At 30.0% G+C, this 144,179-nt stretch overlaps 1 protein-coding gene across 4 annotated transcripts; it reads right to left on the bottom strand.

The window, feature by feature from the left end:
- Nucleotides 1–81,378: 81,378 nt before the first annotated feature.
- On the bottom strand, nt 81,379–132,150 carry LOC121117643 (uncharacterized). Of its 4 annotated transcripts, none has more exons than XM_071888548.1 (8): nt 131,934–132,150; nt 94,854–95,541; nt 94,504–94,804; nt 86,297–86,545; nt 84,369–84,822; nt 82,674–83,103; nt 82,221–82,590; nt 81,379–81,707 (listed from the first exon to the last, which is right to left on the bottom strand). In XM_071888548.1, the coding sequence occupies exons 2-8, from the start codon at nt 95,527–95,529 to the stop codon at nt 81,449–81,451; spliced, it is 2,739 nt and encodes a 912-aa protein (XP_071744649.1). In that variant the 5' UTR covers nt 95,530–95,541; nt 131,934–132,150; the 3' UTR covers nt 81,379–81,448. The 4 variants fall into 4 exon arrangements, with proteins under 4 accessions (XP_071744649.1, XP_040568025.1, XP_040568027.1 ...); XM_040712091.2 differs by lacking the exon at nt 131,934–132,150 and adding an exon at nt 97,920–98,128; XM_040712093.2 differs by lacking the exon at nt 131,934–132,150 and adding an exon at nt 97,774–97,905.
- Between the last annotated feature and the right edge of the window lie 12,029 nt (nt 132,151–144,179).

The raw sequence follows: 144,179 nt of genomic DNA, 5'->3' as shown, positions 1-144,179 counted from the left end.
TGTATACATACGTATATCTATAGTAAAATATCATTACATTGATGGTCTTTTAAGAGTATGAAAAATAGTATATTTGGACAGGCATTTTTTAAAATGTCATTTTTCTTTTTCTTTATGTCCTTTATGCAATGGCTGGCCACCCAAGAAGCCTGAATAGTTTGATCATTGATGTCCAATTCAATCATTTTTTCTTTTCATTATTTTAAGTCCATAGGAAGGCTGTACACTGAACACGTGTGATTTTTTTCTTGATTTTCGACTCTCCTGAATTCAAGTTTACAATTCTAGCATAGAGTGTTTTATCATATAACATGGACGGATATATTAAGGAGACTTAATTATCAAGTTTCGAAGACTCATGTATCACACTTACTTTTTCTACCACTCCACATTTGACAAAGTTGAAGAAAATCAGAGCGACAATTATTAATATATAAAAATCATAATTTAAATTTTGCATGTTCATAATTATTTCATTAGAAAAAAAAACCTTGCTCAAAATAGGCTCAAGAAACTATATAGCTATTATAAGTGCTACTAATAGCACAACCCACTCCAAAAATTTATTGTTAAAAAATAAATTTAAATAACAATTTGCTAATGTATATAAGAAATAAATAATTCGAATGGGTCAGGGAGGATTGACTTATTCTTTTAAATGTCTTTTAAATAAGTGATTTAAAATTTGAGTCCTTTAAAAAAAAAAAATAATGAAAGAAGTAATATACAGTTTGTCGCCAAATGGTTCTAGAATGGAATAGTGAAAAAAGAAACAAAGTTTAACTTGTAATGAGTTTTGAGGCAGTGACTAATTATTTTTGTGTGTGAGTCAAATTTAAAATCCATTGTAGAATTGATTAAATATTTTGATATTTTGTGGTTGAGAATATGGTTTTGTTATAGTACATTAAACCGGATAAGGATGTGTCAATCACTCTCACAAAAACAGGTTATTTCAATTACCACATAAATATGCAAAAGATGTTTATTAAGATGTGCCTTTTGAGTAGCAAGTACGTTAGGGTACTTTTGATGTATCATAAAATAATGGTATTACCCGGCAATACTCAGAGTTATTAGACGTCGATCAACAGATATAATTTTGTTTCTTCTCAGTGTTTCTCTCCGTTTTCATGAGTACACCCATACGTAATTACTCAATACTTATATGTTATCCCATCAAAAATCAAAAACAATGATAACAACTTTAGAAAATAAACAAGATTGTTCAACTTACCAAAAAAAAAAAAACTTGCACGCTAAAGGATCAGGATTTACAATCCCAAATATATATATTTTTTATTTGTTTCTCTCTATTTGATATGGCAAACTGAACTTAAACTATACAGGGTTGTTGCTAAACCTCATCTAAAGTTAAACCCATTATTATTTTTTTAAATGTTCCTTTCATTGGTCAGAGGGAGTTGCGTTGATAAAGTAGAAGTAATCTTTGAAGTCCATAAAAATAATGTATATTTTCTTCTTTAGGAACGACCTACACACATTGAGTTCAACAGAATAATTTCTGCCGAGTGTGTTGTCCATTAAGCTATGTTTTTCATATATTTTTTAAAATTGATGTATGTAATTCCTATTTCTTTTCTTTTGCAGTATGACACTCTGAGCTATATCAATATCCAATAGTAATGCAGTTGTAAATATGGGTTCTCTGATGTGCTTACGCACATATTTCGACCGCATATTCCAATTATGATAAGTATAAAAGACCCAAAATTATATAGTTGGAATATTATGTATTGAATTATGAACTAGTAGTAGTACTCGCCATTTCCCGGAGTTATTAGCCGTAGCAAAAGTCCAATTTTTTTTCTAATAATAAAGAAGATAATTCCTCAACAAATCCTTAGTGATACTCTACGTTTTTCATGAGAAAACTCAAACCTAGTTACTGAATACTTAAATGTTCTGTATGAGCATAAAAATAGTAACTAAAGAGTTTGAAAAAAAATATGATCACTGATTGGCCAGAGAGTATTTTATAATGTAGAAAATTTTGCATTAATAATTTAGATAAATTGCTTAACAAAAATTAACTCTAGTTCATCAAATCAATGTTTAAAATACTAAAAAGAAGCAAAATGAGACAAATGGACAGCTGACAAAAATGCATTGGAGATTATCTGTGTTTAAATACAACAAAAACAACTGGTAACATTGATAAATACTGATTTTGTTTTTATAAAGTGATTTCTAAGGGTATCACTATGTAGACAAGAATATATATTTTGAAGGACTCAATATTACTATGAGTCATGAAAAAATTAAACCCATCCACGTTATAGGTGTTCAAATAGACATGATAAACTCATCTATTAAAGATTTGATTAATATATAAAAAAAAATAAAATATGAAGTTTGTAACTTGAACAAAATGGTGATTGACCTTTAGGTGATTCTTGACCTTAAATATGTACACTTCAAAAAAAAAAATTAAATCTATTTTCTATTTGAAATATTTTAATAGAGTACTAATGAAAACCACTGGTAAATGTAGGTATACGTAAATATGGCAGGAAAAATAATTGGAAACTGTGTTTCAAAAAAGATTTATTTCCGAGGTTAACCGTATTTTTTATATATTTTTTACAGGACGTTAACCAAAAAAAAGGCAAATTTTTTTATGAAAGGTCGACCAAGGCCAATTACAACACCTTTTGTATTTGGCTAAATTACTCCGAGATGGTTTGATTTAAACACAACAAATCCACATAAAACTACTATTATTTGAATTTATTTAAAAGTTATAAGGTTTATATTACAGATTATTGATCCCATAAATTCACTCTTAAGATATGCTTAATGAGAAGTGTAATTATATAAAATAATAAATGAGTCTAAATAATTTAATGAGAATTGCTCAAATTTATCCGCACTGAATGAGTTTTTAATTTTGCTAAACTTATAAAAACTAATAGAAAAATATTGGTTTTAGAACATTTTGCAGAATCCAATTATCATAACCTATATTTCGTTTCCTAAGTATTCATAAGTCTCCGAAATAAACTTAGACCAAATTTGATAGTTTTAAAAGATTCCTTGGGTATAAGAATAATATTTAATGAATATTTCTCCGATCGCTCTTAGATAAGACCTGTTCTCCCCTGTATGGTGTAACTTTCTTTCCAATGGCAAATACATCTTGTGAATAATAGAGTCAAACATAACATCGGGATGAATGAGTGTTGACCAAATATTTAAACAGTCTCAGAAATTTCGATCTGGACTGGACCAGATACATTGGAGTTTCAACACGATCAAAACGAATGATTCAATCGCATTAATTCAAAAATAGGATTTTTCTTTGAAATATTGTCGTGGTTTTTGGAGAGGGTCTTTTTTTAAAATTAAAGTTCATACTTTTAGCTATCCAATGCAATACTCTTAAACTTATTGAATTTATTCGTCTTGAAGCTATGAGCCTCTGAAATAAAAGCACCTATTTTCCACTTTCAACAAGGATCATTCGAGTTAAAAGTATGATGCAGACATTTTAAAAGTAGTTTTATTATTTATTAACATTCTGCCTTTACAATATATTACCATATTTTATCCCTATTTTCAACACCGAGGGCACCTTTTTCTGAAAGCCATGAGGCTATGAGAGGAAAAAAAAGGCCATATTTGGAATCAAAGGATCAAATTTTATTAAATAGAGTATATACTTTTTTTGTACCATTTTTGCTGTTGGACAGTTTTATCAGTTAACGAACACATAATCATTGGAAGTCGAGGCAAATAATTAAACATTTTATCTTTTGAAATTATAGTGACATGAATTAAAATCATAATGATATAGTATTAAAGCATGAATTATCATCAAATAGTCATTGTTCAGCAAAAATGTTTTGGCAAGGAGAATGATAAATCATTAAATTTATACAAGATACAGCAAAAACAATAAAAAACTGACAGCATTATTACAAAAATATAACCTAAAAGTTATATATAGTTATATAGTGATCACAATTTTTATGTAAATTTAATGACTGTAACTTTTAAAAGGGTTGAGATAGAGGGACAGATACAACCGTTCCATGTTGTATTTGTCCAGTGGTCTCCTTAAAAGATTTTTACATATTGTCAAGATATTGAACAAGTAACTACATTCCATTTTTTTCCTATTTAAAAATGACTTATTTTAATTCAACGCAACGGAAGATTACAATTTGGAGGAAGGACATTTATCCTCTCAGCCCCCTCCCTCCCTGCCTTTCAATGATTTGTTGTTTCCTGGCAAGAAATTTGATGGAGCCAGCAATGTATTTAAAGTCAAGTAGGTATATTTTATTTGCTTGATATACAAGGAAAATTAGCAAAATCCTTATATGTTTATTTGCAATTTTTAAATAATTATGTGGAATCAAATCATTTTTTATCCTCTTCAAAAAAATAAAATTTATCTATATTACCTTAAGTAAATAAAAAAACAATTTAGGAACCAGCTTTATTTAACGATTTTTATAAAAATATATGTGGATGTAATTGAAAAGATGACCTTCTCAAAATTATTTTGCTTAAGTATTACCTGATTAAATAAAACGGTTCATTGTTGTCCTAAACACTCTTAAAAACAAAGGTACAAAAATATTTTAAAATCACTTATAGATAGGCACTAAATAAGATGTTTTATACTTAATATTTATAATTATGATTAACTTTTTGAGGTCATTGTTAATGCAAAAAAATAAATTAATTTCCTGTGAGAATTTTTTCTGCCTTTCACATTGTGGGAGGGGTTCCCCCCGAAAGAAACCTTCCAGAGACCCATTAGTTAATTAAATAGCATTTATGTATTCTTAGATAAAGTATACAGAATACGTAAGAGTCAATAACCGTCACTCATTAAGAAAAAAAGTAAAAATTAAGCAAGTTTACAATTACAAAAAAAGGTATATGAGAAAAATTTACTTTTTTTGGGATTATGTAATTTCTTTTACACTTATTTGAGGCCTTTAAATCCCCCCTCATTCAATTAATATATTATACATAACTTTAAAAAAAAAACAAGAAAACATGAGGTTATTACAAGGGATGACTTGCAGATTTGAATGGACATAATCTAACTTTATTTATATGTAAATCTAATATAATAACACTTAAGGAATAAATACAGAATTAATCTGGTTCAAATGAATTATTCATATGTATTGAATAGTGGTATACATATGTATATACAAATTAGAGGTTCACTCAAATAAGTGGTCATAGGTTTATTAGGCCTTTATTTTTAAGCGTTTAATGACATCAGATTAATTCATCTGTTTATTCATAGATATTATTTCATAATTAATCTATGTATATTTATTGAAGGTTCACTTGACATAAATTTTCAAAAATGCGAATAAAATAATGGAAATTGTCGAGTCTGACCGTCATGTAAGCACAGTTTTGATTGCTAAGGAGATAAAGATGAATGGGGAAAAATCAATTAAAAATAATGGATTTATTAAGGATTTATTTTTATTACTCCTACTATGAAACATATTACTTAAGTTTTGCAGTACATACTTATTATTTACTATCTCATCCCGGAATTTCCCGGGATATCTCTGGAAGACAATTTCTCAGGAAATGCAACACTCTGGTTAATGTACCTTTTAATTACATATGAAAAAAAAATGTATTATGTTTTCAAAGATCCGCATAAATATAAGTATTATGGTCATTAGTACAATAGTACGATTGCAAATTCTAGATCTTCATGCAGTTCAATATACATAAATGAGGTGTGAAGGAATTTGCGAAGTTAAAAATGGATAGCGATAAATCACAGGATAATTTGTTTTCATTGACAAATGAATGCTAATATATACATAATAATATTTATCATCTGATATTTATAATAATTATTGGATTTCTTTTCAAATGGGAAAAGGTTAAGGAGGGGTCTATGTAAACACCTGATGAGTGAAAGTGGAGCCAGATGGTCAGATCATCAATATACTATGTATACCAAAACATACATCGCAAATGCTACTTTTATTCAGACTAGTCTTTAAACCTTTACCGCCCACTAGGTTAATACGTGGTCATATTTTTTTACTTTTAAAATCATAATCCTTGTCATTTCTAAGAGATTGTACGTTTTTGTTATTTAAGTCTATCAAAATCGAAGATTTTGATGGATTTTCTAGACGATTGAGATTTTTTTTATTCAAAGTAACTCATTGATTGTTGTTGCTAATGTATTTTTAAAAGAAAATCAATTATTTCCCCTAACGCACCTTTACAATTAGATTTGTAGTTTTTCGAAAAGTACTTTTTTAATTACGTAATACGTTATAAAGGGACCCGTTTTTGCTGCAAACATTATCGTTATAAGTAACTTTGCCTCTTGGATGCTTCGCCTCATGACATATTAGCCGTTTTTTTATATTATAGATTCGAACTTTACCTTCAGTCTTTACTGTTGTATTGCAGCTGTAGATTAGAGGAAGAAGAAAATAGTAATGAAATAACGAAGGAATAGTGTTTATAAGGACGAAGAAATAAGGAATCACGGACCTGGGATCATGAGTCTATTTTGAAAGGACTAAAGGTATTTTACTCATTGTCAAGATCTTACTTGAGATTTGAAGAAATGTAAAAAACACAATCGATGGATAGAAAGGAATGTATCAGCAGTAAAGACCTAAGGTAAAGTTCGGGTCGGTTCGGATCTATAAAATAAAAACAGAAAAATACGTTATGCGACAAAATTAATGGGAGCAAAAATATTTGTTTCAAAATTATCTGGGACCCTTTTATAAAACTATAGGGTTATAAGTATGAAATTCATTATTTCTTCCGTCTAATGACCCATTGTTTAAACATATAATTGCAATTCAATGCACCAACATTGTTAAACTGATCAAATCGAGGATTCCTAAACTCATGTATCAAATACGATACGTATGGTGCTATAGGGATAAGATGTTTGACCCAGGATTACAGATAATAAGCTCCAATTTATGTGATCGGGATCTCATCTTCCTTCTGAGGAAATCAAAGTATCGTTAGTTCCATATACGAAGAGGATACGCTATGAATATATAAGTATGTATTTATGTCTATTGGAGTACTCTATAAATATACCTAAAAATTTTGCTTATCGACATTACAACGGAGATATGGGTGCACAATAAACAAGATATTATAATCCTAAAGGCTCTACAATATACCTTATACTACATACGTCTACTCTCCTTATTTGAGCTCTGAACAAAACAACTGAAAAGGTTACATAAATTCAAAGTCTTTATATAAATATGATGTATGTATTCTACATATATTTTGCTCATATAAAAAACCTCATTGTGGCACACAATAGAGTTCCACATCTAATTTGACATATTTGAACACGGAAGTGTTGTATCATGTGCATACTTATGTTACGCATATTCCATTACTATTATGTATATATATAAAACGTCAGGTCATCATCAACTGATCTTGTGCTTACGCAAAATAAATTTTGTAAGATGAGTATCATTGTGAGAAATTGCGGATATTTAAAGGCCCCATTTGGAGTAAATTACGACTCCTCATAAATTAAAGACCATGAAGTCTATTTGAAGCGAACATATATTTTGAACATATATAATTATATCTATATGGTACAGATAAGTATGCCATAATGATTGGCTATTCTGAAGCATTTATTTAGTTAGGTAAAAGTAATATATTTGACCTAATCCAGAGTCTCTAAAGCCTTATCAATCTAAAAATATTATTTTTTTTTTTTTTTTTTTTTTTTGGTAAGAAGGAAGGAGATAATTTAAAAAATAAAATAAGATCCCAATCTTTGGAACTGTTAAGTATTCTTATAGATATACCTTAACTAAAGACCACCCTGCTCGTTAAAAACAAAAGCAATTCAAGGTGCAATAGGATATTTTATGGGTTTTTTTATTATAACTATTTTAAATCAATGTGCAATGAAAATATTATTCATTAATTTCCCTTTGAATTAAAAGAATTAATAGTAATTAATGTCAAGGTATTGATTGGCAGAATAATTATTTCTTTAAGGACAACAACTATTAAATCAGTAGTTATATCAAATGAATTTATTTTACCCTTAGGATATTAATCTGTAGGCAACCTAAATAACTAATTGTAACAAAACATAATAAATTATAAAAGGAATATGAGTACATTAAATCATTTTAAATTATCGGATCGGATCTTAATTCTTTTATAATCGGTATCCGAAAATATTAAGATATTAACCCATGTTTACACGCAATGTAAACGTTTGAAAACTAGTTCACTGTTGTGCCAATCATAAGTCTATTCAAGTTCGTAGTCTGAAATAAAACGTAATCACTTTTGTATAAATAAAATAAAATCAATTTTAAACCATCAAAAATTCCTTTTGAAGGATTCACTTTTGTTGCTCAAGGATAATGACAACATAACTGATCAAATAAAGTTAATAACAATGAAATATGTGGAGGGGCGAATGTCATCGTTTCAAATTATGATATTGTAACATACCACAAACCATGTGGTTTTGAATAGGCATTGCATTGTTGTTAGATCCATGTCAATGAACCATGACGAGGATCGATTCCATGATTTAAAGAATTCCTCTTCTTATTTTTTTATTATATTTCTTCATCATTCCTTTATATCAATGCCATTATCTGATCTTAAAATGGTATTGTAGGAAACGAGAGAGAATGCTATGGTTGAGAGGTTTAATGAACAATTGTTGGCTGTTAAGTTTTTTTAAAAGATATAGGGATGAAAATAGAAACAGTCATCTAGGAAATGAAATTTAAATGCACATACCATTAATTTTTACCAACCACGATGTCAGAAACGATTCAAATGTTTCTTTAATCTTAAAAAATCAATCCTTACTCATACTTAGGCTTGGATGTTGAGTGCAAAACGAGCACTGTTCATACTTTCCTTTTATTTTTGTATGATTGAGGACCTGGATGGTGTAAAAATTGAACGATTAAGGGAAAAAAATCTTTGAACGACGTTCATTTATTCGCTCCTTATTATTATTTGCTAAATCGATCTTTTACACCAGGACAAAAGATAACACAAAAACCTGACAGCGAGATGAATTTTACTCTAAATTAGGTTAGCTATAACAATACTTTTTTTTCTCCACCAGTGACGCTCTATAACTAAATACGCAGTTTCCCATAATTCACCCTTTTAGTTGAATTCAGAGTGTGAATTCAGCGATAGGAAGATAAAATTGTATACTTCATTTTTAAGTGGGACATCTGTGGTATCATAAAATGAACATATTGTACGTTATTACTTGTACTTTATCACGCAATTTTATCTCTCAAAAGAATCTAAAAAAGACCAAAAATCAGTACATAGTTAGCAAATTCTTCCAAACTATGTAATTATTGTCGGTAGTAGTTCACAGCTTAAAAAAAGTTAATTACAATTCAGCCAATCAACGTTCAAAACACTGATTAGGAGAAAAGAAGCAGAAATATTGACAGTGGACAACAAATACACTGTATATTTTTGTGTTGGCGAGGTAAGGCCATGTCCGTAAGAAAAACTAAATTGGACAAAATTAATCACGCGTTCATCATTCTGAATAGAAAACATAAACTGATGAACGAAAATAAATTACTAAAATCTGTGAGCGAGTCTAAGCCTGAGTATTCATAATAAAATAAATATGGATTGTTGATATTATAATTATGTGAGATTAAGGAGGAATATAAAATAAACCAATAAACAATATCACGTTAAACACTGAGAGGAATAGATAATTGAATATATAAAAAAAAAAAAAAAAAAAAACAGAGTAATAAAATTTCATTAAATATATTATATGCACATAAAAAAATATATATATATTTAATATTTGCATAATACATAAATAAAAATAAATTGCCCTTAATATCAGATCAATAGGAGTTTATAAAAATACACTTAATATGAATTAATGTTCCTAAACGAATATACACCTTGATGGTTGTAAATTAGGGTAGACACTCATGGATTACCCCCTATTTTTAGTCATCATCTTAATTATATGCAGTTTTAACTTCTCAATTTAAACATTATATTCATTCAATGTAGTGATAACTGCATTTTGTCTAACATCTCTATTTGTTATGTTCAATACAAATACATTCATACTTCTCATCATGAATATTCAAATGAGACAAACTAATGAATTCAAGCTACTAACCTTTGGGGATGGGATCACACCAAAGTAACATATTTAATGTATTGTTTATGTACCTAGATGTAAAAATAATTATAAAGGTCTAGTCAGACTTTGTACATTGAATTATATGTATATGCATTTTTTTCTATCTGTTGAGTGACAATTAATTACTTAATCAATGCATTCAGTCATATCGTTGACCCAGCGCGAATACATGCTATCTAGACAAATTTAAGTTTGGACTAAGATATTTAATTTTCAATATTTGTGTAACTATAATTTCACTAATATTAAAGCTAGGACATTCAAATTTTGATACAATCATTAGCATAATCTTCTCACTAGATTTTAAGTTTTGTACTTACGTATGAATACCAAATTTATAAATTTATCAGATTGTTCATTTTTACGTCTATATTATCCACACTTCAACGCTAAACTTTGATATCTGGTTTTAATTGTATAATAAAGTTTACATTTCAAGGATTTATCCCTCTTTTATTAAATTAAGAGATGAAACAGTTAACGAAAAATGTTGCTGTATAATAGTAAATGTAGCTATTGAAGTTAAATATAGTTATAATTATATTTGTTAAAAGCTAACAATATGGATTTAACATGCCACTGCATATAGTCAGTTTCAAATAGTTACTATTTATCTGAATGAATGCAACACTACATTGTATATATGATTTTTAATAACACAGATCATGGCTTTGCACTGAATAGATTAATAGCACACTGCAGTTAGCATATTGTAGCTCTTTTTAGTATTTTTCGTACAGGGCAACGATATGCAACAAAACAGTTAATGATCCGATGAGGCAGCATAAATTGAAGTATCCTATCTAATTTTTGTCCAAACTTTCCATTCATTCTGAGCACTTGAACGATTAACTAAAAAAATTATTTGTTTAGTCCATCTCTCATTTTTATTATTTTACTTCAAATGCAAGTGGCGAAACTATGAATAAGTAATCTATTTTTTAAGCAAATATAATTGGCTACACGAATAATTTTTTTCCTCCAGGGGGACTGATGATATCATGAACTATTTTATATCTAAAAATACAAGGTAAATTATTTTTCTATGCCAAGAAAAAATTGCATGTCACGAGGAAAAACGGTAAAGTGACAACGTCTCTACCTAATACCTCGAAAGTCATAACTTTTTAGGAAAAAAATATCTAAACTTGGATAAAAATTGATCCTATGCTCTTCGTTTTGATTAAAAAAATTGAACAAAGCAATGAAAATAAATGAACAAATGAGACCCTGGAAAGTAATTTTCAAAAAAGATCGGATTAAAGAGAAAATTGTGAGAAATCCACGCTTGATTGTTTTTAAATAAGTAAAAGACAATTTCCTTGAATGTATATATGTTTCCAACTAGTTGCTTATGTCTAAATGATATTTTGAGGAAAAAATATATATAAAACGATCGATAAAGTCTTTTTTGTACTGTAACTAATCTTTTTAAATATGACATAGATAGTTGCATATGGCTACAACTATATATATATTGAAAAAAAAGGATTTCAAACATTAGGCAAATTTCAGATTAAATCCTCCGCGATATTGTTAAAGTATATCCAAACTTTGAACAAAAATATTAGTACTAAATGTGTATTTCTCATAAAAGAAACCATATGTTTAGGGAGCCCTTTCAAAATAAATAAATTCATTTTAATACGTCTAATTTGAAGGTAAAATAAGCCAAAAAACAAAAAAAATCTTTTTTTAATTAACTCTTTCCCTAATAATAAATATATTTATTCACAATAATTTGACATGGTTAGTAACACTAAAAACTTCCAAACGTCAAAATCTTTCATAAGTGAGAAGGTAATAAAAAACTATGAAAGATGGCAACAATTAGAAAATTCTCGAGAAGTGTAACAAATATAATATAATTTTTTATATAAAGATTTGAAATTGAGAAGTGTTATCTCACCATAAATAATATATATATTTATAGTTACTCATTTGAAATTCGGCTACATGCAAATGAAATATGTAAAGAGATATACACACGCATAGAAATTTAGTCGTGGACTGTCCAATAATACCAATATTAATATATTTGATGGTGATGATTATATTGGAAGTTTATTTAATAGATCAATTTAACAACATAATATGTTTAGTAATACCTTGAAATACAAGTGCCCCAACATTGAGCTTGATTGTGAGCACAAATTTACAATGACGTAAGAGTTTATATTGAAATGCGACCTCAATATGAGAATAAGGGACGGGACACAAGAGCAAGGTCTATATAATAAGGTCTTGGTGGTAGAAAATACAGTATAATTCTAATACCGTCACTGGGATAAGAAGTAGGGAATATGTTTTAAAGGAAGTCGTGCTGAATATTAATAAAGATTCTATTAAACAAAATATTCTTCTGAGAAAAAAAAAAATTCAATCCAATTTTTAAACCAAATAATACTGTAACTTTTAAATATGTTTAAGATCAAAAATCAAGAAAATGTCAAAATCCTAGAATGTTTTTTACTTTATATACTATATATATTTTACTATACCTATATATACAGCCCAATGTTTCATCGACTTTAATTCATTTATTGGTTTTTATTGAAATTTGTGGGATGAGTTAGATAGACTCGTATTTTAGAACTTTTATTCGATATACATGACTTATATTGGCACTGATATGGTCTATAAAATAAAATCTCCAAATTTCTCATTTTTGATTCTGATAATCATTCTTCACTACCTTCAGTAAAATTTATTGTCTGATTCAAAGGGGGTAATAAAAATAATTTGTGATATAAATTGACAATATTTTTTATAAAAATAAACTCAATTAGGAGAAAAATCATTACCTTGCTTTAATGATAAAGGACCTCATATTTCCATCTTCTTACCTTAGTTACGCCATTATATAACAACTAAGCTAGGAATTGCTGTTCTTTTTCTTACTGACCAGATCTTATTAAACTGAAACAACTAATTTTTTAGTTATTTCTTATGGGACCCATTGTTTTGACTTACGAGCTCCGTCCAGGAAGGAATTAATCTCGTTTGTGGAGGTATTACTGTTTGTCATGTTGCTGATATGATATATAGGGAAGATAAGGTAAGGTTGATTCGACTTAGATACTTTATTCTTCTTAAGATAAAGAAATGTAGGTGATGACTTTTTTGGTACAATGAAAAATAAATCGTTAAAATAAATTAATTGACGGTTTATTTTACATTTTTTTTATTGTTATTATTTTTTAAAAGTATGCATATGTATGAGTTTATGTATGTAGAGATAATTATCTTTACATATACTTAAACTAATTGACAGGGAATGATCAATTTTTTGAAGTTGTTCTCATAAAAAATGTTTTTCCGAACATTTGTTTTAAATTATCATGTACTGGTGGAAGGAGAGAGAAAAGAGGGGTGAAAGAAAAAGACACCATATTGTCCATTATTTTTCTCCACCCCTCCATGACACACCATTCCTACATCATGACCTTGAACTTTACATATGTATTACTCGTATTTGTTGTTTTTTGTCAGTTATTATAAGAATTCGTTTCTCTCCCTCTCAATAATAATAACAATAATAGACTCACAAGTCACATCAATTTATATCTTTTTCTATAAATAGATATAAGACAATTATTTAAAAGCGGGAAAATGGATATTAAAAGTAGGTTAAAAGCATTCCTGGACTCTATAGTCCAGAGAAACGCACACTAAAATTCTTTTATTTATTGTACGAATCCTAAAATAATATTTAGGTCATTACATATGATGTATTCCCAAACACTCAGAAACAGTAAACTTCACATCAAGGTATTTCTATAAATATACTTCATCTGTTGTTACATATTTCGATATAACAAAAAGATCTTGGGTTATCCAAACCATTTCCAATAAAAAAAGACCCCCAAATACCTGAACAATGGCTTCATGTCATACATCATAATGACTAAGGATGTTAAAAGTGTAAAAATCCTCGTGAGTATACATTTTTTTAAAAATAATGTTGGTAGGGTTGTAAATGTTGAGCATTTTGGGTATTTACCATAAGAAACCGAAAATTTACATGGTTACCCTAACAATTTGAAGAATGTTTAGGTGGACAACAGCTTAGCTGTCATGATGTTTCATTTATAAGATTAGTTGCAAGGCGCTATGAGACGAGGGAAATGAACTCAAGTCCCACTCCGTGTCAAGCAAGGATATAGGGAGGATTTACTTCGTTTTCGATCCTCAATTTTATCTGTTACTTATAACTCCCGAATAAATGGTTATCTCTTCAATAATGAAAGAATAATGATAACAGATTTAGAAAAAACAAAACTTTTCAGTTGGGTAATAATGACAACAAAACTCATACGCTATAAAATCTGTAGGAGCTTAATAGTCTGCCAGATATTAGTGTTCTTATTAATTATCAGAGATGACAACATATACTTTTCTTTTTGAATTACACTCACAAGGATTCAATCAATTTGCAATCTCTAATCATAACATTTTTATTAGATAAATGTATATTTCAAGGTAGTAGGTCAAAACGTAGACAGACAAAACGTTGAACGACAAAATGTAGAATGGAGAAAACGTCTACTGCAAAATATCAAATTTTAAAATATGAAAAACTTTTTCTACAACATTTCACTCCAGACATTTCCCACCCGAGATATTTACCCCCCTACATAAACTAACAGTAAGGAACCCTTGCAAACCTAACCTTACATTTATACCTTAAAATCATGAAATTCAGGACATAGACATTCAGATGAGAAGTCTCTTGTTTGTCTTGCCCTCCAATACCCTCCAAACAGCGAAGTCTAAGGGGCACCTTCTTGGACGTGTGTGCCGGGCGCCGTTTTGGGTAGGGACGCATAGTTGTACCTGCGGAAAGTGCTCTTCAACCATGGCAAGATATGGTACCTTAGGACCTTATAGTAGACGTCCGTGTTGACTTTCTCGTTGGCCTTGAAGAAATAGAGAGGCATCTTGCTGCTCTCGGACGCCACGACGCCAAGGACTAATAGCTGAGCTACATGTTTGGTCCTGAGGGTCCCCTGACCTGAGCTCTTGATTTAGCGAAGAAGCAATCATTTGTCTTGTTCATAACAGCCTACACTGTGAAGGTCTTCTTGTTGGAGTAAATCTTGTACGGGGAGGAGATCGGACACCCTCTGCCGTTTTACTTGTTTCTCAAACATTTTTTATCCCAAAAAATAAAACACCAAATTTTAGATTTTTGTCTGTTCTTTTGAATAGCGATAAGTGAAAAAATTGTCTGACTTTTATTAATGAGGCTAGATGGCCTCGAAGTGGATTCTAGTTTTTGAATCCTTACTTTGAGTAAATTGGCAAACATCCATTTTTAACAAACTTGTAAGAGTTATACACCAGCACTTTTTTGGAATAAACACCAATTAGTACTGTAATAGCTACGACTCTATGAGAGAGGGAACACATCCAATCATGAGATGTTACTTGTTATCTAAACTTACGACCTTGAAGTATTTTTTATTTTTTTTCATGTTCAATAATTTTATTCTGAAACTCAAGTATCAATTTATTTTTTTAAAGTTTCTTATTTTATGAAAATATAATTATTTGTTGTTATTTTAAGAGTGAAATATTTGGTGGGATATTAGTTTTTCAAGCCAAAGAGAGTCCTTCGGGGAAACCAACTCTAAAAAATACAAAACCAGAAAAAACTCCAAAGAACATTTCCAAATTCCCTTAATTTTAAATCATTCTATTATACTAATATTTATAATATGCATGTTTCGTTGTTGTCGAGAAAGATTATGATCATTCTAATTATCTTTCTAGAATATTAACGATGGAGCGAAAAATTGAAAGTATTTTATGCTATATAGTAATCACACTTTATCAATTCGGTTAAGTAAGGTAATTCACAAAGTCTCATTATAGCATCCCACCCTCTCAAATACTCTTATTGTTGGCTTTTATAACCTTAATACTATTATTATGAATTTAAAAAAATATATATTCTGATATAAACTTCAAATAACATACCACCATATATCAATAAAAAAATTGTCTAGATTGCTAGTCCATTTGTTATTTTATTCAAAAAGATATCAAAGCGAAATTCGGGAAGGAAATTTTCTAAAAACAAAAAATTTGCAAATTTGCCCTTTCCTACCACTATTTTTTTTTACTTGTAAAAACAAAATAGTTATGGAGAATAATGTCTGCAAAAATTATAAGCCACCATAGCTGGTTCAGTTTTGCAAATAATGCAAAAAACAAAATTGGGAATTAAAAATTACCAGTTTAAAGATGTTGTATTAGCATTTTTTTTTGAAAAAAGCATCAGTTTGTGGTACTTTTTCTTAAAAATAGAAAATTGACGTTTGATGAAAAAAATTGGAAATTGGAAGTTCTTTTTTTTGCACTTGAAAAAAACGAAATTGCAATTTTCACCGATTTATTTGTTTGGTAACAACTTTTTTTAATAAATTTAGAAACATAGTTATTCGAATAGTTTTTGTTTTCTTTTGAGACGCCAATCTCTTTTTGATTCATAATCCAACGCCCTATCTAGTCTCCTTAAGGTCCAAAAAACTGTTTTTGTGTTAAGGGGATAGTATAAGCCCCTCTTATATGCCCCCCACCCGCCGAAAATTGCCACCCCATCTTAGCTTGACTAGGTTCAAAAGAGGCACCTTTGTAAAATTTCAGCATCCTAGGCCCAACGGTGTAGGCACCTATAAAGGAGACACACACACGGACACAAACTCTATTTCATATTTGTACAGATTATGTACAAATGGGCACGTCTAAGGGATATTAGCTCATCTACCTATGGTACTAAAAACTATGAAGAATAGTCACAAATGTAGCAAAATATGGACTTGTACGATTATATTTGATATTTCATTCTTTTTATAATGACAATGATACTAGTATAAAAGAAAATATGCTATTTAAATATATAATTTCATTAAATGAAAACCAATAAAAAACGTTTTTATAGCAGGTTCATTCATTCGTTTGTGAGTTGTTTATTTATTCAAACACCTTGAAATATTGAGCATAGGTATATTTATTTTTTAATCTTAAGAGCCCAATAAGAAAATTAAGGTATTTAAATTTATTGCAAGGTTGAGGTGTTAATATAACAACAATCTAGAACAAAAATCAAGAAAAGTTGAAAATTCAAATTATTTTCATATACAAATAGCCGAATATTTTATGGACATATTTGAGTCAATTTTAGGCTTTTTATTATAATTTGTTGGATAAGTTTATGATACCTAAGAATTTTTAGTATATTTTTAAACTTTTATTTTACTTGAAAGATTTTGATTTGCTGTAATATGGACCCTTTCAAATGAAATCCATCAATTTTTCATTCTTATATTTGACGATCAGTTTTGACTATGTTAACTGCAATTCAAAAAGGTTAATGAATTTCCTGTGTCTATAAAAGTTGACAATTATTCACCAAAGGGTACAAATGTAATTCGCAATCAAATATGACAAAATTTATTCTATATTGCTTTTGTGTTGAGAGGTCACATTTGAGTATTTATGATAAGCTCAACTCTGATTTTCTTAGAGTAAACACCAAAAGATAGACTCCCTAGGACATAACCCAAGGAAACCATTTGGCACTCATTGTTGTAGAATAAGGTCAATAGAACACATAACTTAACCTTTTGACGAATATTTGTGATATTAATCTAAATTTAAGTTTGCTTGTACTTTGGCATCGTAAGTTGCTAATTAAAATATACATGAGTCAAATTAGTGCAAAAAAAGGTAACTTAAATGACAGACAGTAAGGAGTCTCTAGCTGTTAATTGTCGTTTTTATATTATACCTTTTACTTTTTCATAAATTAGAGCCTGAATAAACTATTTTTACGTATATTAGTAGATTATCGAGAACAATACTAGATCATTACAACACGACATAATATTATTTAATAGATTTCGGCTCGTTCACACTTTTTCTGTTCATTTTTTTATACTGAACAAATATTTTTATCCTAGTTTAGTTGGCTAATACAAAAATTTTACTCGCGAGATGTCATATTTGAGATATTCCAGGTAATATCACTTTATCATTTTTCCTAATGGCAATGTAATTTTTTCTTACTTCCGTGGAATTAAAATTGTGAATTCAAAGAGGTTGCGTAGTTTTTTACGGACTCATTCAAAAATATGCATTTGGCTTTACCTCAGTAACACAAAAATGCACAGTATATTATTTTGTTTCTGCTTCTTTTCAGTGTTCTGAATGTCGATGGGTTAAAATTATAATTAACTCTTTTTAATTTGTTAACAATTTCAAACAATTATAAGGTAATGAATCCATAGTTGGAAAGAATTGGCTAAGTACAATTTGATTTTGGGTCTTTTATTATGTTTCATTTTAGAGGAAAAGTTACTTCATACAATAAAGGTAAGGAAGTTTTGGAGAACATTAAAAAAGGAACGAAAAATGAATGATTAAATGCACGCCGTTTAAATAGTTTAATCGTCAATATTTCTCGTTCAGACCCTTAAACTATTAAATGTGAAGGAAATTGTGAACTACACCAATTCGTTTACTCTCCAAATTTGCTATTAAATTTCTCAATACTGGGATTTTTAAAAATTCAATTGATACGTTCCGGGACTGATTGATCTATATTAATAAAGTAAAGTTTGTTGTTCGTCTATTTGTCAGTCATAAGGTCATTTTTGAAGGTTTTCTTAATATCCAAAGTTCAGTGGATTTATTAAACACGTATATATTCTTTTTTTTAATACTATTATTAGACACTATTTCATAGAAATTTTGGAGGAATTTTAAAAAGACAAAGTAATAATAATAATAACAAAAAGGAACAAGATATGGCCCTTAAAAATGCACATGTAAGCACATGAATGAACCCATCTTTGGAACTGCCTGACTGCCTTATCTAAGAAATAACAACGTAGGAATGAACGTCTGTAGCTATAGCTTAGTCCATCATATTAGAAAAGAAAAGTGGAATACATGTATTAAGGATTGTAAATCCTCTGTATTTTTTAGATGAGGTCTAGCAACAAGCGTATTTAGCTTAAGGTCAACACGTTTTATTAAAAAAGAAAAGGGGAATACATGCATTAAGGGCTGTAAATCTTCAGTATTTTTTTAGCATGGAAGTGTTTTTGTGGTTGTCAACATAAGCACTCTTTATTTTTATTTTATCAAATAGTTAATTTTATTCTTACATTTTGAGGAAAGAACATTGAGTTTTTGGTAGTTAATTTCTACATATATTAGTAAAGCAAGTCTACATTATTAAAACAAATTTTAGTTGTTCATCGTCCTTTAATATCTCTGTGCAATGCCGGGTACTACCGTTGGTAGTTCGATATTAAACGTCAACATGGTCTCTTTTATACTATTTGTTAATATTAACTGATACCAAGGCCTCTGAAACGCCTTTTTACCATAAGACAATTATTCCTTGGCTCCAAAATTCGTGGTGGTTCTTCATCGAAGCTAAATCTGTCACATGCTAAGAATGAAAACAAATAAAGTTTGATGGAGAAAGTACAGATAACATTTGTGAAAGTATATTTATAGCGATGCATTAAGGCCCTAATCCCTTGAGTAACTTTACAAAAAAGGTAGTGAAATAGAGATTACACAAATGCACTTATTTTTTAGTAATTTTCTTCTATCTCGGTTCATTGCATCTTCTTTCTTTCAATGAGATTGAATGATTTGTATAATATTTTTGATTCTATCTATTTCATTAAATCCATAATTTTCAATTTGGCTGTTTGAATGCATTTTAAAATATGTTTCGTGATGATATAACTAATTTCTTATAAATAAATATGCATGCTCTATATAGCTGTATGTACGATATACATTTATAGGTAGGTACCTACTTTAAACGTGCTTTAACGTAAAACAAAACAAAATAATAATGAAAGTTCCACTCATAAATTATTGCACAATATTCTAAAAAACAGAGGAAATTGTAATTCTCTTTTGCTAAAAAAATCAAACAGGAAAACAAAATACCATTAAAAAATATACTTTCAAAGAATATATACAGTAATATTGGTTTAAAAGTGGCACTCTCAAAAGATGAGGTAAACTACGTACTTCCGATGTAGGATATTGACATGAATGAGTGAAAAAAAAAACACTCTTCCCAATAGTTGTAAAATCTTTTTTACAACTACATATCTTGAGTCATATGTATGCAAACCTTATGATTTATCAATACCGAAAAATTATCCTTCATTGAGATCCAGGAAACCAATTTTTAAATTAAGTGATAAAATGCAGAATGAGATAGTAAATAATAAATAATGTGAAATGTACTAATTTATATTATAATAGTGGTAGTGCTCAGAGTTATTAAATGTCAACGAACAGACAAACTTTGCTATAATAATATAGATTTGCTTTATTATTTGAGGAGAAAACTCCAACAGCAAATAATCAGTGGTACTTTCCATTTTTCATAAGCAAACTTACACATAATTACTCATCACATAAATGTTATCTCCTTAAGAATAAAAAAAACCTTAACAGTTTGAGAAAACATCAAAAAATAAAATGCTAAAAAATACTTAGGATTTACACCCTTCTACAAATGTAATCATTTTTTTTTTCTAAAATGAAGCACTAAGGTCTATCTACACATGCTCGTTAAAAATGAGTCCTTCACAAACAGAGAGACATATAGACAAACAAACTTTGATTTATTACCATAAATTGTAAGAATAACAAATTCATTAACGTGTACAACATCAGACATTGACTTTATTAAAATTAAATATTCATTTATAGATTTGTTATAGATGCTACCTTGTGTGTCATTTATATCAATGTATTCAATTTACACTAAAGCTGAAAAAGTAAGTTTCCAATGAAAATTCAGCATTATGTATCCATCTTTTAATTATATCAAACACGTTAAGGAAGCTTTTTTATCAAAAATTTAATTATAAGCAAGATTTCCTGGGAAAATATTTTCCTCTCCTTGTAAAGCCCCCTCCCCCCCTCAAAGCGAGAAATAACTAATAGTAGATATGCCATAATTTAATAAAATCGGGAAAATAAATTTCCATCATATAGATGACTAGAGTTTTAAATCATAAGTATTTTTGGTATATAAAATAAGAAACCAAAAATTTACATGGTAATCATGCCCTCAAAGTAGAATTTTTTATCCTCACTTTTGAGGGCAAAAAGGACTCAGAATTAAAACTCGTCAGTGTCACTCTACGTCATTCATGAGCATCACACCGTGACTACACTTTATACTTATATGTTCTCTCCCCAAGAATGAAAAGAATAATGATAACAGCATACAAAATAAAGATAAAGCACTTTTCAGATTGCCAACAACAACAAAACTCTGACATTAAAAACTACTCAAGATTTACAGCCCTATGAATGACACAATTTTGTCACCTATTCGTTCAAATGGAATACTTAAAAAGGATTCCTAATTGTTAATTGTCTACAAATGTATGTAGTGCGATATAAGCAGTAAATAAGAAAGGTCTGAAGTTTGACAGTTTAACGCAGACATCTTAAAATCAAGGGGTACAATTAGAGTGGTTGTTTCAAAGAAGCACTTAATTGCAGAAATATTTGCAAACATAGTTTTAATCATATTGCGTTTATTTGAATCAACTAATGTTCGATCGAAGGAAATGAATAATTAGAATCCTACATAATTTGTCCAAATATTTTATTACAGAAATAATTTTAAAGATTACCAAGCAAAGGATTACCCACCGTTGCTCAGGTCAAGTAGGTAGCGGAAATCACATGTCCATATAATTTCTTTTTAATGTTTAGACCCCTTTGGCGCGGGCTAGCATTATAATATATGTATGTATTATTATGAACTAAAAAAAAGTGTTATAATGTACAAAAATATATGCATGAAAAAATTTGACAAATGAAAAGTCAATTTTTTACTTCTGACAAAAAATTGCCAGATCGAAATTTGCAAACAAAAATTTGAAAGAACTTATTTGCACAAATTTTGCAAGAAAAAAAGTACTAAAAACATTTATTGGTATTGTAAAGAGATACACAAAACTAGCAATATTTGTTTCGTATTTGTAAAAATCAAAAAAGTTATGGAGAATAGTGTCGTCGAAAAAATAACACTCGATAACTTGTTTTGTTTTGTAAATATTTCAAAAATTAAGTAATAAAATATTTTGAAAATTGAAAATACCACAATATAATTATAGAATCTTAAATTTTATTCAAAATTCATTGGAAATCCATTTTTTTGCTCCAGAAAAAAACGAATCTTAAATTCTCACGCATTTCTTTTTTTTTTTTGCCCGTAACGTTTTTTATTTTGATTATATTTAGAAAATGATTTTATTCATAAAGTTGTTTTTTGAGACGCCAGTCACTTTTTGATTTATAGCTCAACACATAATCTAGTCTCTTGGAGCTCCAAAAACAATTTTTGTTTTTTGGGTATAGAATAAGCCCCCTTATAACCTCCAAATCAAAAATGTGCAAGCAACAAGCAAAAAGGCAGAGTGTGTGCGATTCTCTCGTCGCACAAGTCAATTTCGGATAAAAAGTTCTTCACAGTGGATGCTGTTCTGAACAGGTGAAATGATCGCTTCTTGGCTAAATTAAAAGCTCAGGTCAAGGGAGCCTTCAGGACCAAACATCCAGCTTAGGTTATGGTTCTGGGTGTCGTGGCGTTCAACAGCAGCCAGCTGCCTCCCTAGTTCAACAAATCCATCGAGAAAGTCAAGAGGGACATATAATACAAAGTCCTCAGGTACCATGTCTTGTTCCACTGGGGCAAGTATGCGTTTATCCAAAACGGCACCCCTGCACACATGTCCATGAAGGTACAGGTAGAGTATGGCTGCCTTTTGGGTAGCGGACTTCTGGCCTTTGTCTTTCCCCGATGTGAACCCGTTGGACTTCGCTGTTTGGAGCGTGATCACAGAGGAGTGGAACAACTTTACCTCAGACTTCATCAAGGCAAACTGTGTTTATGTTGGTCCCCGTATTGAAGCCATCATTCAGACTGGACGAGGAAAAGCGTAGAACATTGTTGAATTACCTACTTTACCTTCTAATGTGTAGCATAAAAAGGCACAAAATAAGTGAAAACGGCTTTTAAAATTTTCATGTTTTTGAGTCCTCACCCTGTACATAGTATAAACTTAAATTTAAATTGGATAATCGTTATCCTATAGAAAAGCTTAATCACACAAATATTTTGATGGGGATTAAAAACATCATGCATTTATAATAAATAGATAATTCAACAGACAAGAATGTCAATTTCTCATTTTTGACCTTTTAATGTTGCAAACATCTATAAAGTGCAAAATCACGTGTTTTTTAAGGTTACAAATCAAATTTTAGAGATGTTATATAAAAACAATCATTCAATTATTTTAAATCATTAAAAAGATTAAAAATTATCGATTATGACAGATTTTCAAAAACAAACAAACATTTTTTTAGAAATAGCCAAGGATTTTAATTTATAAACATTATAAAATTCTTCCCGCATAGAAGCCTTGTGGATATTATAGGGCTAACAATCGTTTATGTTTCAATTTGCTTTCAGACCTGTGACTAATAAAGAGTGTAATTATAACACAATTATTTAATAAATTATCTTTTATTTCTTAAAAAATTAAATTTAAAGCTAAATTATAAGAGATAATTAAAAAATTCAAGGACAAATCATCATAAAAATGTTGTGACAAGTTAGTCAATTTGCTAAGAAAAATCATAGCCAAGGGATCTTATTATCGGACTGGTTGTAGAAATACAACTAATGAAAAGTCATCAAATAAAAGTTCCTATTTTAAACGTAATGAACCAGAAAATTATTTTCTATCATGATTTTATAAGAAATATTTAGTTTGTATAAGTAGTCTAAGTTACTGAAGTTAGCTTTTGAATCAACTATATACTATGATTAGACTATGATGAATCCAGGGATTTGGGTGATTAATAATAGTTTTGTTATTAAAAAATCGGTATTCGAATGAGGACCAATCAAGACCGAATTTTTTTTTGGGACCCATCTACTTTTTTAAATGACTAAAATAGTTCGGTTCACAAAAAATCATAACGGCTTTAGACCGGTCTGGGATTTTCAGACCGAAACCCAGCACTTATATATATATATATGTATTATGGAAAATTTTCTTTATTTTTTTTAATCAAAAGAGATAGTATTTTGTTGTTTTTTTGCCAGGAACCTTCAAAGAATATATTATTATATGTTATGTGACTTCTTGTTTCCTTATTATTATTTTTTTACCATGAGCTTAGATATAATTGAAGGACACGAACTAATTCATTCAATTTTTCTCAAATGAAACCTTAGTGTGCAAAAGAGGATTTCTTATAGGAAAATGGATTTAGATGTCAGGTTTGTCTTTATTGGTGTTGAGTTTGTTAGCAGATGTGAGAAAAAGTTCTTATACTTTTAGTCCAAGTTGAGTCGCAGGTCTTGAGTACAAGTCCCCACCGCTGTCATCTACCAACAAATGAATCACACTCATTGAAGGACTTGACCTCTGTATAGGAAGGTACCTATGTATGTTGTACATGTGTACCTTTTACCACCTTTTTGAAGTAATAAATCAAGTGTATTTTTGTGGGTAGACTAAAAATAATAATTGCAGTTTTAATGACTTTTTGAAAGCAAAAAAATCAATTTTAAAAAGTCTTCCTTATCACGTGGTCCTCATTGATTTATATTCATATCTCAATGAGTCTCTTTTAATAATTGGTAGGGCAGACTGAAACAGTTGTAACAATTTTTGTTTTGACTCCAATTACTCTGAGCTGCCTTTACTCAGACACAATTTACCAACTAGACGATTGAAAAAGTTATTAAGAAAATCGAATTGAGAAGAAATTAAATCCTTTAAATAAAATAATAATTTTTATGAATAAATAACTAAACCTTTCATTATATATAGTTATTGACATTCAACGTGTTACAATAGATTAATATATATTATGACTTATATTATAGATAACTTTCAGTATTTTAAATCGGAAAAACTTACTCACACAACCCTCATCAGACGTATGTCCTGTTTAACATACATGCTTGATGTTGAAGAGTAATTATATAAAATAACAAAGAAGAATGAACAATTTGGAGAAGATTGTACCATTTTATCCCTCAAAAAACTGTTTTAGTCTAATATTTTAAAGGAAGTTGCTTAAAATTATTGATTTTTTCACAATCATCAGAATTATATACATACTTAATTGTTTTTATGAATTTTTTTTGCAATAGCTTTTTTGATGTTTGAGAAAAAGGGACTGTTGCTCCTGTTCCAGGTCTCCCATATAATTAGTTAGAAGTTCTTAGCCTCATTCATTGGTAATTTACCAGACATATGTCCTCATTTAACACAATAGTAATTAGGATAACTATAATTAATAATCAATTAAATTATCATTATGTTCTATAAAGTGAACAACTGACGAATAAATCCATTGATTTCTTGTGATGGGATCTAACAATAAGTAAGAATATGTATTTGAATTAAAATTCTATTAATGTGGATATAGAATATTTCAATATATTTTAAGTTTAAGGACATAAATATATATTTAAATAAAAACAACTTGGTATTTGACTGTTGTTTTTTTAGTACATATGTATATACATACAAACGAAATATAAGAAAAAGTTTCTTAAAAGATAAAGAAATTCAATTAAAAAATCTAAGATAAAAGAAAAATAATCACTTAAAATTTCGTGTTTTTTTTCATAGCTATGTAGTTACATACATAAATCGATTATCTCACATTTTATCATTAGCCCCCACAATGGAGAAAGTTGGAAATATGAGTCTTATATGCAGTGTGTCCTGATATTGACTTTGTTTTTTATTCTTTATTCATCTGTCCTTTGAAATCTGGTTTTTGATCAAATATTTAACTGTAGGAAGATATGTTTAATCGTTTATGTATCAAAGTGCTAAATAGTGAATCCAAGCCCATGTAGGTACAAGGATAATATTTTTTTTATCATTATTGGCTTCAGCAAATATTGTTATATCGTATGTATATTTTCGCAAAACAGATGGGAGGATTTTCACATTAAATAAATCTATGTGAAAATAAATAAATAAATACCTTGAAAATGTGGTAAATTTCACTTTAACACAAAAATAAATTAAATTTGATGAAATACGGTCAATGTTTTTAATTACATATACTATACAAGTATCCAAGAGATGTTAGTACCTTGGGGCGTCAAGGGTTCATTCTATAAGGAAGACAAGATAATCTTAATGCATCCCCCCCCCAATCTCTCCTTTTCCTTAAAATAAGAACTATATAAGATAAATATATATATATATTATTGAGTATCGAGTATAATATATAGTATGTGCCTACATGAAAAAAATAAATTCATCCTTACAAGTTTTTGAGTAGTTCATTTGTTCGTTAACAATTTATATTTTCACATATAATTTTAAACCTCTTACATACTTTTTTTATCCAGGTTATTTTACAATAACAATGTTAGAGTCGTTACATATAAATAGACAATATTTAAATAATAAAAACTGAGTTGATTGATTTGATTTAATTTATAGCCAAGCAGGAACTATGTTAGTAACGGTCCTTACACTCCAGTGCACACAGACTGTATTTATTTATTCATATATCTAATTCATTAAAACTTTTGATTACACACAAATAAATCATTTAGACCTACATTTATACATACAAATATGCCTTGTGACGTTTTTCAGGTGGGTTAGTTTAATATGAAGGTATGGATCACTAGTGTTGGGTTTTGGTCTGAAAGAGTTATTATTTTTAGCTAATTCAGTCCTTTAAAGAAGTTTGGTCTGGATCGGTCATCTAAAAAATGAATCTGGATCAATATTTCAAAATTGTGACCATCGGCATAATGACGTTTTATGAAGTTATATGTGTTGCAAAAAATGTATTCGCACAACTTATATATCAGGCGGATAGTGGAGAAAATTGGTCCATAGACTGAGACCTAAAAAATTGGTCTATCTTTTGAGACCGAAAAAGTCGATTCTTGACTTAAGAGGGATTTTGGTCTACGGTTGGACCGGGATATCGACCCAAATTGCTCTAGAAAAAAATCATTGAAGACCTAAATCAATTATTTCATCATCAATCTATCTTCATGTACTACTTATAATAGTCATAAATACTTTAAAATGTACTATTCAAGAATTTTGAGAAACTATTTTCGTCCATGAAAGATACTTGAAGAAGTATTGAACAAATTCGCCAGATAAACGGACAATATATAACTTCCTTAAATATAATATTTATAATAATGGTACCATATAGAGGGCGTTTTAAAAGTGGAAGAGGCGATTCTCCGAATAGCCATGTTCGTAGGTTCAACTCCTGGTCACTTTAAAGAAGGAGATATACATATGATTTTTCAAAATTTAATTTAAAACATTTAGTGCTAGTCATCATATAAAAACATACAATAAATACGGGCACATGTAAAAATAACTTTAATTTGTGGTGCCCTCGCAATAGTATTCCGGTTAGGTCTCCTACTGTAGTCCGGCCTGAAAGTGTTCTAGGGATAGTGCATTGTTCAGCGAGTGTCCGACATCTGAATACATTAAGAAACTGGAGAGGTTGGAGACGAAATGACCTTGAAATAGTCCAAAATTCTCAAAAAGCTTGTCTACTGATTTATTAATCTGATGACAAAGACTAAGTACATTTTTTGCGAAATTTTTGTTGCCAATGTGAACAGTGTTTTTTTATTTTTTAAAGCTGTTATCATTATTGAAAAGATAATATCTAAGTATAAATGGAAAACACGAGTGTTTTTGCTAATGAATGACAGAGAGTAATTCTGAGGATTTGTTGTGGAGTTATAAGTAAAAGTCCTTTTTAGACTAAGAGTACTATTGAGGATCAGGATCGAAGTCATTAGCTATACTTGATACAGAATAGGAGTTTTGTCTATTTCCTTAATCTCAAAGCTGCTTCCAGATAATTTAATGAAACAGCATGACATATAAGCTGCTCTTCTCCCAAACATCCTTTAAATTGGTTTCCTTTTTGATATACCAAAAATGCTTAGAATTTACAGCCTTAAGGATGTGTGTTTATTGAAACAGTTCTATGAAAGATTGTTTAGAGTATGGGAACTGTTTATTTGTTTTCGCATGCGGATCGTTTGAAGGTCCAACCCGACATGATCCTAATTATGATTCCTATTGTTTCCTTTCTCTTTATTCACTCCTTTCCTTTAGAAGAACAAAAAAATAAATACATACAACGTTCGAAGGGTACATTAAAGGTTCAAACCAAAGTAATAACATGAGTATTTTCTTCTTTGAAATTGAAAAAATGACCAATTAAAAGTGAACAAGAAAAGGTAAAATTTTATATGAGATCTAATTGGTAAAAAAATTACATATTCTCTAGAACAATGGTTCTTAACCGCCGGGGAAAGGGGGATCATTTATATCTATTACGTAAATTATAAATAACTTTTTATGTATAGGTATTTACATTGTAAACATGGCCTTATTAGGATTTTTGTTTGGTGGGGGAGAGGGGGTGGATAGTTTTCCGACAGACATCCCACTTTTTTCTGACTCTAGTTTAAAGGACTTTTCCCCCAATAAAGGCATGGACCTTTTACTGATATACCAAAAAAATTTCGACCCTTTTTTAAAGGAAATTTCATTTCAATTTCTTCCCAGTAATTACAAAAATAATCTTAATTTTACAACTGACATCGCATTTATTTTCGAGTAAAATACTCCCCTGTGGCAATTCTATTTAAATATAAGAAGACAATGGTCGTTCAAATAATATTTATCATATATTAATATTTTTCTTTGTGGTGTCTCCAAAGGAATAATGAAGATAATTTAGATTATAAATCATGGATAAACTAGTATAGAAATAGTGGATAATAATAATTGGTTGGAAAGTACCTATCTACAAATGTGATTAAGAAAAATCATCTTAACATGCTCGAAAGTGGACGAGTAACATTAAATAAACTATTTGTTTAACTAGCTCGTCACTGTAGTTTTTTCCTAATGTTTGAAAATGTAGACTCTAACTAATTCATAGACGTGTTTGTTAGAGTAATTAATAGCCGTTTTACTTTTAGATGCAAGGGTTTTGATTTATTGTTATGCAGCCAAAATGAAGCTAATGGGTTCTTTTAATCGCTCAAAGATAAAATGGAGGATTGATAAAATTACTTTATAAAGTATTAGGCGTTTGAGATTAGTCTAGATGATAAATGGACATTGGACCCTCTCTGCTTTTGAATGGAATATTCGCATCAATTCTGTTTTGTTAATCTCTCATACATATATGTACAATGTATTTACGGCATTAGTAAAGGAGATTAAGCTTCATGCTCCTTTTGATGACATCATGGGAGGAAAATCAAACATTAATCTTATGACGATAAGGATGATGAAATGCAACTTGGGTATGTATGAGATCATTTATTAAAAAAAAAGCATTGAAATAACCGTCCTAGAAAATCATTATTTAAATCATTGCAGATTAACATATTACAAGTATAAAGATCATTTTTGTGCGACATCCTCGCAACCTTTTTTCCCTACAAGAAACAGAAAAAAGGCCCAAAGTCAGTTGGTCGTTAGCCAATTCTTCCTAAACATCCAAGTATTAGTCGATAAAAAAAAGAAGGAAAACTTTTGACAGCTGACAACAAATTATGGTGTAAATTTTTATGTGCGTGAGGCAACAATGTATGGACAGAAAAGGAAAAATACGTTTTACCACGCTTATATAGTTGTTTTTTTGGTCTGTTGGTGATTATACTGCTATTCATGACTCTTATCAGTGTTCCGAGAGTGAATTCAATGAATTCGAATTGAAAACTTACCCATTAATAAAGCAGAATAATATCAAGGTCTAAAAAAATTGGTTAACTACCAACTGATTTCGGGCCTTTTTATCTTTCTCATTTGGGAAGAAAAAAAGGTGAGACATAGAAATAAGCAACGATATTTTATAAGAATAAAAACCATTGTACAGCAATTCCATTTTATTTTTTCAATTTTGAGCCTTAAGATAGAGTTTCCTTATGAAGACTTTTCTTGGAAATTCGTCCATTTTACTTAGAAACGCCATATTGTTTCAACAATTTTTTTTTTACTGGGGAAATTCTTTCAATGTAATATGAATTAGTCATATTAATTTTTTTTTAAATGTCAAATTAGAACTCAATTAATGGATCAATCATTTAAGAGAGAGAGCGAGAAATGAGAGTTGAGACAGAATGATGATTTGAAATCATATGACATTGACGAAGGGAAAGGGTTATACATTACATCCAATCATGAAATATATTTTCTATAGATCATCATTTTGAATCATCACATACATATTTTTACTACATTAAGAGATCTCTGATCAAATGAATAAATAATTACACCTCCTTAAATTATATATGTCGTTGTAGTAAATCTGAATTAAAATTGTCAAAACATTTTATGATTTCTTCAGGGACATACCCAATAGAAAATATGGGCGTTATAACTTCTTATAGTATATTTTTTCTTGTTCTATAGGCAAATAATTTTATGAACACAGATAGCAGGGATCTATAACTCCTTCCTACTTCTCCCAAAATACTAGATAAATAAATAGTATGTGTAGGGTAACATATTTAGACAGAGTGTCAAACATTTCATTAAGGCCACAACTTTAAAATTCATGCATACATTATAAATGAGGTTTTAATGACGAAGGGCTTCGTCATATTATTCTTTTGCGCAAAGCCAGACAAAGAAGCTTTAAGAAGCAAAAAGCTAAATGTTTAAATGGTTTTTCGTGCAATCAAGTGAGAAACGGAAGTAAAGTAAAGATAAAGGGCCTGTTGTTTGGTTGAATATCACTCATTTCAAAGATGAGGCCTAATGGAGCAAATACTTTTTTTTTTCCTTTTATTTAAAGTGAATGTTGTTCATACGTACATACGATATCTAATTATAGATCCTCGCTACTTAAAAGTTTTTTAATAAATAAATTTATTTCCCATAGTATTTATTTTTACACAAAGAAAAGAGAAATTTAATCGGATTTAGAATTTCAGATCATTATATTTTACATTATGTACGAGTATTGTCATGCACCCTTTTTAATACCTTTTTAATTGACTCCTGAAATTGATAAGATAGTCCCATGATAATTATATATTTCATATATTTCATATACATATATATAATATATATATATATATATATTTTTTTTTTTTTTTTGCAAAAGGTTAAATAACAAGGACTTATCTTTTTTTAACGAGTAAAGTCATTCGACTTAATTTAATTAAGTTTCTATGGGTGTTGAGATTTTGTCCAATTTTTTCCCAGTTCGGTCTTAAGTAATTTTTTTTTATCCATTTGGGCAGATATTTTGGTCCAGACTGCAATTTCAGACCATAGACATTAATTTAATCGTTAGTAGAACGATTTTTTTTCCACTCAATATATGAACCAATTACCTTTATATCCTGATTTATGTGTTATATTAATATATTTTATGCAACAGGTTTAACTTAATATTCTTATGTTCACAATTTTAAAACGCACATGGCATCATTAATAATTTATCTATAGAATCGTTCCAGACAGAATTTTAAATAAGACCTATCCAGATCAACATTTTTGTAAACAGACTTTTTTTTAGACCAGTCCTGATTGAACTTTTTTAAAGGACTGAATTAGTTCGGTGCACTTAAAGTCATGACAGTCTCAAAACAGTCTTAGATTTTCAAATAGAAACCCAAAACTAGTATTTGTTGGTGTTAAGGGCCTGTGTGGAAATTGTAATCAGTTTAAGACCGTCATAATTTTAACTTATTCACTCTAACTGTGGTTTAGGACAATCTTGAAGTAAAATTTGTTAACCAAAAAATATGTATTGATTCATGTCCATGGCATTTTATTAAGAAAATAAATTTGTGGAAATTTCGTTACTTTCGATCCAGGGTTTGAATTTCAGTCTATGATTGGAATTTGGCCCGGACCGAAACATTAATTTACAAAAATCACTAAAGACCAGACCGGGGGGAGGGAGGAATCTCAATACTAGTATCTACATATTTATGTATTCACTTTTGCTTGTAGAGTTTGCCGATGAGTATGTAGTTGAGAGTGCCTACGTATTCATTTATGTAATCAGTAGTCTGTGCCCAACACTTGGGCGTTGTTTCATTCAATCCCTCCTTCATAATTAATTGACTGAGCCATCCCTAGGACCCTTTCTTCATATTTGTGCCAGAATAATTAAACATTGCATTGTTTAATATTCAATTATCTTTAAAAAAGAGAGAGAAAAGAAGGCCAATCACCTATAATCTACAGCAATGCATGTATTCAAGGGCAAGCTAGAGAAAAAGTTATTCATTTCAAATAAAAAGTTGGTAAAATAGAATAGGAAATAAATGTCTGTTACAAATTAAAATAATTTGTTGTCAAAGTTTGACAAAAATATTTATATAATATTATATTGAAATTATCCGACATATATCATCAACAACTTTGTTCCCTCATTTCAACTATCTACTAGTTTTAGAAATTAAACTAATACGATAATATTTGTATTTTTTTCGTACACAGACACCTTGCCGAAAAAAAATAATAAGTATATTTTGTTATGATTCAAAATGCAATACTATGTGACTATGACTCCTATAAATGTTACTTCAATTTGAAAAGATGAAATGTTCATTATTAGACACGAATTGTCATTATTCAGTATTCATAACTAATTTTTTTATTTAAATGTGAAGATGCTTCAACAGTTGGCTAGAAACGATGTAATAAAAATCATGATAATTGCTCAATAAATCAGAGAGTTACCACGCTAACAAAATGATACAGTGTATTTTGGTGTACGCTATCGATGATTGGATTTCTTTTACGTTGGATACATTTTGATAGTAAAAAAGGTGTATATAACTTGACGCAAGACAGAAATACATAAAATGTTTTTTTAATAAGTACTTTTGTATCTCTGTTTGCAATTTTGAATTTTTTTTGTAGAATTTTAAATGAAATATATTTTTAATTTTCTTTAATTTATTTTTAACTTTTTGATTTAAACTTGGGTAAACAAAGTTTTTTCAATAACATTTGTTATTATACTTTTCTAATAAAAAGTTATTAAGGTTTTCGTTTTGCTTATTTAAAAAAAATTCCCTGTTGCACTCTATATATATTTTTTATATGGCCTAAAACTTTATTACACATACTTATTAATAAAAAAAATAAAATAGGACTCAAAAATATTTTCCTGATCTAATGTAACACGGAATCAATAATATTCTTACATATAAGGACATGGAAGATTTATTAGATTTTTGAAAATTATTATTTATAAATCATTATAAACCAGTATTTCATGTTTTAACAAGCAAATTCATGTAAGTGATATAGATTCAAGTCTGTATTAAGCATGAAACTAAAAAACAACCGCTTAGTACAGGTAGAGGTTCCAGGTTTCCTAGTTTTTGACAATTATAAATTTGAAAACTGGATTTGGCAGCTCACTGCAGTGACATACTTAAAACAGGTGGCTGTTAGACCGTGTTTGACTGTTAATTGATATTGCAGACCGTAATTAGGTAATTTAAAAAGCGTTTTCATGTAACGTCAGCATTAATGATATCGATCATAGGTTAAAACCTTTTTTTTATTAGAATTTAGAAAAATGGTGAATTGTCAAAATGGGACTGAAAAATAAAAGGACTGAAACTTTTACTGCCTGTCAAAAATCAAATTTCTCCACCATCTAGCTTTAATATACATATATGGATTGAATCAGACACTAATATGTATAATAACATTCTTATTTATATAACTTATAGACAATACATTAACAATTACAATGAAAAGGCAAATATATTTTTCACAAATTATCCTCCTTTTATTGTCCCTAGGCGATCCAAAACAAAATGTATTGTATGAATCTAGTCCTTTCATACGAGATTTTCTCTACCTTTGAACTTGATATAATTCAAATATCACTGTTTTTCTTTGACAGTAAGTGGTATTTAAAACAGGTGTTAAGTTTTTTTTTTTTTTCATAAAACCATTTGATGTTCTTTGTGATTTTTTTTTTTGAAACTTTTCTATTTTATTTTATAGCTAAGACCAACCCCAAAATACAGTCGCCTTCAATTAAGACGCAATTTGTGACGCCAGTAAAAACATTATAACAACAATTATGTCTATAACATGGCGTCATTTTTGATTTCTCTGTGATATCAGAGAAAATGTTTTATATTTAATCTTTTGTAGACTTGGTTTTTAACGAATAGAATGTATATTATATTCTAAAAATCGACTCTTAAAAATTTATTATTCCCTTGATTTTTTTCAAAGACGTGCTTGCCATATTCTTAAGAATCCGTATAAATAGACTAAAGTCAAAAAATTGGCTGAATATCAATTACATAAACTTTTCTTTTTTTAGATTTAGACATTTCCCAAATATTATTAAATTAAAAGCGGATATCAGAAATTAAAACTTTTTGTTTTCGTTTTTTAATTTATTTTTTCCTGTTTTTCATAATTACCTTTTTCATGTGGAGGTATATGTAGTTTCAACATAGTAACAGCTATGTACAAACTTTTGAAAGGGAAGAGATAAGAAGGAACTAATTTTATTTCATTCATGACAATTTAACGAGTTTTTTTTTTTTTTTTTTTTTAAAGTTCATCGGAAAAATAACTTTTTAGCTGTTTCTATGACAGGAAATAATGACAAAAAAGATACATAATTATTCATTTTTTTATTTTCTTACTTTTGCATTTCTTGTCTAATGGCAACAAATATTAATTACTATTTTTCATCTTGAAAAGTACCTATTTTTTGCACGTAGATTCATGGTCAGAAAATGTTTTCAAAAATGTATGTATATTTTGAAGGACTTTGACTAAACAGTAATTGCTTGACATACGAGTTGAATTTATACCTAGACTGAGCCTGTTAGTGGAAAAACTCATGATTCAAAGTAATTGATCTCCTATTAAAGTTGTCTGCATGGACCTTTGCCTCCCTTCAAATTGAGAATTTTTAAATTACAATTTGTAAAAAGATTATTGGTCCAAATTTAGTCACTTCCAAGTTTTTTTATCCTGCTTAAGATATTTCTTAATAATATTTGCTCTATTATCCCGTCGCCAACTCTCGATCAGCTTGTATATCAATGCAAGTTTTTGCTATGAATCCACCCTGTATTTCAAAAAACAAATATGTTTGGACCACTCGTATCTCAAGGTATTGCTATTATAATTATACGTGTTGTGACTTTTTAAGTGGTAAAAGGGATTTTTTAAGGGAAGAGAGAGTTAATGTTTTTCCTGGTTAATAAGAAACAATAAAACTAAAAAAAGACGAATTATTTATCTCTGGGATTAGATTATGGATCCCTCAAAGTTGTCTACATCTTATAACTTGCATTTTTAGCTGCGTCGTCTTAAAAAAAGAGAGGATTAAGAAACATTCTTAACATTCCAAACATCCAAAAATTGTAGAAAATAGATAATAACTTATTTGATCATTTATAACCATTAATGTGGCGACTATGACAAATTTACTTGGTAATTTATCTATTTTTTTCACTTTTAATCGTGCATCACACTATTTATAAATGTGGTGAGATAAGATAAAGACAATCTTAAACAAAAATCAAGAAAAAGATCAATGACAGATCAATTTTTTTACCTAATAATTTGTTTATATACAACTCGATATATCATTGATACATTTCAGTCAATTATTGGCTTTGTATTCAAATTTCTAGGTCCAAATTTCAAAGAGGGAAGAATTATGCCCTAGAGTATTTTAAAAATTTTATTTGATTTATAAAACTCATTTTGGTCCTTATATAGACTTTTAAATACGCACAATCTATTAATTATATCGAGATAATCATGTATTTTCAGTACTAAAAGTGCAAATTGTGGTGTCTCCTAAGGGTAAATATGAATAACTAGTTGATAGAAATTGATTATAATTAGTCAAAGAATACAAATGTAATTTACACTCAATTTAGCAAAAAATCATTCTAGAGTTATATTTGTTGCTGACGTGCAACATATCTAAATATTAACCCTACAAATTATTTGTTACTTTGTAAAACTGATTAATTTATAACATGTTATCTACCCATATGAAAAATTAACTTGAGACAAATCATAAATTGGGGGGGCAAGAAATTGATCATTGGATCACTTAATTGATCTAAAACTATTTTAACTGGCATTTTAAACATTCTTTGCACTACATTATGAAGTAAAAATGGGCCCATCATAGGTCAAGTCAATTAACCATATACCTCGTTCTTGGTCATTGTCAAATACTGGAAATGTAATGGGCTATTCAGATTTACTCTTAAGAATATATTGTTATTGTATTATTATCCAAATATATGATGCATCAACATGAAAACAATCTTGAAAAAGGTAAAAATCGAAATTTAATTCTTTACTATAAATCTAAATGTAGTCTTATATTTCATCGACATATTTGAGTCAGTTATATGTATTTTATTCAAATTTATGGAATAAGTTAATACACCCAGGAATTTTAGCTAAAACTTAGAACCTTTATTTCATTCAAGATACTCATATTGGGCCCGATATGGTCCCTTCCAAATCAAATATATCAATTGTTCATCCTTTTATTGTGACAATTAATTTTGGCAACTTCAAGTGCAATTTGCGGTTCACCCAAAGGGTTTATAAGAATTATTTGTTGAGAGAAATTGAGGTTAATTTGTATAAAAACCTACAAATGAAATTTGCACTCAATTTCGAGAAAAATAGTTCTAGTTTGCTTTTGCGTTTACGGACTACATATGAATAAGATAGGTCTGAAATAACTATGAAGCAACGGCAGTATATATAATAATGAAATTTTCATTGCACTTCTCCACATTTCCTCCAAAAATTATAGCAAAAAGGCCAAAATTATCTAATTATTAGAAAATTACTTCATTATTGCCAACAGTTGAACTATTTTTATTTAATTGTAGGGAAACTTAGAGCTTTAAATAAATAATTTGAGTTGAACAAATAAATATTCTGGACATTCATTTGACATTTTAATAGTACTGGCATACTACATTTTCATCTTAGTGATATAACATCCTTACAATTATGGATATCTTTCCTCCCTTTTACATAACCAAAAAAAACTGTTACTTTTACGTTTGGCATGAATCGACCATGACAAAACATATTAGTGATTATAGAATATGCAGGACCTCTAATAAAATCAAATGTCTATAATATAGGCAAAAATTAAAATTAGGGAAGTTTCCAATATATTTTTTTTCAAATAGCACACTTGGAGTTTTTTAAATGTTGTACCATAACTTAAATATTGAGATTTTATTTAATCCCATTTATGCTTGAGTCTAGTTATTGTCCTAAAAAATAAGTTTGGAACCTTGATTGTACATCATTCACGGTTCTAAAAACTCTTTATTTTGACCTTCCCCGGAAAATTTGCATATAGTGGCTTCTTGTAATCAACGGGTTGTCCAGTATAAAATTGGGGCCTTGAGGCAGATTACTACTTTAAAGAAGCAAGAACCCCTGCTAATTATCAAATCTTTTTTTTTTAATGGCAGCTTCGATGGCCATTATCAATAATCAACAGTTTTGTTGTAGATGTAAAAACTATCTATGGATCCTTATATTGGCGGTCCTATCTGAAGACGGGATAGATCAGTAGCTGAATCACAGCATATATGGAATAATTGCAGGCTATTTTCCACTGATGGAAATTTCCTGAGGGTAGTTTTCCGATAAAAATATTCTGAAAGGCAATACTCCAGCGGGCAATCTGCCTTGAACACTTTAATTGATATTGTATATTTTATATCAGTTTGTTCAATAAAGAGTGGATTTCCTTTTTGGCTTATCCTGAAAGGAAGAATCTGAAACGGAATTGTAACTGATCCAACCATTAACTAATTTTTATTATTGGTATTTTTTTACAGGTGACTCAAACCCTCTCCTCAAAAATAGAAATTACCTTTTTATTAAATTATAGTCCCAATAAAAAGATTATATTTTTGTACCCATTCATTTAAGTGAATGCATGTGTATTGTATTGTGTGAGAAGTGTTAAAAACAGTTCTGCAAGCACCTGAGAAAGTTTTTTTTTCTTTACATAAATTTCATTCATAGTTCAAAGTATTAGATACAAACGGTTTCTTCCTTAAGAATTATGTTGTCTTGGGTATGCCTCACAACTACCTATAGCGGCTCTTAATAACTTATAATATCTCTGCTCAGCTGCTTTTATCAATTGTTTTCAATTTTTGTATAAACATATTATATAAGTGGGTAAAATTATAAATGTTATAGACAAACATTGAGTTGGATATGATAATCATAATATGTATCTTCAATCTATATAGTAGAAGTATTTATGCATACGAATGAATTGGCATCAATATTTGGATTTCTATCAAGTCTCTCATCAAACTTGAGTTTGATATATGTACCTGCGAGTACATATGAGGTGTGTTGTATTGATATCATATCCTACTCAAATGAAAAAATGGATGTAGGTAGGTAGGAGAGTTTGGAGAGGTTATTCTTTATAGATATATGTACACGCTTCATATCAAGCATGGCGTGAAGATGTTTATGAGAGTAAATTTCTCCAATTTTCAAAAATATAATTCATATAATATCATTGTAGTTACAATATATTGAAAGTAAATAATTCAACACCTTGAAAGTTCCTTTAATTTATTCTTCAAAAAATAAATAATAGTCCATTTTTCTTAATTTCTAACTCAAACTATTTGTTTTGACTGTTGCAAGTACGAAGTTAATGTAATTTATGAAAAAAAAAAAAAATACTGCCTCAAATAACCAATAAATAGATTCAAACAATAGCATACATATATCCTGTTAAATTTTAGGGCACCTAAATCAAATCCACTCCCAATAATTTATCCAAAAGCTAAACGTGTTGTAACTGTTCCCAGACTAATACATATATATATGACTTAATTTCTTTCAATCATGTCGACATGGACATACCTTATTCACCTATAATAATAATTTATTATAGTTACATAAATAAATGTAACTGCCAAATAATTCTACATACATCAAGCAATTTTATCATCTATATTAATAATGTCACATGATAGACCATGTTCTTTCATGACATAGCAATGTTTCTTTGCAATCTTTCCACATTTTTGAATTGTTGTTCATAGCTTAAATAGAGATCATTTGAGAAATCACTCTCGTAATATCAATATTAAATTGCAGAAATCGACAATTGACAAAAATGCGGTTGGATGATTTATGTAATTGGATTTTTTTTTTCCGATAGGGTGAACGTTTTTTCTTTAGGACTTAGAAGGATTAGATTGTGAAATTAGTGAATTTTCAGAAAGAATTATATATATTGATTATTGCTTATTTTAGTTTTTTTTAAATAAAATTAATCTTATTTTGATTTTTCCTTATTTTAATGTGACCTTTATTTTAAGTCGAATAAACATTTACTTAAACCCACAAAAAATGTACGTATCATGAATTCATAAAACAGTACCTGGACGCTCCTGACAGTATCTAAAAAGAAAGCATCTCCGAGGAAAATAGAAAGATGGCATTTACCATTCTGTCATATATTTTTTGCACAAATTGTAACTTGTAGATACAGATTGTATGTAGTATCCATAACCTCAGCCATTTTAACTAGCAACTAATAATTGATGCTAAATGACATTAGTTTGATTTCGGCCTATGAAATTTACTTGGCTATTATGCATTTGCATGTGATAAAACTACAGACTCATGGGTTAAATATCTTATTACCCACAAAAGGCTTATAAATTAGTATTTTTTATCAAAAAGGTTAATCATAGCCCATCCAAGGTTATTATTACATTATCTTCTTTACTTTTTTCTTTTTTTTGATGAAGTAGAATCCTGCATTTCAGGCCTATTATTATAGATTAAATTTTGTTTGACAAACATCTTGATACTCAAAATACTCATATATACATATCAAAGAAATCTTGCTTCTTTCGCATAGTAACATTTTTAAATGAAATAAACACGAAAAGGTGGTTATAATAACTTAAATGACAAGGTAGGACGATGTGGATAAATATCTTAATTAAATAAATTATGTCTGTACAGAAAAATGGTTTTTCAGTACTAGGTGACTTGCAGGAATATTTCAGGGATGTCATCTTTTGTCTGCATCCAATGATTTTTGCACAAATGGGAAGATTGAGTTCCTGCACAAATATTTTTTTCTAAAAAGAGTCCATATGTATCTATATGGTCTTACTCGGCCAAGAGCCGTAAATATTTTCTTATATTGTTCAGTTTGGTTGTATGGCTGGGGCTGCATGACTTTTTGTAAAAAGGAAACAGCCTGGGATTTACACTTTGACATGTTAAAAAAGACTTATTTACTTTTTTTGTCCTTTCTCCTTCGCCATCCCAGGAAAAACATTATTACATTATTTTCAGCATAGATAAGTATTGGAAATTTATCATTTTCATTTATTGGCAGCAAATTGTACAAGCTGCATCCAAATAATAACTTGCACACATACACACCATGTATACCTATATAAAAGTTAAAATCATAGTGAAACCTGTAAAGTTTCTTAGGGAGAAAGAATTCTAAAAAAATTGGTATAATTTTCTAACTACGCCTCATTTAAATACACATAAATGATAGTATCCATCATTGATACGGTACATATACCTATAATGTACTCATATAATCGTTCATCATTTACCTATGATTAATTATGAGCGACGACTCTTCATAAAACCAACTTATAGATATATACATATATATGAATAAAAAGAAATTAAGAAGTTGATTGGATTTGACTTCACGCTGTACTCACATTGCAGGACTTTAGCAATAGAACAGCCCCCTTCAATGTATCTACTATATACCTAAAAATATGTACAAGACATATATTTTATGAGCTTAACTACTCCTTACTTTCCAAGAGAAGATTTCATGTCTCAACTTTCATTATTTTTTGTGCAATCAAGCAAATAACGATTTTTTTCCGGTTTGTATGTATATATATTTGGTTTTAGAACTACCGACGACTCAATTTTTATGAAAATTTTAATTATAGAGGTATGTACTCTTCTAAAAACATTGGGACTCATAATTTCAAAATTGAGACCTTTCAAAACCTTTTAATTCGGCCAAATTTGCCAGGGAAATGTTATTATGAATGGCTGGAGAAATCTTAAAAGTCTTAAAAATGGCATTTAAAGACTGAAACATATGGAGCAACTATAGAGTAGTTGACATTGCACTCAGGAAAAATTATTCTTCTGAATTCGGTGGGATTCAGTTATAATCTTGATCGCTCCTAGAGAAGGAAAAAATACATTTCACTACAAGAAATTTCCTATGTCTACTGTATTATGAAAATATCTACTTTACCTAATTGGGGTTACTCCATTTAATTAATAATGTCAGAGAAGAGGGCATTACAAACATATTTTTTATCAATACACATAAAAAAATCCCTGGTGCAAAAAAAATATGACATCCCCCTCAAAAACAGAGCACTCTAATGTGCATCCCTTTGTACAAACGGATTTTACTAAAAGAAAAAATGTACTTTTTACACCCCTTTTGTATGTTATTATATAAATATATTAAATTTATTTTTCCAAAATATTTTATTCATTCTTGAAGAGATAACAAATAATTATAAGATTTAACCACGATTGTGTGTGCTCATGAACAACGTAAAGTAATATTGAGGATTTCTTAGAGAGCCCCAACTTGGACTCACGAAAATTGAGTAATTCCAGTCTATGTCCTTGCATGATACAGAGGGGAATTTGTGGGGTTTTTTCCCTGTCATAGTTACTAGTAGCTAATTTAATCAAGCAAAGCTATTATCATAAGAAACATAGATATTTTTTATTTTTTTTTGGGGGGGGGCATACCGAACATGCTTCCAATTTACAACTCTACACATAACTGTCAAGTCATATGCATCATTATCAATTCAAGATGCGATAAAAGAAGAAAAAGAGTTGCACAACATCCAACTACATACACTAACGAGCTAACTCTGAATTGAATTGAGATTCATAATAAATGATGTTTCAATAAATGAGGAACTAGGCAGTGAGCTAATGAGTTAACCTCTCCTATATTTTTGTTTTCCTTCTTCTTCTATTTGAGATGATGATTATTTGAATCTTTCTATATAATTACATGAAGTATATGTGTATGTACCTATATATATTGTATTATGTAGAGATATATCACTCTAAAGGTCGAGAAGGTTATGTTTATGACTTAACTATAAACTTCCCCCCCCCCCTTCTCAAATTAAAAAGAATACGTACAAAAAGTTGAAATGAGGGATCAAGATATCCATAAGTATCATAGATTGAAAAATACCCAAAATATGTAAGTTTCATAATATGTACTTTGATGCAACTCTTTCGAGGATTTCCTCAAGATCTTTCCTTTTCTATTTAAAAATGGTACAGTTTGAATTTTAAATAGAGGATATGAAATTCAATTGGTTCCATACAGTATTTTTAATTCTATAATTATGTGAGTAAAAAGTAGTTTTCTGCAAATCCCGTAGAAGAGAGGCCCCTTAAAGTAGTAGTAGTACTCTCATTAGCAATTTTATAGTCTCAATAAAGTTTTTTATTTTTCCCAGATTTTTCGATCAGAAACTTAAAGAGCATTAATGACTTTTTTTAGAGAAATACTAAAAAATAAAAGATATTGCTTATTCCATAGATGTGGTAATATATGGTACATACGATAACTTAGTTGTGCGGAGTACATCAATTTATTTACAATATAAATGGCTTCAAAATAGTCATCATAGGAAGTGATATTATTTGTATTTAAGTTTTATAAAATATGTTATAAAACTGGTACCAAAAGTTTGATATTTTTTTTAACGTTGCACAAAAAAATAGATCTCAATATTACATTTACATGCCAAGTATTACGCCAAAAAGTGAAAAGTGTGCTAACAGTCTCAGAATCAAATATTCATCATGTTATATCTAACTATGAATATATATAAAGAGTTGAACAAAATATGAGCTTAAAAGAATGATATACTTTTTGTAATCATAACGGGAACTTAATTTTTAATTTCCAAAGCTGTTAATCCTTTTTTTTAACTTTTGAACAGAGATAATTTGTAGGTGTAAAGTAATCCCTAGTACATGTGCTCCTTAACGGAGAGTAACACTTAGTATTTGTTGGGGAGTTGGACTAAGAGTGGAATTGAAGATCGACAATGAGGTAATTCCTGCATATGTCCTTGCAAGATACGGAATGGGTTTTGCATTTATTCCCTTGATATCATAGCTTTTCACAGCCTTAGCTAATGAAACGTCATGAAAACTAATTCACTCTCCTCTAAAACATTCTTCAAATTGACAAGTATTACTATGCTGATTGTGGGTTTTCTTTTTTCTCAGTATACTAGCAAGTCATATTTTTACAACTCTAGTATATACCTATTAATGATGGCAGTGATGTCCTTACGATTGTTTCGGTAAATATTTGCAAATCAATACTTATAATCAAAAACCTGATTCTTCTTTTTTTCTTGTTTACAGAAACATGCAACTAGTCATTATTAAATTTTTGGATCTTTTTTTTCTCGTAATTTATTTATTTCAGTTAAAAATATGCAGCAATCATTCATGGCAAGTCTTTGTTCTAATATCAATGTGATTAGTAGAAGAGCGATCAAACAATCAAAAAACCGTGTAATGAGTGGATTTGGTCCATTAAATCAAGTGTTACATCACCATATTGCCTTTAAATTATAGTTTTATAACTAAGATAACTTTAGTGTATATAACTATGCCAGGAAAACATAAATATCATAATTTCTCTTTGTAGTTACTAGTGTTGAGACATGGTCGATGACCGAATTTTTTGTTCCCGGATTCGGTCTTAAATGATTTTTCATAGACCTATTTGGACCGGTATTTCGTTCCAGACCACAATGTCAGAACTTAAACTAAAATGGAATCGACTTCAAATAAAAAACAATTTTTTCCCAGTCTCAATGAATTGACCAATTTTTATAAGGCGGAAATGGGATATCCACCTGATTTATGAATTGAACAAATATGATTTATCCTTCACATTTAACTTTATATCAAGTTATTGTTACAATTTTGAAACACACATGACATCAGGGGGGTACTGGATTGGAATTTTTGAAAAAGTCTCTTTCTGGAAGTAAAAAATTGCATGACAGAAATGTGGGCAAAAAAATTGTTTTTAGATTTATTTTTTTTAAAAAGGTAATTTGAAGCAAATTATGGATAGGAGCAAAAATTTTATTATTTTTAACAAAGGGGTTTTTTTTTAAGATCGATCCTGTCCCAATTTTTCTTAAAGACATGTGCAGATCAAACTACTTTGAACAGCCAAATTAGTTCATTCGATTAAAAGTGATAGGGTCTCAGACCGGTCTAGTGTTGTCAGGCCAAAAAGCTACACTAAAACAATAATCCATTAGAACTCAAATTATGACCATCCTGGCTCTGTTCATATGTCGAAAGATGCTCAATTAGTTCACCTATTTAGTTGCATGGATACCTACCTAAATACAAGGCAATCGATTGCAATGGATCAAATGATGTATGTAATATATCATTATATCAATTAATGACGCAATTATGAGCCCTTAATCTCAATCTCCTCCCCTTTCTCATTTTACAACTTTATTTTATATATAGCATTTTTACATACTAAAATGGCTGGTGTCAGGCCAAATATGACTGGAGAGCCCACAAACTTTGTCATATTTTCGGTTTTATATTTTCATCCTATGTACAGGATTTCCCACCAGCTTTTCTGGTGGTGTAGTTTGTCAAAGTTTGAAGCCTCTTATTCCATTTTTGGCGTGATACAAGCCATTCACTGTGAAAAAAATGGTATTTTGGCTTCTTGTACTGTTCAAAATATAATCATTTGACTTAAATAAATATATCTTTTAGCATTCAATTTCTGTTTTTTTAAACATAACACAAGATAATGCTCCTCAGTTTCTGTTCAACAACTATCACTTCAACTATGGTTCAATTTTGATAAGTTATGTTGGGTAAAATAGGGAAACATTATGCGCATCTTAGGCTCTTTAAATGATTAAAATAAGGTTAACAATACTTTTAACCAATAAACTGAATACTAAAAAATGTAACAAGTAATTTTTTTTTCTCATAGCATCATATTTGGGATGGTACGAAAGGCGAGAAATGGCTAATTTTTTCCTGAATAAAATGGCCCATAGAACAGTATAATGTATATCTTTAATGTGGGTATTATCTAACTGAAGTTTTTCAATCCTAAGGGATTGCCTGTGTGTTTTGCAGTTTGTAATTCTTCAAAACTCTTTCACATTTGTAAAATATACTTTGCATTTCATTTTTTGTGCAAAATGGAAGTTCAATAGTTCAAATATTTTTTCAATATCTTGTTTGTTTTTGTAACAACTGCAGAAAGAGAATTCAATTTGTAATTAGAAAAAAAACAACAACAATGAATGATGGGTGACTTAATACTTGTAATATATTTGATGGTGTATATAACTTCTAAAATATTCAATTTTGTACATGGGGCAATATTATGATTTTGTACAAGTTGAACAAAAAAATGATATGCTTATTTTAATAGACAATTTACAAATAAAGGGTAAGGGTTATGCAATAATGGAATATTCTTTATGAAGATGGTCAATATATATTAAGAGTGTAATTTTGATATATTTTTAAATGACACTTACTAATTGATATGTATTCCCCCCCAGTTACTTCACTCGTCAATTTATATAGTAAATAAGTCATTTTAATTGATTGATCAAAGTGAAAGAGTTGAATTAATTGATATTTGGTAACCAAAATAAATGTTATTATAGGTAATGAAACTAGAGACCAGGTACTGGGTGGAACATATTCATTATCACTTTCTTAAAGTTTAAATTATACACTTATTCATTAAAATGTTTAAAAAGCTGTTCGAAATACTGAATTTTTGAGGTTCTTAGCCTTCAAATAATATATCACATACTTCCAATTGGAGTAAAAATGTATAATTTCTATATACACACAAAAAGGACAACGGATAGTTGATTTGATGGTAGCCTATCGGACAAATAGGGGATAAACTATTTTTGCTGGAACCAATAACCCCTAAAAACCATGTCTGGTGCCTGATATTTTGGCCTATACAGACAATAACATCATCAGAAGATAATGCCAGATATCTGCCACAACACATATTGTAGACTTGGTCAACTGTAAAAATATTTTCCCATATATTTTAAAAGTTGACGATTGACTTGCATTATGTAGCCCGTTTCTGCATAAGAGTTTGTGTCAACATTTGTCTCGAGAACCGTACTTCTGATCTCAAACCAAGTTCCTTGAGCTGTCAGTTGACATTGAAATTTATCTTCCCACTGTTGTCCATGACATTTGTTGGATCCTCTATGATAGCTTAGGACATCTATGCAAGGTTTACCAACCCCTCTCGAATGGCTACCTTTTTATACTCCTCCCATACTTGGTGAATTTTTATCATCGTGCTGGTTTGTACATTTACTTTTAATTTGAACATTGCTACTATGAAATCATGTATATGTTGTCTATGTATGGGATATATCATTTGAAAGCCGAGATACTAAGAAATGATGGATTACCAACATATTTTACAAATTTTAATATATACCCGTTTAATTTAAACTTAATAAGTGACAATAAATATGTACCACCCTAAATAAAATACAATTTGAACATTCCGCGTATACAAATTATAATTTGCAAACAAAGTTAAATATATATATATATTGAAACCCAACGCCAATTCATATAATATAATCAGAGATGTCGTCCACTATAGTACCAGTAGATATCACAGCCCACAGGTTGTTTTACGTGCCAACAAGACTAACAAAATGGTTAGAACCCACAGCCAATTCATGGAATATCATCAGAAACGGCATATACTATGACCTCTGTTGATATCCCGGCCCAAGGGTTGTGTTGCGTGCCAAAAAAAAAACATATTTGGACTTGGTGGTGGGTTATGACCCGTTTATTAGTCGCCTTGTCACGCAAGACAGCCTGTGGTCCGGGATATCAACCGTGTCAATAGTGGATGGCGTCTCAGACGATATTACATGAATTGCGGTGGGTTACAACCCGTTTTTTAGTTGTGCTGGCACTCAAAACTACCTGTGATCCCGGATATCAAACGGGATTACAGCTGATGGCGTCCCTGATTGTAATACATAAATTGATAAAGGGTGCTGACTCTAAATCAAATCTTGTGGACATGCTGCATATCCCATTGGCCGAACAACAATTTGTGTCTCTGGAAAGGGTCTCGGAAGAAAATATGAAAATATTTATTAAGTAGTCTTGGATTTTGTAATAAAAGTTAATACTTAATAGTACATATATTCTGTAGTACATTAGACAATTTAGATGCCCACAGGGAATATAACTCGTAAATACGTAATAAATAAGTTATTGTAATAAATCAAAAGAAATGATAGCATCAATTAATAGCTCTTAATTAAAATGAAATTTTGGTTATTGAAAATACATTGTGAGAAGTACAAAATATAAGTTGTAATTTTTGTTCATACAAGTTAAAAATTGAACACTACATATATTTATATATAGTCTATAATCAAAGAATTGAAGAAAAGTTGTTTCAAAAAATACTATTTTTGCAGAAATTATAAAAAAGTAAATTAAATATTTGTAAAAATTTTAGCAGTGAAAAAGAAAATACTTTACCTTTATTTTTTATAAACATAAGTAAGGTAATATGTATATTTTCCATGTTTTTCTCACAATAATACTGATTATCTGGGAGCCCCCATGGGAGATGTCACCCCATAAGGTTTGACACCCTGACATTACTTATGTCACCTAGAAAATTGATTTTTTTTGTCAGCCTGACCGCCCCTGCTTGGTTTGGCCTCCAGAACACCCCCTAAAACAGCCCCTGGATGTGTTTTTTTAACCATAAGGTATATAGGCAAAACTTGCACCAATGTGTACTATGTCAGGAAATCATAAAAAGCCAAGATTGACAAAAAAATTCCGTCGGAAAAGTTTTTTGTCAGTCTTAGTTTTTTATGATGCCCTGACATAGTACTTTCCATCGATGCAAATTTTTCTATGTATCTTTAGGGGTGAAAAAAATTTAAATTTTACGGTTTTTTGTTGTACCTTGTGGGGGATCTGACCACAAGTTTCCGACCAAATTTTTTTGTCAGTCTTGGTTTTTTATGATATCCTGATATAGCACTATACATGAGTGCGAGTTTTGTCCATGTACCTTATGGTTTAAAAAATCTGTCCAGAGGCTATTTTTAGGTGGTATGGAGGCCAGATCCAGCAGGGGCGGTCAGGACGACAAAAAAAATAATGTTCTAGGTGACATAAGTAATGTCAGAGGGTCAAACCTTCTTTCCTTATAGGGCGAAATCTTCCGTGGCAGGCTCCCAGACTATGACTATAAATCATAATTGCATAGAAATTGTAATTAATTAATTATGTGCCTATATACATATTTTTCTTGCGTGAGAAACAATGATTAGGAGAAATGGAAAAACAAACCCTTTAAGGTTTACTGATTCATTTGTTTTCACTCCTACAGCCATCGTCTTCACCAACATCATCATGGCAAAAGGATAATGATGTTAATGAATTAATTATTATAGAGAGATCCATGGATTGAAAGGCAGATTATTATATAATAACTTCAATTCATTAATAGGTATAACATACACAGTAATAATAAACAGGTAACGATATAATCATCATTTCTGACATGACATTATTTCATACATGTACCTATCTTTTTCGAACAGTGGTCAGTGGACCCCTTTTTATATTTTGATTTTGTTTAAAAATCTATTTTTTATTTTTTTTAAATAAAATATGAATTATAGTATTTTTATAACAGTCAAAGCCTTAACTCATTCGAGGCGATAGGTTAATTAATTTACCACTACATATATGTACGGCTTTTTCAATCTACATCGAATATTTATTAATTATTTTTTGTTCATCAGTCGTCTGGAGAGCACTTTACTTAATATAATATAAAAAAGAAAAGTATAAATTATATACGGGGCCACCACATTACTCAAGAGTCTATCTAGAATCGAGAGTGTTTAAGTGGAAATTATAGTTTCCAGGAAAAGACAAATATCTCGTGAATGATATTAAATTTCATTTGGAAATGTTTTTGTGATTCTTGATGGCACTCGAAATCAATGTTTATTCATTTCCATTGGTTTATTACAGTTTTATTCCATTTTGAAATTCGGTACTTAAAAAATTAGTTTTTCGGCAGTAAGGTAAGCATAGTGATTTATCAGAATATATTGTTTTCATAGGAAATATCTTACTATTAATCAAACTTTAGAGACAGTTTTAAAGATATTCCATTTTCTATGGCAAGAAAGTTTAAAAGAGTGGAAAAAGTATATGAACCTGACATTTCCTGATAGCATTTTTAAATATAACAAGGGCATAGGAAGAGCTTATCTCTTGGATGCAATAAAATCGGTCTATGGATAGAGAATTATATTAATGAAGGAGTGGTGGACTATATTCAATAGGTCAGTAGTGCTTCTGCTTTTCAAGCCTGGCAACACAAGAAATCTAGAACAAAAGTATATCTGTCTTGTTCCTAATTTATCTGTCAAATTGATCTGGTTTCTATCTATTTTATAGAGAATACTCTAGCAAAAACTTGATAGGTGGCAATTGCCTTCCTCTTATTAGGTCTACCCATTGGTCCAGAAGTTACAAAGGTACAATGTGTAAGGGAAAGGCGACATTTGGGTATTTCAGATGTAATGTTCGGTAGCATCCACATTACATCTATAATTATAACAAGGAATAGAAATTATACTAGTATCGATGTTATTGTTTTTTTAAAGTTTTGTTAATGTAAATGCAAAATGAACATATCTGAACATGTTTATTTAATTTTTTAAGATTGAATCTAATAAATTTATAACAAATTTGTATCCAATTCAAATATGTCTTCTAGAATATAAATGCTACTGACACTGGTTCCTATCGCGGCCTCTGGGATCTTTTAAGATTTTTTTTATAAATATAATTATCATATTTGAGTCATATATATAAATTATATCCAAGAATTTTTTCTAATTGTCCTAAATATTTATCACATGTAATGGGTTAATTCTCGTCTTATTTTTTATTATTTTATGAGTGTAGAAACTATTTAACTTGCCACAAAGCCCTCCTTTAAATTGTATTGTATTCTTCAACTTCTTATGATCAATCAAATGTTTTATTTATATTTATGTAATCTCTTGCTAAAGAGCACAAGGACTCCCAGGAACCCCAATTGAGAACCACAGCCTTAGAAAATACTTTTGGCCTCCCTTGCCAGACCGCTAATGGAAGCAAATGTATTATCATTATTGGTGACTTAAAATCTCATTTTTTGTTCTTTCTTTCCATGAATGTTTACATTCATAATCATTTTAAAGTTTCAGTAAATATGTTTTTATATTCTACAGTTCTATAGTTGTTTTTTTATGAGAAGTCCCTTGTACATTTTTGACTTTTGGCCCTATAAAAAAGGGTTCTTTTTGACAATAATAGTTATGGATATAATATGTATTATGTGCTGTCAGAGTGCTTCATTTGTTCTCTAACCAAGGACGGATTCATATTATACTTAGTCATTTTGCAAGACACAAAAGATATGTACATATATTGTATAATTGTATTTAGTTTTTAAACCATATTAACCTTACTGACAAGACACTTTTGAAAGGTTATGTTCGTAAAAGCTATCCAAAACTACATATACCCAATTGTTGTCATCATTTATCTTATTTCCAAAAAGAGGACATGTGGTATTATTAGTAAAAGTTTATGGATTGGTGGGTAATATTTTGAAAATCAATAAAATTAATTTGTATAAATCTTCATTTTAGATCGTGTTTTATTTTTGGTCTTTCTATATTTATTTTTAATTATATTTAAAAAGTAAATATTCAATTATTTATCCAACAAAAACTGGACATATCAAGCATTTATACAAAAAAAATTGTAAAAGAAGACATGTTCGGAGAAAAAAAAAAGCTGGCCAGTCCTTCTAGGATATCCTATATTATGGGCCAAGAGATAATTTATAACAAGTCATTTTTGTGAAAAATAAGAATTTATGTTCACATTGACGTATACTTTTAAGAAATATTATGTAGTAGGGTCCTTTAAACGACTTAAAATTGGTGCATTCTCACATCCCATCATGTCAATTTCCATCCCTGTTATCAGTTCTTGAAAAAAGAATCAAATTTTAAAGCTCCTTCTAAAAAGCATCCTTTTCACTAATATTATACATAGTTAAGCATCTCAGTGGACCATTTGAATTATGTTAGTAAAACTTTAAATATCTTTCATGTAAGAGAATGATTTGCTATTGTTGTTGATATAAGCCAAAGTAAAGGATTTATTATTCTTATAAAAATTGTTTTATCAGTTTGATTCCTGATGACGTCACTGACTGATGTATATAATTACCGCTCCATTTAGAAAATATTGTTCTACGGGATATATTTTGCGTCTAATACGGTTGTGTCCTTAAGATAGAGAACGGGGCTGGATGGGACGTCAAATTGTTAGTATTTCTACATCCCTATTTGCCAGTAAGCGATAAAATACACGCTACAAAAATTGAACAACGTCAAAAATAGTTTTCTTGATTTTCTAAGCTTTTAAAGTCAATATCTGAAAGCAGTTATATTGCACTCCATACACTTTGGTGACAGGGTCACAATGTCTCTATAATATCAAAATTAAATAATCAATCATATTCAATCCAATGTGGACATGAAACTATCTATATATACTACATATGTGACATATCAGCATATAAGAAAGCTTGAATATTTTTTAAGAAATTTGATTGTGGATTACATTTGTATTCTTTGACTAATTTGGTTTATTTTTATCAACAAATTATTCTTACTAACACATTGGGTGGTGAGCCGCAAATAGCTTTTGAAGTAAGCAAAATTAATCATAACAATAAAAGAATGAGAAATTGATAGATTTGGCAGATATCAGAGTCGATATTTAGCCTTTTAAATCAAATAAAGGTTTTGAAGTATATCTATCTTAACTCATTCAACAAAGTTTAATAAAAAGGGCATCATTAACTCAAGAAGTAGGTCTATGCAATATTGGGCTGGAAGTATATATGAAGTAAAAAAGTAGATTGAAATTTTCTTCTTTTCTTGATTTGTGTTCAAGATTGCTTTTATGTTGATGCACCATATAGGTGTATTCATTTAAACATTTCTATAAATCTGCATTTAACAATATATTTACAATGCATAGTCATAAAGAGACACTCCCAGAGGCTTTGGATCACGGGGAATTACCATATGATGAATGTACGTCCCAATTGGCCCATTAAGTATCCATATGTATGTACACAAAGTCCTTCCAAGAGGACAACGACAATAGAGTAGTTCGTATCACCTCCCATTTACTTATGTATACAGAGTATGTTCATTGTAATGTACATATTATACTGTATATAATCACCCCTATTAAAGAAAGAGGAATCGAATATAAATGTATGTATGTACGTACATACATTTTTCCGAACAACATCTGTTCTGAGTGAGAGAAGAATCACCAACCACAAGAACACAGCACATGTCAAACAATTGAAACAAAAAAAGTAAAATAGAATAAATACGCATTATGTATGCAAATTGTCTTTGCCTCTCTTTTGATTCATATACCTATTCTTTTAAGTGGGGGAGCTCATCCCGCTTTGTTCGACCCTCACACATGTACAATTGACATATGTACGTACATTGTCCATATATCTATTTAAAGAAACCAAGAAAAATTGAAAACGAATTGAAAAAAAAAACAAATAAAAATAATTTTTTTAATGGATTCCCAATTTTTCTTTTCTATTATTGAGTTACATGTAGATGACTTGAGTAGTAGTAATATGATCAAAATCCATTTTATCTCATATATAAATCGTTTATTTAACATTAGACTTAATGAACTCAGCATAGACGAAACAAAAAGTATACATATAAGTGAAAGGAGTTCATTTCGTGAGAGTTCTCTAGCCCAATTATTTCAATCAGAAATGATTAAATAAATTACTTTTTATTAGATAAACTCAAATGAAGAAAAAGATAATATTTTTCACATATTCGTGTTCTGTTGGGTTAGTACTGAATTTATGGAGTTATAACAAAAAGATTCACCATATCATCTGCATATCATGTGCAAAAGAGCTGAGTTAATGATAAATTTGATTAATTATGTACATATCGAATTGACTTGATGACAGCGAGTAACAAATGAATTGGATTTACTTAGTTATTAATAGTGCAAACGATAAGTTATATATGATTGAGATGTTCCAGAGGATGCAATAAGGTGTGATTTACAGATGTAAGAACTTGAGCAGCCTACTATCATTGAACGCCACTCATGGATTGACCTCCCTTTGAACCATGGTCAATTAAACAGCAAATGTTCTTCTATAGACATACCTACTTTTGACAGATGATTCATATCTTTATAAATTGGATTGTAGGAGTTTTTTATTCATAGATGACTACAGTGTTTTAACTAAACATTTAGTGCTCATACGCTAAATTAACCAGGGGATCATAAAAATAATATTCATAAAATTATTAAATAGTTTGAGACAGATATACTTTGAAAGTATGTTATGTTCAGTCAAAAAAAGTAGTGCGAGGGATATTTAGGCCTATTCAGAAAACATTGGAATGTACATTTTTTTTAAATGTACATTAATACGTATATTATAGAGAAATAGTTTAATATGATTTTTCTTCATACCTCTCACCTTTCTTTTCAAATAAAAAAAAAGACTATAAAGCATCCCATACAGAAATGTAGTACATTAATAGAAAATACAGAAGAAAAAAAAACGACAAGTAAAATAAGAAGTGTGGCTAAATTTCATAAACACAATCCTGGACTTTTAACTAAAAAGCTGCAAATCTTGATATTGGGTAGACTATAATTGCTCTAGTTCTTCCATGCCTCATTGAGACTATGAGTGTTTTGGAGCTAAATCAAGCCAATTTTGACACTTAAGGTTGGTTTTTAGCGTGAGCAGGACCTGGAGAAAAAATAAATTATTTTTTTTCTTTCTTTTCGAAAATTTGATATTTATTTATTTCATATTGATATTACCCACTCCCCCCCCTGCTAACACTCCCTTAGATATATGCAGTAGGTACATAAAAATTATATTATATTGTCTCTAGTCCCATTTCCTCTTTATTTTGAATTCATGTTGTACATATGAATGGAGTTAGAGATAAATAATGTCTAACTCAATTCTGCGCTCAGTTAAAAAACAACGCATTCTCAATTATTAGTACACATGTGTTGTGTACATACAAAAGTTGTCTGGGTGTCATGCTTCCATGAGCAATCACAATGAAAAAAATTTATTTTAAGCTGTTTCATAAAACTGTTTACACACGCATACTTGTATAACATGGGCTTATCAAAGCAGAAATGCTTCAGACGAAGATGGTTCAACCACAAGCAGCATTCACTCCCATATATTCTCTATTGTCTTTATTAAAAACAATGAGATAGATTATAAGGAGCCAAAGGATTGTATCTGTATGAAGTTACTGTATGCTTATGTATCAATGAAAAAAAAGTTGTTAAAACGGTTGTTAAATGCAACAGAACAGAACTAATGAGTGAATGAGCCTGGATACACATTCAAAGACATACAATGTACGGTTGTCATGAAGTAATCAATTAGCGTTAGAATCTAGTCAAAAGTCCGAATTCAATTTTTGAGTTGTGCGGCGAATCAAATTTGTATTTGGACAATATAGTGTTACTTTCATCAGATATAACTAGACAAAATGTATTCGTCAAAGAGGGATTTTTGCATCACGATTATGACACGAAACAAAAGATTTTTTTTTAATGTTTCAACTCACTAAAACATTGATTTTTGACGAAACAAAGACTAAATTAAATGAGAAGAAATAAATCAAAATTAATACTAGCACAGTATACCAGTTTTCAAGTATGTGTTTATGAGAATTTTTTTATTATGTATAATGTAGTTTTCCTTTTTAATAGGTACGAACTCTTCTTGAAATTATGTAAAAACGGAGCTTTGCAACATAGTTTTCATAGTTATAGATATCTCGCAACCAACATTTTACCCTCTTGGAGATTTTGCCGTACGATATATTCACCGCCCTTCTATGTTTTTATACTATGGGTTACAACTTTACCTTTAGTCTTTACTGTTGAAACCTTTCTTTCTTTCTATCGATGCAGTTTCTTAAATTTATTTAAGTATTAACTAAGTTCATGTACCTATAAATACTGTTAAATGAGTCCTTTCTAAATAGCATCTTTACTCATTCATTCTTATACGCACTATTCCTTCTTTATTTCCACGCTATTTTTTTTTTTTTTTTTTTGCTTTTCTTTAACTAATCTATAACTGAGATAAAATAAAGATTAAAGATAAAGTTCAAAGAGGCAAAATTAAAAGAGCCGAAAATATTATCAGCAAAATTACCGTTCACAGCTGTTTTTTTTTATTGCCTTTTGAGTGGTAATATATAAAAACTTGAATACTCATTACTGGAGTTTTGATTATTCGAGTTCAAGTGTAGTCAAATTGTCCAAAAGTTAGTTTGTGGGAATTGGAGTAATTTAAAAAAAAACAACGTGGGGTAGTGTTTTTCAAGTTCTAGTAATAGTTGAATCCAACACTAGTGGTAGATAATATGTAGATAGTACATATTATATGGGGCCTTTCTATTAAATTCTATAGGTACATAATGGATGAATAGAATAACTTCCATTTGACAGGCCTTTCGATGTGTTATTGTTAATACTTTTCGCCTATTTTGTTTGCAGATTTGTATAGGCACTGCATTGATTACATAATGGCAAACATAAACTACAGCTTCTGGATGGATTATTATTGCTATGGGGGGCTTTTTGTATCTATGTTCAATATACGTATGTACGTACATATAAATATATATATTCATATTCTCTTTATTATCACGTCAGACTAGTACATACTTACATAGAGCTCATAATGGATCATTCTTTAACGAGTTATTTGCTCATGGATTTATGGGGGCATGTTCCCTGAACGATGTTTCCTCCATTATATCATCTCATAAACTTCTAGACAAATTGATAAGCATCTCTTTTGTTTTTTCAAAAGACTAACCCGCCTACAATTTTTTATGATAGTTTTTTTTTGTTAGATCTTTTTTGAAGTTTAGATTCCAAACCAGATTCAAATGCCGGTGCACCCTTCTTCTTCTTCTCCTCCCATGAATATTAATGAGGAGCTGCTGCTATAACATAAAACCAACCAACCAACCACTATTAAAATTGTGGTGGTGTTGGCTATACATTACATACATATGAAATAAAGAATGATACTTTATGATGTCTCTTGAATGAATGTACGTCACATACATAATATAAATAGTGAGCTAATAAAATCTCATATATCAACGAATTGAGTTATGAAAAATTGGAACGCTTCGTGACTCCATATCATTCATGTATGCATTTGCACACAATTGCATTCGAATTCAACAGAACACAAATCCTCATCTGTTCATCCCATCGTAATCAAAAGAATGATGTAAATCCTAAGCATTTTCCGTATGTAAAAAAACCCGAAAAATTAACATGGTAAGCCTGACAATATGAGAAATGCTAGAGGAGAGTAGTTTGATACTTTATTAAAATAGCTGTGAAATGAAGAAAACTTAAAAAATGCCCCACTTCTGATCAAACCAGAACATAACCAGAAATTTCCCTTTTTTTTTGGATCACCAATTCTACTCTGAGTCCAACTGGGACTTATACTTAATATAACTCCGCAAAAATCATCAGTGTTACTGTTTGTTGGTCCGTAGCAAAAACACTCATTTTATTTGTTTTATCCTCAAGAATGAAAGAATAATAAATGAAAATAGCTTTAGAAAATAAAAAACACTCGTTCGATTGCTCTGATAAAAATATGTCAATTTATCAATAAATTGACATATTTTTATCAGAGCAGGTTTTACGATGAGCAGGAAAGTTCTGTGGCCATACCTATATCCATGAAGGGGCCCTCCAAATCCTAGAATGATCCAAGGCCGTGACTATATTCTTCGGGTGATTAACAAGCTGAGTTGACGCTTTGACGATGATATTTTAAATTAAACAGTTATCGCATCCCTCATTATTCACATGTCTCAGGGCATATTGAAAAATATAAGAGAGCTATTTCAGTGTATGCGAGGCTTAAAGCAAAGATAGAAACCTTTACAGACCTCTTTTTCAAAGTAAATTAAATAAGTTTCAAATTTTGTTTTTTAGAAAATAATTTCATGTAATTTTACAATAAAGTGCAAGGCCTAGATAATGCTCCTTTCAAAACCAGTATAGATTTAGTGGTCAATAGAACTGTTTGTATTAGTATTTATTCATAAAATTCTAAACAACAGTACGGAAACATTAAACTAACAGATCTATTGGGTTACATTAATAATTACATATAGGTACTGTATGCGTTTTGTTATTACTTCTGTCTATTTAATACTAAGAAGAGGTGGGGGTGAGGGGGGCTAATTACCTTTAACTCACATTAAATGGATGATACAGTTACGCTAGGCGAGTCTCCATACTTCACATTTAGCCTAGGTAAATACCTATAATGCATGTATATAACATTATTAAATATACTATCTTTCATAAAAGTTTGTCTCTTAAAAAGTTGTAATTAAAAGTTTTGGGAAAGGATGAATACTATGAGCATTGTACATAACTATATACTTACTTCAAAAAATAAGTAAGTAAGTACATACATTAATAGGTAGTACCTTCTTACATATTAAGCATATATTTGTAGTCAATTCTATAAAAAGGAAATTGAATATGCAGGTTTTCTAAAGTATCTCAAAAATTAAAGTAGTTTTCTCAATAATGCATACTAGGGCTATTTTTTTTTTTATTTCACCACTACAAATACGCAAAAAAATTATTTTTAAGAACAACGATAATCCATGCATACTTAAGCTAATGTAAATCTTTATATTATACAGACTATGTGATATTAACATTTTTATGAGGTTTTTTCAAAGATTTGTGTCATGAACATTGATTGGTTTGTGGAGCATCACGATGTTGTAAACAAGGTTGAGAAAATACAAGAAATAATATAGTATTATGTATTTATTTTTCGTGGAAAAACACATAGAGCATAAACGAAACAAACAGGGAAAAACCAATATAAAACAAATAGTAAATATGAACTGTCGACGGCCAAAAATGGTTATTTATTCATTATATATCTACATATATTATAAATTACCCATAAATGAATAAATAGTGTGTTACCTGTATCCAGTGAAAGGTCAGTTCCTTCTTCATTTATGGTAGTGGGGGGGGGCAATAAAATATCCTTGGACTTAATTGAGTCGCTACTTGTTATGGTTTTTTGTTTTCGGGGAATATTTATGGGGTGTCCACGATTGTGTACATACAAATCCCCCCTCTCAGATCCTTTCCATCGTAAATAATAATAATAGCACACAGATCTCTTGTAAAGACGTCTTCATTGGATCTTATTATCTAATCAAAATCTGATCAAGGCAGCGGAAGTATGACACATAGTATTCATGGTACCTAGGAGGAAACATTAATGAACCTTTATAATCCACAAAGAAAAAAGAACCTATTCAAAAACAAAATCAAGATTTAAAAAACATTTAGTCTCTTTATTACCTTTGATGGGGGCCATGAAATGCCTTCATCATGTCAAATCATGAGAAATAAAGAATATATTTGTATATTGACTCCTTTAATGTAAAGTCCATTTCAATGTCTTTAAATTTAGTTATTTTTTGTTATTATATATATTTGTATAGGGATGTGAAAATTGTTGAAAATCTCGTGAGCATAAAGTAGAAAAATAAAGTAAATTCTGGAAATTTGTAAGATATTAATGCTTTAAATAATTATTTCACTCTATTTTAAAAGTTTAAACGTATTAAGGTGCAAAGAGCATAGTGATTTCTGTCTGTAGATCTGCTGTCTATCAAAATTGCCAACATATACTTTTCTTTTTGATTTACATTCAAAAGAGTTTATACAATTTTTACATCTCTATGTATATAAACACTCATGCGAATATATATTTCGTGTGCCACAGGCAGGACGACACCCTTTCCAAAGAGTATTGGAATGTACGTCAGTGGAAAAATTTGAAAAAAAATATTAGTAGTCGAGATCTACGTAGACTTTTGAGGACGTCAAAATTGAAAGAAAAAAAACCAAAAAAACTATAAAAATATAAAAAACAAATAAATATCAATTTAAATCATTTCTTGGCTCACATCATGTATTTAATGAAATAATTGATCTTTTCTCAAGTCATAATTATGGACGATTGACTTTGATTTGAAGCTGACTCTAAGACGAGCTTGGAGGTATTTTTCCTCCATTAAATGTCTATATAGGTATTCATATTGTATATACTCTATAAATTTATATTTATCATCATCCTTAAAGAGATGATTGCCTTTAATTATTGCCTTGTAATATGGGGGATAGGGGACTTCATAACAATAATAATTAATCATTGTTTATAATAACTTTGGTGATTTTTAATGAATTTTAAGGAGATATGTACCATTATTCATTCCATGGACTTCGATCAATTGTCTAGTATTTTTATATAACCTCATAAATGTCCAGTCTTGATTAAGTGCACTGATTAATACTATCCCAGATACCACAAACATGGAAATAATTAAATATATCCTCATAAATGTCATAGGGAAGTTGTATGAGACTCATTTATATCATATTACCAGGATATTTCTTATTAGATCTTTTTAATAGCAGGCCTGTGAGTCGAGAGCGTAGGAGATAGGAGGCAAGATAATGAATGGCCTTCAAAAATTTGGCAGTTTTTACAAATTAATTTGCTATATTTGGGCTATTTCTTATATTTTAAAAAGCATCAAATGGAAAAAAAAAATCAAGAAATTGTGTTATGAAAAAAGTCATTCTAGAAAAAACTTTTATTAAAGATAACGTCCTTTTCTTTTCTTTTAAAGAGGAGCATTTTAAAATCTTTTTTCCTAGTGGAAATTTGTAATGTATCAGTTATTAATATTTTGACAAAATCGAAGTTATATCTGCAAAAAATTTCCATTGCCTCTTCAATTTTACAGTATTTATTATTTACATGTTTATTCCGGAATTTTCCGGGATCTCACTGAAGAACACTTTATCGGCGAATGAAAAACTATAATATACGTATATCCCTACTAAAGAAGTCGTTGGAAGATCTCATAATAGTTTGTTTGAAGGCACTACATTATCAAACTTTGATGCTGAGAAGACACAGTTGATCTTCAAAAAAAATAGATGCATGATGATGAATCATCAGATTTAATGTATGAAAAAGAATAGCAAGAAGGATTCCAATGAATCGGAAAATAAAACGTCTTTTCTTAAATGTGTATACATCAGGATCTAGTTTTGTATTTTTGTTTATTAGGATTAGAATAAACGGTAAGTTGTTATGTAAATATATTAAATGATGTGTATATTTCTTGAGCAAATATTAGTGGTCGGAAAATAATATGTAAATAGTCAGAGTATAACATTGAATAAAGGCGTATTTATATATGTACCTATATATCTATTTATAATTGTATGTAAGGAGGTGTGATCTATCTTTTATTATTTACTTACTTGATTTCGTTACACAAATCTTGATTACATTTCTGATTCAGTAAGATAATCTACTCAAAAAGTCATTGGGGCCCATGTTCCATTGCTCCCTCCTGTGACAAACTAGGTATGAATTACTTCATTTTTGATCTTTAATTCTACTCCGAGTCCAAATGGGACTTATACTTATAACTCCAAAACAAATCCTAAGCATTAGACTCCGTCATTCATAGTCAAAAACAACCCTTGTCACACTTTATACTTGTATAATCTTTCCTCAAGAGTGAAAAAATAATAAATAAAACACTGTTCCGGGTTGACAAATTGTACGCTAAAAATCCTTAAGATAATCAACCCTAGCGATAAGATAAACTATAGTAATAGATCATAATTTTTAAAATAGAAAGGAATAATTAATAAGAACATTCACATTTTTCTCCTACAAACATATATATATATATATATATAGGTTCACTGCTATTTAGCCAATATGTGACACTCCTATATGTACATGCAAATAACTGAAGTAGAAATTATGATCTTGTTTTAAGCAAGTAAAGTACGTGAACTGACATAAATAGCAGCATTCAAATAATTAGATCTACCTTTTGACTTTACTTAGCAATTTGCTACTTCATATCTACGTTCATTTTCTGAATTATATATGATAAGGTGGTAATTAAATCATTTTCAGCGGCTAATGTGTTCCTTTTTCCGTTCAGTTGCTCATTTTATAACATAAAAATCACTCATACTAAATGTTGCATAGAATAATATCAATCAAAATTAAATAAGAAAAAACCATTTGATAAATTGAATTATAATCAATCATTATTGTCACCCCCTTATACATCATAACTTAAGCACCCATTAACGGTTAGCAGTAATTGGCTCCCGGATTATTTGATAACAAAATGGCAATTTTCTCACTTGAGGACTGTGTTGCCATTAGAGAGTATTCATCTTTAAGAATAACTGTTTGGATTACCTCTATGTGGAAGGTCGAGGAGATCAATAAAAAAGCTAAATAAGGACCTTTGAATGATTTTTCCGTTATTATTTAAATGGTTTACTATTTTGGTGCTTAAAAAAGAATGAAAAGTATGAATTTTTCACTCAATGTCCAACCCAAAATGTAAGAGATAAAAAATTTATTTAAGGCACAGCATTCACAAGCTCATTTTAGGTGGAGTTAAGATTTATATTCCGAGTGTAAAAACTGAAAAATATGTACGTCCCAATGAACCACCAAAAATATTCTGTAATGCATCCATAATAATAACAACGTTTTGTGATTAGAATTCAAAGACAATTTGTAGGTTTGATGGAGTAATTGTAATACTATAATTTTTACTTACATACTTATTCGTCGGTGCAACTCCATCTAACCAATTAAAGGAACATTAATTTTAAAAGGGAAGTTGTTTTTATAAAATTAATTTTATGGAAGAAAATGACATATTGAAATGACTTGTATGTATGAGTGCGTTTTCAATCCTTATTTGTAATATTTGAGGACGTCTGTTATGGCATATACTTCATAATATAGTGTCATATGTTTGTATATTGTATAACATGTACATTTGATGAAAGAAATCAATAATGATAAACACATTTTTCTTTTAAAAAACTGCTTCGTCATTCTCTTTTTGAATTTGCCAACAAACATCAATCCTCATACATAAAATAACTGGTCTAAAACAATTATATAGATACACAACAAATTTAAGTTGTGTAAGTGGTTTTGTTTGTGTACAAACATAAAAATGAAATTATCCAAGTACCTTGGTAATAATAGTACCTATAGGAATGAGCAATGAGGAAATTCACATTGAATGAGCAAAAAGAGAAAAAATAATTTCATGTTACATAGATATAATATCTTTTACGATGTTACGCAATTTGCCATCTTCCAGACTGGGCTTGATACTTAAACCAATTCATCGTAGTCATGATATATGTTATGATTTTTAAAAGAGAACATATAAGTAACAATAATCACAAGTGCGTGTGTTCGTGAATGATCAAGTTTAATGCCGAGGATTTGCAGATGTGTTTTGATTTTTGGGCTTTGTAATTAAGGATCCAAAACAAAGTAATTCCTGTCTATGTTCTTGCTTGATACGGAGTGGGACTTTTAATCACTTCCTCATATCATATCTGCCTGCAACTAGTTTAATGAAACGTCATGACAGCTCTCCCCCAAAGATTTTTTAAATGGGCATGGTTTCCATATTAATTTGCAGGGTTTTTTTTTCGGGGGGGGTCATGCCAAAAATGCTTAAGATTTACATCCCTAGTTATAAGGATGGATAAGATCATCTTTTATGAATTATTACACAGGAATAAGGAAGATTTGTCTACAAAAAACTCCTAGTCTCTTTATTTTTTAAAAATATTTATTAATCATTGGACGAAGAAAGACCTACAACACCCTTTCATCTAAGTTCAATGAATTAAATACAAAAAATACAATTTGTTAGTTACTTTATTTATGTATGTATTGATAGAAATGCTGCAAAACCAATTCTTCATGACATTCATCAATCCATCACTCCATATTTTATTTTTGAGTATTTTTTTTATCATGTTTCATACATTGTATGTAATCAACAAACAGTCATGCATGCGTATGGGTATGAATAGAGTTACATAAAATTATGACCTGCCGGTATGTAAAAATATAATAAACCAAAAATTATCGTTGTAATCTTAGATGAGCAGCTTAGATGTCCTAACGTTTTATTAGATCAACTGCGAGCAGCTGTGAAAGGAAGGAAATAAATACATATCGTAATCCTTACATAGTAGGGACATAATAGTCTGGAATTACTCCCATGTCGATTCTCAATTCTACTCTAAGTCCAACACTCTTAACTCCCAAGCAAACACTCTCTCCATTTTCTATGAGCACCCGCAACAGTGATTAATTTATAATTCTATGTTTTCTATTCAAGAATTAAATAATTATAAAAATAGCTTTAAAAAAAAAAATTATTTAAAATTTCAATTACAAAAAGTTGTGTACACGTTTTAGGTCATATTTTTATACAACTCTGGGCATGAGTAATGTATTTATATGTAGATACTCATGATAATACCATGGCTTGCAAAATCCCTACTATCCCAACGAACTTTGTACTTTTTGGGTTCACTATATTATTGATGGTCAAATTCCCTCATGCCATATATAACTTTTTCTTCCCTTTGCCGAGTTTACCTTCTTAATTTAGGTAAAAGGGTGAATTCGTGGACGCTGCATAGTAAGTTATGAATTAATATTTAACCCTCCTAGCGGGGAAAAAATGTCAACAATAAAACTACCAAATATTGGTCTTGGTTTCGCTATTTTGTTTTGAAGCTTTAACACTCCATGTCTCACGGGCTACCTAAATATATACGCAAAACTGGCCGAGGATGAGAGTACAAGAATAAATGTTTGAATGAGATGAGATTGTTTATTTAACAACAGCTGATATTTTCTAATTTGCCAGAATAATCCATTTTCTTGTTCTGGATTAGTAAATCTGAATTCAAAAATTACAAACCAAAACCTGTAGAGTAACTCTCGAAAAGCAACTAGAGATTATGATATTTTACAAACTCCGAAAGCGTAATAATATTATATTATTTGACTACATAATCCATGCTTCTTTTATGTTTCAAAGATGGGATGTTTGAACGTAAATTGTTCAACAATGATGGGAATGTAAGAACAAAAGTAAATCAAGAAATCAGTTCACTTTGAACGTTTTAGAATTGGATTGTTATAAAAATAATGATACTAAAAAATCCAATTCCTATATCTATACTTAATATATATAGGTGTATACAGACAAAATTTATATCAAACTTTGGATACAATAATAATAAATTATTAGACACATAAAATGATTATAACCGACGTTGCCTCGATTGCAAAATATTTTTATGATAAAAAATTATCTTAATAAAAATATATATCGTATATTTTTTGTGTTATTTTGTTTTTGTTGCTCTATAGAGACACAAATAAGAATATAGCTTGATTCTCTATATATAGGATCTCATGTGCGCATGAATTACTAGTCAAAATAGTATCTTTTTACATGTACCTATATAGGTACATAGTTCTTATTGCCTTTAAAATCGACTTGTTTAACCTCTCGTATGTACGTACGAGAGGTTATTATTGTTAGAGACTTATTCAACACCTTCTACGTGATGCCTTGACAACGACGTCAAAGATATATCCTCCTGATAAGGATTTAGTCACATAATCCTGCGTAGAGCACATAAATTGACTAACCTCTATTATGGTTCCTTTATCTGAATAATAATCAGTCTAATTGGCCTTCTAGTTTCACTCTTTCTCCTTCTTTCTTTCCATCAAACACCTTTTCTTAATCAAGATAATATATACATAGTAATATCCCCATAATTTGGATTTTTCATTATGAGATGATTTGCAGTCCATTATTTCCCTATAGATCACTATACAGCATAAATTACACTACAATAGTGTTGAGACTCCGTCCAAGACCGATTTTTTTTTGTTTCGGTATAAATATATTTTTTTCGTTAAGACCGTGGTCTCAGACTGTGGATGAAATTTGATCCTCTTCAAATCATGGACCAATTTTTTTCCACTGTCAAGTTATACTAGTTCTACCTTTGTTGTATCTCACAAACTTTTCTTCAAAAAGAAACAGAAAAAGGCCCTAAATCAGTTGGTAGTTCGCCAAATCCTGACCAATGCTACTCAGCAATGACATAAATATTTATAAGTACTCCTAATTGTTCACAGTTGAACAAGAGCTAATTTTAATTCAACCCTCAACATTTAGAACAGTCAGCTCACAACAGAGCGCAGGGTGAATTTTTGTACAAATAAGGTAAAGTTCATATATAAAACACTTTAAACTTCAAATAACAACATTTTATTGATGTTTAAATTTTGGAAACACACATAACATCATCAACAATTCATCTATGAAAACAGTCTGTACCAAATATTTTAAAAACTGTTTAAAGTACCAAATTTGTTCAGTTCAAGAAAATGTATTTTTCGTCTCACATTGTTATAGGATTTCCAGACCGCAAGCCAACACTAGTTGATATTTATATAGGTACATATATTTATGGCGAAGTAACTATGCAAAATAAATATATAAATGAGACGTATGTACATTGTACATATTATATGACTTTAATAAATCAAAGACATAGTCTTACTACTAAAACAATAACGAACCCTTCATACAGTATTCATCAATCATGGAGGGAGTGAATGCAACTTACTTCTTATTCATATTTGTTCCTTACTTGTTTCTTCCTTCCATATAAAGAAGAAACGATTTAGTTGCTTACTAGTGTTGGGTTACAGTCTGAAAATCCTACACAGGTGTGAGACTGCAATGATTTTGTGTGAAAATAACTAATTCAGTCTTGTAGAGATGTATGACATGCACCTGTCTTAAAGAAAAATTCGGTTTGGATCGGTATCATTTGAAATTTGGTCCAAAACGATTCTATTGATGACGTCATTTGTGTTTCAAAAATGTGAGCATCGGCACAATAATGTTATACGAAGTTGCATAAATTATATTTGTACAATTCATAAATAAGGACAGGGGAGAAAATCAGTCGTTGGATTAAGACCGAAAAAATCGGTTTGTCATTTGAAAACGATTATATTTCGGTCTACGTTCGACGATTGTGGTCTGGACTGAAGTATCTATCAAAATCTTGTTATTAAAATCACTTATAAGATCGAACCAAAAAAAAAAAAAATCTGGTTTGGTTTCGGTCTAACACTAATACTTAAATATATAATCGTGAAGAGGGTTCCAATACAGTGTATGTTAATGGAAGGCTATGGATTTGATGAATTTGTCTCTGTTGGAAAATGTTACATGCATATGCTGTATGTTTGTATCTATATATAATACATAAAAATTATATTTTTCTTCTTCATCAATTTCTTTCCATAATAATACCATAATAGACTTCTGGGATCTCACAATCCACGTCGATACATCATCATCTAACAGTGTCCACTTTTTACGTACAAATCAGGTAGGTAAATATATGTTCATAAATCTTACCACTCTTGTACAATGTACATAATATAGATATAGGAGGATCTTTTTTCCTAATGTAAAAATGTATCATACATATAATAGGTACGAGTATAATAAATGTTGTTAATAATCCATTCTTACTTGTTCCAGTTGTTACCATTCAAATTTATTATACGAAGGACTCATATAACATAGATCAAATCTGGTAGTGAACGAGCGACATTTAGGAAATTGTAATTTGTATATAATAATATTAATAAAATAGTAAACAAGGATCAATTTGGATGGGTTCGAATCCGGCTCGCTCCTAGAGAAGGAAATGTACATATGACAATGTGGATATGATCTTCAAAATAATTACTATGTAATATGCTTTAATAATTATAGTACTACAATCTCTACTTATTCCTAATGGCTGTAAGCCTATACTATCAATTAGGAGTCGATCAAAAACCAATTATAACCGTATGTACTTAAGAGTATGTATTTAGTTCCTTTCTTTAATCCCTCCCCAGTGTTACCCCCGTAAAAACGTAAATTTAATAAAATGCGGCCTTTTTAACCTTTTTTTTATAAAATACTTTTATTATATTTTTAAACTGAAGTTTATTTAGAAAATGTCCATCTTCCTTATGGCTTTTTTAAAAAAAAAAGTTCTATATTGCCCTTAAGGGCGTTGTTTAGAAGACAAATATTTTTACCTTTTTCAATTTTTTTGAGATTTTTCTCCCATGTCCTTTCTTGACATGTCATTCAATTCTATGTGATTTTAAGTTGGCCCTTCCATCCATCTCTGATGAGGTTGAAAAGGTTTTAGGCCGAATCCCCTTTCTTCTATAAGCTGCTACGGGGTTTTGCGAATGTGCCTTAGAGGGAAAAATGTCTAAGTATAATTTTTAAGGCAAAACTCTTTGATTTTTCACACCCTTCCCGTTATTCCTAAATATAAAATAATTATTCAATAAAAATTTCAGGACCTTTTTCTCTCTTTCTTTTCGAAAAAAAAAAGATTTAGATGCGAAATAAAATTGGTACGTGTTCTATTAATCAAAATTACAAGCTTTATAAGAGTAGAAACTTTACCTGAATCACATTTACAATGCTACATAAAAACTTTTTAGTGAGCCACAAAAAAGTTTTTGCCGCGCTACATGAAAATAAACATAGGTCATTCTTCCCTAATTAATAAAACCAAGTTATTGTTTTTCTATCTAAATAATTGATTTCCGTAGTTATTGTACTCATATATCCAAATATGTGATCGAAAAATTGCTATCATGGGAATCATACTATATTTTTAGTGATTTATCTACGAATCTAACCGTCTACAGATGGATCTGACCCATCTAAGGATCGGTTGATAGTGTTCCCATCTGCAGATGGACGACAATGTAGTAATACTCCTAATTTCTCAAATTGCACTCCAGGCACTTGTGAATGATAACCGTGAAACCAGGATACAGGGGTTAAACCCCATCGCTACCAATTTAAAGAATATGTATAATCAGAAATTCTCCAGGTCAACGGGCTGTGCAGTATAAGTTTGGGGACCTCAAGGCAAATTAAAAACCACTGCCGCCGCTTCAAGAACCCTAAAAAAACACCTCCTAGTTTCCCAATACTATTAGAATGACAGCTTCGACGGTAGCTATCTATGTTGAACAGTTCTTCTGCAGAGGACAAATCTATCAAAGGATCCTTAGATGGGTCTGTTCTAGATTTATATGGGATAGATAGCTGGATGAATCTTTACATACATAGTATAACCGCACACAATTTTTCTTACCCAATTTTCTACTGATAGCAAATTTCCGATGGCAATATTCCTGTGGGCAATCTTTCTAGAACTATCAAAATAGGAAGAAGTGTCAAAAATTGCCTAAATTTATGTAGTTATATATTTTTAAATACTAAGTAGGTACGTATTATTTAAAGCAAGAGTGCAGACACAAATCTATATACTCGTACCTACATACAAATGTACAAGATACAAGTTCGTTTTCCGTGATATGAATCTATAAACAATTTATGCAATCACAAAAAGGTCACAAAAGGTGTTTCTTTCTTACTTAATTTATACAAAAGTGACTACAGATTAAATCTTTTGTTCGATCGAAACAAAACATGATTTTTTGGAGGCCGTCACTAAGGAGTTGCAAAAAACTATGATGTAGATTTTGGTTCATTTTGATACATGTGACTATTCTTATATATTATATGAATACTTCTTTTTTTAACTTCCAGGATGGAGAAAAATATCAATAGAAGTTTATAAATGGCAAAGTTTGACGAATATATATTATAAAGTAATAAAATGTAGATTAATCAGGAGTATTGTTTGGAATTCCCTTGGTAGCTAATACTACCGCAATATTTGACTCATAAACGAAGGAATAAATTTATCTGATTTGAATATCAAAACTATAAATAAAATTAAAGATGAACTCAGAATCCTTAATTTTTAATTTGATAAAATGACTCGAGTACTTCATCTCTACCAATCATCCTATTCAGTCACAAAATGTTGTACGAATAAACAAATTATTTAAGTATATCATCAAAATTCCCTGTACCAACATAAAAAAAAATAAAAAAATCACTTGACAAACTTCAGTTTATTGGTTGGATGCCATACAAAAATTGAGAAATGCTCACATGAGTGTGTTATTAAATGTAATCTTATTCATCAGAATCCATATTTATTCCATTTTTAAAATCAATTTTTGGGGTATATTGCAAATATGGTTAGGAGTTTGAGGGAGAAAAATCTGCATATCCAAAACTACATGCTCTGAGTCGAGTTCAACTACGGATGTTATTAGTCAGAATTTATATAAATGACTCCATATCAGAAGCAAATTCTTATGCTTGGGTTAATAGGGATGTTTACTCTTAATTAAAAAAGTCATTGTGACGTCATTTTTACACCAATGTTTATTGGGTTGTATAATATATGTATAAATTAGGATGTTACATAATATTTAGAAGTAAGTCTTGTGTCCTATTTATTTCTATTTTCTTGACTGCCTTTTATGATATCTACTTATAAACGCTAACTTAACTACCATAAATGAGGACATTTAAAAAATGTAAATTTCTTTCGCTTTTCCTCTTCTCATTCTTCATTTAAATTGAGCTACTTTTTTATTAAAAAAAAAGGTTTAATGTCCCGTAACTGGAATATCATGATTCTAAAGTGAAATCCATTTCAATTAAAGTTAAAGTCCTGGCGACCAAAAACAAGCAACATTTCTTCTTCTTTTCAATTCTACCTAATTCAATCTTTTTTTTTTTTTTTTTTTTTTTTCTTCTTTTAACATACATGCTTAATATTTCCTAACATCGTTAGCAAAAAGTAAAAAAGTAACGTAAAACTATTTTTCTAATGTGCCTGTGAACTAGTGTTAAGGCGTCAACAACTCAAGAATGGTCCATGAAGAAATGGTATTATGAAAATTATCATTAGAAGAAATACTTCAATCCATATTGAGATTTCAATGTATCTCAAATTACGGTTTCTATTATGTCTATGTAATATGTATGTTTACCTACTCAAACATTACTGCCTTTTTGAACACGTAAAATTCTATTGATTTCCTCACTTGGCAAAAGTGTTTGTAATGTTGCAGAGGTGGGAAAATCTGCAAGTCAAAATCGAGTCTCAAGTCGATGCATATGAGTCTAAGTCCTTCAATACTTTCATCAAGTCCAGTTTGAGTCCTTGAGTGATATTCAGTGAAAAATGAAGAAATATAATCTACGTATTTACAATTCCTTTGTATAGGACGCTGGATATAGGATTATGATTGAAGAGTACTTTGTATACTCTTATACGTTAGATAAAACTGCAACAATTAACAGAAAATATGTTACAAAAATGATCTGAAATCCAATAAAGTCACAAGTCCTAGCTTTGAGTCCAAGTCATGTTGCAAGTTTTTCGTAGCTCGATCGAGTAGAATCGGAAATCTTCTAAATATGGATTCAATTCCAAGTCAAATCGCACTTCTTGAGTCCAAGTCCCCACTTCTGCAATGCCCATACTGATGTTTGCAATATTATCGATTAATTATCGAAAAAGGAGCAAAATTCAAAATTGCTAAATAAATAACTAAAAAACTAATAAACAATTGATCAACTCTTAACAAAACTTATCATTAATAAATGAAGCATTTTGAACTGTAACAAATATTTTTCTTGAGATAGTCAGCTGCAACACGATCAAAGTATTGAATAGTTCATTTCCGATGCAATTAAACATGTTGTTTTGAGAAGATGTTATCTGCAGTACTGAAACATTTTTCACTTTTAGCAGTGGTAGGATGAAGACTAAGAAGACACTTCTGTAAAAGCAGTTGGGGTCACAAAGTTAATGGAAATAGGGTTCCAACTCGAGATGCCCACAACACTAGTAATCTCATTCTTCTGTCATCCATTACCATATCATGGATTTTATCAATAATTTCTGGAGTAGTAACCTCAGCAGAAATCAGGTGTAAACTGTTGTAACTGAAGGTGCAGAGTACTTATAATGTTTATCAGGCTTCTTTTTAGTCGTCTGAGTCGTTTTGTTTTTCATAAGGTAATGTTTAATCAACTCACGATATTCTTTGTCGTCTATTTTTTTTAAATCACTCCACTTCCTCGATTCAAACGAATGTCAAACAGAAAGAAATATACCGATCTGGGTGAAAGTTGGTGTGTATTCTTCCAAGAGATGCTACTGGTTAAACATAATCTCGATACGCGCCAGAATGTTCAGAACATGTATTATTGCAAAAGAAGAAAAAACATCTACAGCAGACAAGAAAATACACAGTATATTATTGTGCAAGTGAGTTAACGCCTTGTCCAAGTATGATAATCGATAACGATAATCCTGGATTGCAAACATGAGTACATACTCATAATAAGGGATCCTTACAAATCTGACGTACAAGTACATATTCTGAAAGATCATATCATCCCCCACCTTTTCAACAATCGAAAAGGTTCGTAAAAATGACTATAAAATTATAACGATGAATTTAATTGCCTTACCATCATTTAATTAAATAATTCAATTATTATTATTGATATTCTTCCATCTTCTTCTAGGGTGTGTAACAAAAAGACTTTTTATTCCATTACTCTGGATCTATTATATATATCCACGTTTGATTTCTAAAGAGAAAAAGGATCATTCAAACTCTCTGAACATTCACAGTAAGACAATGGATCAAGAACAGTTCATTTCATTTTAAGATCATTTATTAGTTGTTTATTATCATTTGACAGAGGTTAATTTTATTTTTCTCATTAGAGAGTTTTGGAGGTTGTTGATATTTTTGGAACCATCAATAAAAATTTATGACCTTATTTTTTTTCCGTTTCCCGTTCGACAACCAGATGGGAAAAAAGACAATTATTTTTTTCATAAAAGAGCTATTAAAAAATCCTTTCTTTTTAATATGGAAGATGAGGATAATTTATCCTTTATTTTGAGTTTATTAAGGACTTTTGCTACCAGTCATAAATTTAATCCGTGCTTTATTAAGAAATGGAAACTTTTATCAATTTTTCATTATTTTCAAATTTACTAAGGAGTTATTACATATTATTATATGGAAATATAGTTCTGAAGGCTCAATAAATCTACACCATCATCAATTACTAAAGACAGCGTCATTCGCATTTAAGATAAAAATATACAACATGACTTCATTGCATCTATCAACTTCTCATTCAAAAAGGAAAAAAATATATATATATTCAAAATCATTTGGTACTAGGTAATGAGCCAATTTTATAACTTCCCAGATTATTGGAGCATTCTTTAATAATTAGTAGTAAGGATATTTTCAGCTCATCAAGATTGAATTCAAGTTATCCAAATCAAAAATATAAACAGCTCATAGTAAGTGGAAAAAGTAGATAAATCAATAGCTGATAAAGAAATAGTTTGTAATTTTTGATGGTACGGCAAATACTACGATGGATTATAAATGTGATATAAAGGAATTTTTAAATATACATTTATATATGTATGTAAGGTGAGCCTCACTCATTTGCAGTTTTATTTTCAGTTTATAATTACTCAATATTCGTGGAAGATTCATTTACTCAAGGTTTTGTTATAATTTAGAGGGTTGGGCATCGAACCTCCTGGCATTCATGAGCTCTGTCAGAAGGTGGTGTGGGGTCCTAGTGCGTGAGTACAATCCCAAGTCTTCGTTCACCGCCCTCCTTATGGTCCTAGCAGCCACGGAGAAGTTGTTGGTGAGGCGGTTCATCGATATGGTGGACTCCTCCATGATCTTCTTCGTCAAACTGAATAGGAACTCTGGATCTTCTTCAAATTTTGACCTTTCCTTCCTGCTTTCCTGAAGAGGTTTTCTCCATCATTCTTCATCTTGGCCACCTTGAAAACTAGGCTCCTTGATATTTACATAATGTCCATAATCCTTTCCACATCAACTTCAGCATCTAGCTGCCTTTTGGCTTCTTGTACAAAGAATGACAGAACCAGATGGTCAAAAAATAATTATATACCTTTATTATATTAATTAGAAAATTAACATTTATTCACAGTCCACGTATTGCTGCTCAACCTGGTACATTAAAACTTTTGTTTGAATGAATGCTATCGAACCCGATAACAATAACTTCGGATGAAGACGTGACAGAAGATGAAGGTATCTCCTTAATAAGCTGATTAAAATTTGTGATTCTTTAAAAGATATGAAAAAAATGAAGTGCAATTGGGACACTAATATGGAGCTGTCCATGAAAATTGAGTCTGCTCTTGATACTTGCATGGAACAATATCAATGTATTTTTTAAAATCTTAAAAACCAAAAGTAATAATTATCTATACACATCTATTTCAAATCCTCTGTGAAGTCATGATTTATTTTATTCAAATACGTTCCATTTATATGTGTATATAAATAATTTAATAGAAAAAATATGTTGTTTATTTAAACATAGCTTTAGTTGTGACCATATCGTACTTGTTTCATGAAACCCAAAAATACAGGACTATCATAAATGGATATTATTTTAATTTAAAATGTAATAAGTTAGGTTGACATCTCTTTACTGGATGTATCTACAATCTAATTATGTATACATATTTTGTATGAATGGAGTGAATTTGATGAAAGTGAAAATGTTAGGAGAAATGGGGTTTCAGTCATTCTCAGCTGGCATTGTTCTGTATCAGCCACAAATAACGAAGGCTCACTGTAATACACTGCAATCCTTATTGTATCCTTCAACCTTTCCTTTTATAAAAGAGAAAGAAGCAAGACTTGAAATTAACTGGTACATGGTTGCCAATTCCTTCCAATTTAAAACTATTCTCTATTAAATAGCAAGGAATTGTTCACAACTGAGCACCGCATAACATAAAAACATAGAAGTTGTGGATTATTTGATGTATCATTACGAAAAATCATTGCTTTTTCTCGGAAATGTTCAATTATGACTTTTTTTACACTAATATAACTTTAAAAAATGTTGGGTTTTTTTTATGTGACTCTTCCATAAAGAAGTTTGTTAGATTTTAATATTATGATGTGCTCAAAAATTAAGTAGTTCGTAAGAAGAACATTGTATCATCTAGTAGCAAGGAATGTGATCGAATAAATTGTCTAACTGTAAACAATTTAGATATAATATATAAACATACGACATGAGATGAGATGAGTTCAAATGCATAGATGTGAGATAACATAGTACGATCTAGGTAAAGACGGAACTATGAACTTCAAGGATCCTCTGATTAGAAGATGATTTAAATGTACAATTTTTAAAATGTCAAAGACCTTGTAAATCTACTGAGTAATGAAGAAGACAGATACAGAATAGAATATAAATTCGATTCGTGAGTGGATTGTTATAGACAAATGACATCCTAATTACGAAGGATAGGCCTTATTTTAATATTGAGAATGGCTGGTAGGTAGGTATTCAAGTAAAGATGGGCTCTTCAATGTGAATGGTCATTAAGGAAATTACATGACTTATTTCCGTTTATTTAAAATGCTTAGAGCTATCCTCAATCCTATTCAATACACTATGTATATAGATTATATTATTGTGAAACCTTATTGAAGAACACACTTGAAAGTCAATCATCCTCAACGACTTCCGATACATATTCAAAGCTATTCAAAATAGTCATAACAATAATAATTATGAAAACACAATTATTGTTCTAGCGACACATTTTTCATTGACATGATAAATATAATTTTATATAAATGTAATCAAGTATTGAAGTAGTCAGTGAATTTATATACTGATCAACAAAGAGATATGTATTTACACATGTAGCTCTAATCCATGAGTAGTGAGGAGGAACATCATGGAATTAAGATTTATAAGTACTTATGTCGAAATGTCTTACATACACGATAATAGTTTGCACTATTCTTAACTAAAGTATTTATCATTATTATAAGCATTGGATGTAAATATATAACTTCAAGATATCGGAGGTAAATTAATGATGATGTTTTGACCTCATATTCATGATGATATGACTTAGCAAAGATTGTTGCATGAGACGTCATTTGCGTCCAATTAAGACACGTCCATTATATTCAAAAGGGAACCGAGGGTGCACAGACTAAGACGTGTCAAAGACAAAGTGTCGAATGTAAAAATTTAGGAATGCAAATATTAATTACAGAAAAGTTTTTGGAGTAACATCAATAAAAATAAATTTCAATAGATAGCAAAAAATGTACTTACTTTTATACATAATTTATTCATATAAAAATGATAGATTTATATAAATGAGTAAATGACGAACGATTTAGCTGGGTGTTTTGTTTTTCTTGGGTTTTTTTCCTACACTTCGGTCTCAGATATTTTTGTGAAGATCGACTGACATCCCCAAAAAGGGTCGGGAACCAGACTATGAGAATAACTGGGCTTCTAGGCGCTTTGATGAGGAGAGCCCTAGAACTAAGGCCTTTCCATGGCCTTGTGAGCAGTAAAGTACAACTGGGTTAAATCTAGAAGATAGTTTAGACCAAACAGAGGTAACAAAACTAAAAAAATTATTAAAGGAAATGGAGCTGTTTTTTCATAAATATCTGTCTTCACTTGACTTTTCTGTTTTTAGGCGGTTCAAACAAATATTTTTTGGTTTTTTTTAGCCTTCAAAACCATGTTCAACACTCCGTCTTTCAATTCTTTGTCCTTCAACAATTTATCCGAATACGGGATGTCAACATTTTGGAACCAATGCATCACTACAATAGGATGTCCCAATACATGTTTTTCACTTCCGATAAGGTGTTCATCACTACCTTATATTCCTTATTTTATTTGAATTATTAGAAATTATATTTGTCTTAAACAACACCTAGTCAGTCGCTTCCCTTAAGAATAATACTAGTCACATCCCTAAATCCTTCAAAATTTGGAGTGCTCCTCTTTGAATATTTATCAAATTACGGAATCATGTTGTAATTTGACATTGGGCTAGCTCATTATTGAAGTGTTCAAAAGGAAAATAGACGAATTATAGGTATCGGGAAAATTTTGAATAGAGTTCGATTTATTTTTTTGATGATATCAGATTAATATTTTATACGAACACACATATCCTTGATCCAGGGAATTAGAGACCCTATGCTCAAATTTAATTGGAATAAAGTTCTCTCATACAACATGTATTTATGGGCTCTATTAACTTCCAAGTATTCCATATAATAAATATAATCTAAATTTGAAAGATTCTTTCAACTTCAAACCAAAGATTTCATGGTGTTTCAACGTCATTATTTGTTTAACATGGATTGAGTCCATATTATAAAGTATGAATTCTTTTTTTCAACGTTGATGCTACTTATACTGAATCCCGGAAGAGTTTTTGATCATTTTCATTCATTAATTGCATTATACTTCATAGATTAAACATAAAATAAATGCATACATATGTATGGCCGGGGCAAGGTATGTAGTTTTACTATTGGTTTTTTTAACTCTACCTAATCATCATTGCCTCTCGAGTTATTGATTGATTTGATGTCTGTTTTGATACATACACTTACCTATACGTATGTACATACATAGAATTACATGCAATTTCGTACTTAATAGAAATAATCAATTATTTCCCCTCCATGCTCAATTAAACTTCCTATCATCCTCTCTTGACTGTGTCTGATTCCTAAAATTGTATAGTTACATCATATATGTATATAATAAGGTCTCTAAACATTAATTATAACTATTTATCATCATTTATAATTTCCAAAGTAGTCAATAGGAAAATAGCAATCATAATAACCGTAGATTATTTTTGAAATCCAATCAGTAAAGAGGTACTTGAACCATATTATTATATAATAAATCATTAAGTGTGACACGTTTTTATTTTTGCTCAATCTATAGTTTAGCAATGGAAAGATGGTTTTAGAACTAATTATATATTGGTCAAGATAATTTTGGGGTTATGTATATACTAGGATTTATCCACTTACATTTTTGGGGTTTCATACCAACGAAAAATTCCCGTGAAATCTTGAACTTAATTATTTCATAATAAAAAGTTGCTGGGTGTAATTGATTCAATAAAAAGTTGAACCTATATTGAAGACTCACTTGAGATAAAGTTTTGAACGATGTATGATATAGGTTTTAAATGATGTCCATCGACAGAAAGGGATGCCAAAAGTAGCACATATAATAAATATATAAATGGTGAAAATTATCTAAATCCTAGTTTCTGTGTAAATCAAAAGGAAAAATATATGTTGGTAACTCTGATAGACGATATATCTGTTGACAGAGGTCATTATAAAAACTCCTTGCTACCTTTTAGGTTTCAATTTTTAAAATATGGAAAAATAATTAATAAGAGCACTAATATTTTGCAAGTTACTAACCTCTACATCTTTCTAAATGTTTCCTCACGAGAATTTCGACAATTTCAAAAACCCTAACTATAACTTCACGTTTTAACGGAGGAAATACTTATTCATTTTATATCTTTAACTAACTTTTGGTTGTATTTTACGGTAAGATTAGCTTAAAATGTATTTTTTCTCTAAAAATACGAAATAAATTAGTTAGACGTTTTTATTTTAAGGAATTAATTTTATATGTGGTCCTTTACAAATAATATTAACAAATTTATTGCCTGAATATTTTTCGGTTTCCCTTAAATGTGAAACAATTTTACCCCTTAACCTCATCTTTGACACTTTCGTCGATGAGGAAATCAGTCTAGTAATATACCTATTAACATAGAAAGAGGTGATGCCATTTCATTCCTTTTTAAAATGTCTAATTTTCAAAGCATTTATTATTTACTATCTCATTCCAAAATTTAGAAATTTGTTATTTGGTACAGAACTATTTCCCGGGAATTTAGAAACCCTATTATGTATCGTACATACCAAGGAAGATCAATATTTTCTTATCTCTCCGTGAATTGAGAGAATCATCTCAATTTTTAAAACACTGTCTTATAGGAGCTTCCAATTTTCATTGTAATTACTCAGTACATACCCTTAGATTGATGGATATTTATGAAGTTGGTAATAAAAATTGATATTTATTGTTCCTATGACGCTTTTTATGATATGTAATAAAAGCATAAATAATTCACGGTCACCCTCTTAGGTATTTTCCTCCAAGAGGAATGCTAAACTTACCTAAATACATACATATAATTATCAGTTATAATGGTTATGAACATATTGCATCTATATTAGTGTTGGGTTTCGATCAGTAAAATCTAAGACAACTCTATTACCGTTAAAACTTTTGCTGGACAGAGCTATTTGGTCTGGATCGGTCATTAAAAAAAATGATATTAATCACGATTGACCATGGGTCTGAGACTGCATTCTCGACCAAAATATCTGTCCAAATCGGCCTAGAAAAAATCTCAAACGACCGAAGCAGAAAAAATCGGCCTTTATCCGAGTTTAAACATAAATATGTATATATTCTAGGATTTTTCTTACCTTAGGAGGTTGCCTAGCTCAGATTTTTTTAATGAAAATATAAATTTTGAATGACTTTTTTTGTATTAATACAAAATTTGATACTTTTTTATGTAATTTTTTGACACTTTTAGACAAAAATTTGACATTGTGTGATAAACTTTATTTCATAAATCCGTATTTTATATTTTTAAAAATTTGACGACATTAGTTTCACTTTTTGACAATATATTTTTGTGAAAGGATTTTCCAATTTTGACCCAAAAATATATATTTGGCTTAATATTACACACTTTACCAACATGATTAAATTGTTTTATCCAGAAAAAAATGACACGAAAAAATGTCAGGAGGGAAGTTAAACTCTATAGTCTGTGTGCACACATACATGGATGCACCATGTACTATTGGACTTTGTATGTATATACCATGCAATTTTCATTATCATTTTGAAAAAATAGTCATCATGACAAGTACAAGGTTTCATAATTGAAGAAAATGATTCAATGCAAAAAAAAAAAAAATCATCCAATTGGAATACATAGATCATGGGAAGTGAGTTAGATTTCCTCATAAAACTAGATACCTACAAAGTTAGTTATCCAGAGAGTCATTTACCTTTCATTAGAGAGTCCTCATTAATATAGTTATACCATGTATATAAGTAGACTGTAGATACTATTATACAGATATATTATAATTTTTAAAAAATGAAATGGTATCACCTTTTCTATGTTAATAAGTATATTACAAGACTGGTTTCCACATCGACGAAAGTGTCAAAGATGAGGTTAAGGGGTAAAATTGTCTCGCATTTAAGGGAAACCGAAAAATATTCAGGCAATAAATTTGTTAATATTATTTGTAAAGGACCACATATAAAATTAATTCCTTAAAATAAAAACATCTTGCAAAAATAAAGGTTATCCCCAAAAAATGAATTATTAAAATAATGTCATTTTTTTTTTTAAAGTCATAGTTCCAATTTTGTATCGAATTACGAGTAGTTATTAATATTTGGGCAAAATTGAAGTTGTCCCCTTAAAAAATACCATCTCTTTATACACTTATTCTCTTACGGGTTAAAGTTTTGAGTAAAACAGAGTGGTTTTGTCAAAATTTTGATTTTTATGTCATTATTCATTGTTGCCAAATGTATTTCAAAAGTCGTTAAAAAATATATATTTTATATATATATATATTTTTTTTTTTTTTTTTTTTTTTGACATTCTATCAAAGATATTTAAAAGTTTTCTCAAAAAAACTCTGATCATGACTAAGGCTGTAAATCATCAGTTTTTACAATATTTAAGAAAAAAGAAACCAAAAATTAAGATGTTAACCCTGAAGAATGTTTAAGAAGCATTGCTGCAATCCGCTATAGGGTGAAGGAAATAAACCCAAGTCCCATTCTGTATCAAGTAGGGACATACTAGGCAGAAATTACTCTGTTCTCGATGCTCAATTCTGCTCGGAGTCCACCAAAAAGTGTTTGTACTTAAAAGTCCGCAACAAATCCTCAGCGTTACTCTCCGTCATTTATGAACAAAACTTTATACTTTGGATCTTCTCTCGACCATAATTAAAGGCTTTTACAAAAGCTTGATAAAATTACAAAACACTGTTCAGGCTACCAGCAACAAAAAAAAACTATGACGCTAAAAATGCTTAGGATTTACAACCGCAGTGATGATGCATAAGGAGCAGGAATGTACTTACATCAAGGTATTATTTCCCTGGAGGGGATATTAGGAGATGTAGGTAATCTCATTTCAATTGAAACATACAATAATAATATTATTTAGACGACGTTTACGTGAGATAATCATCCGTGACTTATTTAACGTCCTATTGAGAGGTATATACATAATATATTATATTGTGTACCTACTATAATACACCTCGAGACATTAAATTGATTTTATGTAGGAGTGTTGTAACTTTTGATTTATGGATCTGTGACCCTGAAGCCAGCCAGTCTGAGTCACATAAACTGCCAGAGTGTGAAATAATTAAATAAATAAATATGTATGTGGTAATGCACAGATATATTGATCATATTAGAACTATATACCTACTATTTTGTAAGAAGTATATAGGTAAATGCTTGTATTTCATGTAGTAACTACAAAACACAAAATGGGAAAACAATAAAAAAAAAAACATGGATGCAAGGAGACAGATTTGAAAGAAAGATAGACAGAAACAAAAAGACACACAAGACTAAGAGAGACATCATAAGAATTTATATATAGGTATATAATATATATATTTATATAAAATATTTAAGAATGAAAGTAATATGCTCCTTAAAATATGTAATGAATAATTAATTAATTATATAATATGATGTAATTATTTGTAATATATAATAATAATATGTATTTAAACAAAACTTTCATTTCGAGTAGAAAATATGAGGAACGAATCCAGGAGTCGAGGTTCAACTAGTTCAGAGGCATCAAGATTACGAAATATAGAGACATCATTAAGGACGGAACTGATTTTACGGACGGTTGCAAGACATGCAACCAAGACTCCATCGCTGTGAACTCGTGCAGATTCGTCTTTAACGAGCTCTATGAGTCGTTTTAGGCCATTGAGACGAATCACTTCCTCCACAGTGGATGGATCTCCACACATTCTAAAAAAAAAATGTAATAAATATCAAATAAAATTTCGCCCACAGAAAAGGTTGGTGATTAGAAGAAATAAAAAAAAGAAATAATATTTGTTTTGAAACCAATAAGAAGGGATCAACTCCTCCTTATATTGGTTAGTTGGTTGTGATGTGATGGTTAATTCGTAGCAGAAAATACGTAAATAAACCAAATAAACGTAAATAATTTAATTAATCTCCAATTTTGAGAAAGATAAAAGAAACATACATAAATAATTGAAAAGAAACAAACTTGGCTCACCATTTTGAATGAATAAAAGGTGAATAAACCTTCCCCCCCCCCCTCACTCCTTATCCTCTATGTACATACTTTGTATTATGTTTCACCTTTATAGACAAACATAGGTTACATAAACAGATATTATTAAAGGAGGAGGATTAACATCTCAAGGATTATAAGTAGACCATCCTGTTTCATTAGTTACATGTATGTAGACTTTAAGCAGATAATGAATGAATTAAAACTTTTTTTCTTACCGAGAAATGGCAATAGCCGATTTTTGCTGAACCCTTTGAGTAGCAGCCATTTGTGCGTAATCCTCAGAACCACAAGGCTGTTCTGGAGGACTGGCTTGAAGGAAACTCAAGAGAATAGGAATTGCACCTTGAATAAAGAGATCATTGCGACAGGACTCATTCGTGGCCATATTGGCTAGAACTGCCGCAACTTGATCTTGAATGTAAATGGAGACGTCCTTTTTTGAATTTTGGATCCATTTGAGTAGAACTTGCGACGTCAAATGCGACTTCATAGCATTCACAACAATGGGTTCCATGAATGTGAGATTGGCAAGGGCGGCAGATGCCAAAAGGAACGTTTCATCAGATTTTGTTACAGAAGATAAATCTACATCAAAGTAATGAGGGGAAAGCATGAATGAATGTGAAATCTTGCTTTACTTAATGCATAAATAAACAATGACAACCAACCTGTAAGAGACTTGACTAGATGATCCAAATGTGTACGAAGCCCATCTATAGAGGAATTATTTTCAATAAAGGGAGAAGTAACTTGAGCAAGAAGTCCGGCCGCCTCAGACTTTTCATCCTCAGTTGATTCAGAGTCATTTAAAGCACTGGAGAGTATTTGTATCCCTCCAGCCTCTTCCAACTCCATTATTCCTTCTAAAACGCAGCAAACCGTGCCCAGGGCTCTAAAAGCATTTACTCTTGACATTTTCAAATCCAATATCTTACTCGTACAAATGACTAAGAGGGATCGAACACCCCCATGCTTTGCAATCAAGCGACACAAATGATTCCCTTCGAGTGCTAATCCTATTATCACGTCAATAGAACGCTTCAAGACTAGATCCGAGGACTTGCTTAGATCTCGGACATTGATACGATCCAAGCTCAACTGAATAATAAAATAGAAAAAGAGTATCTAATAAAAAGTTTTTGATGAAATTGAAATATAATGGCACACATGTTCGGGTTGAATTTTGTACCTCTTATGAGTTGAACAAAAGAATCCTTTCTCTGCTTTTAATGTTTTTTCAAGAGGTTCACGCCCCCCTGGTAACCCACAATAAATACCTCAGAACTACTTGAATAATAAAAAATTATTATAATGATAATTCTTTTATATTATATCAAAGATGTCACTTGTTCATTGAACACACAACATAACACAAAAACACACATTTCTATAATATGTAGTCATAAAGTCATAACAATAATTAAATCATAGAACACGTGTTTGACTTCACTTCTTAACATACATAGTTAGAAGAAAAGGAAAAATATTTATTCCAAAGCCACTCTACATTTGTATTGTTTTTAGTAGAATGTATGATTTGAAAGCCATAGTATTGTTAGTCATAACGCGATAATAAAATATTAAACTGCTTAAACTACTTCATAATACATATTATCAAAAAATAAAGAGTAAAAAGTGAAACGCTTGAGCCTGACAATGATATGAATGTAAATACATTTTCATAAAAATGTAATTGTTCATTTAATGAGAGTGAAAGTTGGAATTCCACTTGATTTGGACATAAGTATGTCTATATCTAAGCACATTTATACTTTATATTTAAGTAGAACGAATTTAGATCAAAGGAGCCCAGAGGGACTTGTGATCAGTTATTATGAATCCTTATCAAAAAGGATGGAAAGTACGGAAGGAAAAGAAAATATGCACTCTACAAAGTCGTGACTAATACAGAGTTCCATCATCTAAACCCTCTCCTCCCTTATTATAATCTCTTATTAAAATATACATTCATATATCAATACTGGTAGGAGTTGGCGCAAAAACACATGTAATCTTAGGCCTGGATAATTGCTAATGGTGTACTAGAGAGGGTGGGGGTGATTATTATTAAAATTGCAATTTGATAATATAATAATGTATTAGTTTGGTTGATATATTTTGAGAAAATTGGATTGGATATGAAGTACACTACAAGTCACTCAGAGACGAGGACAATTATATACCTAAGTACTAAGTATAATATGCATAAACGCTTTTATTATTAATATTATCATAGCAACAACATTCTACAGAGATGAATGATCACAGTTAGGTATTAGGAACATAGGTAGTTGTGTATTATGTAATGAAGGACTGAATTGGACATGGTGGTGCTGATATAAGAAATCTTAGACCATCCTTACCAATATTTCTTTACTCAACATAAGCTCGATAAGTTTGGTAAATGTTGGTCCCAGGGTTTTTATGACATCTACAACAGATTGTACACTGACAGAGGAGGATGAGGAAGTAGAGCGGCTCACCACCAACTTAAGATGATCGCAGTGTTGACGAAGGATCCTTTGTTGGTGAAGAACTTCCTCAGGGATTTTGTTGTAATCTGAAATAGAGCATCCACTATTTCCGACGCCACCGCCACTGCTGGGATTAACCACATTCTCTGGCACTTTCTTTTTTATAGTCTTCCTTGAATGACTATCCTTGGATGAACCCGAGGCGGTGGAGGAGGATTTATAGCCAGGGAGATTCAGTTGAATATGATTGTATTTGTTGTACTCCGCGAGGAACAAGTCGATTTGATGCGTGAGTCCCTGAACCAAAGGTGCTAGCTTCCATACACCTTTTTGTTCCAATTGTCTATTGTACATACATAAACGGAAGAAAGAGATAGAATTAGGATTAGTCCATACATAGATTTTGTATACATACATAGGTATATAAATTTAAAATAATAATAATATCTCCTTTTGGGATTTAGCAAGAGCTCACAGCAGGAAGGACCATAGAAATAGTCACTACTTTAAAAATACATTAAAGATAGTAACTACTATATACATATATATATCGGATATTCGTGAGATGAATCCCTCTTTGAATAGCTATTCTTTAAAAAAGGAAGAAGAAGAAGTAACAGATGTTTTTCTTCCTCTGGTCAAAAATACATAAATACATATCAAAGCATCTACTGAATTAAAAATAAAACTGATGTACCATATCTTTATTAGGGTTGAGACTCAACCCAAAACCGAAATGTTGTTGCGGTTCGGTCTTTAGTGATTTTTTTGTAGATCAATCTGGACAAGTATTTCTATTCAGACAGCGGCTTCAACCCGTTGATAAAAATTAAAATATTGGGCAGAAGTCTTACCCAGTTCCAGTAGTACCACTTTTGGTAGGATTTTTTATAGTCAACTCATTAGAAAAATTTCGCTTTGTAAAAAAATTTTATATTGCAACTACATTTCGGGGCTGGTGCAAGTTCCACACACAGTGATGAAAAAAACTATGGAAACTCGGTTTCTAAAAAAAGGGATACAAATCTAACACATTTTCTCTTTTCGAAAAAATAAATATTTGGAGCAGACTGAACTGGACCAAATTATATCGGTATCAACCCGCTTTAGGATGTTTTGTCCGAAACCCAACACTAATCTATTGCTTGGCCCAATATAAGATTGAGATGTTTAAGAGACATCATAACAGATACGAGGCGGAAGAAGTTCTACTTTAGATGAAGAAGGGAGGGGGGAACACGGCAAAGTGCAGCAATTATATATAATTAGTCAATGTTTAATCGACGTATTCGATATTTTTTAAAGAAGAACGACTTTTTTTGAAGTTCACGATCATTACGTATGTACGTACAAACAAAAGAAAAAAACCCAAAAAATATATCATCAACTGAGTTTAAGATAATAATAAAATATTGAAGGTTAAACATGGTTTGAATGAGTCGATCAACAGGAAATCTCGGAGTACTATATCATATAATTAACTGTAACTATGTAAAGATACGTATGGAAGAGGATTCGCTAATCTCATTATAATAAGTTTTCCATATGTTGTAGTAGGTTTTAATTTTAATTAGTCTACCATAACATCGAGTAACAGAATAAGCGTATTTAGTAGTTAATGATTAAATTATGTATGTAAAAAGTAAAAAAATTGTATTAAAAAATTAATATATTAATAATGAAGAAATTATGCAAAGGAAGATCAAAGCTTCAATTAAATAAAATATTACTTGTACAACAAACTCTTGCTTTATCCAAAAATTACTTTCCTCCTCTTTACAATAAAAAAAGATATTTCATTTCACCCAATGAATTACCTGCATAGCTTGGCGAAAAGTGCGGATATGGAATGTGCTCGAGCTTGAATGGCTCGAATCGTGTCTTTGGAAGTACCAGCCCAGAAGCTGGATGTGAGTGGATATGTGCTACCCTCGTCTTCATAGAGTTTGGCATAGGGATATTGATGAACCAGTGCTCCTGAGAGGGGCTTGGATTGAAGCATGATGGTACATTCTGCCTCTTGTACAGAGGAGAGCTCCTTCAACCAATAATCCACGGGATCCGGCCTGGAAAGAAATGAGAGAGAAACAGTATGTAGTGATAGGAGGTCATTAAAAATATGTTGGTAGATCAAACATGGAAATCAATAAATAAGTATGTATGTAAGAAAGAGTGATAGACAAGGCGTAGTTAGCATGTATTGTACATATAGGTATACCTTCCTGATTTGACAAATGATTAGTTATGAATGAGGGAAGAGGACGATTGTGTCTACATATCAAAGCAAAGCAAATGGATCTATTATTAATATAATTATGCATTTTTATATTTTGTTTACGGTTTCTATGAATATATGGCACACACACACACCGCTATGAAGTGCATCATGCAATAACATGGAGGTGACTTCACACAAAAAAAAAATCTTGAACAAGAATCAAGGAAAGGAGAATATATATAGGTACGCAGAGCCTCAATATTACATGGTCATATTTGGACCAATTATAGACTTTATATTCAAATTTCTGGGATGAGTTAAGATTTTCTAGAGTATTAACGATCGCTAAAACTTTCATTTGATTTATAAATCAAATGATATGGCCTTTCAAATACATAAAATCAATTAACTTCTACTTCTGTAATTATCACGATTAATTTTTGCCGTTTTAAGTGCAAAGGATGAATCCAAATAATTAGTTGAATGAAATTGACGAATGTAATCCAGCCACACTTTTTTGAGGGAAATTATTCCAGATTGTTTGTGTATTGACGAGGGACAGATGCACTTAAACAAAGCAAATGACACTTTTTTTATTATTAGCTGATGTGTTATATTTGTCGGAAGAATACGGATGATCAAAAAGGATTCTCATAATATACCTACATACATTCATAGTCAGTCGTGAGGATCCTTAACCACGTATGTACAATGTACGTACGTACTTATTTTCGGCTTTTATATATACATAGGTGCAATTTACGCGCTATAATAATAATACTTAATATAAAGTAACGCAAGGGAAGAAAGAAATGAGTAAGAAAAAAAAGTACGTATTATTATTATTTAATTCGTGAGGATTCAATCATAAAATACAGTTGAGATTTTATGATGTTTACTTACTCAGAATACATATATGTATGTATATGTATACACATATACAAACTGTACAATATACTAAGTGGGATGCCCACACGAGTCAAAGATTAGACTCTAGAGTAAATTGTGTGCCAATTAGAAGGAGAGTCCATTTGCATTTTTCATTTCCTCTCTTATAAAAATAAGCAAATATATACGTATACCTAAGGGGAGTTCTTTTTAATCAGGGAGTTTTGCAAATTTGAGTGAAATTTGCATCCTTATATTTTATAGCTACAAAAAAAGAAGGGGGTGTACCATAGTTACATAAAAACAATTAGTAAAAATCATGATAGGACCTTGGTCAAAGAAAATATAAAAATAATAAGCTTCCTTGGCATTTCCATATTGTACATACTAGTACTATACATAGTACATCCTTTATCGTAACTTGGATAAAGGGATATACAGACCCATTTGAATATGAGCAACTCTTCAGTTCCAACAAAGATGTTAGTCTCATCGGAAGTGACGAAATAAATCTCATTTTTTGATTGCTTAAGTATGTACAATCAAATAAAAATAATTTGCTATTAATTTCAAAGCATATTTATTCCATTAGTCAGTTTTTTTTTTGGTTGCTAAGGAAGATTGACTATATTTTTTCATAATTTCCTCAACGGTAGATATGAGACGAAGGAAATCAACAGCAATCTCACACCGTATACAGCAAGGACATAGGCTGGAATTACTCTGGTTTTGCTCCTTAATTCTGCACTGAGTCTAAGCAGGACTTAGAATTACATCTCCCCAACAAATCCTTACCGTTACTCTACGTCATTTTATGACACACAAACTTGTGGTTACATTTTATACTAGGATGTTACCTCTTCAAGAATAATAGAATAATGATAATAGCTTTATAAATTAAAAATAAAACGCTGTTTAGTTTCCAACAACAACAAAACTCGCACGGTAAAAATGCTTAGGATTTAAAACCCAAATGATCAGTTTGTCTAGTAGGTAAACACCTAAGTACAAAAGTATACATAAATATGTATGCGTAGTAATTCGGTCTCAAATAACGGATGTTATGTAGCAATGTTGGAAAAGAGAATTAATTTTATTGGGTATTTATCTCTTTGGGTTCATCTATCTATCTATATCGGTTATCCCCCCCCCCTATCATCACCACCTGCCCCCAAAACAACGACAATTTAATTCCAAGGTCTTCTTCTTCATCTCTCTTACTAGCTCAATAATAATAATAATTCCTCACTTGAAACAAAAGACCTTTTTTTCTGGGTCAGGGTTTTGAATTATGTGAAAGAAAGAAAGGAAACAACAACACTCAAAGAAGCCTTTTGAGGCTTATTATTATTCAAAATATCTCATAAAAAATACTTTTTTTTTCCTTTTTGAGTTATTAATAACAAAAAAGTTCATTGAGGCAATACAATATGTTTAAGAATTTAATAGGTGACTCTTTCTATTATAGATTAATACTAACGATGAGACGCGGTCCAAGACAAAAACAAAATATTGGTTCGATCTTAATTTATAGTTCTAGTCAAATCGTGGACCGATTTTTTCTGTCTCAATCTATGAATCGATTTTATTCTCTATCTGCCTGATTTATGAAATGTACAAATATGATTTATGAACCAGATTGTGGATGGATGTTCACCATTATGTCATCAACAATTCATTTATATAATTAATCTATTTCAAATTTAAATGAATGCAATTTCTTTGTGAGACCGAATTTTTCTTTGAGACCGACCCAGACCGAACTTCTTTCTAAAAGATCGAATTAGTTTGTTCCAACAAAAAGGATAACGTTCCTAGTCTGGTCTAGAATTTGAATACAGAACCCCAGCACTAGTAACATGCGTAAGTCATACATATCCAGCTCACAGGCAAATAATTATGTATAAAATACTTTCATATGCCTAGGTATATAGTAAGAGGAGAGATATGTAAAATATATTATGTACTGAGCTAGCACAAAAACAATCTTGAACAAAACTCAAGTAAACACTTAAAATCCACTCATTTATAATTTTGTCATTGTGACGATGAATTTTTGTTACTCTAAGTGCAATTTTCCACCACTTCAGAAGTTGTATCATAATAGTTTCTTGATTGACGATAATTCGTAGACGGGATCAAACGTAATTCAGACGCCATTTTGATAAAAATCATTTCATCTTTGTTTTAGAGTTGATGGGACACATACATAAATTGTTTGGTCATTAAAATAAGTGTAGTGTAGTTGATCAACCATATCCATACATAGAAGAAATTTAAATGGAAGGAGGAGTAGGTTAGAAGAGATTCTAATTTGCAATTTCGTTCTCTATACATAAGTAGAGATGAGAATTCAGTAACTAATAATATTACTTGGTCCTACTATATACTCGTATATAGATGATAATTATTGTTGGAGGGGGGGGAGAGAAGGGCGTTGAAAGTACCAAAGGGATAAATATTTAAATATATTCATGTAGAATCCAATTAACATTATGATAACCGTCAATTCAATGCCTCTAGGGTATATCAGGTCCGTATTATAACTTATAAGTAACCCTCCCCCTTCTCCTTAGGAAGGTGTCATTGAATAATTATGTCTATTGTCATCTACCGGCTTTTAACCCCATCAATCATTTGACATCATTGCATTCCCTGGGGAAGAGTTTTAATTAAGCAGAAACCAATCTAGCACAATACGTATTCATATAAATATCTACTAGACTTTAGATACTCATTTTCACTTCGTAGAATGAGAAAGAAGGAAGGAACGAACGAAAAATTATAACTCCTTAATTATCTAGAGGGCTTTAAGTAGTAGTTAACCTTATTTTTTGCAAATAAGGACTTTGAAAGGGTGAAGGTATTAATTAGAACCATCATCTAATGATGTAATTAAAAACGACTTTTTCCTACACTCATTAAGAGGTGTAACTCTTCGTATTACACATATACGCTTATATATAAGCTCACATACTCAAACTATAGTTTTGCAGTTTTAAACCATAAAAATGTATCCCAATTCAAAGCCATATTTGGAATTTTTGAAAATTTGGTCGGAATGTTATTGTTTTTTTTAATAATGACAAATTTGATGAATAACCTTTTAGAAGAGTGGCGAATGATGAAATTTGTCGAATAACTTGGAAAATGATTTTTTGAAAAACTTCGACTCTTCAAATTTTTTCTACAAGATTGTAACTTTTTTACTCATTCCGACAAGTAAATCAATTGTAACAACAAGAAAACAATAACTGAGTAATAAAAATTTAATTTCTATATATTTGACAGCAAGCTTTTAGTCAAGGGGGATGGGGAGAGGATCTCATCATATGATGTTAGAGACGCATTGGATGAGAGAAATCACTTGCAAGAAATGACAAATCTCCTTCTATGTAGATATTCATATACGAGTATATATACTCACATACAAATATGACAATAACCGTATAAAGAGACTTACAAAACTACTCGTCTCGTCAAGAAGAAAAAGGCGGAGTGAGTTCATTAAGATTATATATAATTCTCTGAGAAGAAGAAGAAATACTACTCTATACTGGCATTTTTTTTTACTTTTATTTTGTTGTTGGTGATGTTATTGCTATTGGTGGTGGTCCTACGTAACCATAAGTAACATAAAGCATGAAGCTCAGGGCGAGGAGAGCTCAGGTTTTTAGAATTGATTCTCTCTTTCTTGACTTTTTTTGAAATGCTTCATTGGAAGATATAATTTGTATTCCATAAAGAAAATGAGGAAGATTATTCAGAGGCATAATCACTGTTTGATTATTGGGATCGTTTTTATTTATTGGGGTTTCTGATTGGATGACTTACCTTTAATAGACCAAAAAATCCTACTATTGAAAACATAATTGGGACCCAGACCCCTATAGTGATTACGGTGCTGGAATATTAAAATTAGTATTGGTCTTCAAATATTTTTTTCTATACCAATATTTTGGTTGAGACTGCGGTCTCAGGCTCTAGATCTGAATTAAATCGTTAATCGAGTTTTTAGCGATTTACAGTTTGGAAAAAGACATAACACCATCACATCTACAAAAACGGCTTATATTTATTTTTAAATTGAACCAATCTAGATCAAATTTTGCTTGTGAGATATACCAAATTTTCATATGGTCTGACCACCCAGACCAAACTTCTTTAAAGGACCGAATTATCTCGATCTTGCAAAAATTATAATTATCAAACCAAAATATGAAGAAGGGTAGGAAGGTTCTATAAAATAATATAGATGAGGATTACATGTATAGTGTTGAATGCATTAACAATCATATAATATTTATGTAGATCGAACTACGACTTGTCAATCAGGAATTACTGAATTATGATGAGCATTGAACATGTTAGTAAGTAAAAAATCCATTCATGAGCTATTCAAAAGAGATATAAATTTATAATAGATGCGCATTTACACAAAAGTATTATCAGTAATAATAATACTGATGATGGTAATAGACATAACTAAGAGAGTGTCTAACTCAAGGAGGAGGATGGAGAGAAGTAAATGGAGCAAGTCGAACTATCTATGTATATAGAAAGACTAGCTAGCTATCATCTTACTCATCATAATAATATAAAGAAGAACGTTTTTCTATATTGTATGTATATACATACTGATACGTACGCATATTTATTACAAAAATATAATATAAAGAAGTAACACAATTTTGATAATATGAGCATGTAAGATTTTCTTACAAGCTACGGGACCGAAGAGTTATTCAGTCACTCACTCAACTCTAATTCATTAAAAAAATATTTTTTCCCCTGGTATATGATAATTGTAAATTATCAAAAAGCGAGGTTCAGAAATTGATATATTTTATTTGAAAAGGACCATATCGGAACCAAATTAAGTCCAATAGATCCAACCAAGACTCTTAACTATAGCTTACATGCTTGGGTATCTCAACTTATCGCAAAAAAATTTGAATAGAAAACCTATAAGTGACCAAAATAAATACATTAAATGTTGAACCGTATCATATACTATTGTTCAAAATTGTTTTTATGTTGACACATCCCATATATTTATTATATATGTATAAATATTATGTACATTAATAAACATACAATAAGTATTTCTAATGGTTTTTTTTTGTTTTTTTTTCCTTTTCAACTCTTTACAGGGCCCCCCAAAAAAGCTTCAATAATGTCTTTATAGTTTTACAGTTGGGGGGGGGGGATGAAGTTATTTATAAAAAATAAAATAAAAAATACTCCACAGGTGGCTAATGATTTAAAGAAATTATTATTTTTTTAATAAGTATATACTATTATTATTGCAGTTGTAAGACTATGGAAAATAACAACAGAATGGAATTAGTTAATGTGCATCCATCCTTTCATTAAGACAAGCTTTAATGGCATGTTTCCCATTTCTCTTGAGGGGATGACAAAATTCGAATACGTATATAGTTATAAAAGCAGGCGTGGTCAGATGGTCGGCCTCTTAGTCCCCACGGGATTTTTTTCTCTTCCAAAAACAAAACAAAAAAAGAAAACCCCCAATTCAATGCCTTCGTTGTAATGAGAAAGCCACAACTTTATATTTTTTTATTATGATGAGAGGATCCTCAAATTTCAAATCCCAAACAAAATAATAAGCAGATGATGGGATTGGGAAACAACTTTTTAAGAGTTAGTTACTAGGTAGCACGTCTGTACGTACTAATACATAACACCGACTCCCACGGGTCTTACTTTGAATATAATAATGTCCTATACTTGAAAGAGTTGTATTTGATTGGAATACAACTATAAGGGTTCACTTTCAAAAGGGGTTGTTGTCGTTAATTACATTAGAAAAATGAAAATCAATCCTATATGACCGTGAATGTGCATTGTACTGTTGGGGTTCGGTCTGAAAATCCTAGACCGGTTAAGACAGTTATAACTTTTGTAAAACCAAACTAATTGATTCCAAGCTCAGTCTGGACAGCTCGTAGTAAGATTATGTCTAGACAAAAAATTGGTTTTTATCGGTCCCACAAAAATAATGCTTCTTTAGGGACTATATATAAAGGCAGATAGGAGATGCAAGGGTTATTTAAAAAAAACTTACCTACATAATTTGTGCACGGCCCTTTAGAAGAAAAAAAATCCTTATGTATGACCTTATTTTGCTAAGCAATTTCTGTCTAAGGTTTCAGACCTAAATATCAGATCAAATCTGTGTAGCAAAAATTACTATAGACAGAACCAAGAAAAAAAAATCGGTGTTGGACCGAATCTCAACATTAGTACACAAACATTGTATCTACATAAACATGATTGGAAAGCTTATTATGCAAGCAGCAAGTCAACTAAAGAGGGGGAACCCTGTTTTTATTAACTGTCAACGAAATTTTGACAGCTTCCTTTGTGTCTTTTCTATTATCATGTAGCATTTTGAATAATATATATGTATGTACATTGTACATTGATTCTGTTATTCATTTTAAGTCTATGACACATAGAAAATGTAACGGAACTCAAAACACGAAAAAAGCATTCTCATAAGAACAATAATAATTCTCAAATTAATAGGTTTTTTTTCTTTCTTAACAAGACCAATCAGTTCCTCTAGGAAAGAATATGAAGAAAAAAAACTACTCACAATTACAACTAAATAATACATAAATAGGTATTCCCACGGCATAAGTAATTATACAAAGCATGAGATGTTTTGTCAGTAGTTAAAATAACAAAACAGCAATATTATATGGTTATATATATAATACATATCTTGAAATGAATGTACAAAATAGGAATAACTTTATTCCTCCTAGTCTTGACCCTCATATTTATAATTAGAGTAGGATGTGCAGTGTGCACAGGTTTAATCAATAATCACTTTGCGGAAATGTACCTACATACTTATTGTTGGACTTGTTAGAAATTCTGTGAACTTACCTGGACTCAAGTTTATAGTCATTCGAGGATACTAAGGGAATTTTAGATCCTTTTAATACAGGATGATGAGCTTCATCAAAAGTGTCTGGAACTGTAATGATACCATGTGGATGATAGAGACTCCCTCCAGCACCCCTTCTATGGTCATATAACGAACCATTTGTTTTTGGAAAGAGAGCAGGAGCTTTACAAGTAGTGGATGGGCTGTCACGAGGAGAGCCGGATCGATGACTTCGTAGAGGTTCTTCTTTCGCAGATCTTCGTCCAAGAGAGCTTGTTCCTATGTATAAAACGGGCATAGCTATGGAAAGATTATAGAGAAAGGATCCATGAGTCATATAAGTTCATACCTGAATGAATCCCTCGAGGAGATGATCTATGAGTTTGCGTTGAAACTGTAGGAAGGATAGGCTTATGTTCAAGAAAAGAGTCTAAAATATCACAGTCGTACAGATCATCATCTAGATCACGGTTTCCACTCTGGAAGGGTGGGGGAGAGAGGGGTGGACTCAGTATGGGAGAGCCAGCGCTCCCCTCCTCCATCTCATCCCTTGAATAGAAATATACTTTGGAAACATGACGTTTCTTAGTTTCTTCTTCCGGAGATTGCACTTCGAGATTTGCAAACCTTACTCGCAGATTATTATCGGATTCTGCAGAATCAGAAAAACCCGAGTCTTGAGACTTATGATTCCCCCCTACATAAGAACGTCTACGAACAGAGTTTGAATCATTGGAAGAAGAGCTGGAAGACTCTTGGCTACTCCTATGAGTAGATCCCCTAGGTAAACGGCGAAATGAGCCTTCTTCTGAGCCTGGAGGGGAGGGGCTGGAGACTAAATCATCTTCTTCATCTTCTTCTAATATATCATTCAACTGCTGTACAGAACAGGCATTGTTGTTTCGATACTTTGTAAAGTCCAACCTTAAGTCTTCCTCCTCCCCTTCTTCCTCCTCAATAACGCCCGGATCCCACACCTCGGAAGCATAAAATACTTTACTTTGACTTCTTCGAAAGTTACTCATGCTGTTTTGATTCTGTAAGAAGAATAAGAAGTAGAATTAAAGAAATGAAGACTAATTTAATGGAAAGTAATAAGAAAATAAAAAAAATACATTCAATTTATATATCATTGCAGACCATCGAATAAACTACATATAAGAGTAATAACTTGTATTACATTCGAATATTACTCGAACTCGGAAAAACTCAATTTTACTCCAGCCGACAATTTTCTGAAATTTACTCAATCTGACCTAAATATTTTATTTTGAGAAACTTCAACTTTAATTGAAATCGAATATTCAAAAACTCAAGTAATTTAAGTAATGATTAGTCACATTTCTAGTAAGCATAACTCAAAAGGGCAGTAAAAAACTAAAGACGCTCCTTTTTTAATTAAAATAAGTTTTTGTTTTCAAAAATTCAAACTTGACCAAAATCTTTTTTTTTTTTGGCTAGAATCCAACTCTAGTAATAATGATAATTCCAATCATTTAAGCAAAAAAAAAAATCCCCGCTCAGAGCAATCTAGCATTGATATGGGTATTTAAAATAACGAGCTAGAGAGAGAACGAAAAATCAATAACAAGTAATTTAGAGAATTAATTAAGGCAATCAATAATTAAAGGTATTACTTAATGCATATCCTTGCACAAAACACCTTTCTCTCTCTCCACAAATAAAATACGTTAGGAGTATATCACAAGAATATTATAGAGGTACAAACGTATAATAATATGATAATTAACGAAGTGAAAGAATGTTTAAATTCGCTTCAAGCACCGTTTTCAAAGCTATAATTATGTTTGTATGTATGTAAATGTGTAGAAGAGAGAATCATTCTTTATAAAGCCTTTCTCCACCCTAACATAATTTTTGTTAGATAAGTAGAATAAAAGGTATGAATAAATTAAGCACGATTTAAAAAAATATTTTCTTCCAATTATTTTGTCACAGATTCATCTTACGTCTATTCTATACATATACAGATATGCAATCCTTCAGAATTAAAGGACAAGTGGAAACTGATAATATTTTTATGTCACAACACTGTAGGTCCATCATTATTCATTCATATGCATTTACAATTATTTTAATTATTGTATTTATAGAAATTGATTTTTCTAATACATAAAGATACACACAATTTGTATGGACCAATAGAAAACCAATTTGTGGGCACATAATAAGCACATTGTGTATGTTGTGTGTAAGTATTAACTTGTATAAGCAGCAAATTGGACAAGTTACAATCAACTAATGAGAGCAATACTTTTGAATAATTAATTTACAGTATAATTTGTAAAAGAGAAAATACAATAATTGAATATACCTTCGATATTTGGTATTTCAATTGTGTAAGAATATAGACTATTTTCATGAAAATTGTTAATGAAAAAATAATCTATGATACATTTAAAGTACTAGTAATTAGGACAATCTAATAATGGAATATTTCTTCGATATTTGGTATATACTTGGTTCAGTTTTCGACTATTTTGATAAAATTACTAATTGATAAATATTATGTGGCACATTATAAAATTCAAATGCTCACTGTTATATTACTTCTAAATACTTAAAAAAATAACCAATTTTAATAGATCAAAATAAAACTGTTAGCATCAATGAATAGTTGTTAATTAAAATACTGTAATTAAATTTAGCGTATCTGTTTATACAAGTTACACAACAAATATACATGAAGATACAAATCCACATAGACTTACATAAACATTTCCTTAATCAAAGAAATGAAGTTGTCTCTTGGCGGATTTGACAACGTGCATATTTGTACAATTGAGTAATTAAAAATACACATATTATTTATTATTTACAAAGATGTCCCCAAACTCACAAAGACTTCCTTCTTCATGTGTTTATCATATGCTTATATACAACATACATTATTAAAATTGAAAAATGTCCTTCGAATTATAATAATCAATAAGAAGTTAGTTTCATTCTACGTGTGTTGTTTCTTTTATGTACTCACAACAATCCATCATTCCAATAGATGTTGGGGTTTTTTCAAAAAAAAAAAAAATTATATTTTCATTAATATATATATAAGTATCTATAGACACCAAATCACGTATACAAATATCATTGTTCCTCGACAATCTCTACTACAGACTCAATCATTCGAATAAATAATGGTCGGATCCACATTTTTCTTCTCATTAACTTCAGGAACAAACGAAACTACTACTCATAACTGCTGGTCCTCATATATTAGTTACAATAAAATAACAAATAAAATAAACCTTCAGATTCCTTTAACACCAACGGCCAGCAGATGAAATCATCACACATAATCAATGAACAACTTCCATAAAAAATATTGTATATAAAAAATTGTACGGAATAAAATGACGTCACATGAATGACCCATCATGACGACAATACTTACTTTATTCTTCTTTTTCGAAGGATTGAAACAAGCAGATGAGAGACGGACAATCATTTTTTATATTTTAATACAAAATATTTTCTGGAAAACACATCAACAACAATAACAATAATGGAACACACACATAAAATAAAACAAGTAACACACGACACAGAAGGAAAAAAGCAGAGAGGGATTGTTCCTCGCCTTCCGAGTAATTCTATGTGACTGATGATGAGGAGAGGGATGAAGACTACGACTACTTACTAAAAAAAGAGGGTGGAAAAAGCGCACTCAAAGTGGAAGAAGAAAAAAGGAAAAATTAAATAGAAATCCGTCAATTCGTCTTGCTTCACCCTGCAGAAATATAAAAAATATGTAGAGCTGTAACTAATAATAAATAAGAAGCAGAAAAATCAAAGGTACTCTTCTCTGTTAGCTGCTGTAAAAGCAAAGAAGCGCAAAAAGGACGTCGATGATCGCAAAGACCCCTTTTGTTGTTGTTTATTGTTGAAAGGATATCTCTAAATCGGGTCTCAATTCTCAACTACGTTCATTTATTCATGGACAGTTGAGTCCGCTAAGTATTAGGGACTGTCAATGAGAGAAAAAAAGATTTATGTATCCTTGTATCGAAGTCCAGAAGGAGGCTACATTATTGTTTGGTTCGTTTGAGGGATTACTCCTTAACCAATCGATTAACAAACTTGGAAAAATTTACATATTATTTAATTTTTTTTCGTTTTTATGGTGTTGTCATCATTTTTTAAATATAATATATTAGTTGTTGGATCGAATGAGGAGAAGATAACCGTGTCTAAAGGATCTTATTATAATTTGTAATAATAAATGATGCTTCTACAACTAAGGAATCATCATTATTATAATCTTTGATTATGCATTTAAAAATAGCTTGTCAATTCAATAAATCAGATAGGAGGAAAAAGCTGCTGATTTAGAAATATTTTATACTTTAATGCATTGAAGGAGATAGACGTGTACAATGAATGATGTATTATGGTCTTGCCTTCCATCTGGTGATTCCTCAAAGAGCTCAAAATAAATATTATTTAAAAATTTAATATAATATGAAAAAAATATATTTTTATGAATATTTAATCAGCTCTTCTTTCTAAGGAGAGTTTAAATCTATGAATTTCAAATCCCCATCTGTTGGACCGGGTGGATAGACTTACTTCATCACCATAGCAAATAAATCATACCATGTATTGATCTAGGTACTTTAAAAAGGGTCTGATCAGTTTATTCAATTTGAAGCCTTTTAAAGTTGAATTCATCGTCTCATGATTGTTGCATACATTAATATAACTGTTGAGTCAACTTAAAAGTAATATTGAAGAAAAATCATTTAAAAAATGAGAAATTCCCAATTTATTGTTGGTATTTCCAAAAATATTTAACTTCGAATATTTCATAGATATATTTTGATCAATTATGGCACTATATTTCAATTTTTGGGAGAGGTGCAACAATTAGGAATGTTTGTTATGGCTTAGTGCCTTCATTTGACGTATGACACAACATTTGGCCGATATGGCCTTAACAAATAAAATCTCGTATAACTTTCCTTTAATTGTAATTTGGAATTTTTGTTACTCTTAAGTGTAATTTACTTCACTTCTGAAGGGTTAATCAGATTAGTTTATTTAAGAAAAATATCTATATATACAAGTGCAGAAATTATCAAAACTTGCGTTTGTGTATCGGTGATATGCTTCCATTGGAAATGCCAGTCAGAAAATTTGATGTAATATACATAAGCAAAATTTGTTATATTTTTTATTACAAAAAAACAGTTTAGAAATTATTTTTATACATAAAAAAAAAAAAAAAAAAATCTGCATTTTTGTGTAAATAGGTTATTCAAAAATATGTATTTTCGAAAAAAGTTAGTATAACTAGGTTTTTATTAAAATTTGTCATCCAAAAAGGAAGTTTTACAACATAAATTTTATAAGTTTTGTCAAAAATTAAGACCCCTCCCTCTCCCACCCCTCGAGAAAAAGAAAAATTATCCTAGAGACGGATGGACCAGGGTATGAGCGTTGTTTACTTTTTCTTTTTGTTTACTAAACTCAGGATAATAGATTTTTTGGCCATCTTGTGGTAGTGAATATTTTGTTAGTTTGTTCATATCTACATATTCTCATTTGAAGGAGTGAAAACGCAAACCCATAAAAGTAAAAGCAACGATGATTACTTTTTACACCTTTATAGGCTCATACAATACATATATATATTTTAAATAATAAAACCTGACGACTTTTCTTCAGAAGTAAAACTGTTTCTCTTTATATATTATGAAAGGAGCAGGAGTCACTTCCGGAGGATCCCCCCCATCCCACCCCACTTATTAAATAGGTACATTTACTAACTACATTTATAATAGTGTTAGATTTCGGTCTGAAAATCATAGACCGGTTTGATACCCTTATTATTCGAACAAAAATTCAGTCTATATTGTCCCCAAAGAAAAGTTCGGTCTAAAAGGATTCTAAGATGTTTGTTGATGGCGTCTTGTGTGTTTCAAAATGGTGAACATGGACCTAAAATAATGTTAATTGAAGTTAAATGACTTTCATAATAATATTTGTATTCCTCATAAATTTAAAAAAAAAAAGAGTTGGGGAGAAAATTGGGCCATAAATTGAGAACGAAATATCGGTCTAAATCAGTCTAAAAAAATGACTTCGGTCTTGGATCGAATTGCAACACTAATACTCATTGTTATAACACCCAGTTAACACAATGAATTTGATTTCACAAACGTTAGGTACTGTGTTCAAAGTTAGGTGGTTTTTTATACATAAATGCTGTAGTACGGTGCTATTATAGCTTTACATTTTACAAATACAACTTAAGGAAAGGTAAAGGCACATTAAGCATTATTACTATTATTACTTTTGTTATACCATAAATAATAATAAGAAGAAAATGTATGGAAAAAGAAAAGGCAAGAAGCAAATGATTTATTGTTGGTCATATTAACAAAAGTAAATGAAGCGGAAGGAAGAGAAAATCAACACTAGATAGGAGAATACCAATATCATATATTAGTATATAGGTATGTTTAACCAATAAAAACACATTGATAAATCTATGCAAGTCTTCAATTCATTTATGTATTCTAAAAAATACAACATACATTTTCAATATCTGTAGTGTGAAAATTAACCCCGCGTTACTTTTCCTCCAAATCCTAACTTGGGATTTTTCAACACATCAGCATAAAAATTCTTTCTATGAACAGGCAGGGGAGTCCGTAGGATTATATTTTTGGGGTGTCTTGGTTTTTAATGGTCCGCTGCATAATTTGATCGAATAAAACCCTTCCAGCCACCCCCTGTAGAAACCCCTGTGAAGCCTGGAGTGAAGTGTCGTTACCCCACAAACACAAAAAGTGTATACTGTATTTTGTTCCTCCTAACCAATATTCTGAACGCTAATTGAATTAAACTGTGAACAATTCCAATTATTAGTATTGAATAATAATTCCATAATTAGGAAAAATAGGGTAAATACAAACTGAGTTTGGACTTTTTTTGTTCTTTCAAATGAAAGGTTACGAGATATAATAGTGATAACGACGTGCCCTCCCTCCCCTGACAATAATTTTGTTGTCAAATTTAAAATATTTTTGGTGAAAGGCAGCTGTGTTGTAAGAGTGTAAACTTTTTGACATAGCTATAAGCTTCACGTGGATTATGCATATTAAAAAAAGGTTTAATAGGATTCCTTCTTACAAGACATTCAACTTTGTATTTCATCTTGTTATCGATTAAAATGTTTATTCGATATTGTAAAACCTAGCAAATAAGAACATTTTATTTATAACTGTCTCGAACTTAATATTTTTGTGTCTTTCGGATTCAATAAACATATATAATTTGAACTAAAGCCTTTAACTTGATTTTTATAGTAGAACAAAAAAATTGAAAAACCCATAAATAATTTTCGAATTTAATAATATTCTCTTCATTTCTGAAAAGGTTTTACGGTCATTACCAAAGGAGGAACCTTATTATTAATTCTTCTAGAGTTCCTTTAGAATTCAATGGAACTTTAGATATCTCCAATATAGACGGCATTTTATTTTTTTCCAATATGAGTCCTTTTTTATTTTATGTGTACAATAATAAATAAGAGTAACATAAGGACTGAATATTAATATAGTGTTTAACATTTCAAAATGTCAATATTCAAATTTCATATATTTTTATGTTTACAAATTTTAAGCTTAATATTTATTTTTACAAAAAAATTAGTTTTTTAAAATTTTAAACAAAAAACTCATTACTTATCCCGGATATCACTGAATGTCCTTATATTCAAAGAATTACCCACACAAAATGTATCTAGATATAAATTATGCGGTATTTGTATTACGTTAAAAAAAGAAAAAATGGGGGAAAAGGAAAAAAAAAATCACGTATATAGACTTACATAAATCTAGAATTCCATTGGTCATCCAATGTCAATTTTAATAGAGTATCTACAATTTCATTTCACAAAACCTCGATCAGAACTATAACAATCAATAATCGAGATTAAATCATACAACATTTGAGAATGAACCATATAAATTTACATAATAAATGATATTGAAGAAAAATTAGTAACTTAAATTAAAATTGGATTAAAAAACGCAAAGAACAAGAAAATACACACTTTTTAAAAAACTAGGGCTCCAATCAGCCCAGAAAATTAACGAAATATTTTTCAATTTGAGTTAATTTTTAAACAAGCTCTTCTAAAAATATAAACATTTTTCTTTCTTAGAAATATTATGAACAAATAAAACTTAAGATTTAATTCCAGAAAAGCATTGACTCTGATAAATTCTACTCCTGTTTTACAATTGAGTATGTTTGAATCATTTATAAAGGCAGGTAACGCATAATAAAGTGCAATAATAATTAATCAAGCTATTAAAATAATATTGTATATTTTTTTCTCACTATAAATAGTTCAAATAAACACTGAAATGAACATACAATATATGAACCAGTATTGATCTAATTAGAGCATCATTTGTTGCATTCTTATATGTATAGATGTGAAAAAGTGTCAAACCCCTGGTGGGCATACACTTTTATTAATAAAAGTGTACAGCGCCAAAATAAAAACAATATTGAACAAAAATCAAGAAGATGAGAAAATCCCAATGTATTTTTTTACTTCATATACATATACATACAAACTAATATTTCATAGACAGATTTGAGTCAATTATCGGTTTTGTATTCAAATTTGTGGGATGACTTAAGATTACCCAAAAAAAGTAGTGATAGCTTAGAATCTTAATTTGATTGAAAAGCTTATTTTTGCCCCGATATGAGTTTTTTATTCAATCTTTAAATTTCTTCTTATTTTATTACGACGATTAATTTAGTGTACTTTGTGTGCAACTTGCAGCACATCCAAGGGGTTGTTAACAATAATTTGTTGATACAAATAGAAGAATACAAATGCAATCCACACTCAAATTTCAATCTTGCTTTTGGGTTGACAGGCAGCCACATATCACCTCCCAAAAGTCTATATTGATCGGACCCCAGTATGGATAATAATTTATATTACCCTTATTTCACTAATCAACCTTTTATTCCTAACAAACAAAGAAAGAAGAAAAAACACCTTCCAACTCAAGGTAACGAATCCTCTCCATGTTTACTAATTACAAATGACCAGGAAGACAATACATACGCATATATATACTGCATACATAGGTACAAAAAAACACAACAATTGATTTCACTATTATTTATTATTTTCCTTGTTACTTGTTTGTTTTACTATGTAGATGATTTATTTACTTTCAAGTTTTCCACCCTCCTCATTCTTGATTTTCTTCATGACAACATTCCTTCTTCATTATTGTTATGTTTATAGCTAAGCTCTTTTAACGAACAGGTAAATTTTGATTTTTTTCTTACAGCATAAAGAGATAAACACGAAAAAAACACATATTTATGTTCATTTAATATATATAATATAAGTATAAAATATGCACATATAAAAAAAGTTGTGAAAAATCATTAACTAAAACAAAAGAAGAAAAAACTGTAATTTTAAATATTTGCCATAACTCATTGGAGATTTTAATTTATATTGAGTAATTATTATTAGTATAACTTTATAGTAGGTATTTCCACCCCCCCTTTAATTTTGCAAAGGTCTGATCGAATAGACGTCTAATTAATATGCGATTGTTTTTTTTTCTCTTTCTATAAAAAATAGATTTATATAGACTAGAGTAATGATCATTTAGCATGCAATAAATGGACGACGAATCAGGAGACTCGAAACAACAAGAAATAGAAAATCCCTTCAAGACTTTATTGTTTTTGTAGTCAATTTAACTTTTAATTATTTCTCAACAAATGAGAGATTTCTTGATAAATGAGGGTCTTTTGGTCAGTGGGGGAGAAGGTTTAAAGAGCTCTTCTTCAATTGGGGACCTTTGAAGGGGTTCATTATTACTACTACCCCCTGAGGTGTGTTTATGTGAGTGTGTAAATGGAAACGTTTATCTTGTGAAAAGTCACAATAGATATTATTAGTATTTTTTTAATGACACAGAAAATGAAATAGGATCTTTCGCAATAGTTTTTTGCTAGTCGATACAAATGCCGACGTTTTGGTAGTCTCAATACACACGGTGTTGTTTATCCTCTAAGTATCATTTTTCAAGGTATATAAAAGGATTCATCCACAATACAATCAGTATGTGTACAAAATCTACAATTTAAGTAAAACTCCGATCAAGTTTCATTGGAATGCCGCATTTGAACTCAATCCTTGTGAGAAATCCAGGCCGTCTTCACCCTTCCTAACGTCCTAATCCAGATATTCTTGGATTTCTTTGATTGGATCAAACAAGCAATATGTGTTTTTAGGTTGAAATAATATAAGTAGGATATGTGTATAGACATGAAACGCCTCTGAAGAAGAAAACAAAAGTAAGAGCTTCTCTTATCAGTCAATGGAATCAGATTCCAATCACTCCTATCTTTAGAAAAATAAAATACAATTTTATTTAGATTATTATGCTTTTAACGGCTTCTAATCAGTCTGTCAAATTTGATTTCATTTGAAAACATCACTTGATATATCTCTCAAATACATAAATAGGTCTTACATACATCCATACAAGGAATTTCATGCTTTTCAAAAATTTGAAATTATAATAATCAAGCCATCACTAAAAGCTATTATTATTCGGCATACTGAGAATCAATATGTGTGACTCCGAACTTTCTGAAATGTATTATATTTAACATACTATTTGTCATTAGATCAAAATACATACATTCAAACCCCATCGCTCAATTTGTCATGATGACACACAGATGATCTTTCTTTCACAAGGGACATGGTACTTTACTTGGCACATTATGATGGATCCGAATTCAATGATGGAGGGATTTATGTACATTTGTACAATCACGGAGCTGGAAGTATGAGCCAGGATTTTCCTCACATCTCTTGACTGCACCATATATAATATCAAGTCCCAATGAGCAATTACAAATTTCGTAGAATTTATTTAAGTGTGGCAATTACTAATTATACCCAAGGCTCTTTCAGCGAATTTTTCGTATTGCAAGTAAGTATGTATTTATTTATGTATGTATATATAGTTTTTATGGAGAATTAGTATGTGGAAAGTACACTTGGAGAGTTAATTAACAATTTGTTCCATTTTCCTTTTAAGTTTTTTTCATGGCATGAAAAATCATTTACTATCATGGAGTTTTTGGAGTTTTTTTATTTGAGGTTGTGTCGCTTAATATGGATGAAGGGGGGGAAATCTCTGCCAATTCCTGGCTTTAACTGTAGTATAAACAATCCCTCGATCATCGTTTCCATAACTAATCTTATTATTTATGTTTAATGAGAGTTATGAATGTTCAATACATAATGAAGGTACAACCAGTGTCGATTATACGTTCAGCTGGGACCAGTTCAAAGATAAATCTGCAGACCCTTTTTTTAGTTTGAATTTACGAGTAATTTCTAAATGATAATTATTTTTTGGTACATTGTCAAGTTCAAATGCCCAGAGTTACATTACTCATAAATACATAATAACCATGTACTTTTAATAAATCAAAAGGAAATTATTGGAGCAATTAATAGTTAGTAATTAGAATGACTCACGTTGTAATTAAATGAGACATTTTAAGACAAATAAATTGGAACTTGTTCAATTTGTTTATAGGAGTTGCAACTTCTACAGACATTACAACTTGTACGCAATATATTATACAATACCTACATATATATGTATATCTTTCTGAAGAACATTCATGACTTGCCTTTGGACAGGGATAATTGTTCTTTCAATGAATGATCACAGACTTTCTTGAGAAACTCCTAGGTGTTACCGATCCATTGTCCATGCAAATGACGTCACTTCCTATATATACATTATACACATATGTATACAGTGACATAAATCTTCCATTATTTCTATTTTTTTAAATAGGAGTAACATGCATTTAGTACAATTGTTTGTTTTTTTCTTGTTTTTTGTCCTAGCTACTCACTATGAATAGACCATTTTATTGAATGGTCATTCTTCTTGCTCTCTCTCTCAAATCCCCACCATCCGTTGAAAACTTGAAAATTTATGTCTTTGATTCGTAATGAATTGTTTTTTTTATTGGTTGTTCATGTTGATGACAACATACGCGTCGTGTCGTCTCTTTTTATTGTTCAGGGTGCGTTATTATTATATATGGACTTGCTGATGCAGATGGCGCTGATAAAATGCTTGGATGGAACAAGAAGAACAAGAAACCTGACTCAATGTTGTCGCTAGAACTATGTAGAAGAGGTGATTCCCTTTTTTATTATTGTTATTGTTGTTTTTTGTCATCTATTCCCTTGTGTAGGAAGCTGCTGATTCGAAATACATAATAACCAGTACCAACGACCAAAACTCACTATAATAATAATCGATAAATATGAATACACAACGAGATTATGATTTATGCTATGTACACATCCAGGGCGTCAGAAGAGTAGAGTCATCATTTTCTCTATGAATGATGGAGTTAGGAAATTTATGACTGTGCAAATCAAGAAAGGATTGTGATATTATTAAGTAGAGTACCGGTTCTGTACCTTTTTATCTCCATTACCACATTTTATAATCTCCCATATATTTTTTTAGCTCAGGAATTTTATCAACTTTAGTTATAAAGGACAATTTTTCATTATCTTATTCGTGCCGTCACTTTTATTGTCTCTTACAACCTCTCCTACGAAAATAAACAGAAAATGACCTCAAATCAGTTGGTAGTTAACAAATTCTTTGCAACTATGGAATTAGTATTTAATAATTATTGGTAGTTGCTCATAGCTTATGAAGAGCTAATTCGTGTGCAGTAAATCAACGTTGATAAGGGGGAAAAGAAATAAAAAAATCGGAAATTTGACAAAAAAAAAAAAAAAATACATATTATTTTTATATATCATCAAAGTATTGTCGTGATAAATATGTATTATACATAAAATATAAAGATAGGGATCATATTTTGAATTCCAAAAAGAGGACATGTGCATTTTTTTATAGGGAAAGGATTTTTTATATGGAAAACACTAGTGTTGTGTAACTCCTTATTTAGAACTAAAGACTAAAGTCCCGTCCAGTTCACTCTTAGCACACTCCAGATTAGTCCAGCACATTAGTGCTAAAAACTTATAAAGTTCGCTCCTTCATGACATCACTCGACATTATTTTTTCTTTTTTTAAACTAAGAGTCCGAAGGAACGGTCCTAAAACTGGACTGGACCGAATAATAAGGACTAACACAACACTAGATAACACTATTTTCATCCACATTTATTATTATTATTTAAGCCAAAAAAACGAAAATAATACCTAAATATTATTTTCACGCAACCTTACATTGCTTATTTTTTAAATATATTATATGACAAACTTAATGTTCAACGGAAAAAAAAATTAAAAATCGAACTTTTTTCTACGACAAATCTTTTGAAGTCATAAAATAACGTTTATTTTTTAGTTTCAGCTTTATTTTGAAATTTTTGTATGAATAAACAAAAATTTTGTAGGAACTGAATTCAAGATAAATTAATAAATAATTTATCTTTAGAATACTAAAATGTTTTTTATTATCTTTAATTTTTGTCTATATAGCTATTTTACTTCATTATATAATTATGAATCAAATTATACTTTAAAAACGTAATTTAAAAAAACGTATTTAAAGGCAAACCCCAATGCGATGCAAGGTCTTAATGATTAATGTCGTGTTTTATGCTTAAATAACAATTAAAAATGTGGGTTTTAGCCAGCGGGTATTCCAAAACATTTTTTGTTGCATAAAAAACAATAAATATTCTTATATTTTGATTCTCATTTTTTTTTAAATATTTTTTGGAACCAGCTTTTTATATAGCTTTTTTTTAGACTTTCTTTAATTTTACTTTTTTTTTTTAAATCATTGTTCCGCTGTTTGTCTAACAAAAGTTATAGATTTAATACATTTATAAAAAGTCCCTAAACAGGTTGAAAAGAAAACATGTCAAGGAAAAGAGAACAATTGGGTCACACTTTTTACAAAATAATTTGATTAATAAAAATATGTTCTTAAATTAGATCTAAGCTCTCTCTATAGCATACAAAATTCCCTCTGGAAGAAAAGGGATTAAGAACCGGTGTCAGTCCCGTAATCACGGTGTGTTTTTTGTTTTTTACGCTGGGGAGGGGGCTGGTTGGAGTTATTATGGATTACTCATCATTAATAGATCCATAAATACTACAACTGAAAAAGTTATTGGGGGCTATAGCCCCTTGGTCCTCGGAATTACGCCCCTGACTAATGTAGATAGTGAAGGATTGTAAACTGCATATTGCATATTATTATGATTCACGTTACGTAAATATCACCATATTGATTAATGGATACAAAGTGAAACTTTTAATTAAAAATGGCTTCCTTGTTATGATTTCGTGTTTATTTGGCATTGATTTGATAAACATCCTGACCTTGATATTATTGTTATTATTGGGGATTTGTGATCAAAACAGAGTAAGTATGTATTATAAGCAGGAAATGTTAGGTAGATTGTTTGAAAATGTTTATGTATATACAATACATATATGTATTTATTTTATACATGCCTACTTCAACCAATAATAGACGTGTTATTGAGGTGGTAACTTATATACTTAAATCTATTTTTTTAAATACATAAATCGAGAGCAAAACAGATTTTTAAAAACAACTTTGATCAAAATATACTACAATCCGAAAAATCAAGTCCATGAAAGGACGATACGATATACATTTACATTTGAAAAACACCCTCACTCCCTGCTGAGTTGGTCCCATTTTATTCGGACCAGTCCACACCTCGTTACTTTTATTGTATCATGTAATTTTTCTTCCGAAAAGAAAAAAAAGAGACCTAAAATCAATAGAAAATTAGCCAATTCTTCCCAACTATGGAATTTTTGTTCAATAATTGTTGATAATTGTATACAGGTTAAAATAAAGTAATTTTAATTCAACCAATCAACATTTAGAACACTGATAAGGAGAAATAGAAGCAAAAAAAATCAACAGTAGACCACAACATAAACCCTTTGTTTTGGTGTTAGCCAGATAGGCCTGTGCCCAGTCTTCAAAATAGTCTTATTGTTCCATAGGACTGTCAATCCTTGAACTATTCCTCTAATTGTCATTAGATAGAGCATATTAAGACAGAGAAGATATATCAAATATGTATTAAGAACATTGCACATATCCTGCAAAAAATATTTGTACTACAAATATTATTTATCCCTAATTATTAGAGATGTTAAAATTGCCGAAATCCTCATGAACATACATTTAAAAATTGCAAGATATTAATGCTTTCATTAATAATTTATCCCTATTTTGAAAATTCAAACCTACAAGCAATGAAGGAAGACTACAGTTTTTATAGTGATTTCTGTCAGCAGATATGTCCTTCATCAAAGTTGTAAACGTATACATTTGGTTTTGAGTTACACTAACGAGGATTTAGACAATATTCACATCCCTTTATTGTTTATTCTATTCAATATAACTTAATAAATAATGAGGGAAACAAACATCAATGACGTCATAAGGGATACATTTTACTTTTGTTTTTGACCAGTTGGAATGGACTGAACTAGATTGGACCATGGTCCTAGATATGAACCGATGCCTATCCCCATTTAAAATGCCAGTGGGAAAAAATGGGACATCCGACGGAAAATGGAATATAATGTATGTAAAACTTGCAATATTTTATGCAAAAGACATTGATTGGTGGGAAAAGAGTAGAGTATTTAATAATAATAGGAAAAAGTCTTTTAAAATATAGATTTCAAATTTGTGGGATTTCTTTTTTAGAATACATATTTTTGAATAACCTTTTTTTATTATTATAAAAGTTTTGAATCTCCCCGCACTTACACTAAAGGAATATTCTTGGAACGGCCCTTAAGGATGAAAATATTGTCTAAATTGCGATGAGCGTCAAAAACCACGCCTCAGATAATGTCATACCAAATATCGTAACATTGAGAGACGGCTTATGGTTGTAAATAAATAAAAAAATTCAGCGTGCAAGTTTTATTGTTGTTGGCAACCTGAAGAGTGTTTTTATTTTCTAAAGCTTTTTATCGTTATTATTTAATTTAGAAGGAGGAGCCATACAGTATAAAGTGTAACTAGGAGTGTTTGTGTCTGCTGATGAGTTATAAGTGTAATTCTTGTTCGACTCTGAGTTGATGATCGAAAATTAAGTAATTCCTGACTATGTGCTAGATACGAAGAAGGACTTGTGTTTATTTGCTTCATCTCTCAGCTAATTTCATGAAACTTTATGACAGCTAAGCAGCTTTTCTGGAAAACATTTTTCAATTTGTTTAGGTTACTATGCTAATTTTTGGGGTTTTTCTACATACCCACAATACTAAAAGTTATACAATCCTAGAAACCACTATCAATAATAGTGCTCCTCGCTCGCTGTTACGTTAGAAATTTTAAAATATAGAGGAATAATTAATTAGAGCATTCATATTTTGTCCTTACTACCAATTCCTTTTGGTTTTATATACATATTTATGCTCACCACAATTTATCTAATATTATTCACATGTCTATACATCGTTCTGTGTTTGCAAGGATTTATGAGGCTTCTTTTATTCATTAATAAGTATAAACTCATTAGCTTAATAGCTGGGCCAAGTAGAAATGTGCAAAAAATATTCTAGTATGATTTATAAAACAGTCTAAACGTATATTGTATAATCTATGGACATACATACTTGTTCAAGTATATAAATACATCTATTGGAGTAAAGAATGTGACCCATAAATCAATATTTTATATTGTGCTCATATACATACATACATACATGGGTGTAAAAAGACTGTTCCGTCCCATCCATTAATTTTAAAGATATGTACTTAAATGCAATTTGATTAAGATACTATGGGTACATACCAACTATCATTACTACGAAATTATTATTAGGAAATTATCTTTTCTATTTTTTTTTTTTTTTGGGTGTGCACATTTTTTTGATAATTATTACATTTCATAGCTTAGATTATAACATATGTTTGAACCTATATATTAGGTATGCTAAGCAAAACATTATACACGAATTATTTCCATCAGATTAAAGTTAACATCCCATAGCCGAATCTTCATTGTATCTCTCAACCTTTCTTTCAAAACGAAAAGGAAAGAAATATCCGAAATTAACTGGTAATCATCCAATTCCATCACTAACTCCAACTATTGGAAATTATAATTGGATAAGAGAAATATGATTGTTCTCTACTTTAAAAAAATTAATTAGAATATAGCGTATCAATGCTAAGGACACTAATAATATAACACTCCTAGAAAGGGAAATATACTTGTATAATTGTATGTATATTAAATTTAAAGACAATTCCTAGGTTTGATGGAATAGTTGTAATATTTGAATGTTTACTTATACTTAATCAGTTCATCTCAATTTGAACAAAAAAGGGAATTTTTTTTTTTCAATCTGTAAAATGTGTTTTTTTTTTTTAAATCAACTCTATATAATCAAAATAATATATTCGTTTTTAAAAAGGGTCATTTGATTAAGCATGATCGAAATTATTATAAAGAAAGGTCTCTTACTCTTTTTGGAAGGAATGAAGAGGCTTATTTTTTTAGAAAAAGATCATCTCATATTTGGTTCAGCAAATTGAAATTTGAAGGAAAAGAAAAATACACCCCCAAAAAAGCACCCCCCTAATTATATATAGGGATATTTGATGTACTAGGTTAATACCATTGTCTGAGTGTGGGGTATGTAGGTATCTACTTATCAGTCGGTAGAGTAACATTTCTAGAACTAAATGACTTGATAAAATCTAATACATATTTATATTTTGATGGTGGAGACAAGAACCACTCAACCTTTCCAAATAATACTTATTTTTTACAAGGCATTTTCTAATGTATATATCCGAACTTGCTTCAAATAATCATTTTACCTTTACATCCATACATATGTATGTACTGAATCATTTATGTGTAATAATAAAAATAATAAGTAGGTATGGAGTGAGTGTGATATTGGGGTAAAATACGAAGTTTGAAGAAGAAGCAGGGAAATACCAAACAGATCATAAATTTAATTTTTATCTTGAAACCGATAAACACTGCTTGCTTCTCTCCTCATCTTCGCGTCTCGTATCTACAAACTACAGATGTATATATGTATTATATATAATGAAATAAAATTACGAAATGCCTTTTACCCTTGACCCTAAAATTGATCTTTTTCATCATGTTCGTCTTCGTTGTCGTCATTTTGGATGGAATGGGGGCTTCCCTCTCTACTAATACTTGTCTCTAAACCTATTCCCTTAATCTAGTCAAAAGATGCACACATAGGTAAAATAATTATTCATTAACAATCATTTGTATTCAATGGCTCATAGGAGGAAGAATAATCAGTACTTGCAAATATAGAGACACAGTTATACAAAATAAGTGTTGTAAGTATGTTAATTATTCACAAAAACTAAATAAATTTATTTGACAATAAAAAAAGGTTTTATATATATATATATATTGGTCATAGTAAAATTAATTTTTTTTAAATCTTTGTAAGATGGTGTGACTGTCTGTAACTTGGGCGTGCAACATAAATAAATTAGAAAGGGTATTCTTTCATAATTGTCAATTAAATTTAAATTCACATATAAATTATATGTTAGTAACATATCTATACTTTATATTCAATAATGTTATCATTTGGGGAGTAGTATTATTTCGCTGCATGAAGGTGCCACAATTTGTTGCTTTGTTCACAAACTAATGCATGCATACAAAGTCCATGTCCTATTATATGCTACTCATTGTAAGAAGATATTTATATATCTAAAATTATATGGATAAAACAGCTGTTCTCAAACTGCAATACAAGTACCATTGCTTAGGTATACTCTAAGGAAATAGTTGATAAATCGGGGGAAAAATTGGCGGCTTAAATTCTGATAAGTTTTTTTTATGACTTTAATTCATCTTGTGTCTCGCTTCAAAGCTAGGGATATGATTTTTATACATAAACATTATAGTTTTATTCATTTTGCGCTTCATCAATGTTCCGTCCCCAGTAGTTGTTTTTGTGTCATTATTATTTCAACTGTTTTGTCGCATCTTCTCTTAATTATAGTATCTTTACTACTAGTAGTAGTACCTATGCGATTTCCTTCTTATGAATAGGTTTAACCTCAGTTATTTATATTCAGTTTTGTAATATTAGTGATACATACATGGAGATCTTGCTATTTTGTTAAGTGGTACACACTCAAAAAAAATTGAGAACCACTGAAATAGAGAATAGTCATTTTATATATATTTACCTAGCTCTCTTATCCTTTTCATCAGACAAGTTCCGAGAAAGATACGAAATCAAAGAAATAATGTCTACTTGTTTCCGCTATTGCACCTATATCGATTTTTCACCTGTTCCAAATGTCCATCTCTACTCGATGTAAAGGTTAAAGCAATCTTTTCTACTATGTTATTTTGCAATTATCGCCTAATCTTATTTGTTCAATCTATCTTTTTGAAATAATAGAACGAATGCGTTTTTTTGAATGGAAGTATAATAAGTCCTATTACATATTATATTTTCTTAAAGAACCATACTCAAGTAATATGTCATTAGCAGATAGGTACACGTCATGTTATTTTTTTTGTGAAAATGCGAGTACATATAATTCAAAAATGAAATATCAAAGGCTCTTTTCATTTCTTATCTTGAGTAGTATTCACGTGTCTTTTTTGTTTTTCATTGGTTCCCTATTTTGTTGAACAATAGAGAACTCGTGGCCTAGTTATTTCTCTACAAGGTAGTACATAAACACGAGTAATTATACTTATCAGAAAGTTGTTCCTAGGAGAAAGGGATGTATGTATGTATGTACGTATTCATTAGTGTCGAGACTTGGTTCAAGACCATTTTTTCCCCTATCTTAAGTGATTTTTTCTTTGACCGATTTGGAACGATATTAAGGTCGAATCGGCAATTTAAGACCGTAAATCTAAATTTAGTACGTTTGAGATCGTGGCTCCATTTTTAAGTCTCACTCTGTGGACCCTTTTCTTCCTAGTTGTAAACATATTTAAACTTCAAAGGACGTTACTCTAAACGATGTTCAAAACATGGAAATAACATGAATTCATAAATAATTCATCTATAAAAAATTTCAAGAACAAATTTTAAATGAGACAAATATATTTTTTGACCAAAACCGTACTTGTCTATATGATCAATCCAGACGGAACTTCTTTAAATGACCAAATTGTTCGGTCCAACAAAAATTATCAGTCTCAAAATGGTCTTGGATTTCTAGATCGAATCTCAAAACTACACGTCGTATTGTACCCCGCAATCTTTTCATAAAAAAGAAACAGAAAAAGACCCAAAATCAGTCGATAGCTGTTATAGAATTCTTCCCATCTATGGATTCAATAATTATTGAGAATTGTTCACAGCTTATTAAGAGCTAATTTAAATTCCATCAATCAACGTTTAAAATATTACTGAGGTAACGCCGTGACTAGTATTCATCCATTTTTATAAGATTTTGTTTCCCCTTTTTTGAGACAATGTCTTAATTATGAGCATTATAATAATCAAAGCCAGCACATTCTTACTCTATCACAACAGAAGGTACACACAACACACACACAAAGGCGACAATCACGTATATTTGTGCCTCATTGAACACATATTTATGGTCATTTATTTATGGTCCTTTGGAAGGTCGGCCCTCCTTCTCCTCCTCTTCATCTTTTGTGAGATGTCCGCCCTAATGTTAGATATTTATTTATATATAACTAACCAAATATAAGTTTGCTTTAAAGTGTCTCCCATACTTCGGAGTGCCTATATCATATATGTGTATATTTACGTGTGTGTCTCTTTATAAATATTCTTCATATTACCATTAGACGTTCCTTTACTCTGAGGAATCTATAAATTCATGGACATAAATTATAACCTCATAGAGACTTTTAGAGACAATAACAGAGAGGAAAGACGGAGAAGAACGTAAATTTCAATTATTGGTACCTTAAAGCTACAAAAATCACGTACATAATTTCAAAAGTATAAAGGATATAAATGAATCTTTATTTATTCGTATGAATCATATCTTTTTATTACTTAGAAAAAAAGTAGAATTTCAACAAAAACTCAATGACAAATTTTTTAAAGGTATTCATAGAAAACGTTCAACCCTATCTACATATGTGGCCCGTCAATACAAAAGCAAGCTAGACGAGTTTTTCTCAATAATGAGTCAGGATCGACCAATTATTCGGATTAATCATTTGTCGAATTGATCTTGAAATAGCAAAAAATCATCGGACAATGAAATAATCAAAAGCAGATCGATTTTATGTATTTGAGAGGTCATATTGCAGTCTAATTAAGTATTATAGATTAAATGAGAGGCTTACCTACAGTTAATACTCTTGGGTTCCTCAACTTAACCCAAAAGTTTGAATATAAAGACTACAATTGAACTAAATATGGCTATGAACTATTGGATTGAATGCATATATGATGTAAATAAAATTAATTGGGAATTTCTACTTTACTAGATTTTTGTACAAGACTTTTTTTGTATTAACTCACCAAATAATATATATACATGTACTGACCTTCACTGTTAAAGCCATAAACTACAGAGTTGTTGAAAGGGACATTAAACTCTCCTTTTATCTAAAACATTAACATGATGGGATTTTAAAGGGTCAGGTGCAATGATAAGAATTATAATTATAATTTAACTTAAAACTGTTTGAAAGGCTTTTAAAAATAACAACCATCCCCCAAAACTAATCCTCCTCCACCACGTTCATCCTTTAATGAATAACTTAAAAGGACGACCTTCTAACTTGGTCATGAGCAAGAGACACGCCCTTGGAAAAAGTTACAAGTGAAATTATTTTTATCTTATGGGAACTAAAAAAAAAATAGGAAATTATATTTTTATTTGTAAAAAATATACGAATTTATATTTGTACAATATCTGAAAATTATGGCACTAATTACTCAAATTTCACAGAAATTGGCATGATTTTCACTACCATTATAATAAATAAATTGGACTTTCACTGTTTTGGCCAATTTTCTTTAAAGTTATATTTTTTTGACAATTACTCGACACATTTGACAAAGTACAAATAATTGCTCTATTCACTCATATACAAATATAATCTCTATTGTGGACTTTGAAGCCATTTACGACTCTTCTCTATAAAATAACAATTGTTCTTCCATACTTTGTTATGGAACGTTGTGAAACGAGGAATTGAAAGTAGAAAAAAAAGAATGTTTCCTTTTCTTAGAAAAAATTACGATAATAATAGTATAATAATGAGTTAGAATTTCTCGACTTTACGCAATTTCCGCATCCCATGTTTTCGAGGAACACTTAAATAACCACAGAGTACTACTTTAAATAAGTATATGAATATGTATGCGCACAACAGTTAATGCCTAACTTTATAAGGACGCTAATAAAGAATGGAAATGTCAAATGATTATTAGTTTAATGATTTGTAAAAATAAATATTAATAATGTTAAATTGTTCTAATCAAAGAAAGATCCTTCTTTCGTATGTAAGCACATTGTGAAAGAATCACAACTATCTATTTATACGTAATCTCATGATTGGTAATCATACAAAGCAGCTTGAATAAAAGGTTAATCAATTCATTTGAAAATATATATATTAATGTATGCACTCTAGTTAATTTTAACATAACCTTTCTTATTTCTTCTGATTTTTCGAGAATAAACTCAAATGGACAATTGAATAAATTGCATTCCATCAAATCGTTGACAAAAAACTCTAACCAAAGACAGAAATCCTGTAAAAAACCAACAAGGACAGTAATGTTATAACAGAATAATCAGTTTACATTTGTTGAATAATAGCTCAGGTTATTTTCAAATTTTACCATTACATGGTCATCAGAGAGGTTTAATGTGAGAGTAACGTTTTTTCACAGGAGTTTTTGATTGATTTGAGCTCTTTTGTCAACGAATTTCTGGAACTTACTCTACATATTTGAAGAATTCCATATAATGTCTAGAAGAATGGATTGTAATAAGCCTGAGTAGACCCTGTCTTTTAATTTTTTTACATTTCATATTTTAGTTTTATGTGTGGTTTTCAAGGATTATTTCATGGAATAAATATCTTATGTATGTAGTCCTATTTTTAACCCCCTTATATATAATATGACAATAAAACGTCAGGAAAGATCACTCCTCACTCAAAGTTGATATCGAGGTTAAGTGACCTCATTTTATTTCCCATGGTGTAGGGAGGAGTAGGAAGAATAAGTTTTGGCAGCTGACATTATTATTTGAATAATATGTCATCGTTGATGTGGAGGACAACTATAGAGAGAGCTAGCCAAATCGAATGCGGAAGAACGGAAGGAAAGAAGATGGAGCACATTCTCTTATGGATCCATAAAAGTTGAATATTCTTGATTATAATTACCAAGCAATTACTTGAGTTCCATAATCATCATCAAAATATGTAGTTGAATATATTATCGTTTTATCAAAGAGTAGAAGAGACTCATTTCTGAGGATACGTGATGAGTTAACACACAAACAGTCTTGAACAAAAATCAAGCAATGAAGAAAATATGTCTAATTTTTTCTTTTTACATTATATATACATCAAATAATATTTTTTTGAACTGTTAATATTTATACAGTTAGCTTTTAGTTCAATTGTAAGCAAAAATGATGTGGTTGGTTAACTATCATAAGGATTTTCTGTAAATATGATATATATACAGCCTAATATTTCATAGACATATTTCGGTCATTTATATGTTTGTATTCAAATTTCTGGAATGGGTTGAGATACTCAAGAATGTTAACTATAGTATAACTCTACGTATACCTTCATTTGATGTATGGTACTAAATTTGGCTCCCATGTGGGAATAATATATAATATGTATTTTTGCTCCTTTAATTGCAATTTGTGTTTTAATTAAAATAATTTGTAGGTAAAAATTGATGATAATTAATTTGTCAAAGAATACAAATACAATCCAAGCTCAATTTTGAGAAAAGTTAATAAACAAATAAGCATACCAACTACTAACAAACAAGTTGGCGCCACTATCTTAGAGTAGGTAAACGAACTACTAATGAGTAAACAAAACTCATGTCCTATTATAACGGAGTAGATGTAAGATTTACAATATAGGCCCATATAACATACATATACTATATATTGAATAAGTATCATCAGCCACAATATTTAAAATAAAAAGAGAGAAGGAATTTCATAATGATATAGGAAGTAGGCATTTAAAGGCATATTTGTACAATAGCAACTATACTTAGACTTGTTTATATATATGTACAGTGTATATCATTTATTCTATATGCATATTTTTTTAAAGTGTAATTCAAGGGATAAGACATCGATTATTATCCTGTCAACAACCGATGTACAAAATATATATTAAACAAGGGAAATATTTATGAACAAAAAAACACTCAACAAAATTAAATTTATTGTATTAAATAACATATAAACAATAATATAGGTATGACTAATAAGGAAGAGTCTACTATTTTCTGAGTAACATATTGAATAGGTGTATATATACATATGTGATAGGTTGCGTGCTATATTCATGGAGAGTTATACTCGTCATACAAATACTTTTTATAATTAAAATAAGCTCAAAACTATTTTAATTTCAAATACTCGTCTAGGGTGGCCATACTTGATTCTCAAAAAATTGGACATGTTTTTGGAAATTGGAAAATTTCAATTCTTTTAGCTTGAGAAATAATTGTAATGCAATTATTTCCGTCAGTGAAATATGAGGGTATACTGTATACTGTACTGAAAGGTTGTGTGAATCACAGAAACAGAACATAATATGTAAATGTATAATTTTTTGCTTAATTCGGTTGAAGGGTTGGGTGAAGTGTTTTTTTATTTGTCAATGAAATATATGTATTTACCTACGACGTAAAAAATCCAAACCCTTTTTATTGACTTTTTTATTAATAAATTTGAGTTTTTATGACATGCGCCCCTCTTTGAGGATATGAGATGATTTTTTTGGACCCATAAAATCTCTCTCTCTCTCGGTTAACACCTTTTTCTACACAGACACCGATCACTTTTTATGATTGCAGGTATATAGGTACAACTTTGTACATATATAAAAGATGGGAACTTACTATAGCAACAACACTAAGGAATGTTGAAGGAGCCTCACTTTAGCAAATTCCCCCCGAAGCATTATTAATTGTGGATCCTGAAGGCCCTTTCTTTGTTGATGATAAGTAATACGAAACCAGTTTTTTAACGAAAAATAAAATGAAATTCTTGATAACCAAAAGAGGATTTTCAATGTGTGGTCGAAGGAATGATGGATTAGAAGAGGGGTTGTTTGATGATTTTTGTTGATCTGTTAATGAACATTAAGCTATGATGTGAGTTCTTTATCCAAGGTTCATCTTTTTTTTTTTTTTTTAATTATTAGTTAATTTTTTTGACACGGCTTTATTTTTATTATTCATCTACTTCAGTGTGGTCGACCATATAGTGAATTTTTCTTCTTCCTATGGATTTTGAATACCTACATCATCAACATTGTTCATGTATAAGTACATAGAAGAAATAAAATGGAGCAAAGGCCATTAATTATTAAGGAAACTAAATGGAGAGTTACTTTTTCTTGATTAAAAATTCAAATTATGTGTTTGTAAAAATATACCATGTAGTGAGATATATACATTTAGTCCCCATGAAAGAGAATTCCGTCTATATACTTGGAATATAATATGTACATTGTATGTACTTATAAAAAAGAACAACCTCCTCGGAAAAAAAAATATTAAATATTTTTTGTTAGAAAATTGAAATATGAAGTAACAAAATATTCACATTCCACTAGCTCAGATTTGACCTCTCTCACTTTAATTTTTCAACCGAGTCTGAGGTCGCAATGAAAGAGGAGAAAAAAAGAAGAAGAAAAACCTTTTCTCTTTCTAAAATCGACTGCTTTAAGATTATTATATAAATTTTTTTGAGAACTATTTCTAAAAAAAGTTTCAAATTAAGTTCATAGATGGAGTAAGAAGCGGAAATATGGGCTCCTACCTATACCTCAGTAAAAAACAAAGGCTCGAACGTTTTTATGATGGAATCATCCATGTATATTAAAGAAGAATATCTCTGTTCAAAAGGAGCGTCAATTTCATTCACGAATCATGTTCGATTCTGTGTATAAGATTGTTGAAGCTGGAGTTTTACATAACAAAGTAGAGGGCTTTATTTTATAAATTACGAAATACACCACTAAAGTGCACAACTGTTACACCACATTGGTGAAGAAAATTAGAAATTCGATGTATTTTTAAAAGTGATCAAAACACTTAATATAAGTAATGGTATAGAGTATGCGGCACTATAATTAATCTTATTATTCTATATATTATACACTCTCATACATACTGTATGTTGAAACAGTACTGAGACCTGCCTCTAAGTATTCATTAAAATACTCATAATTGATCAGTAGGAATTCATCAATGTACATAGAAATAAGAAATAATAATATTTTTTACTATAACAATGCACATTAAGTATAAATCTGGTCACCATCAGCCTCAATGACAGCCTCCAGAACCCCTTGCACATATTGGCAACGTAGTCCTTTTTCATGATCCTCCACTGCTAGTTAACGGAGGTCCTTAGGGGGACCAATATTCGGGTGGCGGACTTTGTATGCCCTCTTTTCAGTTTGCCATAAAATGGCGTAATCCAGTGGATTCAGATCTGGGCTTTGAGGGATCCAAAGTTCATGTTCTTATCAATCCACTCTTGTACAATATTATCAGTATGGGTCAGAAATATGAATGTGGCCTTGTTGGACTTCTTCATTGTCTTGGGGATCTATAGGGCCACATTGTCCTTCATCATCATCAAGTAGTCGGCGCAGGTAACTTGTATCCAACAGGAAACCAAATTGGAGGAACTTTTTCTCCAGTTAATGCCACAACCCCCAACATCATCACAGAGGCCGGATTTTTAGTCCTGGTGACTATCCTGATGGTGTTGTCAGCCTTGACAAACCATAGCACCCAATCATTGGTCTTGTTGTAGATAGGGTAATCGGTAAAGGTGTTTTCATCATAACAGTTACTGGTGTGCTTAAGATCATTCAAGAGTTGTTATCATTACTGAAGACGGATTTCTTTTTGACGTTGGAACAGGAGTGGCCTCTCAATTCTTCTTAGCGACCTTCCTCCACCCTTTCGTATAGCCTTTCCCACAGTAGACCGATGTACTTGTCGTACTCTAATATCTTCATCGTTATGTTGACCTTCTAGGCCTCCATCATATCTTCAGGCTTCACTTTGGTAGGTCCTCCAGTCTTGGGATTGTCCTTAAGGTTGTCCCCATCAGCTAAACAATTTTTGACCCGACAGACTATGTCCTTGATGGCGTTTAAGGCCTTCATGATATCCGAGGTTGCCCTTCCGGGCCGGATTAAATTGCCTATAATTACAGCTCTTCTTGCCTCTATTTCGACATTTACAAAAATTTTGTTTACATCATGTACATCAATCAAAGGCTTAGAATCTAAGCTATTTAAAGATCATCGGAACTTTAAGATTTAATCAACAACACCTATTCAAAACTGTATTTTTAGAAGGTCTCATTACTTTTTCTACTCCCAGTAGAGGTAGATATATAATGTTTTCATATGACGTCAGCATTGTTGATCTTGACCATTTTTGGGACCTAAACAACTCAGTTTTAAAAGAATGAAACACCTTTTTTTATTAATATTAAGGGAAATAGTGAACTACTGGATGTCACAATGGGACCAACAAATAAGAAGACCCTACTCTATATCTAATACCTATCCATCTAATCCCTAATTTCATTATATATCAGACAATAATACGTATTAGTAATATTCTATTACATCGTTACACAATCATATTTATATAGTGTAGATGTGAATTTACAATGGAAAGAAAAAGATGTTTTTCTCTAATTCTAATTCTCTTTTTCTCGTCTATAATCCATCCAAGAAAAATACAATAATCTAGTCATTTTAAGGGATTTTTTAGTTTTTATTAGTTTGATATAATTCCATTATTACTGTTTATTATAGATCCCCCCACCAAATCAATTAATATTCAATTGATGATCTAAGTGTTAAGTCTTTTTTTTATTCTTAAAGTCATATGATAGAGTTTAATCAGGATTTATTGGAAATTGTCATTTTATTTAGTAAAAATATCAACTTTGACACCCTAGTGGGGTGTCTTTTTCAATTATTATGCAATTTATGACGTTAGTGAAAACGCATTTGAACATAATATAAAAGACGTCTCTTAAAACAAGACATGAAAGAAAAATTCGAGTGCGTCTATTTATTTATTAAACTACATGCGTTTTCTAAAAAAAATCTTTGTACAGCAATTTTTCTTTCATGTCCTGGATAGAAGATGTCTTTGTATACATATATCTTAGCAATACACAACTATGTATATTAATGTAGATATCTATAAAATTTATTAACACACAGCGAGACCTTTGTGGGAGTTGCTCTTATAAAATTTGATATTGATTTTTTTCCAAATGTTGAAATTAAACAATGAAAGAAAAAACTACAACTTTTGGGCGTGAACTTTAAATTAATTACCTACAATCACTTTCTGCCAAATCAATTATATTTATCTAGCCAATGGTTTATTGTTATTCGAATACAAGATGTATTATCTAGTACCATGATATCAATGTTTATAAGCAAGGATGTGGGGATGTTAGCCATCATCCATCTAGAAATTGATTATAACACACAATTCAGACTCCTAAAAAAAGTATCCACGAGGCATGCCATAGACAATATGATGAGAGAGTCATTATTTCAAGTCGTAAACAAATTTATTGGTGAGAAGGAGTTCATTCCAGTTTCTCATATCACACATCTGTTCCTTCAATACTAAGAAAGTTAATTGGGACTTACTTTATAAAATGTTAAATATTTTAGATGTACGTACAGAAATAATGATATAATTATAATTCAATACGTTAATTTCCCCTTGTACCTCTGTGATATTCCTTTTTGCAAAAATTACCAACATAGGTAGTCACACATGTTGAGGCTCGGTCCAATTTTTTTTTTTTTTTTTTTCGGTCTTAACTTTTTTGGGAAGATATTTTGGTCTAGTGCACGATCTAGGACAATAGACCGAAATTTAATTTATTTCAAATCGTGGACCAATTTTCTCCCCCATCCTGATTTATGAGTATTAAAAATAGTGTTTATTCAACACATTTAACTTTATATAAAGCTACTGTGCCGATGTTGACAATTTTAAAACACAGATGGCGTTATCAACAATCGATATCTATAGAATCGGTGTACACTGAATTTTCGTATATAACCGATCCTGACTGACCTTCTTTAAAGGACCGAATTAGCTCGGTCCATTAAAAATCAAAAAGGTCTCAGACTGGTCTTGGATTTTCAGACAAGAGCCCAACACTAGTGGTAACCTGACTATATACATATGTATAAATTGAATAAAAGCTCCACTAAAACACTTTTGGCGTGATTCTTTTGTGAAGGTATTTGTTGTTTTTTATTGTTAAAATGTCAAGTCCTACCTATGCAGGCAGCTCCATTCAACTTACTAATGGAAAAAGTGAAAAACATCTGTACAAATGACTTTATTTTTCTTTAATTCAAGTGTCTTGCTAACTTTGTAAACATTTACTATGTATTTACACTTCCACTTCATACTTAACTATTCATAAATATGATGAACATACATTTTTATGAATAAATAAATAATTTTCTTGGAAAGATAGAAAATATTTTTCTCTTTAATTAAATTTTGGGAGCCTAAACAACCAAGTTTTATAAGAATAAAAACATATTTGACATTCAGAATAAAGAAAATGGTGAATTGATAGTATTTATTAAAGTATGTTCTTACAAGATTTTAGTTAAGATAGTGTTGACCAGGGGTCCTGAATATTTTTTCTGCTACGGGCTTTTTTCATCCCGTTTTTATTTTTTTCTGAGCGGGACTTATTTTATCTGTCTTAATCATTAATGAAACAATGGTCTTATTTCGAATGTTGGGCGTTGAGCTGTCGATAACAAATGAAGAGGGGAAGGTGTAGAAAGAGCCATGGACTACAATTATTTTGTAGATAGGTTATTTTAAGAAATTTATATTATATGTAATTATTAGAAAAACTAAATGTTCCCCATAACTAACACCCTGTCAAAAGTGCTGAAATGCAAACATCCATATACAAAAATGCCTCTCTTTTCATATATTTAATATAATTAATAAAATTCCTTTGTAGATAATGAATTAAATATTATATTCGCATAGATCATATAGACTACTTTTCTCGCCCTAGATGAATCTAATACAAAATTAATTCATAGTAATTTTTTAATCTAAATATTTGATTCAATACAAATATCCCTCACACGTTTTCTTTGACATCAAGAAGTATTAAATAAATATATTTTCTAAAGTATTTTTTCATTTCTATAGCCATTCCATGAATTTTCTTCAATATTTTTAATAATTTTGTACATTTTTGTTTAATAAATATATCAACTATGAGCCCCGATATAGTGTTACTTTAAATTATGATGCATTTTTTGTTCATTTCATTGTAAACCAAAGAAAACCTATTATGCACAAACTTCAAAAGATCACACAATGTGTACAAACATTTACTCATTGATAGTTGTCCTTTGGTTCAAAAGAAATCATCTCCCAATTCCTTTTTTTTCCGTACTTTACCTCCACTTTTGGTGAAAGTTTCAAAGACTCTAAGTATGAACTTATTCATGCACATAAAGTAAGGTTGTGAAGAAAAAACTCCAAAAAAGCAAGAATAAAAAAGTACAATTATCATCGTTTGGTTTTGTAGGCAACCCCCCTTCTTTTTTATTCCCTTAAGAGCAAAAGAATAATTCAGGGAGGATTGAGCAATATATATATATATATATATATGGATGGATAGACGGGGAAAGAAATTGCCATTATTTGGATGTTTTTTGAATGGAGAGGAAGTCATTTGGGTAGGTAGGTAGATTTTTTTAACACCAAGTTTCTTCAAATTAGTGGTGGTTTATTCGGGGAAAAGGAGTAGATAGTAGGCATTACTCATAAATATATATATACATACTGAGTTGAAGGACGAATTACAAATCATGTAATTTGTGTACAATGTACATACATGTTATGAGTAATAATAATCAATGATTATTATTATTTGAAGTGCTAATGGAAGTGGATAGAAAGAGAGGTCAGAAAAGGCCAAGAATTCAGATAATTCATAAGAAAATACAATCAACTTATTAGTTTAACAGTTTAAATCAATATATACTACATTCATTACCAAAATATATTAAACCAATTATATTACATACATTAGAATATCAACAGTCAAACCTTGAGGCTCGAATGTCTCACAATACTTATAGCTTTCAGTAGGAATACCGGTTTGTACTATTCTAAACTGATAATAACAACTAGTACTTGCAGAACATTTTTCTCATAAAAATATGGTCTGTCCATTAGCTAACACTCAAATTTCTGAGGTTTTTTATTGAAAAACCATCAAATTTTTGGGTTAGCACCCCGGATACCGAAACGTATTTGAATACCTATTTGTAAAAATATGGCTTGCCGCTATGTTAAAAAAAGAGAAAACGTGGTAACCCTGACAATTTGAAGAGTGTTAGGGAGGAGAGCAGCATAGTTGTCATGGCCTTTCATTAATTGAGATAGGAGAGAAAGAAAATAAACACAGACCATATTTACTCCCTATCTAACTGTAGCAAATACATAGGCTACGATTACGACGATGACGATCCTCAATTTTACTCCGAGTCCAACAAGGTCATACCTATATTTATAACTTCATAACAAATCCTGAGTGTCACACTTTGTTTTTCATGTACTTGTGATTCCTTTATACTTATATGTTCTCTCTTCAAGAATAATGATAACAGTGCTTTGGAAAATAAAAAAAACACACTATTCAGGTTGCAGCTAACAAAAGTATCGCACTCACCCAATGTCATATTCTTTTGGCACCAGAACCAGTATACTAATATTATTTTTGCGGAAAAACTAACTTGTAGTCAAATACTTTGGTTTAAGCAAACCATTAATTTTTATTCACCTTGTTTATAGATTAACCAAATTATTTGAAAATACCAAAAAATGTAATATAAAAAACTCTAAGGAAATTTGAGAGCTATTATCTTTTAATGAGTTGGCCTCATTAGGCCATAGATTATGTACGTAGAATGAAACCAATTAAAGAGATAAAGATCAATTTAAAGAATTATAACTAACCTATGTTGTATATGTGTAGTTATGTTACGTAGATAACTAGTTGTTTATATGAACTTGGAATTAAAATATGCATGTGTATATAACATATAAATTGTGATAATCACTGTAAATTATTGCTGGCCTAAAAGAAGAACTTCTTCTTTTAATATGGTCTCCTAAGAAATCTATAATGCAGTTTAAAATACACATTTGTTTATGTGCCCAAAATGGCATTCCATAGGTATGATATTTTTTTATATTCAATTATATAATATATATATTTACATATTTTAGTGTCAACTATTGATCTCTTTACTCTTGGCTATTATTAGTGTTCTGATGATAGATTAGTAGAATTTGAATTATATCTTGGTATAACTATAAGTTGCGAATATCTCTGCCTTACTTTTTTGGATTTGAATGAAAAATGGAGAGACGCAATAAAAATCTCGTTATCACCTATAATAGTGGTCACTGTTTTTGATAAGTTGAATTTGAATTAGCTCTTGTTAAGCAACTGTTAACACTTCCCAACAATGATTGAATAATTAATCATTCCAAAGTCAATATGAGTTATTAGCTAAATAAACACTGATTTTTTTTCTGTTTCTTTTTAAAGGAAAGTTAAATTAATTTTTTGTTAAGGAAATGTTTCATTTTGAAAAATTCGTTTTTAGTATTTTTTTGTTATTCTTCTAGGTCAAAACTTGTAGAATACATAAACATTTACAGTATATATATTTGTAGTATAAAATAAATCTTTTTTCACAAAAATGATATTTACTTTTCAAAGTCTTTGATAGTAATAATATATTCTCACTAATGGAAAATCAATCATTTAAATGATAATGGAACTTTTATGTAAATATACAAATGTACAAAAACTGCCTGTAAGAATATACCTATGTACATCATAGTTGTATAGGTGGTGGAGTGGATTCCTTACTTTTCCATCATTATCATACTCATCTCTTCGAGAGAAAAAAGTTCGTGATATCTAATAAAAAAATTATCTCTTTTTCTAATAAAAACAAATAAATAAACATATTTATATATTGTATACATATACATAGGTACATATGTGTGTTTATATTCTGTAAATCCTTTTCAAGGTCAAGCTTAGTAGAGATGCTGCATATTTATAGATATATTATCATTTTTATTATTATATATGACTTCTTTTTCATATAATAAATGATGACCTCTACATAAAAACGTAGAACGAAAGAAAGAAAGAGGGATAAAAATATTAGTGTTAAGATTCATCATTTAAAAAACAAAAAACAATCAAAATTACGGGTAACGAGACTTGAACATTTCACCCCATACATAATTTTTTTTGTACATAAATATATATACCCATAATTTATATATATTAATTAGAGATATAACCAAAGAAAGTTGTGGGTGACAAACTTACATCTAATTTTGCGGAAAACGAGACCTGCACGTTTTATACCGTAAATGAATAATAATTACTTGATTTACAATGCAAATATCTCTATTATTATGGGTGTTGAATGTAGGTAAAAAGGTGGTCATACTCGTGTTAGGATTTATCATACAAAAAAAAAGCAGTCAAAGTTGTGGGTAACGAACTCATATGTAATTTTGCGGGAAACGAGACTTGCACGTTTCCCCCCATGAATTAATTATTACTTCGTATCTATCGCTGTATAGGATATACCTATTATTAAAGATATTGATTGGAGATAATGATGCGGGTATGTAAACATATAAGTATGGAAGAAAAAGGACGTTTATTTATCATCATCAACATCCGTGAACATCAGGGATGATTTATAATTGCAGGGTTATATTGATAGATACGTAACAATAATCACTCAACCTCAAAGTTTGAAGAAATGAAAAAAGTACTTATGCGTGAATATTTAAGTATCTGTTGAAGATAATAGTATTATGATGTATTCAGATAATTATAGTCATTATTAAGTGGAATTATCTGGATTTAATAATATATAGATATTTTATCATAAATATATGTTTTGTTATTATAATACACTCAGCTGCTTTAGGGTCATTTTCGTTCCAGACCAAATGGTAGAATTTTTCATATTGTATGAGAGTCACCAAGAGTGGAATATACATTACAAGTATTTATCCCCGTACTTAAACAACAAAACAGGAAGAAGAGTTGTTGCAGAAGAAAAAATAAATTAATACATACTTAGATATGGTAATAAAAACTAGCTAAGTATGAGCCAGGGCCTCTAGAAGAGTTAACAACCAAATAGCCAAAGTGAAAAAATAAAATAAGGTAATAAAAACCTCTATAAAAATGTATATTTATAATCATAGATATGAACAAAAATAACAACATACAAAAGTCATAAGAGTTGCGAAATAAAAGCCATTCGATCTGCTGATTCACTACAAAATAAAAACCCCTCCTTAAGGAAAAGATATCATTTTCCTATGTTACTTCAAGAATTGTAATCTATTTTTATCTCTTTTTTAATATGTGGTGCGTCAACATAAAAACAACATTGAACACAAACCAATACATCAAATCTTAATATATACGTACAGTCCAATATTTTAAAGACATCTTTGAGTCAATTATAGGGTCTGTATTCTAATTTATGAGATGATTTGAGATATCAAATCATTTTAGCTATCGTTATTTAAGAACCTTTATTTGATTCAAGATACTTATATTGGACCCCATAAGGTATTTTAATTAAAGTCTGTCAATTTCTCATTCTTTTATGGTGATGATCAATTTTACCTACTGTAAGTGTAATTTGTGGTAGGTTAATAAGAAAAATTTGTTGATATAAATTGAGGATAATTCTTATAAGAATATAAATGTAATTCTCACTCAATTAAGTATTACTGCTGGGATTTTGTAAACTTCTGATCAAAACGACTTATTAAAAAGTAGATATTCTTTGGTACATTATGCAAACCAAATGTCAACAGTTACATTACTACTTGAAACAAAATAAATAAGTCATTTTCATATATCAAAATAAAATGATAATATCCATTATTAACTGGTAATTAAAATAACTGATGTGATACATAGATAAATTAAACAGATAAAATGAGATGTAGAAATGTTTACTTGTACAATCTGATTCTAGAAATTACAACTTGTACAAAATCGACACAACATACAAAATGTATATCAAACTTATTATAGATAATTCCTTTATAAATCCGGGTAAAAACAGTGGGTTCCCTTATTTATATATAAAAAATAAAATATATATTTGTTTAATACTTTTATATGCAGGCAAATAATAGATGAAAATCTTTATAAAACATTTTTCATGAATTGATACTCCCATTTTTATATTTGAAGCATAATAAAAGATAACACAATCATCATAAAGAAAAATCAGCAGTGGTTAATATTAGTTGAAGTTTTTTTAATTAAAGAAACTCCTTTCGGCTAGAGCTCTTTATTTTCTCTTTCTTAGGGGATGTACTTGTTAATGATTTTTATATGTAGCTTGAATAGTATTATAATAATGGGAGTTGAATATGACCTAACTGAGACAGAGAGAGAGAGATCCGCTTTGTTTTATAAAAGTCCTTCTTTTTACTTATTGTTACAAATACATAAAATAAATTGGGAGTCAATACTAACTCAAGAAGAATAATAAATTAGACTTATTATTTATTTTTTATGACTTTACAAATCTATTTTCTAACAAAATTATTTTTTAAATAAATTATATAGGCAAAAAGATTGTAAATCTATTATGAAAAAGTCGTCTTTTGTAACATAAAAATATGAGTAGGTAATTGCAATTTTATTTAAAACATTTTTTGTGCATAATTTAAGGAAAAAGAAGAAGAAAAATTATAATTGTAATTTTTTTGTATGATTGTGAGTCTTGTTTTCTTGCAATTTTTTTTAGCTTTTTTTTCGTCGGTAGTAATTAGGAAATTTGATATCTTAATTGCTTTGTGTTTTTCTTCTTGTGTTTGCTTCGTTATGCATACATACAAAAACAATAGTCTGGATTTCTTTTGAAACATAGGAAAAATCCATCATCGATCCTCAACAAACGGAGTTGATCCAATCAATGAAGGAACAAAGATATAGTATATCACTGGAGTTGTAAATCGTAAGCATTTTCGGTACGTAAAAAAGAAACCCAAAATGAACATTGTAACCCTAACAATTTAAAGTATGCTTGGGAGGAGAGAGCTATGCTGCCATAGCGTTTCATCTCAAAGCTGTGATAAGCTAAAAGATGATGGAAATACACAATTCTACACCGAGTCCAACCCTTATAACTTCTTAAGAAATAATCAGAGTTACTCCCTGTCATTCATGAGCAAACGCACTTGTGGTTACACTTCATATATATTTAGAATAATTATAGCAGAATTAGAAAAAAAAAACACTGTTCAGTTTGTCAGCAACAAGAAAAACTCTTACGCTAAAAAATGTTTAGGATTTACAACCATGGCTTATATAAAATATATATATCAACCCATTAGTCTTGATGAGTAATTATGTATTTGTTATGGACACCTCAAGGGTAAAATTCTAAAATTTGCAAATAATTAGGTATTATTACAGTTAGTTGATTGCCAAAAAATGGCACTTGCTACTCATTGCATATATCTAAAACAATTCTTTATACCTACATTTGAAATATCTACATTAAAAAGAAATCCAAAAAGCTTTAGCGAATTAATTTTTAGTTATAGGATAGTATGTAATAGGGTAAATGCTTGTAATTTTCACCTGAGATGAAGTGCTTATATCCATTCATATATGGAACTATATACATACATGTTATCATAATAACGATGCTAGAGGCACCATCATTAGAAGCCCATTTAATCCCTTAAACACACATATACATCGTTATGTGAAAATAATTTGTGAATAAAACGCATGCAAGATTTTGATAGCTATACATGTTTCATTATTATTGATAAATAAATTTCCCAGGCGAAAATTAAATGAAAACAAGTTGGTTATGAAAATTGGTATTACTAATTATAAAAAAAATGCATTTACCTAATTAAGAAAACAACAAATTTATGAAGATTTCGTCTCTTACCTTAATATTATATATTTATATATATTAGGTATCAATCAATCTTCTTTATTTCTGATGTAACTAATTATTATTAGGGGGAAAGGAGGTAATTAAATAATAGTCTCTCATGTATTAATATACACTTTCAATCACTACTTCAAATGTTCAATCGTGTGTCAAGTGCCTTTTGCATACTATTTTGAGACGATGTTCACAATTCACTTCTTAATGAATTACTAAATAGATTTTTATATATTAACTTAAAACAGAAATATCATAAAAGAGAGCCCGGCGAATCCATTCACGAAGGAAGAAGGAATCGTTGTTGAAATCATGGAACGCATCAATACTTGCGTGAGGGCCCGTATGTGACGCTCAAAATAAGGGGGAGGCGAAAATCTCTTTTTGGATCAACGTAAGCATTTTAATCCTTTGACTACTAGGAATGTGGATTTTCATAAAATTCAGTTTCAATTTACGTCATATGTGGCTATAGGATTTTCCTTTTTTATTTATTTTTTAAATGAGCATTTTGCGTCACTGCAATGTGAACTTGAATGAAAAGCTATGAGCAATTTTATGTCAATACAAGAGGATGATTTTGTTCAAAAATGGGCCTGAATTAGTTTTCTCACGAAACCAATATTTTTTCCCTGTTATTATCGAAATTTTAATACTTCTTATAATAAAAATGTATTTAAGTTCAATTCACATACAACGAACAGAGACAATTACATTATTTTTCTTCGAAAGAGTGGGAAGAGTTCAGTGTAGAAATTTGACGACAATTATAAGGCACCTTTAATCATTGTTTTATTTTATAAAGGGCAATTTTCCAGCTCAGCAATTTGGAGAATTACGTTATCAATCGGATTTATTTTAATAACATAATGACACTGAAATTACGGCTCCAATATCAATTTAGTATAGTTGAGTTTTAAATCTGTCAGTACCACTATATTACAAGTATACCGAACAACACTAGTTTGGACTACATAAATTGTACATTTTTATTTCTATATTAACAAAAGATTATGATTAATCCTAAGGAGGGTCTGCAAATTGTACTTAAATGCTATAATCCACTATAATGATAATTTAAACAATGTTTTATAATTTCAAAACAAGCTAATATTCTTGGGTATATCAAGCCTTCAGAGAAATTAGAATATGAATTTGAATTGATCGAGATAAGTTTATTAAATAAGACATTGCAAAGAAATGTATTTTTATTTTTCTTTAATTTAGTTCATGATTGCTTTTGTGTTAAGGCACAACTTATGCACATAGTAAACATTCGTAAATAGCCTTTGGGAAATATTTTTTGCAAAATCCCCCAACTCCTCTAATAACCTCTCTTTTGCATGCTTTTTCACAACTAGTGAGTAGAAAATAACGTATATTCTTACAAATAATTGAGATAAGTACTTTTTATGTTATACAAATGACATAAAAGTCCATATGAAGGAGTCTAGATGCAAATAGTTACAAGGTAGGGACAAAATTTTTGTAGTTAATTGAAGTTTCACACAATTTTTTTAATCCTGTTTAATAATGGATAAAAATTTTATTAGGATATTTAATATTGTTATATACAGAATTTTAATTTCATTAATGAAATTTGTATGTATTTGCTTAGTGAATTATTAATTTTATGTCTAGTTACCAGTTAAAAGTACGTTACTTAAACTTATATCATGGTAAATTCAAATATTATAATATATGTGGGTAACTAACAAAGTTGGTATTTTACCTCATTATCAAAAATATTCAATAAGGGGTATGTATTATATTTATATTTGTATGTTTTTTAAAATTTAGAAATGTTGTTACACAAAAAACACGAATCCGTAAAATACTTATAGAGAAATCATCACTTTTTTGAACAATAATCGTCGACTCTTTTCTCCCCTCTAATAATATTTTATGTAGATGACGTCGTTGTAGTTTTAGTAAATACCTATTATAATTTCTGCTTTCCGAATGGTATTATTCATTACAACATGAAAAAATTGTAACTTCTTATGATAAAAAATAATTTATTTTATTATTTATTACTTCACTCATCAAAAATTGCTTTTAGAATAATAAAATTTTGTAGTTAATTATAAGAATTTAATGAAACTTTAAAATATAATAGAAAAATACTGCAATTATTATGTCATGTATAGCTTCAGTCAGCAGTAATGTTTCACTAATTAGCAACGATAAGTTTTTAATAATGAAGTAGACAGTTTAAATCAAATCAAGTTCAAAATTTAAAAGATTACAAAATTGTCAAAATTTAAAAGATTACAAAATTGTCAAAATTTAAAAGATTACAAAATTTTCAAAACACAGATTACCATCAAATGTATAAAAAACTATTTTTGAAAACGTTGTGTGAAAAATATAGTTCTAAGACCGGTCTTATCAGTCCTTGGAATCATTTTTCAAATGTCGATGGTTTATTAAGGTAAATAAGATATTTTATAAATATGTATTAAGAGCATTGCACATATCTGGTCAAAGATTTTCCTGTTTTCAATATAATGCAACAAAATTGGAACATACTTATTGTATTTTTACTTAGTTGTACAATTTATTCTGTTATACAACGTGTAATATGTAGTTTAAAAAAGGGAAAAAACAAACAATGACGTCACGAGGGATCGATTTTACTCTCGTTAAGTACCGGGAAGTGGGACTGGCCTGGACCGTGGTCCTCAGTTCTAAATAAGGATAGAAACAAAACTACTTCTATTTGGGTAACATATCTAATTATGTCCTTCCATTGGAATTGATTTCGTGATTTCCTTCAACATTTTTTCAATTTCAATCTATTTACATTAGAGCAAAGTGCCAATACTCTTCGTTTAGGATCATGTTCATGGTCAGGCCATTTCTGGGAAATATTTATGTTGATAGTTATTTTCCTACGAAGTATAGGTTTCCTTCCTTGGCACATGAGACTCTGATTTTAATTTAATTCAAATGGAAAAATAAAGACTTACATTATTAGAATAAAAATTTTAATTTATTCACTGTCCTCACCTCCAACAAAAAAATAATTACCTGATTAAATATTTATGAAGTCTGTGGATTTAGAATAAGTAAGTATGTAGTACAAAAAAGCAAAAAACATGTTCAAAACAATATGTATATCCATATTTTTTTTTTAATTTCCGCCAAATGGTGACTTCATACGTTATTTAATATCAAACTATAAGCTACATTGAGTTAATTTCATGAAATTTAATAGGATTTCCTATAACTAGCTAGTAAGTAATCAAACAAGCTTGCCACCTGGTCTCACTCCATCCCTGACACACATCTGCAAACGATTGTATGAGCACAAATTAAAAACAAAAATCTTTGAAATTCCATATTCTATTCTAGTAAAACTTGACGCGTGACTACAAATCTTTAATTCATTTTTCCGTATGAAATCTGGTTTTTAAGAATCATTTATTTGAAATTTTGGGGTTTTTTCGTCTCTTTTTAAAGATTTGAGACAACTTTTGACAAAGAAAAAAATCAATCATTTACAGCAGTTGGAACCAAATACTCTTTTGTAAATTAAACCTGTACTATTTATGCTTCAAATTAACTCTTTTGGTGTAAAAAGAAATTGAAAAATCGAGGCATTATACCTTTTCAAACATAGCCTCTAAACTATGGTGGTGTTTTAAACTTTAAATTGAATTTTCTCACAATTGGAAGATCACAGAGAAAATATAAACACATGAAAATTAAAATAACATTTTACAAAAACCCGTAAATTTTATTTCCATATGGGTTACTTAATTTTTTTTTTTTTTTTTTTTTCAAAAGTTGTCTCAAATGTAAAAATTCTCAAAAACCTGATTTTACAAGGAAAAACTAATTAAAGATTTGTACTCAAAGCATTAAGTACTATTACAATTGAATATGGAATTCAAAAAGGAAATTTTTGTTGACTTGAACATCTATGTATTTAGATGAGGGAGAATCATTTGAGATGCAGTTTGTCAAAAGACCTTGACATTCCTTGTTCTAAATTCCATTTTTAGGTATGTATTTAATGCACCAACCACAAATAACATAAATATTTTATGAAAACTAACACGTACCAAATAAATCAAGAAAAGTCCTCAAAAATCCTGTTCATCAACTTATAGATTTTAGAATTTATGTATTTTTAATGGGGGAAAGTTGAGCTTCATAGACGTAAATTTGTACATTTGTCGAAAGTTAAACTTCAACTTTTATACAAAATAAAAAACTTCTGTAGACACAAATGTTTCTTGTTAGTAGGAGAGAAAATTTCTGTGGAGATCAAGATACGTAAATATATATATAGATGAACGGATATAATTTCATTGCCCCCTATTTGTAACTTCATTAATACGTCATATATTTTGATAGCCCAATTAAATAACGATTAGAATAAAAAATAGAGATAATTCCCAGAGTTTTAATTCCCCCCCCCATTTTATTTGACTGAATAAATAAAGAAAGTATTATTGGACTTGTGTCCCTAAATAAATTATCATGACGAAAAGCATCTTAAACAGAAAATGATGGATACTACATACGTATAGTCATTATTATCTTGTATCAAATGGGAATGAAATTCGAGAGTACATACATAAATATTTGATGATGACATCAGAGCATTGCGTCATCATTTGCTATAAGATTATTATGATTAACGACATTACAATGGATAAATATGCCGCACATATTTATTATGCATAATGACTCAAAAAGACCCTGAAATTATGTTCTCATCATGTGTCTACTACATACTTCAGAGGCAAGCTATTTACCATATATAATTTGATAGTTATTTTTTTGCCTAGAGGGGGCCTCCTGGGTTGCGAATCCTCCTTATCTATCTACACAGTCTTACATATTATACTTACATATATTCCGTCTTCTTTTCTTGAACATAAATATTCAACCTTAGGAAAAGTCGTTATCTACTTACGTGTACTATATATGCAGCAGCAACAGATTTAGAATAAAAAAATAAATAACAAAATATTATTGTGTACTTCGACGTAGTTTTATGCAAAACTCAATTATGCAACAAAAAAGAAGGGAACAATAAAATTTCTGTTGATTACAAAATACAAACAAGATTTAGGAGAGAACGGGATTAGTTGCTGCACTTTTCAATTTCAGGCATAATACTCAGCTTGTAAAAGTGATTTTCAAATTTGAATTTTTGTTGCAAAGCTCCAAATCATATCTATTTTTTCATTGCTCCGAAATTTCTATCATAGTTAATAACATTTTAGTTCTGGTAATATCAATTTTAATGTTCAACGTATGTAGTGTTTATTGGTATAATTGAAACAAATATAATTTAATCAAAGCTAATATAGGAAACTAATAATCTTATTAATTTGACTTAAAACACTAATATCTTACCCAATATAAGGACCAATTAACTTTATTTAACTCTTAAATTAACCAAAAATGGTTTTATTTAATAAAAAAAAGTTTTAAAATGTAAGCTAAAACTTGAGTTTCTACACGTAAAAAAAAATATTCTGAGGTTGTAAATTAAGGAAATGTGTCACAACAGCAAATTATGTTTATTTACCGTCCACAAAAAGCAGTAGCTAATTCTGCACTAATAGGTAAGGATGGGATTTTTATAAATAAAAAACAATGCTTAACGATGATATAAAAAAACCGGTTGTGTGTGAACTATATTTCTTTTTTCATTATTTAATAGATCCTCGTGATATTTACATCTCCCTTTAAAAGAAGAATTCTTGCCTATCTGAGCTGTAAATTGTAATAAAATACACCATCAAATAAATATATGTATAACTAGAATAATTCACCTGCACTAATACTATTCTAAATTTTGAAGTTTCTCCTCTTTATAGCAATAGTTCTTTTTATCCGCTCAAAATAATATATAAGGCATCTGATATTAAGAAGAATCTTAAATTAGTATTATAAGTCTCGCTCCCGCCATCTCCTCGCGCTCTCCAAAACTTCTTTCCATAATAATAGATGGTTATTCCACGAAAGAGCTGAAGCATGACTGGTAAAAACTTGGAAAAAAATGGAAGAACCCCAACAAGCCCCGCTCTCCCCTATGTATATTGTACATTCTTGATTATAAAAATAACTGCTTGGCTTAAGCAGTGAGTGTCAATATTAATAAATCTACTACAAGAAGGTATTTTTTATTTTTGTATGTATGCTTGTGAAGATAATTTAATTAGTAGTCAAGTGAATAAGATTTACATTTGATTAATATAAAAACGTCAGAGATCATAATATATAAAAAAGTGGTTTAATCCTATTCTAAGCATCTAAGTACGTATATACAGGGGGGTAATCTTATCAGGGGTACACATTTATTATTCTCAATTTGGAAAGTAATTGGTGCAAATTCACGGGGGAGGATAACAAGAAGATATCTTATCTCTGAACAGAGCAAGCTGAGATGGTAGGAAAAAAACAAAGAATATTCAAATTTTCTCAAGGCAAACAAAAATTCAACCAAAGTTATGCTCTTTTCTGATGATTTTTTTTCCACTGATGATGCCACATTTAATAAGCAGAACAGCCGCTACATCACAACCGAACATACAGACAATGTATCAGCTTAAGTGAGACCTGCCTTCAGAACAAAAATCAAGTGACTAGCATAGGCGAAGTCTGCCCTCTCATTTTTGTGGAGAGGAAGGAGCAGCACAATACAGATGCTTACACCGAACTTCCATTGATCTTGTTCGATAAATGCCCTCACAAAACCTCTCTTTTAAATTTTACTCTTGAACAATATAAAATGTGTACCACTAGATAACATCAACCCTGTATAGCATAACTTAAGCAAATGAGGAATATCTATATATGTAACGTTAAAAAGATACATACAACAGAGTAAATTCATCACTTTTAACAGTTTTTAATTATATTTTCACAAAAAAAAAAACTTCTTTAATTATTGATAAATAAATACAAGGTGTGAATTGGACCTGAAATCCCTTCTTATTACAATTCTAATTAAATTAAAACCCCATTCATTTGACCCCTGAGACATGACCTTATTATGGCTACATATATGTACAGTATATATACATATAGCGTTTTCACTTACTTCACGGATTGCATTATAACTAAGTTTGAAAATCGTAAGCATTTTTGGTATGTAAAAAATTAAAAATCGAAAATTAACGCAGTTTTCCTGACTGGTTTCTAATTCTGAAAAAAATAAGAGATGACACTGTATTAAGAAGGAGAAAAATATTTAATGGAAATTCTTAAAAACTCAAACTCGAAAATTGATGCATTGTCCTAACACGAACTCCACTCGATGCAAACCTCAAAAATTGGAACTCGTCCGAACTTGAAAATTTTACTCTAATTCAATTAAGTGTGAAGATTGGTCACCTAATTTATAATAAAACTAGATGTTAGAGATATATGTATTGTATATTCTTGCAAGACGATAAAGGTTTAAGTCCTTTTATTTGTTGATCCCATATTATCATCCAAATACATGGATGGCAATAGCTAACCATTTTTCTTGATCTGGATAAAAAAAAGGTTTTTATTTTTATCAAATTTGTTTGTTGTATTAGGATTCCTGAGATGACACCTAACATCAACATTGCTTACGTCATGTGAAAACGTTCAATATTATACTTTTTGTTTCACTAATTTTAATCTTGATTCATTGTCATAAAGTGAATTTTAGTTTATTTCTCTATATTATATTAATAATACTCATGATAAGCGAATATTGAACTTACTTGCACGGTTTAACTTCATTTTAATATAAGCATGTATATATGTAATTATATCTACACATATCTAGGTAGATAATATATGAATATTAAGTTTCAAACCTTTTATAATAATATCTACAACTATTTATTATATATGTACATGTGTATATCATTTCTTTTGTTCCCTGCATGAAATGACGAATCTTTAACAATGTGCGACTATCTAACAACATTCATAGTATCCTATGTACCTGACTGAAATACGATCCCTGATCCTATTGTCCTAATGATGAATAGGTCAGTCAGTTCGTATGAATAGCGGATTGTTCTTCATAATGAGATATGTATGTTAATTAAAGTTTAATGTTTGGATTGATTGATTTGAAACTTATTACGTCATGAATGTTGTTGTTGGGCAGACTAATACACTAACATTACTCTGGTACTGACTCATTTTAAAGAGTAATTTACTAATTTGGTATTAGAGCTGGTAATTGCAGCGTTTTACGTCATAAAAAAAAAACCCGACCAATGACAAAACCCCACAAATTTATAATCAAACGAATTTCTTTTATTTTCAAAGAGTAATCAAATTTATGAGCAAGATCCTAGTTTCTACCTGGTAGATCCCAGACTAACATTTTGTGCACGTCATTGGCAGTGTCCTTGAATGGCCCTAACGACATTTTTTCTTTATAATTTTAATCGAGAATTTATCAAAAAGTACCTTAATATCAATATCAATTTTGATACCTGAACCGGTACTAAGATATTGGTATTGTTACAGCAGATAGTTGGGGGATCATGTTCTCACCAGAGTTTCCATCACAATTTGCAACATTTATGTATTGATTGATCGCACTTAGTTTAAAAATCATGTTGTAGAATAAAATTGGCACGATTAAATATTTTAATATAAGAATATTGAAATTTGCATATTCACATTTTAGAAATGTGAAGTACAATATATTTCACCCCTTATTTTACTCCTGTTTAGTACTAGCTGTAGTACACTGTTTTTAGGCGTCGGCGAACCGACAAACTTTTATTTACAAAGTTAGTGAAAATAGTGATGAAATAATTAATAAATAATAATAAAGAAGGAATAATGTACTGTTTATGCTTTATAAGTACGAAGGATTAAGAAATCACGGATGATGAGTTTATTTTGAAAGGACTCGTTGATTTGTGGCACGTTAATGAATCATAGTCTTGTTTTTATTTGATGCTTGAAGAAATGGAAGAAACTCCCTCGATAGAAATAAAGAAATGATTCTTGATGAATCACAGCCTTGGGCAGAAGATTTATCTTTACTTCGTGGTGAGTAGCTCTTATTTATCTACATTACCTACTTTTCTTATCAATGGGATTAAATAGTTCACGAAGGTGCATCTCTTTTCTTAGATTCATCTCACTTGGCCTTAGTCTTATATCATTGTGTAATAAGTAACTAATATTATATTGAATATTTATATGAATATTACTGCTAATATTATTTCATTCTTTTTAGAAATCGGCTCGACTTCCCTCTTCCTTCTCTTACCACCAAGGAATCTTATCAGAACAAATTACTTTAGACTTTCTCAATCCCAGATGGTAGGTAAAATCATGATGCTAGACTATTTCTCAATCAATGATCAGTGATCTCCTTTCTATATTTACTGGATTTAATCTCTCACTATCCAGATGCCTATTTTTCCCTCTTGGAACTCTTTCACTCTCAATCATGTTCAATCAAGACCATTTCTATGTCAACTTTGATAAGATAAATGTTTATTAGAAAAAAATATCAGCTCTGGAGGAAAACGTTTTCTTTTTACTCTTTCGTTGTGGAGTACGACTTTGGATCTCTTAATACATAAATTACTACTTCTTATTTTACGTCATTTTGTATTTTTATCTAACATGTATAGATACTAAAATCATTACAAAAACGAAAAATCAATAATACTTTATTTTTAAATGTATTAATTTGAAAATGTAAGTCTAAGTTTCTTCTATTTTGAGCATTATTTACAAACTGTCACTCTAACATGCTTGTAAATTGGCCATGTTATTTGAGCAAACCATTATTATTCTTTTGTTTACCTTTTCTCATAATTTGGCTCTTTTAAATGTAACATATTTTGAATTATAATTACATAGATGTAATAGTAAATAAACTTATTTTCTTGTTTTTTTTTATTTTTTCTTTCTTAAAATCTGTCTCAATATTACAAATTTAAAAACAATCTTATATATTTTTTTTTATAACGGACATAAAAACTAATGAAAGACTCATAAATAAAGAAACAATTACGGGCTCAAAATTTTGCCAAGGATGGAATTCATCTTTGAGCCAAGAGTCCCAGAATTATATGGCTTTTTTTCACTCATCTGATGCCTTGTAGTTTTCCTCCGAGGAATTATTATTCTGTCGTCCCTCGTGGAATACGGAATTCTGAACTCGAGCAATTCTCGAGATTTTGTGGAGAAAAAAATCTGAATTTTTTCATTAAATTTTATCAACATAGTCTACAGCGAAGTTAAAAAAGGGGGAGGTTACAGAGATGGGAATAATGCTGAGGATATGTGTAGAGTTACAAGGATACTATATTCAAAAATAATAAAAAAATTCACAAAAACACACTACTATTGCATAACAAAATGACTCAAACTTTGGTGAGTTACTGTCTAAAAAATCCTAGATATATGTGACTATATTTTACTTACGAGTGCTACATCCTCACATTGAGGTCAGAAAATTTTCAAACCACCCTTGTACATATTCACTTTTTTTACATATAAGAATACAAACTATAAACAGATGATAACAACGCTAATTTATGTACATCAACAGAGAACAATCAAGGAATAGCCAATTAGGTAGTTACGAACCTTTCCAAGTTTCCAATCCTTGAAAATAATATTGTAAGTCTTTCTAATTTTGTAATTGGTGTCTATATTATATCTTCTTTAAAATAAATTTGAAGAATAGTGAAGAAATTATACGGAAATAATTATAAGTATCGTGAATGTCATTTGTGAGGAAATATTTTTATACTTAGCTTATACTAGTACTACATTAAAAATACCTACATCAATACAGACCCGCAATTATTTCAATTTTTTTACCTCAATTTTAATAAACTTCGATTGAAAATGTCCAAGCAAATATCGAAAAATGCATATCTATGAATGATTTTTTGTTTATTTTAAAGCAAAATTTTATATTTTGACATACTGTTTTGAAAAATTTGTATTTTAATATTATTCATGTTTTTATTTGACAATAAATTTTTGGGTGCTGTTCGTTAGTATTAAATATACGGAGAACATAATTTCATTTTTGACAGATGTATTAATAGTTTGATAACAATCACTGTCTTTTACATAAAATATTAGACGTTTGAAAAACAAAATATTTGTCCTCCTAACATACACCGGTAATCCTATGGCCTGTCTCCAAACCCTTTTCCCGCATTTGTTATTTTAATAGGGTAGAAAGCTATACAATCAGACGAAATGAATTTCATCCTATTTCTAAACTCGCTCTTACATAGTCAATACTTCAACTATCTTAGTGTATAAATAAGGTGAGGAACCGTATTGGACCATAAGCTCTTTAATAAATAAAAAATTACACTGGGATAAATAACTATTGATCCCTAGAAAAGCATAGATTCTATTAAGTACAGAAAAACTAATTTCGTATTTTTCACAATATTTCAATACTTTTAAGAAGTGTTATAATCATCCAATTTAAGTAAATTATAACCTGTTCTGTTTGATAGCCTGTTTCCAACGAGAATCCAGCTTCATTATACCCTTCTCGTAGAAGCCCTTGTACCTATTGGCAAAAAACTCGGGCAATCTAATGTTCACAGGCCTCTATTGAGACAAAATTTGTACCACCAATCGTGTTGGCCGTAAACAGGAACAAACGGTAATCACTTGGTGCCAGGTCTGAACTGTAGGATGGATGAAAAAGAACTTCCTATCCGAATTCCCAGTGCTTATGGCACGTCATCAAAAAATGTATACAGCATTGTGTTTTCTTGATAATGTCTTTTTGTTTCCTTTCACTAATGTTGACCGCTTCTGTTCGATCACCAGCTTCAAACGATTGAGCTTTTCACATTAGAGGGTAGAATTGAGCGGGAAAAAAAAAAGTAAAAACAATAAAAGATGTATCGAAAATGCACGTCTTGGAACTGGTACATAACTCCAAAAAGCTAACCTGTACTGTTCGAAGGCCATTTTATTTATCAGCTCACCCGAATTTACTGTTTCTCCTGCATAATCGACTCCACTTGTCTGAGCCTTCATATTAATGAGAGAACCTCTGGTAGGAATTTCCATCTAAGGGACTTCACAAAAGAGCAAAAGATATCAACGACCCCCTTTGAAAGTCTTTTCATTCTTTCCGAATCTGTCTGAAATATTTTTTTTTCTTATTTAATTTTAAAAAAGTCATCTGCATCATGAGAATCTGTATGGTAATTTCTTCATCATAGGGAGTTATTCGTAAAAGGTGAATCACTTTTGAAATTATATACGTACTCC

This window comes from Lepeophtheirus salmonis, chromosome 5, assembly GCF_016086655.4.
Source record: "Lepeophtheirus salmonis chromosome 5, UVic_Lsal_1.4, whole genome shotgun sequence".
In the NCBI taxonomy this organism is placed as follows: Eukaryota; Metazoa; Arthropoda; class Copepoda; order Siphonostomatoida; family Caligidae; genus Lepeophtheirus; species Lepeophtheirus salmonis.
This window is presented reverse-complemented; position numbering and strand designations above follow the sequence as displayed.

Coding starts and splice junctions, on each gene's coding strand:
- LOC121117643 (XM_040712091.2), bottom strand. CDS start 97,973: ATGATTGTCCGTCTCTCATCTGCTTGTTTCAATCCTTCGAAAAAGAAG. Junction 95,542..97,919: donor CTTCGAAAAAGAAGAATAAA/GTAAGTATTGTC, acceptor TTCTTCTTACAG/AATCAAAACAGCATGAGTAA. Junction 82,591..82,673: donor TCTAGTCAAGTCTCTTACAG/GTTGGTTGTCAT, acceptor ACTTTGATGTAG/ATTTATCTTCTGTAACAAAA.